Source organism: Myotis myotis, unplaced genomic scaffold, assembly GCF_014108235.1.
Source record: "Myotis myotis isolate mMyoMyo1 unplaced genomic scaffold, mMyoMyo1.p scaffold_m19_p_14, whole genome shotgun sequence".
In the NCBI taxonomy this organism is placed as follows: Eukaryota; Metazoa; Chordata; class Mammalia; order Chiroptera; family Vespertilionidae; genus Myotis; species Myotis myotis.
Genome location: NW_023416318.1, coordinates 20,802,485 through 20,946,663, shown reverse-complemented (window position 1 = coordinate 20,946,663; position 144,179 = coordinate 20,802,485). Strand labels below are relative to the sequence as shown.

At 46.7% G+C, this 144,179-nt stretch overlaps 1 protein-coding gene and 1 long non-coding RNA gene across 8 annotated transcripts; both read right to left on the bottom strand.

Moving 5' to 3' along the window:
• Positions 1–35,869: 35,869 nt before the first annotated feature.
• On the bottom strand, positions 35,870–136,480 carry BCL11A (BAF chromatin remodeling complex subunit BCL11A). 7 transcript variants are annotated; one of them, XM_036334478.1, is made up of 5 exons: positions 135,962–136,479; positions 128,726–129,055; positions 51,865–51,966; positions 44,389–46,283; positions 35,870–36,376 (listed from the first exon to the last, which is right to left on the bottom strand). In XM_036334478.1, exons 1-5 carry the CDS (start codon positions 136,014–136,016, stop codon positions 36,275–36,277), a joined length of 2,484 nt encoding a protein of 827 aa, XP_036190371.1. In that variant the 5' UTR covers positions 136,017–136,479; the 3' UTR covers positions 35,870–36,274. The 7 variants fall into 7 exon arrangements, with proteins under 7 accessions (XP_036190371.1, XP_036190374.1, XP_036190376.1 ...); XM_036334481.1 differs by having other exon boundaries at positions 44,541–46,283; positions 135,962–136,478; XM_036334483.1 differs by having other exon boundaries at positions 46,141–46,283; positions 135,962–136,454.
• LOC118668976 lies at positions 67,982–68,867 on the bottom strand. The gene is made up of 3 exons (XR_004971829.1): positions 68,675–68,867; positions 68,339–68,474; positions 67,982–68,208 (listed from the first exon to the last, which is right to left on the bottom strand). It is a non-coding gene; the product is annotated as an uncharacterized LOC118668976 (long non-coding RNA).
• Positions 136,481–144,179: the final 7,699 nt, after the last annotated feature.

Here is a 144,179-nt window from a genome sequence, read left to right as displayed (position 1 = left end):
TGGGGGGGATGTCAGAGCGCTGGTTTTGACCCAATCCTGCAGGCCAGGCCAAGGGACCCCACTGGTGCACGAACTTATGCACCAGGCCTCTAGTTCTTTATATAAATACGAACCTGGAGAACCCAGGATCCAGTAACTCCAACTTCATCTCATAAATGCCTGTCTTCCTCCACAGCTCCTTTGGCTCCCACCCAGGACCCTCTCTTTCTCTACCTTTTTCTTTTCCCAAACTAAACTGTGACTACTCGAGAAGTCTGCAGAGGAGCATCAGTGATATCGCCTTGCCCATAGCACCACCAGAGCCCCCTTGGTGAGGGTCTTAATTATGACAGAGGGTGAGTCCAGTTTCAAACTTCCTGGAATTCAGAGGGGCCAGTGTGCACATCTTTAATTTAATTACTATTTATTATTTATCAGCCCTTCATAAGCCTGGGAGCTCTGAGCCTTTAAAGAATTCAACATGTGTACTACTAAGATTTGCAACCCAAAGGAAAACAGATTAATCACTGGCCTTTTCCCTTTTCTTTTAATTTTTAAAAAATGTCTTTACCATTCCTGCTTCTCCCTAACTGCATTTACCCAGAATTAACCTTACAGAAAAAAAATCCTTCCCCAGGGAGCAAGAGGAGGGCAGGTATATTAACAGTCAACTGTGAGCTGACTTTTAACCCCCCCAGCCCTTTCATCAGAAGACTGACCATTCAGTAAGCAAAAGACCGGGCCGAGGGCAGCTGCAGGCACCTTTGGCCCCTCGTCCTTATCACAGAGCAGATGCCTGTTCTCCTCGCCTGGCTTCAGTCCAGAAGCTCAGTTCAGCCAGCAGAGAGTTCCCCACATCCAGGCTGATTCCAGAATCCAGGACTTCAAGAACAGGGTCATCACCAAGACCCCAGTGCAAAGCAGCAAGGGCACTTGCTCTGCTACAGAGAAGCTGTAGGTGGACAGACCAACATTTATGGAACAGCCATCTCTGACGGGAAGAGTCTGGTATTTAGACAGTCCTGGGTTGAAATCCTGGCTTCACCCCAGACTAGCTGTGTGATCTTGACTGAGTTACTTAACCTCTCTGTTTCTCCATGTGTAAATTATTTAACTCACTAGTTATGAAAAGGAAAAGTGATGGTATAAGTAAAGTGCCTGGCACATAGATGGTCAATTTCTTCTGTCTCTTGCAGGGAGGAAACTCTTTAAATTACTGGGGAGTGGAGGGGACAAAGAAAATGGTACTTCACTTGTTTCACCATTGATCACAGAGCTAATACTAACTCCCCTTGCTATAAATAGAAATTCATAAGTAATATAAGCTAAAAAAAAATAATAATAAAAATAAAAAAAAAAAGACGAGAGAAGCTATGCATTCACAGGAGGCTTGTGTGACAGCCTATTTTGGTCCATATTCTGTGCCAGGGATCAATAGACTTCTCCTGTGAAGGGGCAGGTAGTAAATATGTGTGTCTTTGAGGGCCAGTCTCTGTCACAGCTACCCACCTGACTGCTGGAAGCAGCCATAGCCTTAGACAGAGAACCATAAAAGAATCAGCTTGGCTGTGTCCCAATAAAATAGTATTTATAAAAGCAGGCATTGCTCTGGATTTGGCCCCTGGGCTGTAGCTTCTGTCCTGTATCAGTAAGTCCTGATTTTGTGACTTCCTTGGAGCATTGCAGGCTCACCTCTGAAGATCTTGCCATATTTCATATGCAGTCTCAAGGAGAACTGAAGTCTTGGGCACGTTCTTAAGTTTGTCAAGCCTTCCAAACTGCCACCTGGTTGAGCCAGTCAACCTTTGTTAGGTGTTTTTGGTGACAATTGCTAGCACTTGGGGAAATATGTCATGTCCCTATCCCAGGCTACTATCAGACCACATGAAGCTGGGTTTAGCCTCTTTGAGGAAGCATCAAAGGATTGGGGGGGAGAGGGGGGATGCAAACAATATGCAGAGCACTCTGTTCCCTTCCAAGCCACTGTCTCAGTACATATCAAAATAAAACCAAGGAACTGAGCAGGTACCATCACCCCATTCTACAGCCCTGCAAGCTGTGGTGGCAGGGGTGAGATTTCCCTGTCACTAACTATAACTAAAGAGTGACAGAGCTGGAAATGAAGTTCAGATCTTGGTCTCTCTACCATAGCAAAACATCTTCTGCCCTGCTTTTCCTGGTTTTTTGTTTTGTTTGTTTTTTTATTTTAGGGCTGTCAAAAGTGGCAGTGAGCAGATATCTGCCACACTGGAAGGGGCTGAATCTTCTGAAGCACAGGTAATGAATCAAGAAGCTCATGTGGATAGGAATGATTGTCTTGCTGTGTGTGATCTGTGATGTCTCAGGCATATGGCAAAGTTTAGCTCTCTTTTCAAAGAGCAGCCTCTGCAGTCAGGAGGCAGGGCTTGGGAGATGGGGGCAGAGGGTATCAGGGGCAGGGATAAGGCTGGGGCTCTCCTGCAGGTGCCACTGGGCTGTCTCCCCAAACTGTTCCTTGTATTTTGTTTCTTCATCTAAGTAGATTGTTAAACAAGTAAAGCTGACCTTAACCTATTTAAGGACAGCTCTCCAAATGGCAACCGTTCTAAACAGGGCTCTGAGCCATCATGCCTGTCCTGGAGGTAACACTAGGTGTCTGCATGGGTTCTTTCCACCACAGTGCTCTGCGGAGAGAAGAATTCTTCAGGTCCCCAAAATAAAGGAAGTCATGTTTGGTCAGGAGTATTGGTGGATAAAGTACTCAAGACACATTCCTGCGCCTGTTACTTTCCCTCTTCCAAATGCCCATTGTAAAACTCTGCCTTTGCCCTGTGGATTTATGCATAAACTGTCTCTAACTCTGAAATGAGGGCTAGATCTAGATCTTAAGAAATGAATAACAACTAGCGTATATTGAGAGTCGACTTATGCCAGGCACCTCGCAAGCAGCAACTCATTCACTACTCGCAGTGACCTCATTATTGTCCCCATGTCCAAGATGAGGAAGGAAGACTCTCAGAGCAGGTACAGCTTCAAGTGACACTCAGGATTTGAACCCAGGTATATCTGTCTCCAAAGTCCCCCTGCCCTTGCTGAATTGTGCTCGTTAAGAGAGCTGTCTCTCTTTATAAAGCCCGAATGAAGTTTGTCTGGGAAAACTGCTATTCACTGGTGGCTCATTCTCTCTCCCACCAGCCTTCAAAACTCAGTGTCCAAAAGATGAAGGGGGAAAGAGAAGAGATATTCACCATTCGTGTCCACTTTATTCAGCGTCCTTGGGGAGACCTAGAGAGTCTGGACAAAGAGGTGAGTCCCAGCCAGGGTCTTATGCAGAGCAGCTGTGCTTATGCAGGGACCATGGTGACAGGGATGGATGAAGACGAAGATCAAAGCCGGAGGTCCACAAGGTGAAGGGAGGCCATCTGCCCACATCACCACAGGGCGGCAGACACCCGGAACCAAGAGCCACAATCACCGCTCTCTGAAGCCTTTTCCAATGTGTCTGTCTGCCGAGGTTTCATTCCCCTCCTCTGAGGTTTCAGGAGATGACCCGACACTGGGCTGCAGACCCGAGGCTCTCCTTCAAGGTCACGAGCATGAAATACAATACGGCTCCCTTCCCCCAGTCCATCCCAAGGCCTCCGGCAGCCCACAGGAGCCCAGGAGGGGAAGCAGACAGGCCTGACCAGGGAGAGAAGGGAGCACATGACCTTCCAGGATTTCTCATGCCACCACATTAAAAAAAAAATAGATAGGTCAAATTTCATTCATGTCTTCTGGTTTACAGAAAGCAAGTCTGAGAGTTCAGGCGGGAAGTCCACACAGAAGAAGGTCCCTAAGGTAAAGAAACCAGACAGCCTGTGTATACGGAGGGGAGGGGGTGACACACTGTTTGACAAAGGTGTCATGTGATATTAAACATGGTCTCAGACCTGCGAACACTGACCTTCGCCCCCTTTCAGCCACACCCCCTCCTCCCCCCATTTCAAATCTGAAATGTAGATTTGGCTTGAATACAAAATACCTTCTACCAACCAGAACTGAACGTTTGCACACCCGACTGCATTGAAATGATACAATGCCGGGGTCAGAGTAACACAAAATACTAGGACTACTAGACATAACACAGACTCTTTATTTCTAAACACCATTCTAGCAGTTGGCAGTCCCCAACCCCCATCCTCAACCCCAGGCTCAAATGGAAGAGAATTTTCACTTTATCTCCTCAGGCTTGTTTTGCCTTCACTTTCATTATTCATTCAGTGTCTCGTTGTTTTCTTTTGGCTTTTATAAAAAAATAAAATAAAATATCAGGGCTTTATTGAAAGCTTCGGCCAGACTTTTTAAAACAGCCCTGGTGCAGGAAAAGGCACCTTCAGAAAACGTGTGGAAATCTGTTTGCAACTTTCTGGAGTGTAATTCTAAACCACAAGGAAGAATATCCTTCCGCCCTGCACAGCTGAAAAATTTAACACACCACAATGGCCTTTCCTACTCAGAGGCCAGACACCCCTCCCACCAGACAAGTGGATTCTGAAGAGTAGGACCAATGGGAAGAATCCTCACGAAGATGTTATCTTCTCTCCACTCACTCACCTTGAGTTCTGAGGGTCTAGCTGTGTGTGTGTGTGTGTGTGTGTGTGTATGTGTGTGTACATGTGTATGCATGAGTACATCTTTTTGCAAGTAAGTGTATATATATATATATGTGAATGTATGTGTGTGCCTGTGTGTATACATGTGTGTACAAGTGCGTGTGACTTTGTTTATATGTGTGAGAGTGTATGTGTGTGTATGTTGGTATGCATTCATGTATGTGGATTTATGAGTTTCTGTGAACTTAAGTGCATATTTGTGCAAAGGAGTGTGTATATGTATGTGTGAGTAGTGAGTGTCTGGACATGACTGTATATATGTGTATGTATGTGTCAGTGTTAGTATGTATATTAGTGTGCATGCATGTGTGCAAGTGTGTGTGTATGTGGATTTTTAATGGAGAAATGCAGCGTCTGATTAATCAGCCGGAAAAGTGTTCTATTGGCTTCACTTGGGACCTGCCCCCACCCCACCCCTGTTGCTCCTTAAGTCAGGGAAAGGTTGGGGTTGAAGTCACCAGGAGATGTGCCATGAGCCAAAGGTCAGAAAAACACAAAACAGTGAGCCAGTTCTGTTGTTGAAGGTAGACATTTGTGGGCTTGACCCTGAGTCCCTGGAAAAGCCTACCACAGGAGGGAAAGCAATATCACAAGATGGGCCCACACCCTAGAACAAAGCAGGGAAGAGGATGAGACTCCCTGCAATGCTGTTTATTTGCCGAATTTCTTAGTTGTCTATCTGCCCCAAGTTCACTAGACCTCCTGCAGGAAAGACGGTGGGCATCAGGGAGAAGATGCCCAGCCACAGGGCAGCCTGCACTGTGGGGCAAGAAACTGATATATCCTGATCCACCCAAACTGGTTCCCTCCTCTTCATCCCACCTCTACCCAGCATTTCCTCTCTCCCTCCTAGTCCACAGCACTCTACCAACCGAGCGACAAAAGAAGAATTAAATTTTCCTTTTTCCCCACAAATTTATGCTCTTCACTACCCCCTTATATTTCTAATCTCCTAAACTCATTTAATTATGTCCAGAGTAATTAAACTTGCTATCAGGGGGCATCTGGAAGAAAACTTAATACATTTTAATTTGACTTATACAATGAATATTCGATCCCACATACCGTGTGGGGGGAGGTGCTTGTACACACACATTCTTGCATAATGTGCTCCTGGGGAGCATGGGTTACAGGAGGTTCTCAGGATGGGAGCGGAGAGGATTCACCCAGACGTGCCAGGAGCCCATGAGCACCGTGTGGACGAGGCCTCAGGGTGAACGGGGATTAGTGGGGAGTGTTAAAGCTGGGCAGGGTGGAACTTCAAGAATCTCAAATACCCTTTTGACAAAACAAAGTCCCTGAAATTTAAACCAGACAAAAATCTCCCTCAATAAAAATTGAGGATTTGTATTTCCTTTTAAAAGCAGAGGTGGGTGGGGTAAAAAATAAAATGTGTTGCTTGTACTGAACCTCCCTCCCAAGTGAATTTTTAATGAGGCTCTTATCCTGAACTAGCCCGGCAGGGAAAGGTGGACACAAACAAAGGTCCTCACATGCTCCTTCTGAGAAGGGGTAAGGAGTGGGGTAGCTGCCCGCCATAGGCACGTAACATGTGTCTATCTACACATGTGCCAGGCCATGCCCACACCTCTTGTAAACCAAGAGGATGAGTTCTCATGACTTAGAAAGAACCTTGAGGCTGGAGGTCTGAGTCCTGCTCCTTAACAGGCTGTGTGACATTGAGCAAGTCCCTTCCCTAACGGCTCTCTGTGACCAGCTAGCCTCAATTTTGTCATCTGTGAAGTGCCAAGTTGAACAAGAAGCTTGCCAAGGTCCCTCTAGCCAGGACACTCTATGGTTCCATATCTTCTCGCTTCAGACCTCCCCAGGGAAGTGTGCTCCCTGGTGAGAAGGGGTTGTGGGCCAAGATCTGTTGGCAGTAGAGTTCCCCAGCAAAGGGCATTAATCCACATGGGGACAGTTAGCATAACTGAAATTTAATCAAATAAATGGCTAAACCTTAATTGTTAAGTAGGAGCCTCCCTATGCCATCTGACAGATGGCATACTCTCTAATCCTGCAGCTTATTGCACGGCTGGACACCATTGGAGGCATAGGGTGGGGCTGAAGCAGATCCTGCTCACCGCCCAGTTGGTCCCAACCACTCACGTGCTTGCACTGGTGAGGCCACTTGTCATCAGAAGGCCCCATTATGCTAACAAGCCACCAAGATAAAACGTGTGACTATTTGAGGGTCCCTGGTGGGAAAGACTCATGGTAAGAGAACGCACCTCCCTGGAAACAGATGTCCTGATCCTATAACACAAATTGCAGTATCACATCCCCAAAATACAAGCCCTCCCATAAATCATTCAGTGGAGCCTGTTTCGTTTTCCTGTTCTGATGAAAGTGACCCGTGTGTGGGGCTCAAGGCCAGAAGTGCTGTCACACTCGAGCAACTCCACACTTCCCCACAGCTTACTGTAAAGGTGCTGACCAAAACCACCGTGGCTGGAACCACTTCCTCGCTTGCCCTTGAGAAGTTGGCATTCCCCAGGCTCTGTCCACAGCTAACCCCCTGCCTTCCCCCTCTTCCTGTGCAACCCCACCAACCCCGAAAGCCCATCCACACAAGACTCCTTTCTCCCCGCCACCCCAGGAATATCCACATATAGTTGAGAGCTAGGTCTCATCTTTAAATTTCTATGAATGAGAGTTCTAGTTGCTCCAATCTTTGCCAATACTTGTTATTGTCTGTCTTGCTAATTTTAATCATTTGAGTGTGTATGTAGTGGTATCGCCTTATGGTTTTAATTTGCATTTTTCTAATGACTAATGATGTTAAACATCTTTCCAGGTGTTTACTTGTCATTTGTATATCTCTTCTGGTGAAATGTCTGTCATTCAAATCTTTGCCCATTTTTATTGGGTTTCTAACTAAGTTATACAAGTTTTTTACTCTGGATACAAGTTCATTAGGTGTATGTTTGCAACTATTTTCTCCTTGTCTCTGTCTTATCTCTTCATTTTATTAACAGTGTCTTTTGAAGAGCTAAAGTTTTCAATTTTTATAATGCTATTTTATTTTATAGTTTGGTGGGTGTATGTATATGTGTATGTATGTGTGTGTGTGTGTCCTATTTAAATGTATTTGTCTAACCCAAGGTCACATAGATTTTCTCCGAAGTTTTCATTTAGTTTTTAGCTCCTACATTTAGGTCTATGATCCATTCAATCTTTGTGTATAGTGTGAAACGGAGATTAAAGTTAGTTTTGGGGGAGTGGGGTTGCTTGGTTTGGTTTGGTATGGTTTTTGCATCTGGAATCTAAATACTTCAGTTCACTTGATGAAAAGATTATCTTTTCCTCCACTAAGCTTCCTTTGTATCTTTGTACAATTTTCAGCTGAGCATGTGTGGATTTATTTCTGGATTCTATTTTATTCTATTGACCCTCATGTCTATCTGTACACCAACACTGCAATGTCTTGATTATTCTAACTTTACACTAAGTCTTGAAAGCAGGTAATATAAGTCCTAAAACTTTCTTTTTCTCTTTCAACATTGTTTTGACTATTCTAGGTATTTGTATTCTTATATAAATTTTAGAATCAGTTTGTCAGTTTCAACAACACAGTCTCCTGGGACTTTGATTGGATATGCATTGAATCTATTGATCAATTTTCCTCCCCGTTATGTTTCCAGTTCTTGGAAGACATGGAACCTATCTTACATTTCCCCCATGGTTCCTGAGTGGTGGTCACATATCCACCTCGGTGTGGAAATGTGGCTATGACTGGGGGCAGGGAAGACTGAGGGCAGAATGGGAGAAGACAGAGCTAAAGGAGCACAGGCAAGGAATGGTGTGGAGTCAAGTACAGACATGAGTACAATGAATGGGAACTCCTGGGTGCTGTCCTATATCCTGGGAGTAGCACAAGAAAGGTCCAGTTTCTCTTATAGCCAAGGTCACTGTGTTCCATATCAGGGAAAGTTCTAAGATGTCCAGAACTTGGCAATTCTAGAAAGAGAAGCTGGGTCTCTTGGAGGCTGGGAGCTGATGATCAATCACCCAGAAATGGAATGGAAGTTGATTTCATTTCCATCTGACTTTAGATCTCCCCTAGAAAGAGTTGGAAAGGTTTTAGAGATCATCTAGTCCATGTTTTACAAGTGACCAAAACAAGAACTGAAGAGATTTAGGTCACAGTTAAATAGTAAATCAGTGGTACAACTAAGGACTAGAAAACAATACAGGTCTTCAATCCCCTTCTGTCCACTATAGCCCAGCCACTTTCTTAGGTACTGTGTATCTTCTCCAACCTGTCAACTAACAAAGCCATTTGCCTCCAGAACTAGAGCTCTAAGAAGTTAATCAGATGGCCGTTCCAGAAATTCAGAGGTTGGTCTATAGATCTCCCCAGATGCCTCTGTCCTTTCTGTCCACCCATCAGCAGAAGCTATTTTCAAGAAATTGTAGAGACTTCTTCTCTAAAGCCCCACTGCAACCAAGCTCCCTTTCTCTTCCTTTCGCATCAAGCCAGCTTTGGCTTTCCCAGCACTTGGGTGAAATGAAATGACTCTGAACCAGGAGTCAGGAGACCTGGTCTCTGGAGCACCTGCCCCAAACTTACCATACAAATGACTGGCCTTCTCCAAGCCATGGTTTTTCTCCTCTGTCAAATAAACATAACATTTGCCCTATCTGCTTGAGGTTCTGTGAGGATACTGTGCCTATAGGGTGGCATACAGAACAAGGTACACGAATGGAGATAATGGACTCCAAAAATGTGCTTTTTCTGAAACTTTATTACCAGAAGCAGGAATTACAAAGAGGTTTGGAGCACACTCTCTTCCCAAAATTGAACTACCTCCTTGCTTGTAAAAAAACGGATTCACTTCTTTTGTTCCCAGTGTATGTAGAGGTTTCATGTGTTTGGGAAAGTGGACATCCCAACTCTCTGCCAATCTTCCCATCTTCCTCTCTCCTGAAAATAGGACCTTCCCAAAGATATTTAAGCTCACCTTTGCTCTGGTCTTGGAAGCCCCTCCTACTTCAGATAATTGTGCTGCTCAAGTCTTCAACATGCAGCGGCCCCTGCTCACTCTGCCTCCCAAGTAAGTCCAGTGTCCTGACCCGTCCCTTGAGCTGTCTCCTACTGCAACTCTGATTTGCCTCTTCAATAGCTACCTCAGACAGCCCAGGGCTACATCCTTCCATAAGCCTGCCATGCCTAAAATGAGGTGGTTCATTCACTGGACACAGTTTTGAACACACCCAAGTATTAAATGGGAAAGAGCCTTAAGAACCATTAGCGATCACCTCCTTGATACCAAGCACTGACCTCATTCTAAAAAATCCCAGATAAAACTGCAACTGGTTCCCATAGACATACTCCTTTTGCTTGCCTTTGTCTCCCCAGAAAGGAGATACTGCCTCCCCTCTCCCCCCAATACTGCTCATGTGGAATACCCTCCTTCCTGGTGATGCAGGATTCAACTCCTATTCCTGGAAGGCCTAAAATTCAGGGCCCCTAGAATTAACTCTAGGCCTGTTTATCTCTCCTGCTTAGAGCAAATTAATTACCAAATTAAGGTAGTATCATTGCTTTTCTAATCACAAATAGCATTAAAATGATCAATGTCACTAATGGGTAGCTGGATCTCCCTACAGCCTTCTCCACCTACTTACATCCTAACCCCTTCCCCCAACCTCCCAGAATCAAACTGTCCCCTCTCCTAGTGAGAGTATCACATTTCCATGCAAATTGAGTGTCCAGACTGAATGGGGTGGGGGCGGTGCCCAGACTTTCTCCATGGCTGAGTTGCTGGAGTATTTGCATAATAAAATGCGCTAACAGCTTGGAATTAATCATCGCTGCAACCCTGGATGGCCTAAAGAACTATTTTCCAGGCCCTCTTCTGTGAAAACTCTGGGTGGCATTTGTAGGTAATGGAGCCTCTGTATATTTTTCTAATTATCATTACATTTTTCTGTCTGTCTCCAAAATGTGCCCCAATCCTAGATTATCATAAAATGTGGTCGATTTCTTAGGATATTTTTATTATATGAAAATCCTTAAGCACGCAATAAATTATACACTGCATGCCTTTGTGCATGAAGATTAGGCTGGAATAGGGTGAGTAGAGGTTTGCATGATCGAGTGGACCGGGTATAGGCTCTGGAGTGCAAATGACCCGGTTTGTGTCTTTCTTCAAGGATGATTTAGATCCTTACTAAGACTCGGTTTCCTCTGCTGTAAAAAGGGGATGTGGTAAGCTGCCTTCTAAAATGGCACCAATGCCCAGCCTTCTGGTATCCACACCCTTATTTAATTCCCTCCCTTTGAGTATGGGCTGGACCTAATGACAGGTTGGCTTCTTTAACACAACAACAACAAAAGATGGCAAAAGTAATAGGATGCCAATTCAAATATTAGGTTACAAAAGACTATGACTTTCCTCTCTCAACTTACTCACCTAATAAAGCTAGCAGCTCTGTGTGAGCTGCCCTATAGAGGCCCACATAGCAAGGAACTTAGGATTGTCTCCATCCAACAGCCAGAGAGGAACTGAGGTGCTCAGTCAACAGCCCACATGGAACTGAATCCTGCCGACAATTGCTGAGCAAACTTACCCAGTAGAACCTCCAGAAAACTGCAGGTCTGGCCTACACCTTGATCACAGCCTCATAGCAGAACCCAGCCCAGCTAAGCTGCACCTGGTTCCTAACCTCCAGAAACTGAGATAATAAATGTGTTTTCATGTAAGTGCTACCTTGGGGATAATCTGTTTTGCAGCAATAGATAACTAATCCAGGAGATCAAACCATATAAGCTACTTCACAGGATGCTTTCTCCTCTGAGGTAATAGGGTTTTAAATAGTGAAGTGCCATACAGATGTATATTATCATTTGTTTTCAACCCAATAAGTCACTTTCCTAAATGCTCAACTTGCTTTGGTTGAAAAGCCAGAGGCAGTCCTACTCTCCTCCCAATGCCCCATCTATGTATTTTCAAGGAGGTTTTATTCCTATGGCAATTCTGGCTTCAGGGCTTGGAGACTGTGTTGCCTGATTGTGGATAGGACCACCTCAGAGAAGAGAGTGGGTAGACAATGGTGAGAAGTAAAATAAGGTAACAGGAAGGCTGTGCCTATAAAACTATTTTTACATGAGCTTTGTCATGGACAAACTCTAAAATAATAGTGATAAGAGTCATAATTATAATAGCTACTACCATTTATTGAGCAATTACTATGTTGGCAAACATTCCTTCAGATCCTCACCACAACCCTGAAAAAAAGAAAATCCACAGGCTTTAAATCACTTGCTCAATGCTAATCAGTTAGAATGTGTCAGAGCTGAGGTCAGAATCAAACTCTTGTGTTTATATTTATTCCTTGTCTTTTTTGTATGTGTGTCTATATAAACTATCTATATACACTGAGTGGCCAGATTATTATGACCACCTGACATTTGTAGGCAAATCAGCTATAATTTCGCGCTGAAGTTGCTAGAGGGCCAAACCATTATAAATAGGGAAGCAGGTTGTTTACCACGACAGTAGGAGTGATTTTTTCTGAAGATATGGGTAAACAACACGATTTAACAGCCTATATCACACACACACACACACACACACACACACACACACACACACACTGAGTGGCCAGATTATTATGACCACCCCATCAGCACTTCGTTGGGCCACCTTTTGCCTTCAATACTGCGGCAATTCTTCTTGGCACTGACTCCACGAGATGTTGAAAGGTGGTGCGAGGAATCTGAGACCGTGCCTGATGAATAGCACTGTCCAGTTCTGTGAGATATGATGGTTGTGGAACCAGCTGCCTGATGGCTCTTTTAACTTCATCCCACAAATGCTCAATTGGATTGAGATCTGGTGATTGTGGGGGTCACCTAAGCAAGGTAAAGTCTCCCTCATGTTCTTGAAACCACTCCTGCACAATACCAGCACCATGGCATGGTGCATTGTCTTGTTGGAAGAAGCCGTGTCCATTGGGATACGCCATCAACACGATAGGATGAACTTGATCAGCAATGATACTTAGGTATGTTGTGCTATTCAGACGTTGATCCACACGAATTAAAGGGCCCAAATCATGCCAGGAAAACATGCCCCAAACCATAACACTGCCCCCACCAGCTTGAAGGGTTGTATTCATGCATGTGGGGTGCATGCTTTCATGCTGTTTCTGCCAAATTCTCACTCTGCCATCTGCATGATGCAACTGGAAATGTGATTCATCGGACCACATGACTTTTTTCCAATGCTCGACTGTCCAATCCTTGTGTTCCTGTGCAAATTGGAGATGTTTTATCTTGGTAACTGCAGACTACAGCAAAGGTGTTCAAACAGGCCTTCAGCTTCCATATCCCATATAATACAGTATATGGCTAATTTCCCTACAAACGTCAGGTGGTCATAATAATCTGGCCACTCAGTGTATATAAAAGGTTAATATGCAAAGTGTCTCCTTGGGAGTTCGTCGGGGAGACCAGGAGTTCAATCACTCACTGTGATGTGCGATGGCCACCAGGGGGCGGCATGGAACGAAGGAATGCCCCACTGGCAGCTGGAAGGCCCCAATCGGCCCTGATCTCCAACCAGGCCTAGGGACCCTACCTGTGCAAGAATTTCGTGCACCGGGCCTCTAGTTTTTTAATAAAGTGAGAATTTATTTTGTATTTTTTTCTACTTAACACTTCATTGTGAGGATTTTCCTATGTTATTCAACTTTTTAAATGCTATTTTTAAAGGCAGCATAATATTCCATCATCAAGCAGATTGACCCTACCCTTATTATTATGCATTTAGGCTATTTCCAGGTGTTTTGCTATCACAAACGATGCTGTGATAAAGCATTCTTGTACCTACAACTGTGCTCACATCTCTGATTATTTCCTTAGAATAAAGCCCAAGAAGTGGGTCTGCCAGGTCAAGTTTGTAAACGTTTCTAAGGCTCCTGATGCATGTTGCCAAATTGCTTTCCCGAAAGGTTGTACCAATTCATATTCCCAAGGAGATAAACACTTAACTTTGAAAGCAAAGGGTGTTTAAAATGTGAGATAAGCTGGCACCTTGTTTAAAGGAACAACTCCTCAAGCCCCCTGCAAAGGCCCTCTGAGAAGCCCTGTGAACTGCTGGCTGAGGAAACATTGTTCCGCCTTCCTGACTGGCTGGTTAAATTCCCAATGTCCCAGATGTTATTTTATTCGCGGCGATAGGAGGGGATTGAGTGGGGTAAGAGGGGAAATGGAAACATTTGCATGATAATAAACCTGAAACTTAATAATCATGCTTTTACTCAACGAGTATATGGTCCTTTCTTGAGGCGGCTTTGCCAGAAGTGGATGACCTTCTCCAAGGGGACAGGATATTTTTCTCTGCCAGATCTTAAGCTAGGGCATTGAAACAATTTCTATATACATACACAAAGAGGAGGGAGCTAAGGTGCAAATATTTAGTCACCCAAAGAGAGGAGAAAAGATACCACAGTGGCATCTAGATAGTACTTCAAGCCAAAGGAAGATTTGGAAAGAATTTTTTTTAATTGTTAAAATTCTCCATCCCAATTTGCTATGCATTGACATAGCTAAAGAATCATTGGCATATTTTAACCTTTGAACATTTCTATTTTACTTTTATAAATTGAGAGAGATAAAGGAAAAGAATATTCACAAAGACAATCGGGGAAGGAAGACAAAACAGAGGAGGGGGAAGGCTATTTCAATTCTCTGTAGTTAGAGTTTTCAGACCATAGGCTAGGTATTAAGAAACAGGTCGGCTTCACATACAAGCCAGGCAGGCCAGGGTCTGGGTGGTATGGTTGTCAGAAGCCAAGAAGACTTCAGCATTCTGCCATTATTTGAAATGCCTTACATTGGTCAGATCATGCCAAACTGCTGTAGCAAACAACTTGCATTTCAGTGGCCTGACACACACCAAAAAAGTTACTTCTTCCTTGTATCACAGTTTGATGCAGGTTAAGGGGAAGGCGGGGGTGATGGAGGGCCTACTCCACACTGTCATTCAGGAACCCAAGGAAATGTGATGTAAAACAAGACCATAACATTCTCACAAAATGTGAATTTTTGCAACAAAAAATATATCTGTATATAAATTGTGTGACTCAAATAGATTTTAGGAATTATAAAATAGCCAGCCGGTGTTGTGCCCCCAGAACATACAGAGAAGGCCCTCATAAGCAAAGCTAGGAGTGGAAGCCCCAGAAAGAAATGACTGCCTCCCTACAAAGAGCAGCTATTGGCCACAGGGAAGAGGCTCTTTCAGGCTCCTGTGGCATCAGAACCCTCCCTGCAAGAATAAATCACCAAAATCAGTACACCTGGGATCCTGGACATGAAACCTCCAGACTCATGTCTAAGCTCCTGCACTTCTGTGCTCACGTTTCTTACTTAGCAGCCCAACTGGAGCATCAGTTTCAGAAGACAGATTCCTTGTTCCCAGGCAGAGGGCGAGGGGTGGGAGGGGGTGGGAGAACTGGGTGCGGCCTAGCCACACTCTCATCAGACTCATTAGAATCGTCCCTCCTGCCTTGGACAGGTGAATGCTGGACAAGGAGGCTGTGAAAATGAGAAGGTGGTTTCAGGGACATCTGGTGCAAGATCAATTAGACCAGGGCCAAACTAGCCTGTGCAATAGGAAGTAACTTAGTTACATAGGCTTGGGGACAGGGGCAGAAATCAGTTCATCATTTAAATTTCAATATTTGTCTAAGGGAGACCTGAAGAGTCTTGCAGGGAAATATTATAATTGCCAAAAGAGACTGGCACTTTCTAGAATTTTACTACATCTTAGTGATACCTCCACTCTCCTTGGTTGAGCAGCACCATGCTAACTCATACCACTGTCCTTCTTAAGGTGGTACCTCATCCCAGTTTGCTCATTTGCCAAATTTAAAACGGAGTGAAACCCCTCCTTCTCAAACCAGCATGGCTGTTGGTCACTCTAGTCCTTCCACACAATTTTGTTGAAAGCATCAACTAGGGGCTGTTTTACCCAAAGTGACAAGGGACTGGGGCTGATGCCCTGACATTCTCACCTGGAGGAGTCAGGATGAGGGCAGGTTAGCACCTCTGTCTGTGACTCTGGCACAAAGCAGCATTATCCATCCCAGGAGGAGAGGAGACAGAATTTACATTTTGGGCCTCTAACAACAGATTTGGGAGGGAGCTTGGAGATTATCTAATGCAACTGTCCAGATGGAAAATGAGGAAACTGGGATGGAGGAACGTTAAGCAACTTGATAAAGGCCGCATAGCAGGATGGTCCAGGGCGAGGCTGCTTTTCCAATCCGGTGCTCTTTCCACCTCATCACACAAATCTGTCACGAGAACACCCAGCAACCAAATCCATGGGACTCAGAGATGAACCTGGACAGCCTCCCAAATCCTATGAGGGCTGCTCCCCACAGTCACCACCAGCGGCAAAGGGGAGGAGGGTGGCGGCAGCTTCCTTTAGGGAGATTCAGTGTGATGGCTAAGAGGCCACACCACGTCTCCATCAGCCACCATGTCCTTCTGGGGCTTCACCTCAACCTCCAACTTCTCCTGATTGTCAGACTCCAAACCATCCTGTGCTCTCCTCCCATCCCGCCTCCTCAGGTACATGGGGCTGGTAAAGAAGACGAGAGAGAGGGAAGTGGTAGGCACGGAGTGGGGGGTGTTAGTAAATCAGAGTCACCCCAACAGCCTCCCTGAGAACCTTTCTAAATTTACTGACAACTTTTGAAAAACTGGATGAATACCCAGCTCAAGTTGATTCCAGAGAAATGTAATTTCTGTTTACAAAAACCAGGCCAGCAACCAGGCAACTAGTACTTCTTCAACTAATGAAGCATCTTCTGACAAAGGTCTTAAAGGGAATGAAAAAGGTTTTGATCACACCTAGAAAGGAGTCTGTGCAGCTGTAACATACGCCCCTTGGGAACACAGGGCTTTTAAAATCATGACTCTCCTGGCTTCTCCCATTACTATTCAGGTTTATTAAGCCTCATCTGTGTACATGTACCTGTAGAAAGGTAATTTAGACTGGGTACCATTTTAGTAAGCACACGGAAATTGCCATCAAAGAGTAACTATCTTATATTCTCACCTCCCTCCCAGCTTTCTTTCCGGACTTAGAGACCATCACTATTAGAGCATATGGGAGTAAGGCAATGTAGACTATCTCCATCCTCTCCAATATTTGGGGGATTAGAGGGTAATTTCAAGTAGATACATTTAAGCCTAAAAGACCATGACATTGCCAAGTTAAACCATCTATTCCAGTTTTCCTCTGCACTTCACTGTCCCCCCATATACCTTGTTCTACTTCTCCTCTCTGCTCTGTTCCTGCAAATCTTTTCTATGCTGAGACCCAGCTTAAGATCCTCCCAAGACATCTCACCAAGCCTCGCCAACCCACATCACTCTCCCTTCCCTGAATTCATGTAGATAGTAAAGTAGTATTTAACTACAATACATGCTATATTGTGCTTTGTCTTGTGATTGTTAGTTTGTTTCCCTTGGAGTACATGCCTGCAAAGGCAGCATGTTTGATGGGAAATGCTCGATTAATATTTGTTGAATGAATGAGTGAATAACAGCACAGATTTTGGAGTCAGAAAGGCCCAACTATACCTCTTTCTAGTTAAGTGACCTTTATCTAGTCACTTACCTAGTTTAAGCCTCAGTTTCTTTATCTGAAAAATGGTAATAATACTCCATAGCTCAGAAGAATAAATGAACTACACATAAACAGCTGCTCAAAAACAGAGTGTACCCTGTACCTTTGCCCAAGTATCCCATGAGTTAGCATTCATTTATCATCTAAATCAGTTTGTATGTATTCCAGAGTCTTCTTTTTTTTAGAGAGAGAGAGTGGAAGAGAGAAGGAAAGACGGAAAGAAACATCCATGTGAGAGAAACACATTGATTGGTTGCCTCCTACACAAGCTCCAACCAGGGTTCGGGCCAGGGAGGACCTTGCAATCAAGGTACGTGCCCTTGACCAGAATCGAACCTGGGACCCTTTGGTCCACAGGCCAACGCTCTATCCATTGAGCCAAACAGGCTATGGCAGAGAGTCTTCTTTTTTAAAATGTTCACGCTGGACTATGAATATGTCTACCATATTTTAATTAGGACAAAGTTTGGCCTATTGATTATGAAAAGTTTCCAGAAACCAAGACCAAATCCCATAGCAAAAAGACACATGGAAGTCACTGTATAGATGTGTGTTGATATGCTTTCTTATCTGAGGACAATTCCCCAAACTTAGTACAATTCAGAAAATATTCTGTACTGCGTTTCCCTCAAAATGCCTTGTACTGTGCTGCACAGATAGTAGGACATAGCGGACACACCTTTTGAGTTTGTAAACTGAACTAGAGTCATGATTCAAAAGTGTTGGGAATTTAAGTATGTAGTTGGGGTGGGAGGGAAATGTTTTCAAAAACTACTTAATTCTTTGCGCTCAAGACTATATTTCAACAAAACAGAACTCCAAAAGAATTACCCAAAGCTGCAGCCAAAACAGCCCTGGGCTAAGAGTTGTTGAATGGTGTTCTTTAAACCCTGCCTCATAAATACTCCCAGTCTACTGACCCCATGCCCCCACACAGCCTCTAAGCTGGTCTACTAACCCCAATACATGTTAAATTTATGATTTCCAAACAAGATAAAAGACCTGATTGGATTTATTCCCTTTAAAAAAAATAGCATGAAAGAAAGCATTCCATTCCTGACCAAGTTGAGACCCTGAACTGGTTTGTTTGCTACTAGCACCTACTTGCCCATCACTTAGGCCAAAACTCCCTCTGTAGCTTCGTCTTCCTTCCCTGACTGACCTGAGTCTACTCCTGTCACCACAAATTGCTCATGGCAGTGGCTCCTCAGTGACTCACTGATTCCTCCTACATCCGTGCCTGGTGACTTCCTACCTGGTCACCACTGAGCATCATTCTCCCAGGTTTCCCTCCCAGGTTCTCCCCTCCAGGGAGAGTCACATAGAATCTTAGAGTCAGAAGTGGCTTTAGAATTCATCTACTCATTGTACAGATGAGAAAACTAAGACCCAGAGAAGAAAATAAACTGAGAGAGCAGGAACTAAAACCCAAGTGTCTTGGTTTTGAATGCAGTGATGCACCACCAGGCCCGTGGCCTGAAGACGCCCTCATGCCCCTCCCCCAGCACACGTTCCAGGAGCCCCTGTGAAGTCCAGGGCGTTTGCCTTTGGAGCCTCGGTGCCTCGGCTGAGCCTCCAAGATGTTGCCTGGAGAAGCTCTCTGTGGCTGTCACCCTCCCTCCCAACATCCTGTGACTCTAGCCTCGTCTTACCTGACTTCTCAAGGTCAGGCTCCTTGCTTCTGGAATAAAGTGAGATGTGCAAAATCTGACAAGTTTATCCATCTAAGGGAGACTAACAACTCCTCCCACATAATTTGAAAATATTAGAACAAGGGCTTTCTAAAGAAAATGGCTTTGCTATCCAGACCGGAACGGTAACTTTTAAAGAAGGCATTTGAACTTGGGAGGGTGAAGGGATGGGCTGCCCTCTTATGGGTAAGGCATAGGAGCTGGCCAGGCTCAGAAGTGGCCCAGAGGCTGCAGGCAAAGAAACAAATTCCAATCATTTGCCTCCATCACCAGCAAATACATGCTGACTGCTCCCTGGAAGCAAGTCACAGGGTTGAAGGCTTGGGGTCCTTTGCCCTGGTCTCAGAATGTAACTTCAAGTCTCTCACGTTCCTTCGCTTTTGAGGCCAGTTCTTAACCTTCAAGTTCATAAAGCCCAGTAACGACCAAACAAAACTCCTGTGCCCACTGTGTCTTAGCTCACTGTTCACATCTTGCATTCCAGTCTCTTTCTGTCTGCAGACGTGAACCTTCAGGGTTTGACGGGCAGGGAGTTTTGCAAGGATAGGCTGTGATTATACCGTCTTTCACTTAAGGGTGAAAAAAGGGGGGAGGGAATTCCAAACAAACAAGGAATGGCCACACAATTTAACAGGACAGGTGGGATTTAGAATCTATCTTCCCTGACCCACCCGAGTACATGTTGGAAAACCAGATCTTCCACTTTTCCTAAAATGGTCTGTATGGACAACAATGGAACTTTTAGAATGATACCAGTAGATTTCACAGACTAACAGTAAAGAGCCCAGCCCCAGGCCCGGAACATTCCCCCTGCCTTTGGAATGCCCCCATGACTTGAAAGAACCCCACTTCTTGTGCTTTCTAGTGTTCAGAAATTATTCAGAAGCGAACTACAGTGAAAGGGGGCAGGACGTCCGGAATGTGATGGTTTTTTCCGTTTCCTCCCCAACAGAAGCCTTCCACTAAAGTAAATGGCGCTGAGGGCGCAGTTCATCTCAAAAGCACTCATATCAACCACCAGCTTTAAAATGGACATAAATATCAGGTCAGTTTCATAGCCGTTTATCCTACTCTCGGCATAAAACTCATAAATAAATTGGAAATGGACACTTCTCCAACCCCAGAGAGGTGACCCCACCTGGGGGCGACAGGAACACTATTGTGTAATAAAAGAAAACCTGCCTTTCTCGGGCTGAAACTGGCTGGGACTGTTTCCCTGAAGGTGTCTCAGGTCCCAGAGAGTGCCCCTCTCTCTCTCTTGACAAGCTTCAGGCCCCCAGGCAAAGGGCTTCCCCTCCCCCCTTCCATTCCCACACCACTGTCTCCCACCCCGGCCCGTGTCCTTGCCCTGTGCCTTCTCTGCTTTCCTTACAGATTCTGGTTTGCTTTTTTGGTTGTTGGTGGTCCTTTTTGTTGCTTTCTGTTTGGGTCTTGTTAGATTTTTCAAAGTGTTTTTTTTATTGTGGTAAATTACATATCACATAATATGTACCACTTTAACCACTTTAATAGTGGCACCAAGTACATTCACAGTGCTGTGTACCCATCCCCACCATGCATCTCCGGAACTTGCTCATCACCCCAACATAAACTCTGTGCCCATTAAACACCAACTCCCCCTTTCCCTCTCGCCCCAGCCCCCAGCCTTACCACAAAGGTAAGGAGTGGCAGTAATAAGAAAATGGCAGGGAATCTAAGCCCTCCATGAACTTCTTGTAATGCCTCCTCCAAAAGCCAGGGGCTGCTTCCCCAGCAACCCAGTGTGTTACTTGGGCATCTCTCAGGTGTGCATGTGGAGTCAAGCACTTAGGGCTTTCCCTTCCAAAGCACCTGGAAAGATGGCTTCTCAAGGCTAGATCTAAACCACTGGAAAAACATCACGGGAGATGGACTTTTCCCACTGAAGGTTATGTTGGTCCTTCCAAAGGGCCACTTACATCTGGGCACCTCTCCAGAGAATGATGTGTAGGCACTGTGCTCGCTCCAGGGAAAGCCACAAAGTGTGGAACAGGGACAGGTGGAGAGACAAGAAATTAATTGTAATGCTCCAATTAACAAAGCTCTAGGAGACAAGCTCCTATTTAAGAGATAAGCTGGGTTTAAAAACAAAAACACATACACACACAAAGACTTCACTGAACAATGCAAAGTTGAGCAGTGGCCTTTGCCGCTGCACGCCTAAAATACCTTCTTAGATGCTTCCACTCTGCTCGCTCAGTGTGAAGTAAACTGGGCCTCATGCAGGGTTGGAGTCTTCAAAATGCACGCTCTGCACCCAACTCTCTCCTTGGTTTTAGCTGAGTCCGTCAGCCCTGCAAAACCAATACAGGTTCTTCTCTTCACCTGTCCAGACTCAAGGATGGATTGTCTGGTTATTCTTTAGCTCACTCATACTTAAGTGTTACCTCAACCCTGCCTTTGCAGTGTAAGCATTTTCTCTCCTAATTGTGTTATGAAAGGATTTTCATCTTACTAAAGAAGTTTTAGGCAGGTTAGTGGGAGAATTTCCAAGAAGCCCCTGAGTAAGCCCAAAGGCTTACTCAGCCTGCCTCAAGGTCAACAAGTTTAATTACCTAGGGTGGCCCTGGGGCCCTGTCCTGAACCCTATCCCTCTCTTCCCTGTCTCCCTAACTTCCACTTTCAAAGAGAGGTAACTGGCACCCTATTGCTTTCAAAGAGAGCAAGGCAGGACAGACTACCCTTATGTCCATAGCTTTTTCCAGAGCTTCTGCCAACACTATCAGAGCAAATGTATTCCCTCAGCACACCCTCTGTGCCCCTCAAGATGGACAACCCTTCCCTCCCCAGCCCACACCAAGGTGACTCAAGTGTTATCTAAGGGAGTATTTCACGGTGTCATGCTTGTGCCCTGACAAGCTCCAATGTATCCCCATACTTCCTATGATATTTTTCCCTCTAATCACAAAGATTTAAACCTCTCCTCCCCTCCCCCCCCCCCCCCGGATGATCATTGTTTGGAGGACTCTCTCTTCATTATCCAAACCCTACAAACCCTAAATGGTAAGTGCCAAATGAGAGGTTCATACAATAGGTCAGAGGGCAGGGCTGGCAATACTTCTTAGAAGTCAATACACGTCATTGAAATGCAGAGCTCACCTAGGGGCTCTGGGGAGGGGCTAGACGCTGTGCATTTTCTAATGGGTTTCCAAGCGATGCCCAGGCTCTGTGGTCCACTGATGCACTTTGAGTCTATGGGATGGAGGTACCTTCCCCCAGAGCCACTAGGTGAGGAAGGCTTCTGAGAGCGGTAAGAGCTGAGGAACACTTTTCTTGCCTGTTGAACCGCACAGGAGTGAACACCTGGAGAGATACAACCTAGCGATGCCACCCTGAGAGGGAAGCATAATTCACCTGCTCGGGGGTGGCAGTGGTGGCGGGAAGTCCGAGTACACCCAGCAGACTATTTGTGCCACCTGAGGAAAGAGGAACTGACCTTGTTCTCGTGGGGAAGTACATCTTCTCTTGTCCAAACCACAGACTCACAACAAGACTAGCTCAAGCGAAGTTCCTGTGATGACCACTGAGCATGGGCCTGCCTCTGCTGGCCCCCACCCAGGGGGTCCCTCCCCATGGGTCTAAGCCAGCCAAGCAGGCCACCGTTCCCCTGCCCTGTGGTAGGACCCCAACCGCTCCACCCAGGAGCACAGCACCACTTGCCTTCCCCAAGCCAATGCTGTGATGTCTCAAAGCCCAAGCCAGGAAAGAAAGCTGTGTACACTGACACTTAAATTGGATCCTTACAATTATCTCTCAATCCTGGCCTGCCCTGTGCTCCTCTATCACTTTTTTTTATAGCTAAAGTTACTCGCCCTCATTTTAAGTACATTGTGCAAAAGGCATAGGCCAACTTCTGATATATTCCCACAAGCAAAATTAAATACCAGTAACATGTGTTTTAGTGAATTGGGTTCCTCAATTTGCATCTTATAATAAGGATGTTATCATACTGGTTTATGGCTCAGCTCTTTAGTTTGTATCTCTCTGGGGCTAGATTCCCCTCATGAGTTCAATATAAGTCTATGAACTAATGTAATTTTAAAAACGCTTTTCTTCTGTGTTAACATTAACACCCTTATGAGTGAAAGGGTTTTACTCCCCAAAGTGTACCGACTGTTTGCAGTCACTGGAGGATGGGGTGGGATATTAGCCCGCAGTGACATCCGTGGTTGCTCTTAGTGAAAGAGTTGAGTCAGTAATTCGGTCTGCCACTAAAAAAAAAAAAAAAAGTCTTTTTCACCTCTTTGCACCGAGACCTAATCTCTGGTGTGTTCATTCCCTTACATTTAGATTAATTATAAAACATTGTCACCAGAATATTAAAGTAATGTTTAATACACAGAAGGGAATAAGGTATTCTGGAAAATGCATAATTTTTCTAGGATGATTTTGCCAGTTGCATGCAATATGATCTTTTGATTGCCAGCTATAGAAATATTGTGACTAAGCTTTCACTAGCTTTTTATTTTTGCAACCATCCTGTCATAGCACTTTGAAAACTGTAAGCTTGGCCGATGAAAAAAAAAACACAACCTAAGGGTGCCCATGCTAAAGAGTTCTCTCAGTCTGGTTCCAAAAGAGGGTGGTGAAAGGAGAGGGTAGAGTATACAGTAGCACTTTCCACTTCAGCAGCCCTAACACAGCAGGATGGTGGAGAAAAGACTGAACCAGCCCCCTCTGAACCAGTCTCTCTCACACACACACACACACACACACACTCACACTCACACTCACTACACACCACCCCACACCACACACCACACCACACACACACACACACACACACACACACACACGCCATGTCCCTTGTATATGGGAAGGTGTCAACATTCCAAAATGGAAATCTCTCAAGCCCTCTCACTTGCTTCAGATTTTCCAAGCTCTCGTGCAGCCACACCCCCAGGAGGGATGGTTTCAGTCAACACAGGACAGCAGCGAGTGGAACGTTCCTTGCTGGCAGTGGCTGAAATGGGACCTATGCTCCTTGGGGGGACGGCTCCTGGGGACTGGTTACCTCAGCCATCTCCCTCTAGGTCACTGGGCTCGGTCCTGGGCTGTGTTGGTTAACAACCAAGTGTCGTTACCAGCACAGAGCTCCCGTCCTTCGAGGTCTCGCTCCAGGTCTCTGCAGGTGAAACTTTTCCATTTCAATAATAATTTTTTTACATGATAATAACAAACGCAGCAGGAGCCCACACTCCTCGTGAGCAGTCGCCACACAAGTTGGCGTTCCCATTCCTCTGTCACGCCACCGAGAACGTTGGTAGAATTCTTTGAGCTTTTAAAAACTGGGACTAATGTTTAAATACTTACCCATGTCACTGGATGACAATACGCCCAACACCTGTCATCTTGTTTCCATGCTCTTCAAGGTTTCCTGTGCTTGTCTGACCTCCACCCTCTGCTCTTCCAATATATACCAGTTGTATATATGAAAAACTAAGCCCTCTTACCCCAAAAGGCTCAGAGTCTGGAGGCTTAATTACCTCTCCATTTGCCACACAAAGGCCCCGTGGGTCGGAGTTCAATGTGATTTGCAGTAGGAGAGGGAACAGGTTTACTCCACTGCCGCCCATCCTACATCTGTTCTGTAGACACACTGTCTCCTTAGGCTGGGAGAGGATGAACACAGCTTCTCCGGCCAGCTTGGTGGCCTTGACCTTTAGCTTCTAGAGAAGAAAGGCGGAGCCCAAAGCAAACACAGTTTCTGACCATAAGACTCTAGAAACTAGGGAGTGATGAATACCAAGGATCCAAACCCAGCCATGTCCTTAGATCATCACCGTCTTTACAATGAGGCCTGTTCTCCTGTGTGGATGTGGGTGTGGGTGTGGATGTGCGGGTGGATGTGGATGTGCGGGTGGCACACACAGACATGAGTATGTTTTTGCTGTAAGCAGGTGTAGACATAAAGAATAGTGTCACTGTGCGTGGGTATACACTTCCTGAGCATACACCATACTTCTGGCTCACGGAGAAATTGGAGAAGGTGTTAATATGCAAACTATTTCATTAAACAGTTAAATGGACACTTGCATTTCCTAACGAAGTGTTTACCGTTTTCCTAGGGTGTGGCTCGAGCCCAGGGCTGACGTGGAAGACGGGCCCACGGGCTGCACCTCGCAGAGGCCTGGCTTCCCTCCCCGCCCCCCCGAGGTCTGTAGGGGACCCGGTGGCCCCGGCGGTCCCGCTACCTGCCTTCTGGATTCCCTGGGTTTCGGTGCTGAGCAGTGAGCTGTCCTGAGGAGCGGACTGCTTCGTTCGTGCGCTGCTCCAAGAAGCGCGAGGAAACCTCACGCTGTCCCGGGATGAAGTCTCGCGCTGTCCGGGAATGAAGTCTCGCGCTGTCCCGGGGCTGACCAGGAATAAGGTCTCGCGCTGTCCCGGGGCTGACCAGGGATGAAGTCTCGCGCTGTCCGGGGATGAAATCTCGCGCTGTCCCGGGGCTGACCAGGAATAAGGTCTCGCGCTGTCCCGGGATGAAGTCTCGTGCTGTCCCGGGGCTGACCAGGAATAAGGTCTCGCGCTGTCCCGGGGCTGACCAGGAATAAGGTCTCGCGCTGTCCGGGGATGAAATCTCACGCTGTCCCGGGGCTGACCAGGAATAAGGTCTCGCGCTGTCCCAGGGCTGACCAGGAATAAGGTCTCACGCTGTCCCGGGATGAAGTCTCGCGCTGTCCCGGGGCTGACCAGGAATAAGGTCTCACGCTGTCCCGGGGCTGACCAGGAATAAGGTCTCACGCTGTCCCGGGGCTGACCAGGAATAAGGTCTCGCGCTGTCCCGGGGCTGACCAGGAATAAGGTCTCGCGCTGTCCCGGGGCTGACCAGGAATAAGGTCTCACGCTGCCCCGGGGCTGACCAGGAATAAGGTCTCACGCTGTCCCGGGGCTGACCAGGAATAAGGTCTCACGCTGTCCCAGGGCTGACCAGGAATAAGGTCTCGCGCTGTCCCGGGATGAAGTCTCGCGCTGTCCCGGGGCTGACCAGGAATAAGGTCTCACGCTGTCCCGGGATGAAGTCTCGCGCTGTCCCAGGGCTGACCAGGAATAAGGTCTCACGCTGTCCCGGGATGAAGTCTCGCGCTGTCCCGGGGCTGACCAGGAATAAGGTCTCACGCTGTCCCGGGGCTGACCAGGAATAAGGTCTCACGCTGTCCCGGGATGAAGTCTCGCGCTGTCCGGGGATGAAATCTCGCGCTGTCCCGGGGCTGACCAGGAATAAGGTCTCGCGCTGTCCCGGGGATGACCAGGGATGAAGTCTCGCGCTGTCTGGTCGGAGACCTGAGCCGACCCTCTGGCCGGCCTAGCTAGGCTGTACCCACTCCCGCCCATTAGCCACTGTCAGATCAACTCTTGCAGTGCTTGTGTTCCGGTAACCTATTTCACCTAATAATGGCCCCAAAGCACAGGCGTGAGGATGCTGGCGGTTTGGACCGGCCAGGGAGAAGCTGGGAGGTGCTTCCTTCCAGTGAAAAGGAGTCCGGGACAGAAGATTTTGAGAGATACCACATTTATATAAATAACTGTTACTACAGTATGTTGTGTTAATTGTTCTACTTTTAGTTATCGCTACTCTCTTACTGTGCCTAATTTATAAATTAAACTTTATCGTCGGTATATGTGTATAGAAAAAAAAAAAAACAGTATCTATAGCAGCGGTTCCCAACCTGTGGGTTGAGACCCCTTTGGGGTCGAACGAGCCTTTCACAGGGGTCGCCTAAGACCATCCTGCATATCAGATATTTACATTATGATTCATAACTGTAGCAACATTACAGTTATGAAGTAGCAACGAAAATAATTTTATGGTTGGGGGGGTCACCACAACATGAGGAACTGTATTAAAGGGTCGCGGCATTAGGAAGGTTGAGAACCACTGATCTATAGGGTTGGGTACTATTCACAGTTTCAGGCATCCACTGGGGTCTTGGAATGTATTCCCCGCAGATGCAGATACCAGGGGCCACTGGACTTAACTTGTTCTATTATACTCTATTTCAGTGGAAAGGAAAGCATGGGCCATATGATCAGTGTTCTCACACCTCAGGGAGCATCTCCACTGGTGTTGAAACCCTTGGGCAGCTCCCAGCCATTTCTGACTGATCCTCACTCAGCCTGTAACTGTATCCTAGACAATCCTCCTAATGAGAGGGGCAGTGCTGAAGCTTGTGGCTGTGGACAGGTCACAGGAATGGGGAGGGGGCTCTGGGAGAAACTCAAGGGTGTCATGGAGAGTTCACAGCCCACGTCAAAATGTGATTCTTGATGTGCCTTAAGTGTTCCGACTTCTGACAATGGACAGTCATAGACCAGAATTGCTTCCAGGAGTAGGAGGGTGGTAGGCAGGGGGAGGGAAGGTAGGATGAGGAGACAGCAATACAAAAATACAAAGGTCTCTATTTTTGAAACATAAGCTCCAAGAGAATGAATCCTGCTCAGCCTTACTTTGTGCACAGAACATTTCTCTGATTCTGTATAAACATGCTTGCCTATTTTCAATTCATGCTTTCTGTCTGAAAGTCATATAATGCTGTGGCCAAGCGACAATAAAATCATATTACAGGACCTGGAATGTATCAACAAGCATACAACAAAGAAGAAAGCAACATAATATAAATTTTACAAATAACCAAGAGAAGCCAAAAAATTCTTAAATCTCCCCCACCCCCACCCAAAAAAAAGAAATCCTTGGAGCCCATTGACCTAGTAGTTTTCTATTCTTTTTCCAGTTAAGTTTATCATTGTGCTTGAGACATGATGTTAAAGTGTTAAATGCTTGATGTGACATGTTTTCCCTTTGTATTATAAAAATAGTCGATCTCTAGGAACTAACTGACCTGTTTGGGTCTCAAGGTCTTTATCTTTAAGCTCTTTATTGTGTAGGCTTCTAACAACAGCCAACATGTAAGGAAGACCTTTTGTTTGCTTCCGTAGACTGGAATGGATGTAGACCAGGGCAAATAGGGAATTTAGATATAGTACCATCTAACAATTGGATCATTGTCTGCTTTAAGGTGCTAAAGGTGACTACATAGTCTGACCCAAATATTCGTAGTAGAACCCTTTCTGTAGGAACTTGCCAACACCTGCAAGGGGCAGCCTCCTACTGGTTTCTTGGTCTCCTTTGAATTCCCCTTCAATCCATTCCAGGGTCTGGTATGCTCTTCCTAAAACTTTTCTACCAACATGACTTTGAAAAATTATTTTTGACTATGATACAAGCCTATCATTAAAGGGCATCCATAACATGGCTCAAAATTATTTTTCAGCCTTACCTTCCATGATTTTGTAGACAACCCTTCTTTTCCTGCTTCACTGGTCTAGCCTTTGCCCTCCAAGCTCCACAGTACTGCCTTGAACTGGTTTGCCCTCATCCTTTCTCTTTATCATCTAAATCTTAGCCTAACTTGGATGACTAATTAAAAGCCCAATATCTGGACCCCAGAGAAATGATCTTTCTTCACATTCCTACACTTTGTGTCTCTCACTTCTGAATTAATCACATTGCATCCTTTCATTGTTAATTGCCTGCTTTTATGCTTATAATCTTATCCCACCCCGTTAGGACTGACTATAATCCCTTTGAGGGCAGGGGTTAGGTCTTACATTTCTTTGCAGTTGCCCACAGTCCCTAGAACATACCTTTTTGCACACTGGAGGTAAGAAAGACAAACTGGGCTTATGTGATGTTCTGAGAGAGGTCACAGGACTACATGTAGGGAAAGTGCAGATTTCTTTGTCATGTTCCATCTAGATTAAATTACCAGCAGGTAATCAGGTACAGGTCAGGTTTGAGAGTTGAAATACATGGACTTATCCCCTATATAGGTCATTTACCCTTGATCACAAGACAAGAACAGTGTTCCTATTACTACTCTCCTTCTAAATCATCTACTGTTATTTTTTACAAGAAGGACTGGGTCAAATGCATGAGGAAACATCAATGTATACTCATCCCCACCATTTGAGAAACAACTTTTAAGTCTGAGTCTTACTGATCAGATATAAAGAATAACATTCAAAAAAAAAAAATAACATTCCCATTCATTCAGGAGCTCCAAAGCCCCTTGCCTGGGACTGCTATCTACATTGGCAAAGTGAATTATGTATTAGCATTTTAAAAGGCCCACTGTTCTCACCACATCAGCTTAACTGAGACTAGTTATTTAGTAGGATTCTAATTAATTTAATTCTCCACTGGTGGCAATTTCTGATGGGCAATGACTGTGCCTTTTACCTCTTTGCATTCCTTCCCCAGCACTTAGCTCAGTAGGTTGCATATAGCATGGACCTAATAAATATTTGTTGATTGAACAAGTGAAGCAGCCTTACTACAGATGGAGAAGATGCTTGAGTGAACTCAGACATGCCTTACAAAAAGCAAACTCCCAGTGCTGAGGACGGACAGAAATGCAAGCACCATGGAAAATACTGATAGCAGCCTTGCTTAGTAGTTAACAAGACCAGAACCCTCAAAGCCAAGCCAGTCTGCAAATGCTTCTTAATCTGCTTAATTAGCATTCTTGTTATTGTTTTCATATGGTATCCTCATCCTTTTGCATTGGTAACAAAAATTATTTTCACATATATACACTAGAGGCTCAGTGCACGAAAATTTGTGCACTTGGGGGGATTCCTCGGCCTGGCCTGCACCCTCTTGCAATTCGCAATTCAGGAGCCCTCGGGGGGGGGCGGGGGCGGGGGATGTCCTAAGCCAGCAGTCAGACATCCTTAGTGCTGCTAAGGAGGTGGGAGAGGCTCCCACCACCGCTACTGCACTCCCCCTGTGGGAGTGTACTGACCACCAGGGGGCAGCTCCTGCATTGAGCATCTGCCCCCTGGTGGTCAGTGTGTGTCATAGCAACTGGTCATTCTGCCATTTGGTCAATTTGCATATTAGCCTTTTACTATATAGGATATTTTTAAAAATTGATTTCAGAGATAGAAACATCAATGATGAGAGAGAATCATTGATCAGCTTTCCCCTGCACACTCCCAACTGGGGATGGAGCCCACAACCCAGGCATGTGCCCTGACTGGGAATCAAATCATGACCTCCTAGTTCAGAGGTCGATGCTCAACCCATGAGCCACATAGGCCTGGCAGTGACAAAATTCTTGAATGAGATCGATCCTGGAAGTCAATATGTAGAGGTTAAGAGTGCGGATTCTGGAGTCATGTCATAGTGGTAATACCAGTTGTATAACCTTGGGCATGTCACTTAGTCTCTTGAAGCTTCAGTAAAATGGGAATAATCATAGTACCTACTCCACAAGACGGTTACAAAGAAGAAATAAGAACAAGCATGGAAAACTCCTATCACTGTGCCTACAACACAGTAAATGCTCAATAAACATTAGCTAATATTGTTAGTTCTACTTTAACCTATGTTCTGTTCTTTACCAAGCTCTAGGCAGTCTGCTAGCTAAGGACCGGAAGGGTTAGGCATTCAATGAGAGATCATATTTCAGACATATCCTGGCCCTCAATCTGCAGGCAGCAGATGTGTGGTGCTTTGCCACTCCTGGTGGGATGCATGAGGCCCTGTGGGAAAGGGCTGTCCTTCAATGAGTGCTACCCTCCAGCAAGGCGAGGGACTTCTGACTTTAAGGTGCACCAAAGTGATAAAATGTACCCCATAAAAGGCAGATGCAACCATTTCAAAAAATGTGAGCATTTTTAAAACATGATGGCAGCCTTAGATTCCGAACAAAAATCACTGCAGCTTTTTTATTCTGTGACATAAACTTTAAAGAAAATGGGTTTATTAAGCAAAAGCAAAGGAAAGTTCACCCTGAAGATGGACCACTACTTCATTTCCCCACAGCCATCAGGACTGGATATCAATATCCCCAATCCACTGTAGGGCCCAGGGCATTCGGATGGCTTACACTGTTTAGTCTGTTGTGTGCTACTGGTTAGTAGGTAGGCAGGAAGCAAGGTGTGTCCTTCCATTTTTGGAGGGAGTAAGGGGACTTTAATGGGATCAAGTACAGAGAGAGGGGACACCAGGCAGGTGAGCATGGCAAAGACAGAGCCACCATTACAACCTGGAGCTGCTGGCTCAGACACCAGCACCATTTACTAGTCTAGACCAAAACCCCAGGAGTCCACCCCCAGCACAGCCTGTCAGAGGGAAAAGAAAGTCTACTCTCCAAGAGGCTGAAAAATAAAAGGAATGCCACAAATAAGGCCCAGTGGCTACAGGCAAATCCACACATAGGGGTCTGCGTTAAAGTCAAATCTCTGGTGTCCCTGAGTTCTGAGCTGCAGGTGAGCTTCGGAAAAGAAGTGTTTGCGTTTGGGTTTTCCCCCTGTGTGTGGTGAAGTAAGCAACAGGTAAAACAGGACGCTCTGAAATAGGGGTGCGAGCAACTCTCCGCCAACCAGGTCATCTCCCCGTGCCCCTCTGTAAGCTTTCAAGGTGTCTGAGAAGAGAGGACGCAGTGGCAGGAAGAAAGGAGCAGAAGAGACAGCGAAGCCAGCAGACGCTGCCTGTTTGCATCGCTGTCTCAGGAAATTCAGGGAACTATCACTAGGGGGTAAAATCGGGCAAATGACTTCCTCTCCACCCCCTCCACCCCCACCTTGAAGGGAATGTTTGATTCATGGCTGCTCTGGGAGACTTCCCCCAGTCGTGCTCCTATTTCAGGGATGACTTTGCCCCTGCAGGCTCCTAGCAGCTGCTCCCTACAGCAACTGCCGCCCTGTCCAGCCGCAAGACATGGGAAGTCAACCCGTGTTCATTCAAAAAAAAGTGCGTGTGAATCAAAGGATGGCTGGCAAGAAAAGCAATGGCAGCAGAAGAGCTGAACATAGTAGATCTAATAAGATCACATTTGTACATCTCTAAACACAGAGCCTGGGACCCCTGTTCAAAAGGGGAAATGAGTAAGATGAGATCTTGCACAGAAAAAGACTGTGCAGCCTGAATAGGATGTGAAGTGGAATAATCCTCACGGTCGAGTTGTATACCATCACTCCTCCCATTAGTTCATTGCTCCTTCCCCACCTTGGAACTCAAAATTAAATAGCCCCAGTAACATGATTCAGGTCATGCTATTGGTTATATGGATTCTCTAGCAGGATGTGATGCAGCCTCAAAATTCAAATTAAGTGGGAGTTTCTCTTAAATCCTGTCTGGAGAATGGAGCAGATTGTGCGATCTATTTAAGTCATTTGAAATGCATTTAGTTTTGTTATGCCTTTTTGACTTTAAAGGCTGTCTCCCTACAAGGGTTGGTCCCTAAGTTTATTTCTGCCATCAGAGAGGTGAACTAAAGGAGGAATCCTCCCTGGTAGTGACCTGTCATCAGGATGCTGCTTAGAAACCTTTGAAATGTGGGCCACGCTTACATGCTCCCCGCTAGGACTGGCACCCAAACAAGCTTTTGATTTCATTCTTAAATCCTTCTGTAATGCACACTCTTCTGCCACTCCTGCCGCTGAACTTCGTAGGTCGCTAGGGAGAGATTTGCAGTGAGAATTCCTTTGCACAGGAGCTGGAGGCTGGGATTCCAGTCCTGGCTCAGCCACTAACTGTGTGGTTTCAAGCTTGGCTCTCACTTTTTTTTTCAAGCTGTGTGATCATAGGTCCTTCACTTAATCCGTGGGCCTCTGTTGCCCTGATCTGTAAAATGCATGAGTGGGGTGGCTCCTTGCAGCTTTCGTCTGTTCTGGTCCTACTGAATTCCTAGAATCACTAAGAAAATTGATTCTATCATGTCTATAAAAGTGCTTTATAAATCTTCAACATTTCCTGGGAGCATTTTTAAAAACATAAAGCAAGGGGAAAGGTAATGTGGCTTAACAGAGTATGTCAGTTTATGCCAAGATGGGATGGAAAACAGTTACTGTCTCTGGATTTTGCTGGAAGTGAGAAGTTCTTTGGCTTCATATAACCCTAGGGGCATACAAACTGAAGAGTGCTATCTCGCCTGGGGAGTTGTTGGTTAAGAACTAAAACAGGATGGATCCTTGCAGTTTGTTGTTTTTGAACTTCCAGCTGAACTTCATACGGACTTCACAGCCAACCTATAAATTCCTCAAATCTGTTCCCTCACATTAGGCTCCAAAAGGAGCCAAAGCTATGAGGCATGGAAGAAGAGAAACAATAGCCCACCAAATACTTCAATTCTGACTCTCTCTACCACTTCTTTCTGGGACATTGATTTGTACAATAAGAACTCTTGATAGTAATAAACATTAGTACTGAAGAAAAATATACATGTTAGTGTTAATAATCATCTTTTTCAACATTAACCTCACTATCTAGCCCTCAAAACAAGAAAACCATGTCAGGACACACACCTTGAAAGATATTCCTCACTCCTTGAAAGGCTTGGCTCATCCAATGCAAATGCTCTTGAAAACGCCAAGCAAAAGTGCCCAGGAAACATTCTGCCAAGATTGGGGCCACCCAGTTAGGCCCCCGTAGAATTCAAGTTAGCTCTCCTTGTCTAAGATTTTTTTTTTTTTAAATGACCACCAGGTACAATCATTTATGTTCAAAAGGCTGGTTGCTAGGAGCTGCAGAAGCTACTGAGCCTCTGTCATCATGCACCCAGAAGTCTAACAGACCTTTGTGTTTAGTGTGATGATCTGGACAGACCACAGAATTAATGTTCATAGACCAGGCCTGGTAGGGTAAGAGCGATATCCCGTATTTGGTCCCCACTTGGGGCTGTGTCCTCAAATCCGAGCTCGGTGCATACTGGGTCAACAGTTAATCTCTCTGCAATGTGAGTTCCAGTCTCAGGAGAGGGCTTGGTGAGAACCCCAACTGGATTTGTCAGCCCCTTTTGCTGCTCCAACCATTTGCAGATGGCCATGACCTTGACAGGTTACACAGGGAGATGTCTTCAGAGATCATCAATCCTGTGTGGGTTTTCAAAAGTCCTAGCCCTAGCACAACATCACTATTTCATAGGAATTTCATAAATGAATCTTTTTCTTTCAACCAAAAAAGGTATGAGGAAAGGGATGGCCTTTTTTAAAAAAAGGCGGGAGGGGATCTTTTTTTCTCCAAAAGGGGGAAGAAAAAAAAAATATCCTTTACCCACTCCCTCTGTCCTCGCCCATTCCCACCCCCCTAAAATCTCACTTCGAGAAATATCCATTTATTTACAAACTGTCTCTGAGAGGAAATAAGAAATGAAAGTGTAGTGAACACCAAGTGTGGTTACCAAGCTGAAGTTGTCCAAAAACCCTGTTTGTTGTTTCAGTCAGGTCTCCCCTTTAAAGTGCCATCACTCTAGTTATCAGCAAGGACCTTAGCATATTCAGGAAGGATGTTGTCACAAAATCCCTAATGGTCTTAAGTGTCAACAACCCAGGCAGAACAGGGGGCAGGGAGAGTGTTTCTCCACAAAACAGTTTGTCTGGAAGTACCATCTCACCTAGGTGTGAAGGCATCTCAAAAACTCATCAAGGCCACCTAGTCCGTCAGAGTATTTTTTGGTCATGGAGAAGCCACTGGGGAAAGGCGGCAAGGAGGGAGCCTTGCTCCTGCAGTGCACACAGCTGTTGGCGGGAAGAGACAACTGCGCATGCCCTCACCAATGGACATCCTTGATGTGATGTGTATGCGTGCGCGTGAACCATACATGTGGGCTGATGAACACTCATGGCATGTGTGCTAACAGCACAGGGAGGGACATTCCCTTTGGTCAGTTACAGAGTTTAATGGGATCAGCTCTGGACCCAATACCAGAACACCTGGCTTCTGGGCTCTCCCTCACGTTATTGACGTGGTCTCAGGCAAGCCCTTAACCTGGGTGAGCCTCACTCTCCTCATCCTAAAGTGGAAGTGGTGAGATGTGTCTCACTGAGGGTCAGATGAAATAATGTACATGAAAGCACTGTAGAAGGTATAAGGCAGCAGGCTACTGAAAGGAGTCATTATTTATGATGAATAAATAAGCAGGAAAGAATCCAAGTGCCAGTAATTTTGTTATCTTCTCACAAGGTGAGGTAATCTAGCCAGAGGGTGAGTGGGTACGATTCCCCCCACCCCCTCACATGCACAGCCAATGTGTATCTCTACAATACACGGGTTTTATTATTTATAAACCTATTTTAATATGCTATATGGTTTCTAGTTCTCTTCTGGATCTCCAGGCAATAGAAAACACCAAACTGAGAAAAGTTCTTTGCAAATTAACTGGGCCAGAAGGAGTCTTTATCACCTGTCTGTAAACATAACTTATTTGTGTCACTGATTTCTAAGTAATGGGGCATTACTATCATTACAATAGTGTGTTCTGATCTGAACCTCTTTCCTCCTAAAATTTTCCCCCTTATAAAATCTGTTCCAAATTTCTTGATGTAAGTAATAACGAAGCTTTATGTGTGCTTGTTTGTCTGCATTAAGATATATTTGCCAAAGGTTTGGGAACCTAAAATTAGAATATTTAATAAGCAACTGGTGACATTTGCCACCTTCCTTGGGATTTACCACTAACCCAGTGACGTTATCTTTCTTGAGCTAAATTAAAAGACAAATTCAAATCCTGCATGGTAGCCACCAAAAGCATATATTTGAAAAACAGAATTCAGCGTGCCATATTATGCATTATTTAATGGTATGCAAATTATAAGTCAGACAGTTAGGAAAACCACACTTCAGCATTAATAAACAGCAATACTACTACTACATTAATTATGATATCGCTATGATTTATCCCCAAGTTTTGCATGTTGCTTCTCCTTGAAAATTTATGCCATCCAATAAGCAGTAACCTATTTCCCCTCCTACGCCTCCTACCCATTCCTCAAATCTGTCCTTCCTACCCACCCAATGGGTGTCTGCAGGAAACGGGTACAGAAATACAAAGTTATAAGCAGCTGCATTGTCTTATAAACATTAATAATTAAAGAACAAGAAAACACCACCTAAAGCTCCAACATTTATTGTGTCAATGTTAAGCACACTTTTTAAAAGACAACATAGAATGTATAGAAACAAGGGGTCGGGGACTCATGCTCATTTCCACGATATGGGTAAGTAGGTTGGCTGGTTTCAAGGGGCCGGGACGTCACTCGGGGCAGCGTTGGTCCGTGGGCCCTCTCTATGGGACTGATTCACTATTCCAATGTGGGTCTGTTTTTTTGTTTTTACTTTTTATTAAAAAATATAAATAAAATGGTGCTGCAGGCCCAGGCAGGAAGGCCTCTGCAGGACTCTGTCTTCGCACACGGCTTCTTGGAGGCTACTGTCAGAAAAACACCACAAACTAGCAGGATGACAGACCACGCAGATGTTGCTGGGCGGCACTCGTCCACCCCGCCCCTGGGGGCTTCAAATTTTCTCAGAACTTAAGGGCTCTCGAGCTTCCATCCGAAAACTGCCACACATCTTGAGCTCTCTGGACACTACGCCGAATGGGGGTGTGTGAAGAACCTAGAAAGAGGATGGAGACAGAGGAGGGGGGAGAAAAAAGGTACAGGTGTGACTTGGCCCAGTGATTTTCTGTTCTCTAACTAGCTTTTTTTTTTTTTTTTTTTTTTTTACACTTATAACTTAAACCAGCCACAGGTTGAGCCACTGGCATCTTAAACATGATTTCCAAACTCCACCCCCCCTCCCCCAATCTCTAACCTCCGAGTGCCTTTCCCATGAGCTCCCTCCGTGCCTTCCCCCAAAGGACCCAGACCCTCTACCCAATCATATGATAGTCCTAATAAACTGGGGACACACCTGGAAGGAAACACTTTCCCTTATGACTGACAAAACTTGAGTAGGATACAGTCCTTTGGTTGAGGAGAACAGGGGAGGAAGGAGGGAAGGGGGACATTTCCTTAAAATAATAATAAAATTATAAAGAAACTAAAAAATCAAAATTGATGTAAAAGCAGCACAACGAAAACATGAAATGTCATCAAGTTCAACGTCAAAGCAGCCAACGATTTACAAGAGGCGAACAAATCTCTGAAGAGGAAAACCAGAACCCAACATAGTTGCTCCCAAATTGCACCAAAAACTGCCTGTAGTTTCTTTCAAACATGCAGTTTTCTTTTCTTTCTTTCTTTTCTTTTTTTTTTTTTCTCTTTGTAAGGGGGAAAGGCAATGGTGAGGGAAAGATGGGAGTTATTTTCCTCCGGGGTTCCTCCCTTGCTGGGTACATTGACTTGAAGCAGCAGAACTGGGAGTCCGGATGTGGATGTGCCGAGGAAGAGGGCTACCACTGTGGCATTCCAGGCCTCGTTGCCATGGCGACCTGAAGCAGGGGCCTGGGGCCTCCTCTCCCCTGACTTGGCTCCGCAGGAGGCTCAGGGTCTGGAGCTCAGCTGCTCTCAGGAATCCTGAGTGGTGGAGACCTGGCTGAGGGGCCTGCTGTGTCCAGGTGGGCTCTGGGAATCCGGTTCCCAGTCCAGCCCTAAGTCATTGTCGTTGAGGCCCCTTTAGCTGATACCCCCATCAAACCCCTTTGTCAGACCTGCTACCAATATTTAAAACCCTAACAGACAAAGTATAGCATGGGCATGTACCATGCTCACTGTTATTTAAAAGCACAGCCCCCTGTAGGTGTGGGGGGTCCCTGTAGGTTTAGAGGGTAGACTTTGGAGAAATCCTTAGATTGCCTTTTCTGCTGTTTCATAAAAACCTGATATATGCTCTCTTTAAGTAGCCTTTGCCACTTTACAGGAAGGAAAACCAGTATTTGGACCAACCACTGCATTGTGTTCAGCCAAGTTTAGGGTTGGAGTACAATAACCCATGTGACCTGAATTGGTCGTCTTTCACATTTGAAAGGAGAATTAATCGCATCCTATGACCATAGATGACACTGGGAAATAGAGAGAGAGAGAGAAACAGGCCCATCCCCTAAAGGCTGATTCACTGGCCATGTGTTTTGCTAAATGAAACAGTGGGCTAATGAGATAACAAGATGACAGCAAGCAAAAAAAAAGTGATACCCAACAACCCATGTCTACAATATGTAGCTGTCACAGCCCTGGAATAAATGTATGTAATCCCAATTCTGCCTATGTGTTCTGATGTCCATTTCTCTAAAAATGAGTTCATTTATTTGTAATTGGGAGCTTCAGAGCCTTAGGAGACACTTGGGAAATTTTGCTAAGTGGCTTGTGCCTTTTAAAAGTTAACAGCCTTTCAAAGAAACATTTTTTTCCAAGCAGTTTAAAGAACACTGCCAATCCCATCCTCATATCGGCAAAATTCTCAGAATTTTTCTTTTTTTAAAGTGAAGTTTTCTGGTGGGAAAAAAAAAACACACCAAAAAACAAGAGAAAATGGGATGGGTACATTCTTGAACACACTAGTCGCGGGGACAACAGAGTAACAGCATCATCAGGAAGAAGACAGGATTACAGCACAGTCATAAGAAATCGTGTGTGTGTGTGTGTGTGTGTGTGTGTGTGTGTGTGTGTGTGTGTAGGGAGTGGGGGAAGGGTTTAAAAACAGAAAACCCTGTATTTCCTCCCTCACTCTCCAGGAGTAAAGTGTTTGAAACAGGACAGGATGGGATCTTTTCAGGAAGGCTTTGAAATATCCTAGTACCCTTTCCCAAACTTGGAGTACCTGTGAATAAGCCACCTCATGTCCTTATTCCTCCAAATGAAATATCTAACCCTCACTGCCACTTTCTTTCAAATTCTCACTTCTAGCATTATGAACATATACAGTATGTACTTATTGCATATACAAAAATGGTATTTAAATAAACAGCTCTGTCACAGAACGCCCTGGGAAAAACTCAACTACTTCACACTTTCTGCCATTGCTGTTACAAACGAAGAAGCAAGTGTAAACCTCACTTCTTAGCAACCGGGCTCATCAGTCCTATAGGTCCTAAACAGAGGCTAATAAATGGTCTCAGGATGGAGATAGTCCTTGTATTGAGTTTCTGGTTTAAAGTCTGTGAGAAATAACATCTGCTGTATTCCTGTTTATTAAGTTGTTCTCAAAATGAAGATAAAAAGGCCCCGTCTTTATAACTGGCAGTTCAGGTATAGAGGACATTGCACCCACACATTTGGGAATGTCATATAACCTTATTTGAAATTTTTGAAAAATGTTAATGTTCATAGTATTCCCTCATTTTAAAAGGATATCGTGAACTCATCCTACTGTTGAAAATGTGGGGGATTTTTTGGTTATTTTGCATTTATATTTTTAATTTTAATGTTCTGGATATAAGATGTCATTTATAAGTTATATTCTTATTGTCTAGGTTTTCATGCTTCCATTGTTTGTTCAGTTTCAGAAATAGTATTTTAGAAGAGGGCCTTGATAAGTCAGGAGACTAAGAACCCTGAAGAACCTGACTCCCAATAAATTTATTTCACTTTGGGATCATGTGAATCAAGCACAATCTGTGATTTATCACCAGATGTTTGCATCCCTTCTTATCTGCCATTTGATTTAAGAAATCTGAACATACAAGTATACAGAATCCAGCATTAATTCTGCCAGGACGCAAAACCTAATTACACTAAAAGCCTCATATACTGAGAAATTAATATAAATACTGTATATAAAACGTGCACAGCTGCACTCATAGCTCCCAATAAAAGAGTAATAGGGACACACAGCGGTTTTAAAGACATTTAATATGGTGGAGCAGAAGTCACCACGTCTAAAACTGGTCTGGCACTGGGGAATAGTTCTGTCTTGAACAGCATTCTGGATTCAGTTGTGAAGTAACCTAATCTAAAACACATATATCTGCCCTCAGTTCATTGCCAATTATCAAGTTCTACAAGTCACCAGCCTCGCCCCATCCCATCCCATCCCACCCCATCCCGTCCCATCTCTCCCAAACCCCCTCTTCTAGACTTCTCTCTGCCTCCACTCTCTGCTTCCCACCCAAACAGGCTTTAAAAAGCAAACAAACACCCTACTACTTTCTCTTTATTTAGAAAGATAAGACTATTCTTGCCTCAGATAAAAGGCGTTACATGAAAAGGCCACCTCACAGGCACCAGGGCATAAGAACTGAGCAACAGAAAAAATGCTACCACGAGAAGACAACAGAACGGCTTTTGTTTTGGTTTTTACAAGAATAAAAACAATGTTGTGTCCATTCATCTACACTAGGAATGGGGAGATGGGTATCACAGAAATATGTGTTGTAATAAGGCAAATAGATGCTGCAACTTGCAGTATTTGTAAAACTGACAACATAGATTTCTAAGGGGCTGGCGGGGGGGGGGGGGGGGGGGGAAGGGCTTAAAAATAGACCTAACTTGCTTTTCAAAGATGATGTTTCATTCCATAAATCTGTTGATTGACCAAAAGATAATTAATTGAAAGATGTTCCCACCCTAATCTGCTATCAGCCAGGAAGACCCTATAAAAGTGCCTAAAAGATCTGTCCCGTCTAGGGACCCTAGCAGCTCAGAATCACAAGGCAAACCACCACACACATCTCAGAACATCAGTGGCTGATTCCACAGATTTGGCTACATCTGGCTACTGCTTTCATTCTTTTTTCTCTCTCTCTCTCTCTTTTTCATTTGATGCCTTCATTTCTGGATTTTTAGATTTGGGAGGTGTGTTCATTTTTGACATGAGGAAAGACTTTATGTGGGAACAAAAAAGCTAATTCCTTTTTTAAAAGAACAACAACACCTTGTTTACATTATGCTCTAAGGTAGGATGAGAATGGGAGAATAGAAAAGAACTTTTAGACAATAAGAACAGCAAAAAAATCTAAAGGAAATCAAAGCTTAAGATGCTATTACCACTATGTTTTTTTCTTTATATCTGAGTGGATTACTGTGAGGAGATAAAGGGAAAGTTTTTAATATCAGACTGAAAACACCTTCTATTTCTTGAAAATTATTCTAGAACTATAAAGTCTAAAAACTATTTCCATAGTTTGGGATAGATCTATTTTAATATAGTAAGTATCTTATGTTCCTTTAGGGTATATAATACATGCATCAAAATGCCCATAGAAATGATCCTGAAAAAGACTGACTGGCCTTCTCTTAAAACTTGTTATTTTCTTGAAAGTAATTTATAGAGTGTGTCAAATGAGGACACAAGAAGCTTACATTGTATACTTTAATTTTTTTATTTTTTTTTTCAATAAAGGGACAAAATGGGTGTATGAACAGGTTAATGCAGACAACTGCCAAAAAAAACACAGACAGTGGTTTTTCCAATAGAACTTAACAAAGACCAGAAACAAATACAATAAAAAGCCAGGTTGTAATGACCTTTGGTCATCCAAATAAAAAAAAATAAAAACAAAGAAAAATAAAAGATCTAATTAGTGCCTCTGTTTTGAACAGGGCACATAAGCAATAATAAATAGTGACTCCCATAGTAAAAGATAAAATTTCAAGTTACGACAAACAGCTTTCATTACAGGAATAGAAAAGGCCAATAACAAAATATTCTGCATTGCCATTTACAAAAAAGTATTGACTAAAGCGGGCTTTCTCTTTAATATGCTTTGCATATGAAATTCTTTCCAATCTAAATATAAAGCACCATTTAGTTTTTGGCAATGAAAAAAACTGCAAAACATTGTGGGGTGTTTTTTTTTTCCTTTTTTTTTTTTTTCTTTCTTTCTTTTACTGCATATGAAGATAAGATGCTGGAATGTAAGGGTGATAGAAGGAAAGGGACAAAAAGCACACTACATAACAAACCAACGTTATTAGCTTGCAGTACTGCATACAGTATGGCAGCAGGAAAAAGGAACAAAAAAGGATATGTACAACCCCTATGACAGCCATCTGTGTGACATTCTAGCAGGCTCCCCCAAACGGCCATTATATGGCTTCTCATTTGTACAATGTCACACTTTTTTGTTTTTCTCTCTCTCTCTCTCTCTTTTTTTTTTTTTTGAAGCATACAAATAATTTGTACTATATTATCCTGCCAAATTAAAAAAATATACTGTGGCAGCCTGTCTTTTTTTTTTCCCACTACCAGAAAAGGTACACTGATACCTTTTAAGAGAACAAGCAACAGTTAAAAATACAAGCTTCAATATAAATACTATAGTGCCTAACACTAGATGAACATTTAATTCAAATACCATTCTAGAAATACAGAAAAAAGACCATAAATGTGTTTTAGCATAGGAATCAACATGAGTGTGCATTTTCCTATATTTAAGTACTATAGAATCTTAAACCTTTCCCCAATGTATGTTTTCTTTTTTACAACCTGAAGAGCGGTGCGTATCCAAGGCATAGAATTTCCACTACCATTTTTAAATGGATAACAAGTCTTGTAACACCACCAAGACAATAGAACCCTAAAATGCAGTCCCCCCCCCTAAACATAATGAAGTGTTTTTTAAAAATTTTTTTCTTAACATTTATATTTAAAAAAGTTTTGTACAAAAAAAAAATCCTTGCACTGTAGAAGCGAAAGCAATCATTCATTTCTATGTTAAGTGTATTCTGTTTTCCATTCACAGCGCTTGCAATGTTGAGTCCAAGTAAGTAAGCTCATTAGTCAAGTAAATGGCTGGCAAAGGTTTTTTGTTTTTTTTTTAGTTTTCTAAAAAATGCTCATCAATGAGATTGTGTTCAATTTTTTTTTTTTTCAGCATTCTTGTAACTTTTCCCTTAAGTATAGACCTGTAAACTGGGAAAATTGTACAGTGCACGTAATTGTCCTATCTGAGCAGTTTTATTTTATACTCAACCTCTGTATCTCTGATTAGAGAAAAGATACAGATATTACAGGCAGAGTCAAGTGCTATTTGAACACCAACTGGGGCAGATGCTAGCTTAATAAAAAAGAAAGAAAAAATTTAAAAATAAAATAAAAACAATGAGTCCTCTTCCATGTTAACACAAATAGCACACAGTGTATGGAAAAGAAATGAAGTACAACTTTTAGGGAGCACAGACATATATACTGCTACTCTTAAAACTCTTTCTCTTCTTTTTTAAGAATGTCACATTTCAACGCATCTTAAGAATTCATAATCATCATTGTATCAATATTAGCTTATACACCTGTTCTAGTTTAAAATGGCAAATAGTACCACATTGTGCTAATAAATCACTTTTTCCCCCTCTGTTATCCTCTGTCAAACCTTATGGTCAGCCTCTTCTTTTTAATATGGCATACGAGGTCTTGAAGTTTATTGTGTGATTGTCCTTTTGACAACCAAGTGGATCTGGATCTATTTCTTCTGGGGCCAGAATTTTTTTTAAAAGACATTATTTAAAACAAGTATCTTCATGAAATGAATTCCTTACTCGTGTATTTAATTATATTCCAGGGCTTTGCACATTACACATTCAATGTAATCATCATTTAAAAAAACAAAACAAAACAAAACAAAAAAAACTTTGGGCAAAACAGCCCATTTCTTTTAAGCTCTCACCAGGAGCAAAATAGCTTTTATACTGGTATAATCAGTTTTGCTTACAAGATTAAACTAAAGGGAAAATGATGATTAACTAGGACATAATGGGTCATATTTTTAGGTAGCCATTGTTGTGAGAAATACAAGAAAGAATTATATGTTAGGTCCTAAGGTTTATTACCTCACCCAATGCTGAATTAAGCTACAAGTTTATTACAAGTAGAAAGAACCATCAACGTGGTTTTAATAGATCCAAGGCACTCATATTTTAAAACCAAATGATAGAATAAACTTGTTTTGTGTTTCTGTTAATTTGTCAATTCAAGGCCCTTTTTTCCCTCTCCAATTAATACATTTAACCCTTTAGAGACAGACATTTAGCTCATAGAGATTTTCTTTCAGCACTACTTATTCTGTCTATAGAGGGTTAATCCAAAGACTGTTTTTCCTCCTCACATTATAAAATAAAACTGTACATGATATGTATTACAGAATGTATGCAGCATGGTCTTTTTCTCTCTCTCTCTCTTTTTCTCTCAGAACGGAACTGGAAACAGCAACATTTTTGCTCAACAACGAATCGGGGACAATTTAAAATAGCCATTACATACCATACATGCTGTCTAAGTTTAAAAAAAAAACATACACAACATGTAAATTATTGCACAAGAGAAAGGCTCAAAGTTTGCGTAAAATGCAATAGTATTGCCCCATACAGATCATGCATTCAAACGGTGAGAACATAAAGGAAAAAAAGAAAAAGAAAAAAGAAAAAGAAAAAAAAATAGGTGTGCTGGTGACAAGCACTCTCATATTCTTAGCTTCCGTTACTTCTGTTTGTTTGCTTGCTTGCTTGCTTGTTTAAATCACATGGGACTAGAAAAAAAATCCTACTGGGAATGGGGCTGGAGGGCGATGGGGAAGGGGGTGATGAAAAAAGGAGGTGTCAAGTGGGAGTGAGGGGGGTATTAATATACCTCTATTCAGTTTTTATATCATTATTCAACACTCGATCACTGTGCCATTTTTTCATGTGTTTCTCCAGGGTACTGTACACGCTAAAAGGCATCTTACAAATTTCACATTTGTAAACGTCCTTCCCCACCTGGCCATGCGTTTTCATGTGCCTGGTGAGCTTGCTACTCTGGGCACAGGCATAGTTGCACAGCTCGCATTTATAAGGCCTTTCGCCCGTGTGGCTTCTCCTGTGGACAGTGAGATTGCTACAGTTCTTGAAGACTTTCCCACAGTACTCACAAGTGTCGCTGCGTCTGCCCTCTTTTGAGCTGGGCCTGCCCGGGCCCGGACCACTAATATGGGGCGTGCTCCCTCCACTTCCCGTGCCGCTGCGCCCCGAGATCCCTCCGTCCAGCTCCCCGGGTGGCGTGGAGAAGCGCAAGCTCCCGTTCTCCGAGGAGTGCTCAGACGAGGAGGCGAAAGGCGATTGTCTGGAGTCTCCGAAGCTAAGGAAGGGATCTTTGAGCTGCCTGGAGGCCGCGTAGCCAGCGAGCCACTGCGAATACACGTTCTCGGTGTTGGGCATCGCGGCTGGGGGCAGGTCGAACTCCTTCTCGAGCTTGATGCGCTTGGAGAAGGGGCTCAGCGAGCTGGGGCTGCCCAGCAGCAGCTTTTTGGACAGGCCCCCGGAGGCCGACTCGCCCGGGGAGCAGCCGCGGCCGTTAACAGTGCCATCGTCTATGCGGTCCGACTCGCCGGCCACCGAGTCTTCGTCACAAGTGTCCCTGTGGCCCTCGGCCTCGGCCAGGTGGCCACGCTTATGCTTCTCGCCCAGGACCTGGTGGAAGGCCTCGCTGAAGTGCTGCATGGAGCTGAGCACCATGCCCTGCATGATGTCGGGCAGGGCCCGGCCCTCGTCGCCCACGCCCACCACGGCGCCCCGCGAGCTGTTCTCGTGGTGGCGCGCCGCCTCCAGGCTCAGCCCGAAGCCGTAGTCCACCCTCTCGCTCTCGGTCAGCTCCTCCTCCTCCTCTTCCTCCTCTTCTTCCTCTTCCTCGTCGTCCTCCTCTTCCTCCTCGTCCCCGTTCTCCGGGATCAGGCCGGGGTCATTCTCGCTCTTGAACTTGGCCACCACGGACTTGAGCGCGCTGCTAGCACTGCCCACCAGGTCGCTGGTGCCAGGTTCCGGGGAGCTGGCGGTGGAGAGGCCGTCGTCGGACTTGACCGTCATGGGGGACGACTTGTGCATGTGCGTCTTCATGTGGCGCTTCAGCTTGCTGGCCTGCGTGCACGCGTGGTCGCACAGGTTGCACTTGTAGGGCTTCTCGCCCGTGTGGCTGCGCCGGTGCACCACCAGGTTGCTCTGAAATTTGAACGTCTTGCCGCAGAACTCGCATGACTTGGACTTGACCGGGGGCTGGGAGGGAGGAGGGGCGGACTGCAGAGGAGGGAGGGGGGGCGTCGCCAGGAAGGGCGGCTTGCTACCTGGCTGGAATGGTTGCAGTAACCTTTGCATAGGGCTGGGCCGGCCTGGGGACAGCGGTGGGCTAGACGTGTTCCCTGCCAGCTCTCTAAGTCTCCTAGAGAAATCCATGGCGGGAGGCTCCATAGCCATTGGGTTCAACCGCAGCACCCTGTCAAAGGCACTCGGGTGATGGGTGGCCAGGGCCATCTCTTCCGCCCCCAGGCGCTCTATGCGGTGGGGGTCCAAGTGATGTCTCGGTGGTGGACTAAACAGGGGGGGAGTGGGTGGAAAGCGCCCTTCTGCCAGGCCGGAAGCCTCTCTGGATACTGATCCTGGTATTCTTAGCAGGTTAAAGGGGTTATTGTCTGCAATATGGATCCCATGGAGAGGTGGCTGGGAAGGACATTCTGCACCTAGTCCTGAAGGGATACCAACCCGCGGGGTCAGGGGACTTCCGTGTTCGCTTTCTAAGTAGATTCTTAATCCATGAGTGTTCTGTGCGTGTTGCAAGAGAAACCATGCACTGGTGAATGGCTGTTTGCAAGTTGTACATGTGTAGCTGCTGGGCTCATCTTTACCTGCAAAATAATACAACACCAACATCAATGTTTAATCACCGAGGAGGGTATCAGCAATCGCTTATTTATGTTCCACCTCCAGCCTTCCCTGCCCCCAGCTCCCAATCCCAAGGCCTCAACCCTCCCTGACCTATCCCCTGTGCCTACACAGGGCCTGGCATATCCAGTGGTTGGTGGCCAATACTAAATACTTGTCGAATCAGTCTTCCTGCCATTTAACGCAGTTCTAGGAATTTTAAATCTAGTCTCCAAAGCAGAAAAATCTAGACCAGCAGTTCTCAACCTGTGGGGTCGCGACCCTTTCACAGGGGTCGCCTAAGACCATCGGAAAACACATATATAATTACATATTGTTTTTGTGATTAATCACTATGCTTTAATTATGTTCAATTTGTAACAATGATATTGGGGGTCACCACAACATGAGGAACTGTATTAAAAGGTCGCAGCATTAGGAAGGTTGAGAACCACTGATCTAGACCAATTCAAGCTTGAGAATGACAATCCCTATAGTCTAGAGAACTTTAAGCAACGTCTTCTGAACTTTCCAGTCTGTCACCAGCTGTGGTTTGGGGAAGCCATTTCATCTCGTGACCGTTTTCTCATTTGTTAAGTGAGGGACTTGGACAAGATGACCTACGGGAAACTTTCCTGCTCCCTAAATCCCATCGTTCTCACTCCCCCCTGGGTGGCAGGTGAACTTTCTAAATAGGCAATCATTTCATGGAGATATCAAAAAAGAGAAGGTCAACTCATTACAATTCTCTGTGGCCCCAGAGATGCTTTTAATCTTAGCCTGAAATGCACTAATTGTTGATATTATTAAAAAATGAGAAGGTTCTCAAAAATAATTCCATGGAAGAAGAGAGACTAGCAACATTCTCACATCCTGTGTGAGGGTCAGTGAGTCCCAATTCTGATTCCACAGTGCCCCAGGAGGACTCTCAATTTTTTTATCTCAAGGGATGTTGTGAAAATCTCAAAAGATAAATTTAATTCGGTTTTAAACAAAAGGCCATGTCAAACCTTGAGGACTTGTGCCCCAGTCAAACAAATGCAAGCCTAGAGTTAGGGGGAGAGGCTGGTGCCAACTTACGCAGACACGGCATCCTAGTTTAATAACAGTTAAAGGAGCCAGCACCATGACCAGCAGCAGGCTGAGAAATGCTACACTATCCTCCTCCTCATTATTTTGAGAGGCTAACAACGTGAACCAAATTATACAACATCCTGCGCCCTCGGCTGAGCCTCAGCTCCAGTTGAGAAAGAAACAGAAAGACACAGTTCAGCTAGTCAACTCTTTGGCTAGTAGCCAAGCCGTCTGGAGAGGGGCCCTGCTTAAGTCACATTATTTCTCTCTCATTGAAAAGAACCCGAGAGTGGTAAATGCCACTTTGGCAAAAAGGGGCCAGCTTGACTTCACGATCATTCATTTTTGGAGATAGCTAAATTTAAAAACAACAACATATACACGCCAAGGGAGTAACTAACAGTTTACCAGTCAACTGCAGTATTAAAGAGGGCACAAATGTTGGTGGGCAAAAGACAGGAGGAGAAAAAAAGAAAATTTCCCAGGGATTCCGAAAAAGACAGTGTATAAAACACAAAGGAGAAAGAACAAACTTTAGCCCCTCTCTTAAAAGAGGGGCCAGAGGAGTTCCTGAAAGCATTGGCTAGTAACTTCTTAATAAGGAAAAAAATTCATACATGGGCGAGAGTGGGAATGAGGAATTAATCAATTATGATTCCTCCATTTAGCAAGTCAGAAAGAAAAGCTGGCCGGGTCTTCTCAGAAGCCCCAAACACTCCTATTCCAAAACAAGCCAGCCTTCGCACAAGCACTTGTCTGAATAATGGACTCCCTGCCCTGACCTTGCAATTTACTTTACAATGCATTTATAATCTCACTCAATATATCCCACTCCTGGGTAAATCTCTTTAACAAGATTAGATGATAAGATACCAAAATTAGGTTTTAAACATTTGCCTAATGTGGAGGGAGAAAAAAGGCAGAAAGATTTTGAAAGAAAATGCTGACATTAGTATCACATTATCTGCCTATTTTTGTTTGCCTCCTCTCTTCAAAGGGAAATAAAAAGCATCATTGAGAGTATTTTCATAATTTTTTTTTTACTTGAGTCCTAAACAGATAGGAAAAAAAAAAAAAAACCGATCTGGTTCCAACTACGGTGACCCTCTGTGGCTTTCTCCTTTGCCTCTCTAGGACTCCATGTTATTATCATACATTTAGCCTGACAATCTGAATTGGGTAAGTAAAATAGAGGATTTGTCAGCTGAAGCAAGTCCTTAACACTTTCATCACTCCAAATGCCTTAAAACCATATTTTACCTTATACTATTCTATCGAAACCCAGCACTTGGACCCCTGTGCCATGAATATGGCCACTGATAAACGCCGAGATCTGTATAGCACTACTTCAAGAAGCTCCCCTCTGTATCCTATCAAAAAGGCTTCACTGAGAAAAGCCCATTTCGTTTTGCTGCCCTGAGCTTCCTAAAATTTTGTTTTTAGAGCCAGCGTTGTGATCATGTTAACACTGTGCTGTTACCTTCCCCTCTCTCCCATACATCAGGTCAGAGAAAATGGCATTTTATCTTCTAATGAGCATACAACATACAGTTTTCACTACTGCATTTTAGTATTCCCATCAACTAGATATTCTAGATCACGAGGGCAGCTAGTGTAATCATAATGTCAATGAGAAGGGCTGTTACGATTGAGACTAAAGATTACATGAAAAGAGCTGCTTTGAAACTGGTAATTATTACCAGTCCACTAATAGCAAATGATGCATTACGGCTTCCCCACATAATCTGTATTTCACTCAGCTCATGCCCGTGCACCATATTATATTACAGTGCTCACAGATTCTAAATTCCTAAACTGCAGTCATCAATAAATGTGTTACTTGCCATAATTTGTGAAATTACTTTGTTCATAACATCTTTGATGGTTTAGAAAGACCAGAATTGATTTCCTGCGTGGCAAAATTAGGGCTACATTGATTTATTGACTTGTAAAATGTAATAATATTCTTCATTTACTCTGATGAAAATCAACTTCTCAATTTGAGAGCCTCATTGGGCAATCCTGGGGATTGTTTTGATTTAGAGCAATAAACTGAGACCTGGCCCCACGCACAGGAACTCGGGGCATCAAAACAGTTAAAATGAGCTAAGAGCTCACCTACTGGCTTTTATTTTATTTCTCTTTATTTTATTTCTTTTTATTGTATGGGAAGGAATGACCCCATTTCTAGTTTGTCAGGTGATTAAAAGGTCACATGATCAAAGCCTCAGGATTTAGAAGAACAGGAGAGCTGGCCCCTGGCTCTACTGTACACTAGCTCCTGGCTCTGGGACAGCCTGGGGTTTCCTATCTGTAAAATGAACATAAAAATAGCACCTTAAAGAATTGTGAGGCTCAAATGACAGTTGGATATAAAAGCCCTCTGTAAACTATCAGGTCCAACGTGAATGAACGTAAATGTGAGTCTTCATTACTACCAGGCTTGACGGGCTACCTAGCATGATGACTAACCACATCAAACACCCAGAAGGAAATCCAGGGGAAAGTCGGAATCTAGAATCCAGAATCCAGGTCTTACCCCAGGCCAAGGTGGGGGCCAGGAGAGAGGAAAGCAGGAGGGGGCTGTTTTAAGGACTGTGACTGTGCCCACCAGCAGAGAGGCCACAAGTGCCTAGTGCTCTGAAAGCCTGGCTCAGGCAACTGAGTGGGGTGAGGGTAGCTTGGTGCTAGAGCTTTCTGGAACCCCACCACCCACTTCCACATACCTTGTTCTGGTCACTCCTAAACTGGTCCTGCCAGCATGAGCACCAGCAACCCAGGCACCCTCCCTTTGCAGCAAGCAAGGAAGACGGGGGTCTTCCATATCAGGCTCTTAGTTTCCCATCCCTCAAATCAGACTCCCTGCCCTTGGGAGGATCAAGTGGAAGAGAGAGAGCTAAACAGATTCCAAGGCCAACAGCCCTTGGCTACTCAGCCCCACCCTCCGCTCTGCTGCCCCACTTCCCTTCCTTCCCCTTCCCTCCAAGGTGGCTCTGTTCCCACAGCCAAGTGTGGGGCCCCAAGCACCCACAGCCAAACAAGGAGAGCTCTCCCCACCCAGCACCCAGTCAGCATGTAGGGACTCGAAACCATGAGTCCAACCCTCTAAGCTCTGCAATCTGTGACCTAACCAGGTTTAGGCCCAGCTTGGTGTGTGTGTAGGGGGGGGCGGGGGGGGGGTGCTTTTAACCCCTGCACCACCCAGCCCTCAGGACCCAAGGGCTTGTGAAATTCACATAATAACTCTTTGTTACCTAGGATTACCTAGGAGTTAACAAAAATAAACAACTGGCTTTGAATTTGGTCCCAGGGTGCATGCCATGCCCTGCAGACACCATTCACAGATCTAGTTTACCTCCCATCTGAAAACCAGCCCCCTGTACAGCTTCTACTCCTGCTTCTTGCTCTTCCAGTATTCTCTTCCATGACACTTTCCCTTTCTTTTTTTCTTTCCACAGCAGGCTATTTTTCATTTACTTTCAAAATGAAAATACTTTCCTTAAATAGACGTTAGATATCAAACTTCTTTTTATCTTGAACCTGCTTTTTTGTGTGTCTTGGGTAGAATCAGCCTTCTCCACCTCCCCCCCCCCCCCCCCCCCCCCCCCCCGCCGCCAACTTTTTAGTCATGCATGATTCATACTATTTATTCCTACACAGAGAAGCAAACTGTATTACTTTCTAAAACAGCATCTTTCAAAAAACATTTTTATGAACATACAAATCTAAATTTCATAGGAAGTTCTCCACTATAAAATTTGGCTTGAACAAGTAGTGGTTGGTGGTTGTGGTGGTGATGGTGGTGATGGTGGTGATGGTGATGGTGATGATGGTGGTGGTGGTGGTGGTGGTGGTGGTGGTGGTGGCTATGGTGGTGGTGATGGTGGTGGTGGTGGTGGTGGTATCTTTGAATTTTGGCAACAATGCTGTGCATTTTTCCCTAAAACTAGGAAAAAAACAAGTAGAAATTACATATGTATGCACATATATAATGCACCACGTATATATAAAAATACACCATGTTTAAATACACATGTAAATGCATATGTAACATGCATGAGAATAACTCTGGAGTAACTCTAAACTGACTCCCTTTGGTTCCGGCCTCTGCTAAAAATGTATGCCATGGAATAATTCAATCTTAAATGAGGCCATGGGAGCGAATATCCAGCAATAAAATGGGCTCTGACCACACAGACTGTTTTCAGTCACCAGCCATGGAGCCAGACAGGACCCTGGGGAGGAGACCCACAGGGACGCGCTGCTGTCAGCTCCGCGCCCTCAGTACGGAAGGAAAGAGAAAAGGGGAGGGAAAAACTGAGTGGAGTGAGAGGGGGACTGGGTGCCAAGTGAGTAATGGAATAATACATGTGCGGATGCCAATCTATTTTGGAAGTAACTCCTTTCAGTGCTTAAAACGTAAGGGTAATTTCCAGAAACTCTCATCTCTACACACATGGACATTTGTAGAAGAAATAATGCTCAACTTACAAATACCCTGCGGGCCATATTCTGCACTCATCCCGGGCGTGGGGATTAGAGCTCCGTGTGCAGAACGAGGGGAGGAGAGGCCCCTCCAGTGCAGAAGTTTATCTGTGAAAGAAACCCAGAGTCAAGCACGGAAGCTATGAACAACGTGCATCGAAAACCACAGAATATCACATTTCCACCCCAATAAAATAGATGAGCATCATTGCAACAGCCTTGCAGACAGTTAGCAGGACCAACACCTGTATCCAAAAACAGTGAAAAGTTATTTCCCACAGTTTGGTTTAATTTTGGTCTTTTTGACAAAAGGAAAGAGGTTTCTGAGGTTCTTCGTTATTTTTTCTTTTTCTTTTTGTATTGGGGGTGGTTCTTTCATTTATTTATTTGTTGGTTATTGCTTGATGATAGTTTTGTAATAAGATGTATATAAATAGCAAGGGAAAATTGGTAATGTGTGGGTAGGCTGGTAAAATAGGGGATTTATCTGCAAGGCTGGTTTGCGTGCGTACATTTACTTTACAGACAAGCCCAAGGAAAAAAACAATATGCTGATAGGAAATGAGTGGGTTTGTGAATCATTCCTTCTAGACAGTCCCACTCTGCCTTCCCTGTCCCAATGCCCATCGTCCCATGCTGTGTTTATGACAGCACCTTGGCTGATAGGGAAACCTTAGGCACTTCAGGACTTAGTTGAGCCACACTCCGGAACTTCTATCAGTGGAGTACCCCATACCGACACAAGATAGTGGAGAATTAAGATCAGACTTTTGGGATTAAAATAACTTCGGTGAGTTCTCACCATGAGCATAAGGAACCCTCCCATTAAACGACGGGGAGAGAACCAACATTCCAATGTAGTGGCACCCAGAAAAAGTGACCCACCTTCTCCATTCCACTGCACTTTGTCGCACTCTGGCGAGGAAAAAATGACTTCTCACACTAATAAACATAAATCTAGCAGTAAATCAAGCATTTCTAGCAGTGAACTTTTTGTGAGAAAGGAAATATTTGGTTTGTGCAACCTGGGGATTATATGGTTTATGTGGGAAGTTCCTAGCTTTTCCAAGGCCACCTTGAGCTAACCAAGCATGCAGAGGTCAACCTTGAGGCAGGGTGGAGGACAAATGGAGCAGGAGATGCTCAATGTGTTCTAGAGGTTTGCAGTGTGTGATGATTGGGGGAGGCAGGAGAGAAGAAAAAACAGACTTTGATGGTGAGTAAACAGAGTATGTTTTCCATTAGCTTAATATTAAGAGCACTTAAAAGTGTTGTTATACTCTAGGACAGCAGGTCTCCAGTGTAAAATACATCCTGTTCTCCTTACCATAGATCGTATTACCAAGAACAGCCAGGGCAGTCGGCACAAGGTTTCCTTTCATGAGGACCCGGTGGGTAACAATGGCATGGGGCTCATGGAAGCTCTTCCCCGAACGGCACAAATCTGTTGCTACCAGGACTGCAAAGGGAGGCTGCTGGGGAGCCTCCACCCAGCCCAAGACCAGCTATAGAGGCACGTCCTCCTCTCTGACCCCAAACAAAGTAAACACCACAGAATGAACCAGCTAAAGTAGGAAGCCTGGACTCAGAAAAGAAGTATGTCTTCATCTGACCACTTATGTTAAATGAATTGAGAGTATGGGGTAGAATTACCTACAGATTTAGTCATAAGCATTTTTCAACGAGAAATCTGAGAATTCATTGTTGCACTTGGTATAAAAGTGGAACCAGGTACTTGGACCCTGTAAGGAAATTAGACAGGCAGAGTCTAATTTCAAATTCCCTGCCACTCACTCTGGGAAGAGACCCCTGGGTGCCTCAAATGGCCTCCAGCAAGAAATGGGACAACTGTTAACCGGATCCAGGCCTGGCCACCTGCATGTGTCCCTGGTTGGCAAACCTGTCCACAAACCTGGTGGCCCTGAGTACGCTGAGCTTCAAGGAAGCAGCCTGGCCCAGTTCTCCACAGCACCAGGCCATGTGGCACCATGAGGGCTCATCCAGGGGAGTGCTGAGTTTCTGGTACCATGGTTTGGTTTGTTTTTTTGTTCTTGTTTGTTTGTTTTTTTAATCTTTATTGTTGAAAGTATTAAATATGTCCCCTTCCCCACCCCCCATCGGTTTTGCTTTTTTTGAGTTGTGAAAAAACTAAGAGTTCATCAAATCTATGCCTTTTTTAAAAAATCCTCACCCAATGATATATTTCTTTATTGATTTTTAGAGAGAGAGGAAGAGAGAGGGAAAGAGAGAGAGAGAGAAACATCAGTGTGAGAGAGAAACATCAATGGGTTGCCTCCCATACACAGGCTGACCAGGAATAGAACCTGCAAACTTTTGGTGCATGGGACGATGTTCCAACCACTGAGCGACCCTGCCAGGACTCTATGCCTTCATTTTACAGATGGGGAAACTAAAGCCTTAAGAAATTAAATGACTGGCCCGCAGCTATATTGATGGTTAGACACAACGTGAGGATCAGAATTAGCCTTCCGACTCCACGTCCAGTGCTCTCTCCTGGGATATCCATCACCGCCTCCCCTCCGCCGGTCTTGCCCTGGTCTTCACTGACCAAGAAGCGCCGTGAGGAGGACTCTCCTCCTCCTGACCCAATAGGAGAAACAAACTCCTTTAACCTCTTGGGGGAGAGTCCAGCCCAGAGGTGTCGAGTGGGCCTTTCAAAAGGTCCAAGTGAACTGACTTGGTTTCAAAATTGGAAAATAGCACCTGATCTGCTTCCTGCAACTCTTGGCTTGCCCCACTGTTTTCACCCTCTGCCTCTGTTCCCCTGCAGAATTCGCCAGCTGAAGAGGAACAAACCATTCCTACCGCCTGGCAAGCCATCGACATTGTCCTTATAAGACAGGCTCATCCTTGAGCTTCTCTTCCTCCAGGAAGAGTGTCAAAGCAAAGGCGGTGCGGACCCCAGCTGACTGCACCGCTCCCGCTGGACACGCCCGCAGCACTCTCCTTGTAAGTAGAATCGACATTCCCACAGGGACTGCAAATGCTAAACTGTTAATAGCTTCCCTAGGGTTCAACTTCTTGCTATGATGCTTTCAATTGTTTCATCACAGTTTAGGCAAAGCAAAGTCTCACATTAGAACATATATTTTAATGCTTCTACGCATCAGACTCAACGTGCAGCTCTGCCTTCCCAGACCACCCCTGGTCGAAGGCCTCTTCGCCCACCTGCACTTTCATTCTCCCCAGGGAGAGATGGGCTCGGGTGACTGGCTGGGAAGTGGGTGGTGCAGCTGTGCTCTCTTTATGTCCTTGGTGGTACTCTTAGGGCAGAGGTTCTCACAGCGAAAGCCCAGGCCCAGTATCAGCATCGCCTGGAATTTGTTGGAAATGCACATCCTCAGGCCCCACTCAAACCTACCCAATCAGAAACGGGGTGCAGGGTCAGGGGGCAGCCATCTGCATACAACAAACCCTCCAGGCGATTCAGCTGCACAATCCAGTTTAACAAGTGCCACCTTCAGGTAGGGGAGGAACGAGGCTGGAAGTGCTGATGTTCACCTGGCAGAGATCCCTAGTCTGTGAGGCTGTCCTCCCTTCTAGCTGGGAACCTCCTCGTTTAGGACTGGGATAGTCGGAAGTAGAGCAAGCCTGGGAGATCCCTAAGGCTCTCTGCATGTGGAATCCAAGACCCTCCTCTCCCTCACTGACCAGGACAGGAAACAGGCCCTGCCTCTCCAGCAAGTAGGAAAACTCTTTGCGTAAGACAACATCCAAACCAGTTCATGTCAGGCAGGTGGTGTCCTCACTGCCCCCATAAAAGCTGGCTGACATGTTGGGGATGCAGCTGTGGCACACTGTATGGCTGGAGCTAGAACTGGACTCCTGCTTCCCTTTCTGGACACTCAAACGTGACACATGGCCCTTTTCTGAATCAACCTTTTAAGTGCCTCGATTCCTCTGGTGAAAGGTGTTTTAACCTGTTCTGTTTCATAAAGGTCTCTCCAGACCCACCACCTCCACGGGGGGCCTCAGCTATGCCTTATGCATTGTTACACTGCAATGTTTCCTTATGTCTGAATTTTTTAAAAAAAGAACCTTATTTTTCAGGTTTCATTAAAAATATGCAACAAATTGGCAAGGATTTTGATTTAATGTGACACCTTGGTCCTTCTACATGTCTATACACAGTAAGTACCAACTTTTGATGCACTGTAAACCCGGTTGGATGTTCCCGGAACTTAAGGTCACTAAATCAAGTTTTCAGTTTCATCGAGAACATCTCAAAGATCTCTTTACTATAGACATACTATTTCTTTCTGACACTAATGTAGGTGTGTAGTACATCCACATTATTGTCTACTAATTCACAAGGGATACTGCTGATCTACAAATGTGCCCAAACCGCTACACACAAAGCATCATTTCCAATACACAGTGACTGCCCTGGGCGCCCAACTTCTATCAGGAATTAAAACCCCAGGCCTATCTAGGACTATAGATGTTTGCTGTTCATTAAAATGTATATGTGTGACCCTGACCAGTGTGGCTCAGTTGTTTGGTATTGCCCTGTGCACCAAGAGGCTGCTGGTTTGATTCCCGGTCAGGGCACATGCCTGGGTTGAGGGTTTGGTCCCCAGTAGGGAGTGTGCAGGAGGAAGCCCATCAATGTTGCACTCTAACATTGATGTTTCTCTCTTCTCCCTTCCTCTCTCTCTCTCTAAAAAGAAAAATCAATAAACTATTCTTTTTAAAAATGCATATGTATGCATATATTTTTTTTCTCAAACATATATTTTTAGATAACATCCCTGTTTTTCCAATGAGACAGGGCACAAAAGAAGTCAAGCTGTCCCCAAGAGGAATGGCCACCTTCTGAAACTGTGACCTACTTACCACGTTGGGTATTCAAGAAGAGAAAGGATGAAAACCCACCATGATAGGGAGGGATCTCTATATTGGTGACAGGCCAAAATAAAGGACCCTTACGGCCCCTTCCAGCTCCAAGATTCTCAAGTCTCCTCCCCACCCAGCCAGCAACCAACTTGTAGACTACACTTAAAATGCATCCAGGAAGTTTGTAAAGTTCCCTGAAAGAACCAATTCCAGTTTGTTCAATATTACTGGATCCAAGTCACACAAAAAACAGTAGTGCAGCTAGTCTGAGCTAGAGGCAAATCCACGGAACGTCCTTCAAGTTCTGTTTACGATAACAGATACGATAGATATCAGCTCCCCTCTCTCAGATTCTGTGACTTCTCAGAGTCTTATAGAACGAACGTGAGCTATGCCTATACCTTGAGTCATGTCGATCTAAACTGAAATGTGCCAGCTTTACCACTGCTAATAGACTTAATTAACCTTCCAATATTGTCTAAATCACTTTCCCTTTTGTTCTAGAAATGAACATTTCCATGAGCTTTTTCCCATCACTGCTTTTTGACCAGCTAAGGGTTTGCCAAATTGTGGTGCTCTTTAAAAAAGTATATCGTGTACAAATGAAAGCAAGGGAGAGTTCTAGATACACCACACTGCAGTTTCTTTGCTGAAACTTGGTCACGGTTCTTACATTCCTTGATATTTCATTAGCCACTTGAATTATCATCAATCACTCATTTAAAAACTCATTTTCTTTTTTGACCAATTCTATCCTCAGAGCCCTGATTATCTAAACAGCACGTTACTAACTTCACCTTGGAAGAGTTCTCACCCTATGTATTCACTCTATGAGGGGGGAGCTGGAGAGATGACATCTTTCATGCCCCTTTATCTGTAAAAATGCAAAAAATGCACGCCACCAATCTGTCAGGCCTAAACAAAATTTTCTGCAATCTGTGTCTTTAACATAAGCAAAGCATATAATTCCAAAAAAAAAAGAGCTTGCTTTTCTGAAGAATAACTAAGCCAGAGACAATGTGTTCCATCTTTGTGTTGAAATGCAGATTTCCCACTAAAAGGCAAATCCTTCATTTCAAAAGGTTGAATAGGATGGTACTTAAAAAAAGAATTCCAGCTGGTTAAATTTAGGGTGTTGAAAAAAGTTCACTCCAATAATATTCTTTGGCTCTGGGCCCAAAGTATTTTTGCTTGATAGTGAATTAGATAAATTTTTATTACACATTACGCTTTTGCCTTAGAATGATGGAACTTATTGAGGAGACTGGAAGGGCAGCTGCATTAAAAAGACAAATTGTCTTAGGACAGTTTTTTGGTTTTTTTTGGCTTAGTTTAACTGTGTGCTTCACTAAGCAAAATGTATGTACCCAAGACACATTTCATTCATTCATTCATTCTTTCATACATACATTCAACAACTATTTACCAAGTGCCTAAAAAGCCCAAAAAGTAAGCTAGCCTCTGGTTAGCACAAAGAAAACTCAGACCCAGACTCCAGGAGCCTTCATCTATAGTAGAGAAGAGAAGGCCAGGACAGAACTGGTTCTATTCCAGTGTAGGCAGTGTGTCATCAGAGACACACGGATAAACTGCTAAGGAAATTCAAAGGGAGAAAAATGGCCTCCATTTGGAAGAGAGACAGTGGAGTTAGGGAAGAAGTAACTTAGGAGCCAGGCCTGGAGAGCCAAGAGGAAGGACTTTCTAGACAAAAGAAAACACAGGTATGGATGCCCAGAGAGAAGCTGAGCCCAAAGTGTGTGCAAAGCAAGTGGGGCCCAGGGGGTATAGTGACATTTGAATCAAACTATGGTGCATTGACTCATTCGGTTGACAACAGAGGATATGGTCACCTAGATGGCCCTCCGAGGACTTCTGTGGAGTCTTCAGCTTTCCCAAGTTCCTGTGTCCAAACACCGTGCTTTCTTAGGGACACAGGCATGTGAAGCTCGGTGCAAGTTCATCTGCCCTCCTTTGTTTCCCTTTCTTGACTTTCTTCCCCTGATGAATGGTGGGTGGTCTTCCAAGGCAGACTCCACTGTGTTCTCGCCCCCAAGTCAGACCAACAAGTGTTGATAGCCACATTCTTTGCAATCCTGCCTCCCCAGCTTAAATAACCTATTTCAGATGTATCATTGCCGGTTTAAGATGGGCTTGTACTTGTTGACACATTTTCAACAAATGACTGTACAAGAAATGTGGGGATTTTCCTATACTGCTTTGTCCCTCCAAAATCTCCCTCTTCCTTCTCTCTCCTCTTCTCCACAGGGAGTGGGGCCACCTGACTTCTGCTGAGTCCTTATTTGAGGATTGTATTTGTGTATGGTGAGGCGTGCATGCGTGTGTGTGTGTGTGTGTGTGTGTGCTTGTGTCTGTGTGTGTACAGGCTTGCCTCTTCCTGTGGTAATTTTCAGGTTATTTGGGGGATTTGGAAACTACCTTCTAAAGATGCCCTTGCCCAGTGCATTCCTCTGTGAGCCCCACAGACCCTCTCTTCAGATTATTTTCTTCCTTTAGGATGTGAGGGACTCGTTCTTCGGAGAGACTGTTGGAACGAAGTCAGAAATCTAGGTTCTTCGGGCCCAACTCTGCCACTCACCAGCTGTACGTGACCTTGAGTAAGTCTCTTCCCCTTTCTGGCTCTAAGCTTTCTCATCCTTAAAAAGAGAAGACTGGCTGATGTGTATGACTTCCCCTTCCTGTTCCCCACACCAGCTGCAGTCTCCTTGAGAGAAGATTTAGGGCGGGAGACTTGGATGCAGTTAAGGGACCTACTACGGGCCTTGCCAGAAGCCAGCCTGGATGGGCTTGTACCCTTTGTGACTTGCAGGGACCAGGAGGAATCTACAGACCTGTGTGGGCTGGGTTCTGCCCCAGGTTCATTCTTAGATTTAGTGTAAACCTCTGGGGCACAGTCTTGCAAAGCTCACCTGTCTCAGCGTCAAAGAGGAAACCTAAGTGGGTCCTGAGCCAAAGAGGCTGAAAGTCAGAGAGAACCAGGAAGAAAGTTCCCACAAACTCAGGCTAAATGTCAAGGGAAAAGGTCTCTGCTGTATGTGCCAGAAGGCTAGTGGCGAAGCTCGGCCGCATGCCAGAGCCTCACACCCACTGCTCACGAGGGCACAAGCAGGACTCTAGAAAAATCCAGGGTTCTCACCCGGCCACCTCACACCAGGGAGGCAAGGTCCCAGCGTTCTGTGGTCCCTGCCCTCGACCAACGCAAAAGGTTCCTGGAAAGCCATGGGTAGGATGGGTTTCTGTAAAGTGAATCCCATTTGCTCACCGACATAATTTCAGAGACGTTTCATCACCCTTCCAGGCTCATCAAAAATTGGCAGGGCTTCTAAGATCTTACCTTTGAAGAGCTTCCTCCTCCACCCCCTCCCCAACCTCTCTGTCAAGTAGTTAATGATCTGTAAACAAACACTTTAAATTCAGTGGGGGAGCTCACCATTTAAAGAAACCCTGTGGCGAAACCTTTTGAAAAGTTAACAATCTTTCTGTAATGTGAAAAATCACCCTCTAATTGATCAGTTTCCATTGGTGAGATTTGTGTGTGCTGGGCTTTCTTAAGGTGGGGCTCACCTGCAACCCCTTTGTGGTTAGAAGAGGAGGTGAGGGATGAAAGAAGCTGCCCTGGGTGCATTTTCTCACCCCAACTGTCCAGCCTCACACAGATGTTCAAAGACTCCACTCACAGCTCTCTACCCGACCTGAGAAATGAAGAGAAGGGTGGAAAATCATAGTCCTAGGCACCTGGGAAGCTTGGAAAACCACTCGAGCTTCTGATTTAAGTGTTATGAGATGCCTTTCGAGTTTGGGCTGTCAAGACGGATCCCATGGGACTGACCATTTGCTTAGCAAACGTTTAGTTCTGATAACACCAGCCAGGGCAGTGAAGGACTTGTCTATCAAAGCCAACAGAACGTGCAACTCCCAAATTCCTCTGAAGAGGCCACCCTGAGCCTTGTTATCGGTGTCACCTCACAGCAAATGTAATGTATGCCTCTCTATCACCATTTTCATCCGTCTCGAGAAAATACCACAATAAGCTCCAGGAAGCCAAGCTTAGTGCGTACACAAAGACCCTTGATGTTTTCGGGTGTTCTTGGTGGAGGAGGACATGGGCTGGGTGGGGATACGGGTGCTGCTAGGGGGACCAGGATGGGGAGGCATGGTTGGAAGATGGGAGCAGGCCCAGGAGCGCTGCCACCCTGCAGGCTAGAGTTTCCTGCTCTTTTCTCCCAGGAATGGCCTGAGCAAACCCTTCCATGGAAAAAGGCCCAGAAGAGCGGGCAGCCCCGGGAAGGCTGTGTTAGGCCTCCACGTCTGGCCCTTCTTAAGGAAGTCTGCCCTGGCATCTGTGGAGGCTTCATCTGCTTCTGAGAGCCTTTCCCTCACATCTGGCCCCACAGCCATCCTCTGGGGTAAGGTCAGGTGTTACCCTTACCTCCCCAGCCAGGAAAATGGAAGATCTCAGGGTCGTCCTACAGGGGTCCTGAGGGCACGGCGGGCACTCAGAGAGTCCTGCCCACCTGCTTTGCCCCTCGTCACCACTCACCTCAGGTCCCCCTGGAGGTGGGTCAGGGCAAACTGTGCTGCCCAGGCACTAGTCTTACAGACACTCACTTGCCTTCCTGGGACTATAACAGTGATGGCGAACCTTTTGAGCTCAGCGTGTCAGCATTTTGAAAAACCCTAACTTAACTCTGGTGCCGTGTCACATATAGAAATTTTTTGATATTTGCAACCATAGGAAAACAAAGACTTATATTTTTTATATTTATTTTATATATTTAAATGCCATTTAACAAAGAAAAATCAACCAAAAAAATGAGTTCGCGTGTCACCTCTGACACACGTGTCATAGGTTCGCCATCACTGGACTATAACGTGGTGTGTGTGTGTGTGTGTGTGTGTGTGTGTTTGGGGAAGTGGGAAGGCACACTCTACCGGCCTAACGTTCTGTGACGGACCAGCTTGGCCAAGAGATTCTCAGAACTAGAACTGGACATTTTCCAGAATGAAAACCTATTATGTCCTATGGCTAACACAGAGCTGCTCAGAAATTATGAGAACTAATTTAAGGCTTCAAAGCTCTACACACTTTTAAAAAAATGGTCTAGCAGGTCAGGCTCTGACTTTTCTTCAGGAACAAAACTAGGCTGCCCTCTCGCCTGAGGTGAGACTGAATCGCGGAGGGTTCTGGTGCTGGGAGGCCAGGCCTTGTCCCAAGGTAGCAAGTCCTTCTTTCAGAAAACAGGCCTCTGCCCGCCCACACGCTCCTGCTTCTGCCCTCCCCCCACCCTTCTCCTCAGCCCTCAGCGCGCGCGCACAGACACACACACACACACACACACACACACCCCAACACAGCAGCCCTGCTCGGGCCTCAGCCCTAACCTCTCAGACACAGTCCCACAGAACAAAGGCGAGGCAGACATAGCCTATTTATTCAAGGCCTATTTTCTTGGCTTCATAGTTATTTTCCTGGCTTTTTACCCAATTTCAAATCCTTCATTTATACCACTTACCAACCTGGAAAGAATTTCCTGAATAAAAAAGAAATGCCCACATGCATAATCCGTAATCACTCAAGAGGCCCCAATCCAGCCACAGAATGGGTGCTGCTGGCTGTTCTCGGGTTTACTAATTCTGTTGATTCAATGGGGGTGACACCCAAAGCTATCAGACACCCTCTCCCCCCAAATCTCCTCAAACCAAGAGCGCACCATCTCAGCTCCTATCTGCACACTAGACAGGTCCCCTGGGAGCTCAGCTCATGGAGGCCTGGCCCCTCTGTGCAATGGGTACATAATACCTCTTTTCCTTCTCCACAGGCAATAAGGGGGGGGGGGAAGGAACCCCACACTACAGAGGAGACCCCAGGATCATTTTTCATTTTGAATACCCCTAAGATTCAATGAGATTCTTCAATCAAGATCTCTTACGTCTACCAGGAACAGGAGACACTCCACTCTCCCTAACAAGCCCCTCGGGCTGAAATCTTTTTGCTTCCAGAACCTCAACTTTCGACTGCTGGGTAGAAAGCCCCGTCTGTCACCGGCCCACAGATCTCCGCCGCCTTCGCGCTCAAACCCTGTCAGGCAGTGGGGAGTGTGGACAGCAGGACTGACACCGTTTCAAAGAGGCCGACCAGGCAAGAACCGTCCTGTACGCCTGCCCCGGCTCTAATGCAATAAAATGTCTTTTATCAGCCTAACTCAAGGCAAAGAGTCAAGGGTCTGTCACCATTTTAAAGAGGCTTATTACATGGCCACAAAAATTTGCCTCAGGCTGCAACCTGGCATGTAAGGTATCAGCGTGGGACAGGTTCTTTTGATTTTATTTTATTTTCTTACAAAATCAGAAAATGAAACGCTTCTGTCCCTCCCTTCCACCAACCGTTTTTTGATTTATGGAGAGGAGGAAAGAAATCTGAAGTTGACAGGTTGGGACAACTCCACTCGGCTTTCTTACTCAAAAGCTGCTTTTGTTAAACCATACTTTGCATTTATGGCCTGCGGCTCTTGGCTGACACGAGGGCGGCTTCTCCAGTGAGGAGCAGGCTGTGGACTTCCCCGGGAGGAGGCCCCACTGAGATTACGGGGGCACTGAAGCTCAGGGGGGCAGGGGCACGAAGGCCCCTGGCTAGACAATGGATAGGACAGCAAGGATACGCCGCTCTCTGTCCCCCGCTCTCCACTACGTTTGGGTCCAGGGCTCCCGGTATCATCATGTATCCCACCAGCACTGGCCCCCAGCTGAAGTCCACGCCTTCTGAGAACCAAGATTGTCCTGTCTACTTCTCATCGCCCAGCACCCCTCTAGGCAAAGAAAAGCCATCAGTAAATACTGAGAAATCGAGGCTGCTGGGTGGACTCTCCTTCCTGTGGGAGGCTGTTTGTTCTAAATGACACGGCTGGCCAGAAGGAGCGGCCAGGGAGCCGGCTGTGGCCAGGGGAACCTTCCCTTCCTGAAGCCATGAGGGCTCTTCAGTAGATGATTCACTCACCAAGGAGTCTCCGGGTCAGCCTTGACCCAAGGCATGATTACAGCCCCTTGAAGGTGGCTGCCGGCCCATCGGTTCACTGTACAATTTTGGCACTCTGTAACTGTATATTTACTCAATGGCTGTTATGGACAATCAGGTTAACAATTCACTTCCCAAATTACTAGATGTCAAATTTCCTCACGTCTTCTGATGAATTGGTCCCAATTACCTACCTAGTCCGGGTCCCTTTCCTCTCCTCTCTCAAATTTTTTTTAGTAAACCCTACCACACACACACTTCCCTCTCTTCTTACCCCCTACGGCACCCCTATTTTTGTGCCCCAGAAGAATAGCATGAAGTCCTTCCATTATGATAATCCTGTTCATAACCCATAGTTTTGCTACACTAAAAAGGCTTTAAAATGAGGCTAGGAAGCTGTCCATGGAAGGGTCAGTAAAAGCTGGCTGGCTGATTTCACCTGCCTCCCTGCCTCAGACGCAGAACATCTGAGCCACCCACACCTCATCACCCGAGCTGCACCAGATCCTGGCACAGCCAGCGGGGCCCCCGAGGAGAAGGAATGCAGAGCCCTGGTGTGTTCTGCGAGGCCGGAGCTCCCCAGACCAGTGGCTGGCAAGGGCCCAGGGATGTGAAACCACATGGGCTTAGGAGACAACTCCGCTCGGGACATGCTAGAGGGAGTGAAGAGAGAGACACATGCACCCTGAAAACAAAAATGGGAGAGGGATCCCCGGAAAAGCAACAGCAGCCAGAACCCAGGGCCTCCTGTCTGTCTCCCCAGGGCCCTTCGCACCTCGGCTCTGTGGTTTTAACACACTACACCTCACCCACCACAAGTGGACAACCTGCTGTCAAGGGTCAAAGCAATTTCTGCTCCCCAACAGGGCAGTGTGGTCAGCTGGCCCGGGCCACCCCAGCCTGGAACTGAAGCCACCCAGGCCACAAGCTACAGGGCCTGGCGGGAGACCCATGCAAGACAAGGGTCCCTGAGCACAGCTGTTGGAGGAGAGAGGACGAAGGTGACAGGGTTGCCCCAGCCTGCTCCTGGCCAAGAGTGACTGCGGCTGAGACAGTGTTTCTTCTCCAAGCTAATGGGTTGTGATTTTTTAAGTCTTTTCTTTCTTTCTTTCTTTCTTTCTTTCTTTCTTTCTTTCTTTCTTTCTTTCTTTCTTTCTTTCTTTCTTTCCTTCCTTCCTTCCTTCCTTCCTTCCTTCCTTCCTTCCTTCCTTCCTTCCTTCCTTCCTTCCTTCCTTCTTTCTTTCTTTCTTTCTATGTTCCACCCCCGTACACCTCTCTCTCTCCCAGCACACACACTTCGCTACGAGGCTCTAGTATTTTAAAAGGTGCTGGTTTGTTTGGTGTGTTCTTTCCCCACAGGTAAGATTAGTTTCCTAACAGACTCCCAACGCACTTTTCTGTTATGGTAGGAAGTGAATTGGGAAAAGCCTGGCCAGACAGCCAGCGCCACAGAAAATTCCCGAACTCATGAAATCCATCTAGATCAGTGGTTCTCAACCTTCCTAATGCCGTGACCCTTTAATACAGTGCTTCATGCTGTGGTGACCCCCAACCATAAAATTATTTTCGTTGCTACTTCATAACTGTAATTTTGCTACTGTTATGAATCATAATGTAAATATCTGATATGCAGGATGTATTTTCCTTGTTACAAATTGAACATAATTAAAGTATAGTGATTAATCACAAAAACAATATGTAATTATATATGTGTTTTCCAATGGTCTTAGGCGACCCCTGTGAAAGGGTCGTTCGACCCCCAAAGGGGTCGCGACCCACAGGTTGAGAACCACTGATCTAGATCGAGAGAATGTCTCCTGAACCTCTAGTGTCCATTCTAACCTTGGTGTCAAAAGAATGCAAATGGACTAATGTTTTCCAGCTTGGCTGCACTTTCAACTCAAACATCCCTGCTCATCAGGGTGGGAACAGACTGGTGCTGGGGGGATTTCTATATTAGAACATTGGGACTGTTCTACCTGGAGTTTAGTTTGGTTGGCATTTCTGTGTTGTTTATTCAGGTTGTGGTTCCTTTCCTCCATAGGAAAAAAAAAAAGTGGAGCTGTATTTGTTTCCTGATCGTGGACAGAAGGAGGGTGTGCAGTGGAGGAGGTGTGTGGGGAGCAGGCAGAGAGATGGAGTGGGGCCGAGAATATCCGGAATTGGAGGAAAGTGAGAAATGGAGCTGTTTCTTGGCTTCCAAACAGTTGTAATTTCTACCGCCACTGCTTAGATCCTGGGCACCAGGCACGGAGAGTGGGAAAAGGGACATGTGACAACTTTGCAACAACTCGGGATTTGGCATTTAAATCCACAGGAAATAAGAAAAATAGAGGGACTTCTTATTTATAGATTTGCAGATGAATTGAATGAGATAACCAAAATGCACTTCTCGTGCATCTGAGGAGCAATTCCATTTTCAGACTTGGAAAGTTTCCCATAACTGAGCATCACCCACCCCGCTGCACGCTGCGTCCCAAGGTTAAGGTCGGCATCCTGAAAACCGGGCAGAAGGCTGCTGCTTTGGGGGTAGCACGAGAATTCTCCTTGGAAGGACAAGTTGGTACCACACTACACTCAACTGGGTTCAGTTCATCTGATTACACAGTGCCTTGCTTTCTAGAATATGTAATCATCTCTTTCTGATGACATTTTAAATGTCCAACTAGACAAATAATTGCAGCAATAATTGATAGCAGAGTCAAGCAGGAAGATCACTGATTGGCAGAGTCCCCGCCGAAACAAATCTTCCTTTCAAACGTTACAGGAACGATGCTTAAATCTAACTTTTGCTGATAAATGCTCAAAATCTGATTTACTGATAAAGGCACTGCAAGAAGACCTGCACTTCAGCCTGTGATTACTTTGTGAGCTGCTCGAGAAGAATCAGGCAGCGTGATTTATATTATCTCACTTCCCATGAATAATTGCTTGGGTAGGGTGGGTAGTTTGGGGAGGATCAACACGGGCAAGAGAAGCGTGGCTCCTGATGCTGCACGGCCCCAACGATGCTGGGCAACCATCAAGTTTGCAGCCCTTTCCCCTCCAATATGCACCCCTGCTGGAGAAATGTTGGGGGGTGGAGTGGGGGGACACACAGAATGGAAGACGCACAAGTGATCAGCTCCGCTCAGGCCTTTGAAAACTGGTTTAAATCAATGCCTCAAATCAGGACTCAAATTCCCCAGCCCATGTTCAGAGAGCCCTGAACATGGTCGGGGGGCCTGGGCTCCAACGAAACCCAAGCAATCTCAGGCAGGTCCCGGGAAATGGCTTCTATCTGCTTCAGCTCCCAGCCTGTTTCTCCATCTGAGGTAGAACCCAAATCGATGGTCTCTATCATGTGTTTTGATGGCAAGATTCAAGTTGTTACAGTGTGGGGAGCTGCTTTCAACAACTCGGGCCCTGTGGAACGCTCTATGGTCAGAAATAACTCACGGAGGATGCTTGTCTCCGGGAATCATCAAATGAACGAGCTGGCGTATTAGCAGACACAGATTACAGTAAGGAAACTGACCAGCAGCAAAGCAAGAAATCAGAGATGGGGGTCTCAGCATTTGCCGGAAGCGCTAGCATGAGGCTATTCTTTCATTCTCCCACTATTTTCTTATTGTTCTTTCTCCATTTCTTTCTTTTTGGGGGGTGTTGAGGGGTGTGCTTCCCTGCCCCCCTCCCCATAGAATCTGAACCATTACAGGTGAGTCCTTTCATAGCTTCTGTTAAAAATCAGAAGCTTGTTAGATGTAATGATTATCTGCGCCGTGACACTTACCACGTGCGAGGGGGCTTGTCAAACAGCTTTCCTCTAATTTAGAGCTCGTCCGGTAATTAGAAAGCCCTCAGATATTCTGCAAATGCAGGTCACTATCGACAGCTCGTGCTTTTGATGCTTTGCCTGTGACAGTTGTTGGGCTGCCCTTCTAGGAGCTGGCAGCATTGTCCAAACTCTGACAGCGTCAGAGAATGCAGTCACCATGGCCGCCTCGCGGGGAGTTCCACGCAAGGTGACTGTCCGCACAGTCTGTTCCTCCATCGCCAGCAAGCCTGATGAAACCTGCACTCACATTCAGCTAAAAATAGCTCTCATTTCAATCCTCTCTCCCTTCTCTCTCCCCCTTTTGCTTCTCCTTCTCACCTCTCTCTTCTCCCTTCTTCCCATTATCTTGCTAGCATCTCCCTTCTCTCACCTTCCTTCCCCTTACACCTCACCCCCACCCCGCCCAGTCATGGGGGTCCTCGACTATTGAAATGGTCATGTTCACCAGAGAGGGAAGTAGGTCTCACAGATGAACCAGGTTGCTTTTTATTGAAACAGCAGTGATTGTGGAACAGAAACTCTCCCCCCTGCTTTAAAAAAATATTTCCTATTTTGTGTGCAGGTCAGCAGCTGCACCTGGTGAGGTGGAGGTCAAGTCTACGCCTCCAGCCATGCTCACAAGCTTTTCTCTTAAGGGAAGGCGGGCCTGAAAGGGGGAGAAGAGGAGGAGGGAGGAAGGAAAGGTTAACGACTCAAGCAAAAATGGATACAGGGCTGACGTTGTCCATCCTCATCACCATTCCAATGTAAGACCTTAAAATTATAAGAATTCTTACTTAGGAACAGCTTATTATGAGGAAGGGGACAGTGGTGATGCATCCATGACCATATGCTTTAACTTGTGTTTATTTCACCAAGTTCATCCAAACTTCATCAAGTTCAAGCCAAAAAGAAATCTTCTGTGGCACCTGACTTGGCCAAAACAGAGACCAGTATTTAAATCAAAACAGGAAATAGAAACATTATTTGCGCACACACACACACACACACACACACACACACACCCCACCACCACCACCACCAACAAGGCACAGCCCTGGAAGAACCAGGTGTCCCTTGCCACCACAGTCCCCAAGTTAACTCATCTCACCAGACCAAATCCCAAGTCTTACCTAAGCAGGCCCATTTCTTCCTTGAGGTCCCTGTAAACAAACACAGGAGACCGCGGGTAATGGGAGCCTGGCCTGGCAGTTGCTGGCTTATGAAAAGCAACGTGGGCTGGTGGAATACTATGCAGCAGTAAAACAGAAGGATCTATATTACCCTTTGCGACAGCATGGATGGACCAGGAGATTATTATGCTAAGTGAAACAAGCCAGTCAGAGAAAGACAAATGATCTCACTTATATGTGGAATCTAATGAACAAAATAAACTGATGAACAGAATAGAGCCATGGATGCATGGAACAGACTGACAGATCTTAGATGGGAAGGGGTGGCAGGATGGGAATACATTAATCAAAGAACATATATACACAGCCCATGGACACGGACAATAGTGTGGTGAAGGCCTGGGGTGAGGTGGGGGCTGGGTGGATGGAGGCAAAGGGTGGGAAAATGGGGGAAATCTGTAATACTGTTCACAATAAATAAATAAATAAATAAATAAATAAATAAATAATAAAATGCAATTGGCTGGGATGGGGGTGAGATGCCATGTGCTAGAATTCCCCCAAACCCAGATTAGCTAAAGTCACCGCGACTGGGCTAATGTGGGGGAGCAAGGTGACCCCCGCAAGAATCCCAAGGACAGCATCCTCAACAGGGGGCCGCTAACCCCGGGGGGGAGGGGGGCCATGCCTCCACCACATCCTGCTGCTGGCGGCTTGGTCATCAGCCTCCAGACATCAGTCCCAGGGGAGCCCTCAATGCTTTTAAGCTAACTGAGGGAAAAAACACCCAGGATTGTTTAGATCCTGCCTGTGAGGAAAAAATAAGAAAAAAACCAAGATCCAGAAAATAATGTGAATAGTGGCAAAAAAACAACCAACTCATTTCTAGAGAAAAACCCTCCATCCAACGTCACAAACTGCCGAATATTAGAATATTCCTCGGAAGCTGTCCCAGCAACCTAGATATGAGAAACTCCACTTGCTATTCTGAGTTGAGAAGTGAAGTTGCCTTTCACTCGGGACTGTCAAACCTGGCCTATAAATACAAGCGCTGACCCTTGTGGACACCGGGCTAAGCTCAGCCCAGAGAAGGCAAGTGGTTCCCTACGGTCACACAGCAATTCCCGGTCCCCTAGACCAGTCCCCCTTCACCACATAGATGGTTTTATCTTCTCTTGAAAATATGTATTATTACATCTGATCCCCATATTCAACAGGAGAGCTGAGGAATGAGACTGTACATTTTAATGTTTCTCTCCCCTACTTTCTTTCTCCAACTTCTGTTCTGGTTCTTTCCTCCCCAAACACACACACACTCACACACACACACACAACCTGTTTGGTATATTTAGGGGTCTATTCCAATATTTCTAATACTCTTGTTCTGTCAGCAGGCCAAGAGCAGAGGACAGTGGCAAGCCATTCTCCATTCTGAAATGGACTTCATTGAAAGGCTGCTGAAGGTCAAGACAGCCTGGGGGGTCTGGTACTTACACGGGGGCTTTCAGGGTCATTGCCCTGTGGGTGAACTCATTTCCAGAGCATGGCTTGTGATTTGTTCTCTCCCCACACATCAAATTGAGACACCAATCACATCTCTGCTACCCACCTTGTCCCACCTCAATTTAGCCTTCTTCTCACATAATGAGTGTGGCCAAATGCTGTTGAGTCCACTTTATGCACATACATGTAGTTTAGTACTAAGGCAAGTAAGGAATTCAAGAAACCTATACTTCACACACACACACACACACACACACACACACTTTAAGGGGTAATTTCTAAAGACCTACCAATGTGCAATATTGAAAGAAAATGGCTATATCCGACCTGGAAAAGCCTTGAACTTGTCCCTTTCTACATACCACAAGCCCTGTGGTGGACTTGGGGTCCTCTGGCTTTGAAATAAATAATGCACAGAAATGGGCAGATTGATGGATTAGCTGATAGATTATCAGACAAATGGAAACTCCAGCTCAACATCAGGATTGGGCCTGGAATTTCCTTCACGGAGACCTTATTAGCATTAGACAGCTGACCAAGACATCATGGTGTGACAGAAGAGCAGCCCATAGACTCCGAATGACCACTGCCTCCACGGAATGCTTCCACTCAGTGCCCTGCGAATGGCACTCACCCAGCCTGAGACAGTCATGCCAGGGCTCACGCCTGACCACTGCTCTGCCCGCTGCTCACTCCCCCTTTCATGCATTCACCCGTTTCCCTGCCATCGGAAATGGAATCAGAACAAATTAATATTTAATTTCAAGATTACTATTCTGTCAGAACAAAAAAGACTTGGGTAATTCAAAGCTAAGGCAAACGCCCCTCCCATAAATCTAATTTAGCTATTCCGACGCTAACGGTCCTACGGCCGTCTTCCTGCCTTCTACCCGTTATTTGCCAGGGGCCTCTGCCGCAGGCAGGAGGAGAGAGTCGGCACCACACCTCGAAGTGTGTGAAGTCCTAACCTTTTGCCCATGTAATGATCTGCTTAATATAACAGTTTGTCTTTAATCAGAGAAAGAGTAAGATAATTTGATATCCCATAAAACTCCCTAACCTATATTTTGCAAGTCAATTACCCAGCCTTTTCGCATTCATGTCAGCATATCCCATATGCTGCACCTCCAGCCCAGCTCTTAGGTGTCTGCGACCCACAACGCCACACACCCCAAGTGTAAGAAGAAAACTCAGGGTGGAGCAGGGGGAGTCATGCAGTGGGCAGTGACTTTTTCGTCATCTAAAAGGAAATTGGGAAACTGTCTTCTCAAATAGAGATGATCTTCCTATGGGGTCCTTCTGGTGGGCTATAAATACTAGCACATACTAATCAACATTATATACTTAAAAATGAGTACAGAATCAAATTAAATTATAAAACTACATTATACTGTTATAAAATCCAAAGCAGGGAGAGAGAGAAAGAGAGAGAGAGAGAGAGAGAGAGAGAGAGAGAGAGAGAGAGAGAAACAAGAAAAAGAACTCTTAGCTAGTCCCCTTAAGTTTAGCCCTATTCTCTGGCAGTCAACCCATCCTTAATAAAGGGGTTCAAAGTAACCATTTCTCTCTCCCCTATTTCTGAATAGAATAAAAAAAGCAAAAGGTTCGCTTTTACTGCATTCCCCATCAACCATTCCATCCACAGAAGCTGCAAAAAGGTGAAGACTTAAACCTGCGTAAGAATTTGGTCTAAACGTATTAAGAGGAACACAGACACGTGGAACAAACACAAAATACAAGTGTTCCCAACTCCAGCTGCCCGATAATGTCTGTCTCTGACAGGCTGAGGACTCAGCTTCCCAGCTCTAAGATGGAAGAGCTCGCCAAACCTGGGAAACATCAAAACTATTAAATATTAAACTCTCAGAACCCTCTCTTTGTTGCTACTTTTGCCCCGGTTTCCAAAACACAGTAATAATACTTCTCCCGCATTCTCCTTATGCAGGAACATTAACATTTTCCCAGGTGAGTCTGTCTCATTGGCTGTTGAAAGAGAACGTTTCTTTCTTTCCTTCTAGGAACAGGAGGAGTGAATCTGGCTATATCATCAGCGTCTGTAAAAGAACCTGAGTCATCACTTTAATGGAACAATTTCTCCAAGAATTCCACCTCTGAGAGGGCGAAGACGACTGTTGGGAAGCACCACTGTGTTCCCCCTCATTCCTCTCCTCTGTCCTTGGCAATCCAGTTACGATTTGACAGCATTTAAAGATGACAGTACTGGAGGTAATAGGACAATGCCATAACAGGATTACAGCAAATGTGAGAGAAAGGACACGTGGAGGTACTGTCATTTAGGTAATGTCATCTGTGATCAGTTTTTGTTTCATTTTTTGCTGACACAGAAGTCAGTATCACTTATACAATTCATTGTGAACCCCGGTGTGGTCGTAAATAGTTTGCTTCCCGGATGAAAAGAAACATTTATTATACTGCAGGGGGATTTGAGGAAAGTTTCTAGCTTTGGTTAATGTGAAAACAGTAACAAAAGAATTTTCAGACCAATAACCAAAGATCCAATAATAGTCTGAAGTCACTACTACCCCAAATAAATTTATCTTCAAAAAAAGAAGAGCCCTACCCGGCTTGGCTCAGTGGATAGAGCGTTGGCCTATGGACTGAAGGGTCCTGGGTTTGATTCCGGTCAAGGACACATACCTTGGTTGCAGGCTCCATCCTCAGCCCTGGGTGGGGCCTGCAGAAGGCAACCAATCGATGTGTCTCTCTCACTTCGATGTTTCTCTTTCTCTGTGTGTCTCTCCCCCTCCCTTCCACTCTATCTCAGAATCAATGGGAAAAAAATATCCTCAGGTGAGGATTAATAAAAGAAGAAGGAGAAGGAGAAGGAGGAGGAGGAAGAAGAGGAGGAGGAGGAGAAGGAGGAGGAGGAGGAGGGGGAGGAGGAGGAGGAGAAGGAGGAGGAAGAGGAAGAGAAGAAGAAGAAAAAGAAAAATTTCTGTTGGTCATGGACAGTAGAGGGCTAAGAGGTTTGAGAAGAATGTCTTAGACCCCAATGAAACTGTTGCTTTAGAGATTCTGGGGAAGATAAAGTGGAAACACCCAACTAAATTCCCACTGGGGAACAGTCAGCCCTGGCCTCCCCGACAGCAGGGTCCTTGCCAGTCACTGACACTCTTCCTCTTCCATTTCCTTTATGTTGTTCACCCACAGCACATCCAAGTCCATACCCTACGAGCTCTGGGAAGTCAGTTCTTTCCTACTCTCTGATTAGTTTTGGCCGCTGTTAGTTCTTTCCCGAAGCCACCACCTCTCCGAGAAGCTGCTATTCCTTTGCAGAGAACACAGCTGACCTGCCGTTAAAGCGCCTTCCTTGTTGTCCAGGACGAGGAGCCGTGCTGGCTAGCGGAGGAAGCGTCACGAAGGAGGCTGAAGGCATGTCCCGACCATTTCAATCCTAACAGAGGCTAGTCCTCTAGAACATTCTGGGCTTACTTGGGTTTCTGGTCTCCCTCGGACTTTCTCTGCTTCCCTGGCTAATCTCCTTTCCAAACGCCTATCTACTAGCCCTCTTGTCAATTCTGCTCCTACCCCATCCAGAAAAAAGTTCATTCAAACTCAGGCTAGCTTCAGAGCCTCCAGAGTGGGAAGGCACTATTTAAGAGAGTGCACAAGGACATGAATTTTGGTGCCTGCCTTGTTCCATGGCATGCCACCTGAAGGACAAAGGCCATCGTGAAACACTGTCCACGCCCTGAACAACTCCCCAGCATGGGTCATCTGGAAGGGAGGGGCAGGGAACAATGTGGAACCTGATAGACTCTCACTTCCCAACTTCATTCCTGTCCACTCCCCAGTGAAAATTGCGAGACTTACGATTTCCTCTCCATTAATAACAGACCCATTTGCTAGTCCCCTACAATGGTTGGCTCCATTTTGCTTATGAAAGGAAACCCTACGGTCAATCAACTCCATCCTCTAGAACAGTGGTTCTCAACCTTGGCTGCACATTGGAATCACCTGGGAATCTTTTTAAAATCCTGATTTCTGGGCCTCATCCTCCGGAAATTCTGTTTCTTTGTTATGGGGTGGGGCCACAACATTAGTAACAAAGAAACAGAATTTCCGGAGGATGAGGCCCAGAAATCAGGATTTTAAAAAGATTCCCAGGTGATTCTAATGTGCAGCCAAGATTAAGAACCACTGCTCTAGAACATACATGTCAATGGGAGAGAGAATGTAGCATGAAGGACATTACAGAGAAGACCCAACAAGCCGCCCCCTCCCACCCCTGGACAGAGTCCTTGATTTACATCTCCTAGAATGCTGCCTTTGCCCTGTGTCAGCACAGTTCCCCAGCCTTGATGGCTGACAGGATACAGACCAAATCCTTAACCCATCGTCCCAGAGCTCCATATCTAGTCCCAGATTTCTACCTCAGGCTTAGCTCCAGCTATGCACAAATGAAAGGACTTGGCTCAAGTAAAAATCCCTCCCAGTCTCATATCCATTCTGGCTTCTCTCCTTCTTCTCTGACTTCCTAAGATCTGTTCATACCTGAAGGCCCAGCTAAAGGTCTATGAGCAGCCATAGCAGACTCAATTTCTTCCTTCTCCAGCCTCGTAGAGTACTCATTCCCTGCACTGCTCTGGCCTCATCCCCATCCTTATATCACTGGTTACCTCACTCAGCCTCTATTAATTCCATGACTTCCCAATGTGCTTAAGTGCAGAGACTCCATCTTCTACTTGTCTTTATTTCAAAGTACCCAGCAGAGCATGTGATATGATACACACATATGCTAGGAATTCAACAAATAGTGGTTAGATGGCCGCTTCACCTTCCTAAAAGGGAAGTCCTTTTGCCAAATATCATTTCTGTTCATAATGGTCATTTAAACCATCTCTGTACCCACAAACAGTTCCCTTCTCATATCTGCTTGAACTTCTCCAGATAAAAACAGGCAAGTGGCAGGAACATGTTATGCTCCCCAAAGATTAGCGCTCATATCCACCCTCTTTAAGCAGCCACCCCACACCCTGGAGAAGAACAGCCAGACCATGTGCCACGCCGATCGAGTCTGGGGGTCAGAGTTACCAAAAAATAATAACATCTCTACGGGAAGCCCAACTGGAAGGTTGGGCAGCCCTGTAGCTGTACTTCAGTTGCCTGCAAAGAAGTGAGACTCAGCAGGAGTGTATCCTGGGTGCAAAGGCCAGGTTCTAAAACATCCTCTTCACACTCTTTTCAATCCAGCACCACTGAAAAGGACTTCGTTTAATGCCAGAGAGCAGTGAACATGGACACTGCTGGTTCCCTTTAGCTACTGGGTGTGGTAAAGGGAAGGCCTAGCAGAAATGAAGGCAGCGGTGAATGTAACTACCACTTGAAATGTTGGCCACAGTTCCCCAGGCTGGGCTGACTGCTCCTATCAAAGCGCCCTGGGCACCCTCACTCCACCTTGACAGCCAAGACCTGGAATCAGGCCATGTGGCCAGGCAGGACCTGACACTATGCATGCACGAAGGTTCCCATGGTAAGGACCCAAATCTACACAGCCTTGCCACTAAAACTGGGTCCATTCAGAAAAGGCGCTCCATGCAAGTCTGCCCTAAGACATGAGCCAAGTTCAGATACCGTCTTTATGCTGGCTACCTTGGAAACTCGGCATGAGAGACAACTCGGGGAGGAAGGTGGAGGTTAAAAGCAAACAAAAAAACTCTCACTTTACAGGAATTCACCAGACAGTTACACAGTTGGGATCTTCACGCAGGGAGAAGATACATCAATGAATAAGCCGTGGGCACCCTCTCCCCTTTACATTTTTTAAAGCCCACTGGGTTCTATAACATGAACACCCTCCCTTTACCTTCTCCGTCCCTCCAACACTCCCCGGTGCTCACGTGTTTCTCACCCAAATACACATGCTCTGCCGTGGTGGATAATACCACCTCAGTCTGCTTCTGCCTCTTCTGTGAAGTCATCAACAACTTCTATGAAATCTCCTCAAAATCCAAAGAGCACTCTGCTATTCCTGAAATGGACTGTGGTGCCCCCAACCCACCCCCCAGCACCCTCCAAGACCGCTGGGGTCTTGCAAAGTCGCAAATAGTTAAAGGCTAGAGATAGACAGCCTCCCTTGATGGTCCAACCCAAGGGGCTGGTTTTTTGTGTGTGGTCTCCCCCCTACCCCACCCCCGCTTTATTGAGGCATAATTTACATACAATAAAAATCACTCCTTTTAGGTGTACAGTTGGATGAATTTTGCTAATTCTATACAGTTATATAATCTCCACCAAAATCAAAATATAAACCATTTCCATCGCTCTAAAAAGTTTTCTCACGCCCCTTTGCACCCAATCCCCTCCCCATCCTCTGACCCCTTTCAGTCATTGATCTGCTTCCCATCACTCTAGTTATAATATTTCTAGAATTTCATATGTATGGAATGATAAGGCCTGTCCCCTCTTGTATTCAATTTCTTTCACTAAACAGAATGATTCTGAGATCCACCCGTGTTGTTAAGTGTATTACTAGTTTATTCTTACATTGAGTATTCCATTGTATGGCTATACTACAATTTGTTTAACCATCCACCTATTGATTGACATTGGGGTTGTTACTGCTTTCCGATGATTATGAACAATAATACAATTAATATTTGTCTATGTGAGTTTATATGAATGCATGTCTTCCTTTCTCTTAGTAAATATCTAGGGCAGCAGTTCTCAACCTGTGGGTCGCGACCCCTTTGGGGGTCAAACGACCCTTTCACAGGGGTCGCCTAAGACCATCGGAAAACACATATATAATTACATATTGTTTTTGTGATTAATCACTATGCTTTAATTATGTTCAATTTGTAACAATGAAATTGGGGGTCACCACAACATGAGGAACTGTATTAAAGGGTCACGGCATTAGGAAGGTTGAGAACCACTGATCTAGGGCAACAAGTTTTGAGGACACAGAAAGGGTTTTGAGTTTGAGAGTCCAGGGAGTCCCTATTCTGTCACCCCACTTCTTCCCCATCCCCCGGGCGGTCCAACTCCAAAGCCTGTATACCAGCCATCTGTTTGGCTCAATTACCAAATGTCATCTTATTCCCTAAAAAACTCTCCCCTACCCTGAAGAAGTGATGGGAAGAGACCCCAAACCTTTTTTATAATGGACATTCATTTGGACTGAGGTCCCTTCTGAGTCGGGAAACTATTAAATGCAGTGTTGAGAACCCTAAGAGCTCCCACTGGGTTGGAAAGGGGGGTGGTTGACCTCCCCCATTAGCCATGTAGTTGAACAGCAGCCAAGGGTCCTGGAGATAACTTCTACTTTTCCAAAAGGCCTTGGGAAGGAAGACAACATCAAGGCCTCTCTCAGACAACTTCCCTAGGGGGTGGAGGTGGGGGTGGGGGTGGACAGCTACTGGCCAGTGCTGTGGACAGCAGAGAATCAGGGGTAGAAATGAAGAGTCCCCTTATTCCCCTGTCCCCCAACCTCCGGGAGGAGCCAGAGAGTGGAGGCTACAGCCGCAGTGGTAGAAGGGGATTAAGGGAAGAGACGGGGAGTGGAGGGGACGTGGACAAAAGAGAGGCAGCCACCTTAAATAAAAAGACAGTAACTCTAGGGGAAGAAGCTGAAGAAAACAGAACAGAGACTGCTGCTGGCAATAAACTGAGAAAAAAGAAAGCAAAGCCCATAAGTGAGGCACACCTGCTACTTAAGATACCTGAGCAGATTCTTGTTCCTGGGGCAAGAGATCCTTTGGCTGAACAGACTGGGGAAGCAGGAGGCGGGGGAGAGGACGGTGCTGATGGAGTGGCGTGGAGTGTGGGAGTCAGTCCCAGCTTCTCGTCTGTGTGCCCCGCCACTAACTGGCCGGGTGACTTTGCCAGGTCTTATCACCTCTCTGGACCTCAGTCTCCCCAGTGTAGACAAGCAGGTTGGATAAATGATCTCTAATACCCTAATGTCTTTAAACCTTGTGCCATTCTACAGGGTTGGGAGTGCGGGAGAGGGACGTGGAAGTGGCTCAGAGGTAGCTGACAGGAAATATCGAAGTGCTCATTCCAACTACCTAATCTTCAGTTGGCAAAGGGAGACTTGGGGAGATGCAGACTGGCCCTGTGGTGACAAATAACTGCTGGCTCACCCCTAATGTTTCGCCACCAAACTTTATTTCTTCAGCTGGGATAAAAAAATTGACTCATCTGTAAAATGGGAATAATAATAGTGTCTGCTTCATAGGGTTGTTATGAAAGTAAATTAGTTAATATTCGTAAAGTACTTATAACAGCGTAAGTGCTGTGTTTGTGAAATAAAATGCGTGCCTCCTGGTATTTATTAATTATACCTCAGCAGAAATGAGGTCATCAGCCCCTCTCCCAAGAGCAAGTCCAGATCAACAGAAAGAGGGAGAGAAGCGAGGAAAAGAATATGAGGCTCAGGGAGGAGTCAATTGGGAATACAGATTCCAGCATAACAGCCGGTAGCTGATAGGTGCCTCTCTATGACAGACGGATGGACAGATGGACAGTGGCTAATGGATGAAAAATGGATGGACAGTGATGAGGTGGGAAGAATTATTTCCATTGAGAAAGAAAATCTAATTCTCTGCCTATAAGAGCGCCTTCTGGAAGAGGCCGCCTGAGCAAACAGCCACAGACGGGAGATCTACCACTCCTCTTCCACCCCACCCCAATCGGAGGCCCAGCCCTTCCATGGGGCCTTTGATAAAAGTGACTGTTAGCTTGCACCAGACCAAAGTGTTGACCCTGGGGTGTTAGTCTAAGAGTGAATGTCTTATCTTTATCCGGGCCAATGTTGGGACTCTGCACTGGAATCAGCTACCTACTCTTACCTGTACACACCTGGGGCACGGACCAGCCCCTGGGTCTCTCCTCAGCCGTATCGCTCCCAACCTAGCTTCCTTTCCTCTCACAGGACAATCTACTGGCACCTTGGGGTGGACCCCCCGAGGAATGAATGGGGGCAGTCAGGTTGTTTTCCTGGTTGGGGTGCAGACACTGTGTTGTGATCCCTGTGGTTTGAGAGTTTGGGACTTTCCTGAAAGTCAAAATGTTCCAAAGGGACCCTCAATCTGAACATACACATAAAAGGTGTTTGGCAAACCCCAATTCCCTTCCTGCTGAGATGGGCAATTCAACACTCCTCCCCTAACCCAAACACCCTGCCACCGTGAGGCTGGGCAGAGATGGCACGCTCAGGGCATGCTGGACCTGCAGGCTCTAAATGATGTGCCACTGTTCTGAGAGTCTAAATTACATCCTCCTTAGAGTTTTTGTTAAAAACACCTAAGAAACATAAGACAGACCAGGGAAAGATTGCCCGAAAAGAGGTGGGGACAAACTAAAAAGAAAGAGGCCCGGGTCACCCTCGGATTTGAAAACTCAATGATGATGAAGGCTTTAAGGATAACAAAAGGAGAAATGATTGAACGTTATGTGTACACAGAGGAAACAGATTAGGTGTACATGGGCTTACTTGTGAAATCCCAGAACGCTAGAATTAGGGGGCAATACTGGGAGCAGGAAGAACAAATTCTGGCTTATACAATTAAAGTCCAATAAATGCATTTACGGAATGCCTTTGCCCCTGGAGGTGGTGCAGGCTGCCACAGATAGGGGGAGGGAGCAATATCCCAAACGTGTTAGTAAAGGGACAGTGGCTAACCCTCTGAGGCAGATGTCCAGGCCAGACCAGGAGCTTTTTATAACCATTTCCCAGGCAGAGGCAGGGCTGGGGCTAACTGTATGACGATAGGCCGTTGTTCCCTGGTTAGCTCTGGACACACGGCAAAAGGGAGCTCAGAACAGCAGCAGGAAGGAGAGCAGGAGGACAGAGGATGACAGTCACCTTCTCCTTTGCCGCTGGTCTAAGACACAGACTTGAGCCAGTTTCCCCTGGAAGAGCTCGATGAGTACATCTCTCCCACCTTACACAACCCTCTCTCCTCACTAGCTTGGCTTTCCCAGCAGCCCAGGGACCTGGGGCATTTCTGCAATCCAAATCCCAATAACACAGAATTAAATTCCACCGCAGCCAATCCCCTGCACCCCATGCTCCCAAAAGGAGTCTTAGGCCAACCCTTTCCTCAAATCCCCCTCCATGGATGCAAACAGGATACAGTAAAGCAGAGCCCATTTTCCCATCAACCATCATAAGAGACGAGTGGACACAACTTGGCACGTAATTTCTGTCTTCCCGACACTGACTTCACAATTACTGCACAAGAAATACGGGTTCCAACGGGACTGTAAGTTCTCAGAAGGGTGATTCGCTCCCCATCTCTCTTCCCCCAGCCTTGAGTGCATGGAGGGCTTAGCAGACACCTGTTGCCCAACAGGCTCTAATTCTCTTGAACGTGCACCCTCTAAGCTGGAGCAGGGAAGCTATTATCTTGCAGCCTTCCTTGTCTCTATCAAAGCCTTTCCATGGAGTGGTTAATGGCCTGTAAACACTTAGGGAGACACGGAAACATTCCATCGAAAAGGAACAGCACTGTGGATCCTTTAGTAAAGTGGGGGGGTGGGGGGGGGATCACTTGTAAAATGAAGCATCACTTTTTTACTGCTGTTTGATAAATTCAGGGTTTTTCACAATACGGATAACTAGTATGCAAGGATATATAAGTTGTCTTCAAGTCAAACCCTGGAAATTAGTCCTCAATATATAGCAAGCCAAGGGAATACCAGAGAGCTGTGAAGTCTAGACACACCCCAGCACTTGAATTGAAGTGGAATGTTCCAGGTGGGCAAATTCATGGCCTCTGAAGTCAGGAATCAGCTGGAGACTCGATCAGTGCCCGCCAGTTACCACCTACCTCATTGCCATAACCTATAATGGTGATGATAATGACCATTATGATGATAGTAATAATAGCTTCCACGGAATGGCACTTTGCAGCTCACAGAGCGATTTAACAACTTGGAAGGCCTTCCAGGCCAGTCCTGACACCCTCTGTACCTTATCGTCAGCACTGACCCCAGAGGACTCCATGGCCTCTTCTGTCCCATTTCTCCCCTTGCCAATGACAGGACAGTGATGTAGCAGAGAGATGCTCATGGGGTCCTGTGCATGGCCCTAACTGAAACCTCGCATCACCAAGGGCCACCGTGAGGATCCAGGAAGGTCTGTCTGGGTGTTGCACAAAACCAGCAGCCCAGAGGAGGTGAGGGCCTGGGGTACCCACAGGCAAGGGAGCCCCTAGAGAACAGGGTCTGGTCCTCTGGGGAAAGATGTTGCCCTGAGCAGGGCTGGGCTGATCAAAACTCACTGGGCCAGGTTGCTGGAGGGGCGGGAAGGGGGTGGAGGAGACTGGGTCAGACTCTGAGCAAGAGGGGCCTCTGGATAGATGGGTGTGTGGCTCTTCAAGGGGACACCATAGCCCTGGGCGCAGAGGTGGTGAGTGGAGATAATGCCCACATTGATAACCAGCAGGGCCCTGGCAGGAGAGGCCCTGGACACTGTGGGCTGGGCACAGCCTCGGGGACAGCTCATGGGATGTATGGTAGCTCCAAGGAGAACTCCTCCCCACTGGTGACCCCTATCAGTGCGCACCAAGCACACAAAATGCACACCCAGGCTGGCCTGGACGCAGGGGTCCCTACGAGGTTGCAGGGCGTGCACCGAGGAGGTGGGGAGGTGACGGCCTTCCAGCATTGCATCAGCCCAGGACCAGAAGGCGCCACGAGGCACTGAGCTGGCCCATACTCACGTGGCTTCTTAGAAGTGGCCTGGGGCATTCATCACAGTGCCACCTCTGGAACTGCATTTATTTATCTAATTTTAATAGCAAATACATTTAGTGTACTGAAGGGAAGTGGGCAGGGATGATCTGGTTTACCCAGCTACTCACCAACACGTATGAAAGAGAGGGAAGCGGGCAGACGAGGGAGAAGTAGGCCTGACGCCAGTGGGGCCACTAAGGTCATCTGCACGTCCAAGGTCGTCCCAGCCCCGCCCATTGTTGGCCAGGCTGCTGATTCTCCGAGGCACCTGGAGAGCTGGTTGCTAAGGGAAGCCCCTTGGGTTTATGTACTAATACGTGTGCCTTAAACATACAGTTGAAGAATCCCTACACTTTGATCAGACGGTCCAGCTCATGCAGAAACTGTATTTCTCTAACAGAACAGGAAGCAGGTAGGGGAAGGCGGGGAGGCAGGCACAGCATCTCCCCTCCCCGCACTTTCCCTTCCTCTGGCTCTGCACATGAACAGCAAAAGGGAAGAACACTATGACAAAACACGGATCTTCGCCTTTTCTGAGAGGTGACCCAATGGCATGTCCTCTGGAGCTCAGGCTCCTAGGGTTGCCATCATCTTCTCCCATCTTTGGGCCCAAGCCAAAGGGCTGAAGAACAATGTCTGGCCTCAGAGCCTGGGGAGGCCAAAGGCAGAGGGGGCCACCACACGTGCTGTGCTAGGTCGGCAAACAGTGCTCCTCAGTGGGCTGCCAGGGGCCCCGACACACCCCTTCCCTGCCACACACTTCCAGCCAGCAGTGCCTGAGGCCAAGTCAAAAGACCACCATGCTTTCTGCCTTCCAGAGCAAGGCCCCTGGGAAAAGAAGCGCATTCAGTAGCACCTCTGAGCGAGTGACAGTCAAGCAGAATATTTCTCCCCAGTGGACAGGAAAGGTAATTAGCCCCATTCTACAGATAAGGAAACTGAGGCTAAGTGGGGTAGATCAGCTTGTTTCAGGCCATCCGGCCAGCGGTGAAGGAACTCATGGCTCCTTCAAAGTGCTACCTTTTTAAGACTATGTTTGCCAACCACCCTGCACCTACCCACCAGCCCCAGGTACAGGTGTCAGTGAGCCAGAGGGACCGTGAGACCCCCCCTACAACCAAAGCATGGACTGGAGTGAAGAAACCCCGCTCAGCCCCAAGGGGAGTGGCTGCTTCGAAACAGCTCTAAGGCAACACCTGGGCCACGGGTGTGGTGGCAAGATACATGCCCAAGTTGTTTGCTGCTCTGCTATCGCCCTTCTTTCTTCTCCTCCTCCCTACTCGTAACCTTCAAGACTTTCAGCCCCTGTGTTCCTGGCCCCACACACAGCTCCAGCCGCTGGCCAGCCGCCAGCAGGACTGAGCCCGAGAGAGCAGGCACCGCCTGACTCCTCCAGGGCAGGCCAGCCTGGGCTGGCCCCTGCAGCCGGGGCACCCACCCCACTGCCAGACAGAGTGCTCCTGAGCTGGCTTTTGTCTCTCGTCTGGTCTGCTGCAGCTCTCCTCCTCCTCCTCCTCCTCCTCCTCTCTGTCCCCTGTCCAGGCCTGCCGGAGGCTGCTTGCCAGAGTGATTGCATGTCAGGACGGTGCCCAGGGCACTGAGGGCTGGGACTCCCACAGTCCTGCTGCTCTGCCCAGGATGGAAAACCCAGAGGGCCTGAAAGGTCTGGGGGAGACATGGGGCGGCAGAGGGGCTGTGAGTCGGAGGGGTGGTCCTGAAAGTGAAACTCGCCAAGTCTAGCCTGGCGGGGAGGAGAAAGGGGACAGGTGGGGGTCTCTGGGACCAGTTCCCGCAGGCCAGCCGCCTCTGACTCCTCCACCTCTTGTACCGCACCCCTGCGGGCTGACAGACATGCCTCGTGAGCGGGACAGGGAACGGCCGTGGCCCGGCCTGAGAAATAATCCCCGGTAGGAATGCACGTGGGAGCAGGTGGCCTACCCAGGAGCCAGGCGGACAGTCTCTGCGGTAGGGAAGAAAGGTGAGGCCCTGGGAGAGACGGGAGAAACAGTGGAAAGAACTAGGTGTACTAAGGACACTCCGCCCCTCCCAACCCCTCAGGACCAAGTCCAGAGCCAGCCTGCCGGCTGTTATCTCTAAAACCGGCACCTGCCAGCAGTCAGGGTGGGAGGCTGACAGGCCTGGGACATCAAACCCAGAGCCCGCGGCCTCCAGCTCTGGCGGGTCAGCAAGGCGAGCTCTGAGGCTCCTCAGTTCGATTCTGGAGTCTTCCTCTACCACCTCTTCCTGGCTGTGCAACCCAGAGCAGCTCATTAACCTCTCTGAACCTCCGTTTCTTCATCAGTAAAATGTGCATGACCGTACGATACTGTCAGCCTCCTGGGGTAGCTGTGGAAACTGATTCAAATAGTGTCTGTGAGGCGCTGAGCCCAGAGCAGGAGCTCAGGACCTGCTGGGACTCAGGCACCTTGCGGGGCAGGTTCGCAAGCACATCTGGGCTTCACTTCCTCATCTGCAATGTGGGGGAAACCTTAACTGCTCGGCCCAATCACGGTTCACTAAATCAACAACAGAGGGGCTCCCACTGCCTCATGAGCCCCTCCCAAACGAGACGCTCTTGGCCTGTCTTCCGAAACAAGACTTTGTTTCTGGCACGGTGTCAGTCAAAACCCAGTTCTGCACTTTTTTACAACGTCATTCCAGAAATGCTGCCTTCCCTCCCCTTGATATTCAATGGCAGCCAATTCCTTTCATTTGACCCACACAGGTACGGCTAATGGCCAGGAGGACAAGATGAGATGTGCCTCATTCCTTGCCCGTAAGGAGCTCACAGTCTAGCGGCTCTAATCCTGCATGATCTGTAAATGGACGTGGAGGTGTCCCAGGAAGGCCCGGATCCCTCAGGAAAACGCAGGACACTTTAGTAATATGATTAGTCACTCTCCCATGGTTTATAAATTCTTTCAGGTGCTCACCTGAGTGGCAAGAGATAAAAGCTTTTCACGAGTACTACATTGCTTCCTTAATTACAGCACTGTGCTCATCTCACATGAAAACTTAGGAAGGGGTGCAGGGAGACACGTGCTGAGAAGCCACACCGGCCCCTCTGCATTCCAGAATGGCCTCCTCTCCTGGTTAGTTCACTCGTTAGTGACGGAACGAACCAGGCAATATCCTGTTTCTCTCTGCACAACTTGTGCTGCATTGGGGGAAATCTCAGGCTAACAGGGTTTCGGGGAGGAAAGGCCAGATGGAGCACAAGCCTCCCTCCACTGGGAAGCTTTGCCACCAGAAAGTCCTGGAAACCTGACAGCTTTGCGTGTTGCAACAACGCAACTCAAGACTATCGGAATCATATAAATATTTTTACAGCTACCTAACAGAGCAACAATCAGGTATCAGGTCCCGCGGAGTCGGCCGAGGTGCCTCAGTTTATTGTCCTGATTTGTAAAAGTCGGTGCAACAAAGTGACACGCAGAGGAGTGGCCGAGGTCCGAAGTCAGAGAGCAGGTAAACCAGCAGCCGTGTTGGCTTCCCCCCACCCGCAAGCAAATGGAAAAATAAACCGTCGGAAAACGTCTCGTCCTCGTAAAGTCACACAGACAGAATAACTTGGTGGGATTCGGAAGGATAGCCCAGTGGGTTCGCGCAAGCACGTGTTTTTTTTTCCATTCTGCCTGCGCAGGCTTCGTACATACAACGCCAACCTGGGGTATTGCTCTGGAATTGTCCCCACTCAACTTCCTCCCCTTATCTTCCTCCTACATCAGAAGTATTATTCCTACCCAATCCCCTGCTTTCTTATATGAAAATGTGGGTTTAAAAAATGCCAGTAAGAAAAACATATTTAGCACTGATCATGGTAAATTCAGTAGGACAGAAAAAGCACTCCACTGGCAATCAGACAAACACCAATTCTAGTCCTGTCACTAAGAAGCTGTGGGACCAGGAGGAGACACTTAATCTCTAAGAGTGTCAAGTCTCTCATGGGCAAAATGAGACAGGGGAAGGCGTGAGCTAGACAGAGAGCCAGAACACTCATCCATCAGGGGCTCTCGGAAGAAACAGCATTGCTTGTTGCTTTCTCTCTTCCAAACGCCTACCTGTCTTTAGGACCCAGGGCCCATCTAGGTGTGGATGGCTACTTGCTTGGAGCAAAACCAATGTGTCTGTCATCTTAATACGCATGGAATGTGTTTAAAATAAGGATCAAAGCCAGTCATGAAGGTATCTGTGGGGAGGGGAGTCCCAGACCCACTCACTGCATTTGCCTTGAGGGTAGGAACAGGGGAAAAGGCCACCTCCCCCAAACCCAGTCATCCCAGAGCCAGGAGGGCCACCCCTCCCCACCCCCTACCCCCCCACCCTGAGCATGTCAGCCCCATTCAGAAGCCACAGCCATCTCCAAGCAGGTAGGAAAGATGGAGGCCAACCAGGAGACCCACAACCGAAGAAGAGGGCAGTAGCAAAGGAACCTCACTTCTCCAAGGATCTGGCTTCTTATTCAAACTCTCACCCATATACCACCACCACCACCCCCTTACTCCCCAGAACCCAGACTTCTCCCTGGAGACAGCTGACTCTTCGCTGTCTATGCACCATAACATTTTTTTTCTGTGTCTTCTCATCCATCTATCCCCAGGATGGAGCATAAGGCCCCCGCCTACCAGGCAGACTTGCCGTGCACTGCCCAAGGCCAGGAAACCTGTGGAACTCGGGTCTGAGGGCTGTCCAAGCTCCCACACAGGGTTTACAACTGGTGGTTTCCACACCCAGCAGTTCCCACCCAGGACTGAAAAGCCTTCATCAAATACTCAGATGGCTGGACCAAGAAAGTGTGGCATTTTGTGAGGACTAACTTAACCCAACTACAAGATTTGGGAGAAAAGATGCAAAGCCAATGCCCATTGAGAGGGACAATACTCTGGATCAGCGGTCGCCAAACTTTTGGACTTCACGGACCGTCGACTGGTGACCACGGCTCTGGATCATTTGTCGGAGTTTAATTCCTTTTGTAAAGCTTTTAAAAGTAAACAGTAATTTGCATTCATCTAAACCTCCTGAAACTTTATTATCGACTGTTGATCCAAAAAATGATAAAGGAGGAAAAGAAGGGACGGAGCCCTAACCCATTTGGCTCAGTGGATAGAGCGTCAGCCTGCAGACTGAAGGGTCCCAGGTTCGATTCTGGTCAAAGGCATGTACCTTGGTTGCGGGCACATTCCCAGTAGGGGGTGTGCAGGAGGCAGCTGATCGGTGTTGCTCTCTCATTGATGTTTCTAACTCTCTATCCCTCTCCCTTCCTCTCTGTAAAAAAACAATAAAATATATTTAAAATTAAAAAAAAAAGAAAGAAGGGAAGGAGAGACGGAATGAAAGATACTGATTGTCAAGTCCCAATTAAACCAAAAAAGGAAGCAAATGAAAGACACTGAGTGTTAAGGCCCAACCAGACCCAAACCCTGCATTTCCCACAGCCTGCTGGGAGCACTCATGGCTTTGGGTGGCACATTCTGCAAACTCTGAAAAGGATCATGCTTGGTTCACCTTTGTGCCACCGGGCCCTGGTCTCCTTTCAAGCTCCTGCTCACCTGGCAGGACTCCCCCACACAAAGCAGGGATGCCCACCGAGCTTCCACATGAGAGCACAGGGCCAGGGCTCACCCTACACTGTCGCTTCCCCAGCCATCCACGCACAGCTGCCTGCTGGCGTGCATGCAGGGGTGACAATAAAGACGCAGTCTTCCAGAGGTCCGTCCGACCTACCCTTCCCTTTCAAAGTTGCCTCGGGGCTTCGCCCAACCCAGCCACCCACTGCAAAGGTAGAGGAGGCCACCAGTCTGAATGCCAGAATATTACACACACTTGCACCTTCCGCCCTGTCAGCCCGCCCTCCCCCAGAGGAAGGCATAATAAAACCAACAAGCCAACCTCCGACTACCTGTGGTTTTTATCTGTACACCGATGTTCTCCTGGAAATGGGAGCTCAGCATCCTGGAAGCCAGGAGAAGTCAAGTCTAACGCAGAATGCAAACGGGAGACCGAGGGCGCTGAGAGATCCAACTCTGTGTGTCTTCCTCAAACCCCCTCCTCGGCACCGTCTCCCGGCTTTGCAACAAGTTAGGAATTAACCTTAAGGAACAGGTACTGCTGCTCACAGGGAAACATACCTGCGGAGTTTACTGAGAAAGAGGCTTCTCCACCCTAACATGTCCCCTGGTGCTCAGGGACCATGGCCATACATTCTTGAAATTATACAGAAAGGCTGAATGTCAGCACAGTTCTGTCCCTGCAAACCCTAAAAGGAGAAAACTAAGTCCTGCCACCTGCCTCCCGTAGCAGTGAGCACCCCAGCCACTCCTCTGCTCCAAACTGTTCAAACAGACCTTCCGCCCAGAACCAGCCTCTGCAAGCCCTGCCGGCCAGCCCGTGGGAGGGCTGCGGACAGTGGAGGACAGGAGCCCGGATTCCTGGGTCCTGGGTCCTGGGGCTGTGTGAGGCCAGACGTGCCCTTCACCTCTCTGGGCTTCAGATACCACCTCTCCGACCTCTTCACAAGGTTACGCATGAGGAGAGGCTCACGTCTGACAATGCCCATCAAAGGGCTTATTCGAGCCCATAAAAACACACTGATGTTTATGTCTACCCTCATTATTAATAGCACAATGGATGTCTGAAATGGGATGGGCCTAATTTTTTCATCAACCAAAAAACTAGACGGTTGGCAGGACGGGAAGGCACAGAGTCTCAGAGATTGCTTCAAGGGTGTCCTTCGGAGCCCCATTCTTCCAGATTCTTCCAAATGCCTGCTGCAGCAATAGCCCCAGAAGAACACGCCACCTTGTCAGGACTTGCAGGTGAAACGTGTTGCAGCAGCTGTCAGCTCGGGGAAATCACTCATCGCGTAGTCAACCGAGTGGGGCTGCTTTCAGCTGGACAAACACTGGATCCGCACCCGTGTGCGGGCTTTCCTGTCCTTCCCTTGGGGCCAAGCCAGCCCTCCTTTACATTCCTGTCCCAACCAGTAGCCTCCTTTCCCTCAGAGGCACCCCTCCCTCCCCACCCTTCCTCTCTGCTCCGAGAGACAGGGACCGCCAGGGCACTGAGGAACAATCCCGCAGCCTGCCGCCCCCTCCGGGAGGCAGGGCCACAGCTGCCTGCTCTGCGGGTGAGGATAGGTAACCCTCCACCTGGGTCTTTAATGTTTGCCCACGTCATTCATGGATGAGTCCCGAAGGAAAGGGCCAATTACAGACGTCACCAGGAACAACCCAACCGGAGGGAGGAGGACAGTGTCCCCCAAAGCAATGGTGGGCAGAAAAATTCGCATCCAGCCAACACCTGGGCGCGACAGCGGACCCACCTGATTTACTGGCCAGACACTGCGGGGGAGGCGCGGTGCCATTTGGAAGTAACCCACGCAGGGTGTTGCAGGGTACGGGGCGCCACACTAGGCTTTGCAGCCAGGGTGAAAACCAGATGGTGTCAGGAGACAACGAAGGCTCACGGGCAAAGGATCTGTTGTCAGCACACCTCAAAACCCCTTTTTTCTAGCCATCCTTTGACACCCACCACGCTAAATCACAGAGAAGCGGGAAAGAACACCTGGACCCAAAATAGCTCATCGTATTACCCAAAGGTTGGTGCTCCCGCTCTGTCCGAGGGCATTGAGGAAAGGCAGGTGAGCAGAGCGGGGGCTCTGGCCCTGTCTAACTCCTCTGCATCAGGCCAGAGCTGCGGGCTGACTGGCCTCATCTCATGTCCCAGGTTCTGCCAGTGGCTGCCACCCCGGTCTGCAAACCCCCTGGAACCCTGAGACAGCCCTCCTTCCGATGCCGGACAGAGCTGGCCTGGAGTGGCATGGAGATAAACCCCAGTGTGCCAAGCCTCGACCTTCCACGGTGACAAAGACCTCACTAGACTGTGTCTCGTCAGTTCAAGCTCCGTGAGCCAGCCCCGGGGGCAGGCTGCCTCCCAGGAAAGCCCTGGCTGCACGCAACGCACCCAAGCGCCTTTGTGTGTCTCTGCTCCGAGGACTAACGATACAGGCCACAGCGAAGGCCATGGCCGTGCCCAGCAGCCTGCCAAACTGAAGGCGGCATTCACTCTCGTGTCTCCTTCTAAAAACCTGATATACAGCCATTTTTCTGTCAGCAACCTCAAATAATGTCTGTAATGCTGAGATTTAGACACGTGTGCTTCTAAATGCTATTTCGTTATGGCCTCTGCAAAGCTACCTTTCCGCCTAAACATTCAATTAATGTAATTAAATTGCTACCTGATGGCATTATCTCCTTTAACTTGGGATCCAAACTATTGAAAAGCATGTGCCTTTATCCCCCGACTGGTAAGGCATGTGATGAACAGAGCTATAAACATGTTGGCATAACTGAGCTGTTTAAAAATAAATTAGCAAACTATAAAAATAAACAGTTACATACATATGTACTCAATTATGAACTGACTCTAATTTTTGTTCTGAATACTGTCTTTGACCTTAGTCATAAACAAGCACTATTAAAAAAACATAATATCTCAACAGACAGGAGGCTAAGGATTAAATGCTCTCCAGTGCCTCAGAATGCAAAACAAGAGAGAGAGAGAGAGAGAGAGAGGAGAGAGAGGAGAGAGAGAGAGAGAGGAGAGAGAGAGGAAGGAGAAGGAGGAAGGAAAGGAAGGAGGAAGGGAAGGAGGAAGGGAAGGGAAGGGAAGGGGAGGAAGGGAAGGGAAGGGAAGGAAGGAAGGGAAGGGAAGGGAGGAAGGGAAGGGAAGGGAAGGGAAGGGAAGGGAAGGGAAGGGAAGGGAAGGGAAGGGAAGGGAAGGGAAGGGAGGGAAAGGGAAGGGAAGGGAAGGGAAGGGAAGGGAAGGGAAGGAAGGGAAGGGAAGGAAGGGAAGGAGGAAGGGAAGGGAAGGGAAGGGAAGGGAAGGGAAGGAAGGGAAGGGAAGGGAAGGGAAGGGAAGGGAAGGGAAGGGAAGGGAAGGGAAGGGAGGGAAGGGAAGGGAAGGGAAGGGAAGGGAAGGGAAGGAAGGGAAGGGAAGGGAAGGGAAGGGAAGGGAAGGGAAGGGAAGGGACGGGAAGGGAAGGGAAGGGAAGGGAAGGGAAGGAGGAAGGGAAGGAAGGAAGGGAAGGGAAGGGAAGGGAAGGGAAGGGAAGGGAAGGGAGGGAAGGAAGGAAGGGAAGGGAAGGGAAGGGAAGGGAGGAAGGGAAGGAGGGAAGGGAAGGGAAGGGAAGGGAGGGAAGGGAAGGGAAGGGAAGGAAGGGAGGGAAGGAGGGAAGGGAAGGGAAGGGAAGGGAAGGAAGGGAAATAAAGGGACTGCCTTTCTTTCAAAGCTGGGGAAATGTGTACAAACATACAAAGGCTGCTGTGCTCTGACTGATTTGAAGCTGCTCCTGTCTGAGCCGGGAAAGTTAAAACCCGGTGAGGTGCTCTGCATTTTCAGATGTGTTGGAGCCTCTCAGGAGAAGAGGGCAGCACGGAGAAGCACTGTGTCCAAGTGCAGCTGTCGCAACAGCTCGCTGTCTGAGTAAGTCCCTGTCACAGGGCGGCCTCCCCACCTGAACTGAGCTCACTGTCCCAAGTCTGCTGCCGTTAAGTCGCGAGCTCTTCTGAGACATATGGCAGAAATGTGGAAATTGCCCTCCAAACAGCCCAAGACAGAACGGGGGAGGGGGCACAATCAAGCTGTTGAAACCAGAGACAGGACACGTTTTCACACGAATCCAGCGCCCCTGTAACAAAGGACAGCCTACTATGGGATAATTACTGCGGATTATTATTACAGTTTCTAAAGCAAAAGAACAAAAAAAATTTCACAAAAGACATATTACACACGCAGATTTCCAAAGCTTTCAAATCATATGGTCTTCGGTGCTGGCTCCTATGGGGTTACGGGTAAGGCCCTGTAAGGCCCGAAGTGAGCAGGACAGATGCAAACACAAAAAAGAAGTCACAATAAACCTGAAATTCTCTCATGTCATGGTGCTTACTGCCCTTTCTGTCACAAACAAAAGTAGTTGAGCAACAGCTAAGTACTTATTCATCTCAAAGAGCCAACCTAAAATTGGGACTGCCCCAGGGCTGTCCACCCCTCCCCCGAACAACTACAAAAAAAAAATAGACATAAATAAAAAATAGGAAGAAACTCAAACCCGGCTACTGTTTTCAGAATGTGACGGAGAAGGCCTGATGTGAAAGAGGAGCCACAGAAAACTCCTTGGACACAGAATGACGCCCCGGCCACTCTCCCTGCCGAGGGGAAGGGGCCAGCACCGCAGCCTGGGCACCCGCCCCGTCCGTCCGTCCGCCGTTTACAGAAACAAGGTGTTTGCCAGCTGCTGTGAGAAAAACATCCCCACGACACATTCTCTAAGAGTTGTGGCGTGAGGTTATGGAACAGCTAGTGTGGAACGGTGCTGGGCTCCTCCCTTTCTGAAGACTGTCTTTTCCTCCAGGAGGGAAGGACGGGATCAGTGGGTGAAGGATGGGTCCTGGTGCCGGGCACCTTGGCAAACTGGCCGAGGAGGGGAGCTGCCACGAGAATGAAGACGCCAGGAACCCAGCTCTGCCTGGCTCAGGAAGAGGCTGGCGCTGACATATCGGGGGCCATGGCCGCGGCTGGAGGCCTTGAGATTTCCTGAGGGTCTCTCGGACAACAAGGCTGGGCCTCTGAGCGGACAGCCTAGCCTGCTCTCGGGGCTCTCCTTTGAATCGCCTCTGGTTCCAGAATAAGTAGTTGTACGTGTGGCAAAGCCAGCACTACAGAGAGAGGGGGAAAGGAAATACTAAGTCCTACCTTGAGGGATGTGAAACTCTTCTTCTAAATGCTGTGTTTCAAGGTCTTTATCGAGACTGCCGGCTCCTATGCCTGAGTAAGTCCCTGTCACAGGGCGGCCTCTCACCCCCCCGCCCCATGGAGAGGAACCTGTTGCTGGCAAAAGATGTTCACCTGTGAGCCCTACACCACAGAAGGCCTCTTAACAAAGGGGGCTCAGACAGAAGCAACCGGCTCCTGTTTCTCATCAGACTCCTAAAATCCCCGGTTTCTGATCTGAAGATTCAAGCTGAGGTCAGGGCAAGAAAGCAATTTGTTTGACTCCGGCCCTTGCAAATTACCCCAAATAATTTACTTGGTCTCAGCTTTGGCTGGCTCGGGTGCTATGTGGATTCCAAGAATTATTTTACTTTTCCATTAGAGGGCTCTCCACACTCCTTTCAAGGAAAAACACTCTATCTGCCAGCCAGCTTCTCTCCAGGAATGGGAAAGGGGGAGGAGGAGGACCGCGTAGAGGAGGTTAACGGATTTCCATAAGGAATTCCAAACCCCGGAGTGACCGGCCAGCCGGTCAGAGCACGGCAGAGCCACAGACTCTGCAGAAAAGGACTCTCTGGATGTGCAGGGCAGTGGGTTCCCGGGAAGGCGCAGGCACCAGGAGAGGGTGCTGTCCAGGGAAAGGCAGCTTACATGCCCATTTCTAGAGCCCATGTCCACCAGCAGCCCCGGGGGGTTACCCAAGCTCTGAGAGGCCAAGCTCAGGAAAGAAGTGCAAGTCTCAAAGCACGTATTCCAGTGTGTTTGGTATCTCAAGGAGAACAGAGCAGGAAACGGGATAAAACCAATTCAGAAAAACACCTTCCCTAAAGAACCATAGTTAGAGTAGGACTTATGTCATCTCAGCTACAAGCTGTCTACTAGAGCTCTACCAAACCGCCCCATCTGAGGGCCATGCCCCTGCCCTCCCAAACTCTCCTGAGCAGGGCAGCCTAGCACCCACCCTTGACCCCAAGCAGAGGAGGAACCTGAAGCTTGGGTAGAGCACCTCCCAGTGCCTTCCCCAGCTCAGAATACAGCAATGCCATCCTTGTAGGCACCAAGGATCCACCCTAACGCCTCTCTTCCTCTCATACCCCACATCCAATCTGTCAGCAAATCCTGTTGATTTTACCTTCAAAATATGTCCCAAACCCAGTCTCTTCCCATAGCCCCACCACCCTGAGGCAAACTGCCACCATCTTGCCTGGGTTTGGGCAACAGCCTTCTGACTGCTTCTGCCTCGCCTTCCTACACTCTAGTCTTTAAAATGGAGCCAAAGGGACCTTCTGAAACCCCATGTCACCGAACACCACGCCTTCAGAGGCAAAGCTAAAGTCTGCACAATGGCCTACAAGGTACTGGTCTCCCCTCCGTGGACCTCAGCTCCTACTCACCTCCCAGCGACTTGCACCCTGACCCCAGGGCCCGTCACTCCTCCTCCAGCAGCCAGACAGATGGTGCGTTTTCTGTTCACTCTGCTTGGGACCCTCTTCCCCCAGAAATCCACATGGCCGGGTCAGACCCAAATTAGAGTTCTTACCCCTAAGGCTTAGAGGAGCCTCTGCAAGAAGCTAAGAGCCTGGGAGGTGCCATTCACCTGCAGCTCTTCAGAGCTCTTGCCCCTTGGTGTACGCACGGGTACACACACGTGTATTCTTGCAGCCACGTGTCCAGGCAAACTGAGATGCACACACTCACCCAACACTGTGCAGGAGTACTAGGCAGGGGCAAAGCCCTGCGACACCAGCTTCCTCCAGGCATTACTCTTCCTCTGAAAGCTTTCAGACTCTCCCTCCTCCTGGTGGGAGAGGTGTGTGTGGGGGGGTGGGGGGTGGGGGTGGGGGGGGTTCCTTGGGAAGGGACCAATTGCTTACACCTGAGAGCCCAGGATCTGCCAGAAATGCTAAAGTACTTTCTCCCACCCTGGCATACATTTTGACAAGCAAATAAATGCTCCCCAGTAGGCAATAACAAGGAGAAGTCTGAATTAAAAGAACTTGCCAATTTGAAAAGAAATGCCATTCTATGTGACTCCACTCTATTCTGTTACCAATAAAACACTTAAAGATGCTATTCATGCAGACATAAAGTGCTAATGGCCACTTGTTAACATGTTTCATAATGCTAATATTTCCCTCTGATTTCCAACAGTTCTTTTTTTTTTTTTCCTTCTCCTTTTTTGGGGCTATTTTAAGTGAACAGAGCACTAATCTGATTTGAAAGTGAAGGCTTAAAGAGCCACACTCTACATAACTGCACTATTAATGGCAACCATTGCTTTACATGCTGCACCATTTCATGAAAACAATCATCACTCGGTTTTTCCAAATCATAGAAAGAAAAGCTGTAATAAGTTGCAAATGCAGGAGGCATAGAAGAAGCTCCCCACGGAAGACAATGGTGGGGGGGGGGGGGGCGTGCCATCGGCTCTTCTTAGGCTTTGTAACCTCTTCTCCATGAAGGCAAGAGGAAAAGGAATGGTAAAACAAGTGGGATTTTTTTTTCTTTCAAAACAAACAAACAAACAAATAAATAAGAATGTGGCAGCTTCACCTGCTACGTTCAACTCACCAAGCTGGCCTTCTGGTAACCCGGAGGAGAGTTCAAAGGCAAAAGGAAGGACATGGCTCAGTTCTTGGTGCTAACGGGGCCATAGAAAGAGTAGCACTTCCCAGGAAATGCAGTGTCTCCATGGCTCAAAAATGAGTATGTGTGCAGACCTGGACCTGCAACTTTCTCCAAACAACTGGGAAGGCTTAAGAAAGTGGAGTAGGGAAGCAGTAAAGAATGCTTTGTACTCACCCTCCCTGGAGAGCTGTCCCAAGTGGAAGCCTGCTCACCTCGGATGCTCTAGAGGGGGCAATTCAGAAGGCACCTAGAGGCCCACCTATAACTCTGTTGAGGTGCTAATGGTGGCTGGCTGCCTGTTGTGCTAGAAAACGCACAGATGGGTCTGGGAGACAGAAAAACCTATTAGGGTTTGTGGCTGAGCTCTGCTAGGTCGACTGGTGGCCTGGGCACGCATCACTTCCCCTCTTTTAGGCTGTGTATTTTAGGTTTTCTGGCTCTCAGGTAGAGGATTTGCCTGCCCCTTCCCCCCTCCCCCGCCACGTGCCCTCCTCTCCCAATCAATCCATCTCCCAGATGAGAAAGTCCGCTTCACGCGAGCAAGAACGAGCCTGCTCTTAGTCATCTCTGCATCTCCAGTGCCCAACACAGCGCTGGGCATAGAGTGAGGAAGTGCTCGCTACGCACATGTGAACAAAGCAATGAGGTTACGTGTCATCTGCCTCTCGTCTCAGCTCTAATACTTTGGTCCTGTGAAAACAAAAGCCCCCAGTAACTTCATGTTGCTTATCAAATAACTTAAGAGGCTTCAATAATGTAGGCATCAGGGCAGCCCTGGGTTGCTTGAAATTTGTCCCGAGCCTAGAGAGGATCACCTCTGATGAAGATGGTTTGTTTCCTTTCAGTTTCTCAAGGGAGTCCCCTTCAACGAGGGAGAGGAGAGCAGGCAGGTTTTACTGCAGGACACATCTAAAGTGAAGAAATAGACTTGACCATGTTGCACACCCACATGGCATCCATTTGGAAGACACAAGGGGAACGGAGTTTTACCCATTAGCATCTCAGAAATGAATCTCACCCAAAGAAAAAAACCCCAGGGCACAGCAGACAAGTCCCATTTGCCCTCGCCGGCACCTCTGGGTCCCACTGAGAGAGGCAGACAGAGCAGACAGCCCCCAGAACAATCACCCATGGGGAGAGTTTCCCGGATAGTGAGGGGTCCCCTCCCCCTCCATAACCCACGGTACAGAGCCTTTGACAATCTGAGCCACTGTCTCCTGGCAGGATGATGACCACAGTAAGGGCATATGGATGGTCTTACCTATACCTACACCGGAGAGTGAGCCACCCTGTGCTGATTAGGTTTGAGGCCCACCCCTCTCATTCCCCAGTCCCCAATCTATGTGGTCAATACTGCTCCAAGATGGTGGGATATGGGACAAAGAAGAGACCAGGACTTTGGTCCTAGCAGTGGCACTAGATGAAGTCACTGCGCCAGCCGCCCACTCCCCGGGGCATTTGCTGCCAGGAGATGAGAGAGAAGCTGCTCTCATGCCCCTTGAGGCTGCACTGCAGCAGAAGCCACTGGCCAATGCCCTAAAGCCAACCGCCTGTGGCAGCAAGTGCTGGGGTGCCTCACCAGAGGTGGGTGCTGGGTCAACCTCTAGCAAGAACTCCTACTTCTTCTCTCTTGTTGGAGCATATCTTCCAGTGCTGCCAGGATCTTCCCTGTTCTGCTCTCTCTCTTCTAGATCCCCCTTCCCTCCAAGGGCTGGCTGCCCACTCCCACCCACAACAGAACAGACTCATCCTGGACCAGGACAGAAAGTCTCCACCACCCAGATACTCCCATCATGCCAGCATCTGAGAAATTAGGAGTGAGGGCCTACTCTAGAACCAGGCACATCTGAGTCAGCACCTACACTGTGGTGCTGTGTGCACACAGACAAAGGGCAGGTGGCCCATCTTCCCACTAAGCCAAGGTCATGTTGTCTTCCACAAAAGGGCACCTCCAAGGATGAGAAGCGCTTCCCAAGGTCCTAAATTCCCAAAGAAGGAGGGGATAAGGGAAAAGGAGGGGAGGAGAGAGACGAGAGGAGGGGAGGAGAGAGAAGAGAGGAGGCGAGGGGAGGATATTAGGAAGGAAGGCTGGCCTGAGGGAAAGCCGGTGGACTGACCTGGGCTGAGGATGAGGGGATCCACAGGAATCTCTGGCCACACCAGCCATTTCTTTCCAGACTCCTCCTTCCTCCTCCTTCCCCCACCCCCGCCCCCTTCCGGGAACTGCCAGCCAGCACAGCAGGGCTGCCCACGGCTCTCCAAAGGGAATGCATGTGTGCTGAGCCACCTCTGCGGGGATAGGTGGGAGCAGGTAAGGAAGTAATGAGCATGGCCAACAAATGAACTAGAAGGTGTGTGGATGGCCCCGGGCACTAACGGAACAGCAGTGCTGAGCCTGGTCCTGTGGGCAACCCTCTTCTGGACAGTCCTGGGACTTGGGAGAACCAGTCACCTAAACATGGAATTAAATCAGTGGGTTTTTTTTCTCATGAAAGAAATCAGAATTGTGCAAGTAAATCTACTTGGTCTGGATGACCCTGTTCACATGTCGGAAAGGGTAGCACTGCAAGAGTCGGTGAATTCCACTGGTCAGAGGATTCCGCTCCAAATATTGATGGGCATACACCAGACAGAGAATGAATCACTACTTAAACCCACCCCAGCGTCTGCTAGAGCCACCGGAAGAAAAGCAGTACTAAGTCCCTTCTAAAAGCAGCTCATACTCCCTTCTGGAATGTTCTGGGCTGATTGCAGGATGCTGCTCCCAGTTCCCACACCCCTAGAGGATCCTCTAGCTGCCCTCCCAACGTCTGCCCAGGCCTGAGGAGCCTCCCCGACACCGACTGCCCGGAGAGAAGAGGCAGAAGCTGAAAGCACAGAGCTCACTTGGCCAACAGGAAAGGTGCTCAGGGAGGGAAGGCCACCCCCAGCCCAACCCCAACCCTTCCCCATCCTGTCTACGGGGAGAGGGAGCGGGGGGGGGGGGGGGGGGGAATTCACTTGTCCTGCCAAGGAATCCAAAGCAAAGCCTACCCTTTTAATTTTCAATCAATTAGCCTGAACGAAGTATAAGTTAAATGGCATCTATGCACCGGCGTTATTTGGGGCATGAAAATACAAAAAGTAAAACATAAATCCTTGCCCTCCAAAGCTTATAGTCAGGGAGGAGAAAATACCAACACCCAGGAGGCAGCGTGAAGACCACTGATGTGCTCTCACTAACCCCAGAGCGATGCTTCCACCAAAGGGAGCAGCAGGGCTGGAGCCACTGCCTGATGGAGTCCAGCCGCGGCGGGTCCCCACTCAGCATTCTTGGTGACCAGGAGGAAGGGCCTTGGAGATCCGGCTACAGAAACAAGCACTCAGTGCGTGAACCTGGGAACAAGCTACCTTTTCTTCCTCGAAACACAGCCCGAGCTTCGGGGGCGAGGAGAACAGAGAGGCAGATGCAGGTCTGACACCCACACAGGGGTTTCCAAGCGACTCTTGATCCCCCAATTTCCAGGCTTCCCCATTTCTGCTCTGGACTTGAGACTGGAGGCAGAAGTTCCCAGGCCGCTTCGCCCACGGTGAGGTCACACTGTGGGGATTACCGAGTCACCTCCGGGCAGGGCAGGGCAGAACAGGAAGTGAGCTGGTGAGGCTGAGAAAGTGCCAATCGGGGACGTTCTCTGGGCTCCGCGGGGCCAACACCCATGCAGGGGTTCTGGGCTACAGATGCCCCGGAGTCTGAAGAGCAGGTGGCCCCTCTTCTCACCAGTTTGTTTACGTCCTGATTGCACTGGGGCAGGAAAGAGGGCGGCAGGACTGGGAGTCCGGCCTTGTGGCTCTAAGCCTGCTATTACTCATGCCATGTTTGTGTGCCCTGAAATGCTTTCCCACGTCTGTAATGCTTTTCCTGTCGTCCTACACACTCGCCATCACCTCTCCTCACCCCGGCACCAAGAGAAGATGTGCTTATCTGTGCATTTGGTTTTGTTTTACTATTAAGCACAATGACCAGCTCCTATTATTATAACACAGGTTGTGCGGGAAACTCAAAAAAGACTTGGCTCTGCTGGCTCTCGGGGAAGCTGGGCTCTGCTCCTCCAAAACCTATGTTGTCCAGATGTCAGTGGGAAGTTAGGAACAGCTCTCTCCCCAGCAGTGAGTGGGGCCAGAAAGGCCACTCGTGGTATTTCTCAGCCTCCAGGAAGCCATCACTGGGAGAGGAGCCAAAAGGGTGGAGGCACCTTCCGGGACAGGATCCCAACTCTCCATCACCTGGTGAGGCAGAGAGGTGGTCGGGAAAACCCGAGGCAGGAATGGAGAACTAAGTTCAAGATGAACAAGGACAAGAGAGGGCGGTCTGAGATGTGGCAACGATACGGTTGGGACAGAACATTAACTGCACCCAACGATGGCTGACAGACCGAGGAACCCCAACGGGCATCAAGCTGGTCATGAGTCATCAGTGAAGCACTGGTCTTTAAAAAGCAAGCAGGATACCCCAGCACAGGTCTAGGAGTAAGGAACGTGGACAGCACGAAGGTGTCTGCAGTCATTAGACCAGTGTTCGAGTAAAAGATCTGGGAAGCCAGGAAGTTCTAAAGAGAGGTACAAAGATCATAAATGAATTGAGGGATCACTGATTTATGAATTCAAGTTCAGGAAGTTGAAATTATTAAAGGGAATAAAGAAAAGAATTCTAAAATGTGAGGGGTTTTAGCCCACAGCTGGTGACAGGACAATCTGTCTTTTCTGGAATGAAGAGGAAGTGGGTAAAGACTGAAGCAGAGGGATTGAAGGCAGACGAAAGGATTCCCTCCTCTCGAGAGAGGTCTTTAAAACCAGAACCTGTGTAGTGGAGAAGAGGCTGGGCTGGCCAGTTCTCAAGAACTGTCTGCCCCCGAGAGGGTATGGGTTCCATGACCACCCCAACTCCATCAACCCCATGTGTCCAATGATCTGGATAAGGACGCCAAGTGCACACAGGGCAACATCAGAGCTGCCACACTGTGGGAGCCCTAGCAGGAACCGGGGCAGAGGACAGAGGCAAGGGAGGAGGTGCGATGAACAGGCGAGGCAACACACCCGCCCCCCCTCTGCAATGGCCGTGTGGTTGGGTGTTCTGCTGCTTGGGTTCTGCCACAGGGTCCCCAGGTTAGCATTGCCCAGAGAGATCTGGAACCTATATCAGCAAAGCTCCAGTTCTGAACAGTAACCCAGCCGTCGTGATGAAAGCACTGGGAGTAGTACAAGTTACTCGGCAGAGGCCCAGGGAACCGCCCCTGGGTCCTGCGGGGCAAGGAGAGGCTGTACAGTTGCTACCGCTTTACAGGGTGAGAGTGCGGGGGCTGGGCTTTGGGCCATGTCTGTCCCTGCCTAGGGAGTGGCCTCAGGGACATGGCAGTCTAGAGAATCTTGTTACTACTTAGTGCTAATAAAACTTCCTCTTTAAGTGTCTGTGTTAGAGCAGACTCGAGATGGTGCCTGCAAAATGACGTTCCCACTCACCTGCATTTCAATATACTTACTCGAGTGGAGAGTGAGAGGCAGGGCCCAGCCAGAAATCGCCCGTGGGAGGGCATCACACACGAGAATGTCCGTTTCTCACATGCACAGAGGTGGCTGGACAAGGCCAGAAACATCGAGGCCAGCCTGAGAGTTGCCACTTACAGGGAGTAAGGGGATGGGGGCGGGGTTGGGGAGGCCCACCAGTGTGTTGAGGAAATTTCAGGAGCCTCCTTATCATTACAGAGTTCCCTTGACAGTCCATCCAGAACCAGACTGTAAGAGGGGGTGCCCCGGGGCTTCCCGAGGACCCAGCGATTACTATTGAGGCTTGGGAAACGCTGGGCGGACCCCATCAACATGCCGCTGTGTGATGGGCTCAGACGCAGGCGCGGTCATTCACAGTGGGAGTTCATGGGGCTGCTTACTACTGACATGTTGCCATTTAAGTTGAGACCCAGAGCCACAGGCTGCACCCAGCCTGCCTCCCTAAAATCCACAGCCAAAGGAGAGCCCATTCCTTCCAAGAGCTCTGGTATACACCTCTCAGCCCATGAAAGAAAATAAGAGAAGGGGGATTCCTCAGTCCTGACAGGTTGTGCCAAGCCAAGAAGCTTGCTGTCTCCCACATACACTAAGGGCCCCTTTTCAAATGTAGACTACCAATAAATAAATGAACGAGTGAGTGAGTGAATGAATGAATGAATGAATGGCTGTGTGAAAGTGGGGCAGGAAAGGGAGCCTAGGTACTGTGCGTGGCCGGATTGTGGGGATCAATATCTCCGAGGCACTTTGCGGCCTCTTTGATTCTCTAACCTCCAGAGTGAGAGACATAAAACACAAAACATTACACCTGTCAGGTGCAGTGCCCCGAACCATCTCCAGGCAGCTCAGAGTCAGTACATCAGACTTTTAACGAGGTGGAAGTTAAAGATTAAGAACATGTTGGAACGCTGACTTTAGGCAGTGCCAACAATGTGTCTATAACCTGTTAGGGGAGATGGGTGTCGAGCGTCATACGAGAAAGATGACAGCACTCACGCCGCAGAGGGAAAAACAAGGTTCCCCACTAGCTTTCTTCCCTCCCTTCTGTCCTTCCTTCTTCCCGAGGGAAGTCCCTCCTGCTATCCGGCACGCCTTCCAACAGCAGCAAGTCAGCCACTCCAGAGAGGGAGGCTGGAACCAGTGGATTGGGGGCACGCTGCTGAGGCCAATTCTGTCCTGACACGTCAAGTCAAAGCCACTGGTTCAGACATTCACGGGGGCATGGGGACGTGCTTATTCAGACAAGGGCTCCAGGTTACATCCTGCATTCTCCTGGATTACTCCAATGACAATAAAAAACTCACTGAAAGCAAAGAGACACTTTTCACAGGGCACTCCCATTTGCCAATCTATAATGTAAGTATTCATGGCTATGCTTAGTTAACTCTCTCTGGACATGGGGTATTAAAAGTTTGCATCTGCTTGTTCTGCTCTCTCTCCCTCGCTCTCTGGCAGAAAATTCATGTCACTGATAAGCAATTATTGTACCTCCTTCAAATAACTCAGCTTAAATGTTCATGTATGGCTGAAGGTATAGATGCACAAATGTGTACCTGATGTAGTGTTATGGTTTCTTTTTTTCCAAAAATTCAGAAAGCCAAAGATAGCAGATAACATGATATACCTTGAATGGCATGTCCTATGGATAGAAGCAAAACAAATTTTTTTAAAGTCCTTGCAAAATTATGCAGGAGTATTCAATTTTTCCTCAAAAGTTCCCTGGCAAATGGGTGCCTCTTTAATTTTCACCCTTACAAAAACTCTTCTGCAGGTTTTGTTTATTTTGAGGAAACATTTCACTTTTTTTTTCAAGACATGAGGTGTGAATGATGCAAAACAGTATTTGGATATGTAAACTGAATTATTTGCATAATGTATTACTAATCAGTGAGTATAAATTCTGGAGTCTAAGGAACTGAAATCAAGTGCCACAAGATTTTTAAATCTACATTTAAAAAGTAAAAAGCATCGCCCTTTGGTGGAATAATGTGCACATTTGCATTCCGTTTATAAGCAGGAGGAATTATCCCCACAGAGTTTGCTGAGGAGTTTTAAATAAATGATGCTGATGTGCACTGCTTTGCTCTGACTCAACAGTCCTATTCACAGGCACAACCACACCAAGCACCAAGGACTGAGGAGAGTAAAGTTATCTGCATCTAAAAGAGCAGACCTCACCCCCATCCCCACGAGGGTCTGCCTGCTGGGCCCACAGGAGTCTGTGATATAAAGCAGGACGGAGGGGCAGCCAGACATTCTGCCTGCAATACCGGTTCGATCAACTTGATCACGTTGCCATGAGGCCCAAAGCATCCGCGCCCTCCTTCTGTTGGGTGTCCATTGGTACCGTCAGGCAAGCTTAGCCCCTTCTTTGCAGAAAAGCGCTGGCATGGATGTGCAAACAGTAAAGAGTATTCCAGCTTTGCACACTCCCTTTGTCAACCACGCACAGTAAAACCAAGTTGAAGAAACTGTCTGAACACACACATTTGGGGAAGGGATGAAGTGCGGAGAAGAGAAAAAGGAGGTGTAGCCCCCCAGTCGGACTCAGACAATGGCACTTTTCCCATTCCCACAACAGTGGCCTGGCGGGTCCCGAATCAACCAAGAGTCACCTGCATGCTCACGACTCCCCGAGGTGCACATGCGCGTGCGCGCGCACGCACACACACTATCCTTGAGGGTGCCAGGTTACATTTCTACAGCAGCTGCTCCTATTGTGTACTGCCAGTGAAGCCAAACCAGCCTAAAATTTAATTTAATCTGCTGTAAACCCAAGTGTCATGCACTTCGATGGCAGCCGAAAACGCCACTCTCAGATAACTGAGTGACACCTGCTAATAATAGCCTCTACATGAACCGGCCTGAGCGGGCATTATGTAGAACCAGAGGCACCGATGCCTGGGAAGGCTGGTGAGGCTGCAGATCCGGCTGAAGAGGGCCCACCGGGCGCCCACGTGCTGGCTGCACTAAGACCCCCACTGGATGACCTTGCTTTCAAGCTACTCAGAGACAGTCCTGGCTTTTGCCAAGGGGCGCCGAAATGCCCCTGCACAGCCGTGCAATCCTGCACTGCTCCCTCTCACCTTCGGGGGCGGGGCCAGCACTCCCTTGACTGTGTTTTGGTCCCCTTCCTCCTTAGTATGCGGTCAGCCCTCTCTCAGGCGAACCACCTTTCTCCAACATTCAGGGCTCCAATGGCCACCGGAAGGCCCCGAGGCTTGTCTTCCTCACACTACCAGGTAAGTGGGCACTGCCCCCTGCTCCTTCCCGACATCCACTTGCCGAAGAGGCACAGGTGCTGAAACTCACTCAACTCCACTGCACCTCTTCTTCATGCATTTGAAAAGGCCAAGGGATCTCTTTTCTTCCAGGAGGAGGGAGCACAGCGCAGACAATTTATGACCCTTTAACAGTGACCTTTCCAGATACTAGACCTGAGTTCACAGGTACTTTCGTCCCAGGTACAGCTGCCCCCTCACTATCTCTGAGCCAAACCCTGTGGGAAGAAATAACACCCACCGAACAAGGACATTCTGCTCCTTAGCAGTCAGATAGCACCTTTATTTCCGGGACAATCTCACCTATACTAAAGTAGAGACTGGTGTCAATCAACCCCCAAGCAGGAGCCACCCAGCTTCCTCCTCTAGCCTCTCACGCCAATCTTTTTCTATCTAGAATCCCACTGCCAGCCCTGCCCACTAGATTACTCACGCCAATTCTAGACATCCTATCATTTCATCAGTAAATACTTCAGCGTGTATTTTTAAAAGATAAAGAAACACTTTTTTCTTTAACCACAAAACCATTATCACACCAAAAAAAAATGCAGGGACAATAATTTCTTATCATTAAATAGAGGAGTTACTTTAGACTTAGAAAGACTTCTGTCCGTCTAGGTCAGGGGTCCTCAAACTATGGCCCGCGGGCCACATGCAAATACAAATATTGTATTTGTTCCCGTTTTGTTTTTTTTACTTCAAAATAAGGTATGTGCAGTGTGCATAGGAATTTGTTCATAGTTTTTTTTAAACTATAGTCCGGCCCTCCAACAGTCTGAGGGACAGTGAACTGGCCCCCTGTTTAAAAAGTTTGAGGACCGCTGGTCCAGGTCATGCTTTGGTGGATCCCTTCCACCAGGTTCAAGACTGAGGCCAAGGAAAGGATTCAAAGACTCACTCTCTCAACAAGATCACAGTTTGTTTAAAGCCACCTTGCACTTCAGCCCAATTCCTCCCTTGTATCCCTTGTCCTATGTGTGGTCGCATGCACCCTCCGGAGTCCTCTGTGAGAGTCCTCACTCCTCTCAAAGTCCCCCTAGGCCCGGAGTTTCCCTCACTCCCTACCACCTGTCCCATCACCCATCAGCAAGCAGGTGCACTCCCAGTGTTCAGAACTGGTATTTATTTTTCTTCGAAGAAAGTGTTCTCCGGACCAGCGCTGCTCAGAATTCATTCACAGAGCATGTCTTGGATATACAGCTGACTAGATATGTCAGTTATGTTCCAAATGGGGTTTCACAGGTCAAGGTTTTGCAGGCAAGAGCAAATGCTATTTTCAGCCAGGATAAGGTCACGGTGCTTTTAGAGACAGTGAGGTCTACAATAAAACCTATTGATCAGCCTCTGGAACTGGTGCTCCAGAGAGACTCAGAGATTGAAACAAAAATTGCCTGGCCGTTTTCTCTGTAGACTCGGTGGGTAAAAGCTTGTTGGACTTAATATCTTTCAGGATATAAACTAAATAAGAAGTAACTGCGTACAGATTACAGGAGTCCGTTTAACCAGATGCAGAGGCGGGTCACGGGGAACATCCTCCTGTCAGAACTTTGAGGAAGGGGACTTCAAGGCAAAAAGGATCCCCCAAGAGAGATCAACACCAGCTTCTCTAGACAGTGAAGGCAAAGGTACAGGCTGCATCCATGGTTTTGCCCTTGGATCGTTGTCCCTGAATTTGAAACACTGCCCCCTCAGTCCAGGGCTATGTGAAAAACAGACCCTCAGAGACAGACAGCATGGTGAGAGGAGGTATTCGCATGAGAGATTTTTAAAACTTCTATACTGAAAATGGAATCATGGTAAACTGAAGACCTTCCTATCTATGCACATTATATAGAGATAGAATGCATTATATCACTATATATACATTTATTACTATATGTGATACATGTACGTGTGCATAAATGTATGTATGTGTACATAAATATATGCTATACCTTATGACGATAGCGTTGCTGCATACGGGAATTTTTTCAGAAGACCTAAGTTTTTTTTACAGGTGTACCCCACAGGATTCCAATGAGAAAAATCATTTATTGCCAGTGAAACTGGAGAAATAAATTTGGAAATCATACAAATACACGGGAGCCCAACCACACGAATCGTCAAGGCACGGAAAGCCACTGGAAAGCTATTTCACTGGCCCGAAGGGTCGTGAATTTACTGTGGTTTCAGCAGCAAACCCTAAATAATTGCTTAAGTCAAATAGGAGTTTTAAGTAAAGACATTAATGTACTGGACTATCACATCTTAAACTTCAGCCAGAGATCTAAAACTTTGAAATCAATTAAGTCCCCATAAATACCTCTCCATTATCAGTGGTGTTTGATTGTTTGGGAGGCTCGGGCCACAGGAACTACTGTGAAATCTGTAGGGTATCTTCATTTATCATCTGCTCCCACCTCCCAGCCCAGCTCGCAAACAAAATATGCCATAGTAAACATAATCCATATATCACACTGTGACACAGCCGACCCCATTAGTGAGCCCAGACTGTCCTAGAGGCAGCATCCTATCATACATTAACAATACAACAGCCGATACATTTGCACAATACAATGAGGGGCGGTGGGGGGAGAAGAGGGGCTATCGGACTATGACATCTTAAACTTCAGATCTGAATACATATTTGGTCACCTGTCTCTTTGGCATGAATATGATCGTGCTTTCTCTTCTGGTAATAAGCGACGGGGAAAGCGGTGCCTCTAGGTGGCTGCCATTCATTCACTCTGTCTGTACCCTTCCTTTGCTTTGGGTTAGGACTAAACTTTTTCTTTTCCCTGTCTTCTTGTTTTTTCTAAACTTGTTTTTTTGTTTGTTTGTTTGTTTGTTTTTACCAGAACCAAACAGCATGCAAAATCTGAAATAGGTGATTATCAATGCCCTAGTAGAGCACTCCTAATAAAAAAAATAAAATAAAATAAAATAAAATAAACCCAAAACACTACAAATTAAAGAGGCAGTCATTTAAATAAATTACTTTTTTTATTGACGCTATAGATCTCGAGTGCCTCTGTCCTATAATATAGAACACGTATTTTACAACTGGCTCATTTCCCCCTCGTCTCAGCACATGGGATAACAGAAGAAAGTTTTAAATAACCATTATCAAAGAATAACTTTGTTGTTTTTTTCAGCGTGCTCCTGCAAACATAGTTTTCTATGTAATTTAATGCCACAAATAAATGGTATCTGCTGGACCGTGTGGAAAACAGAAACATCCATGCTAAAAGTCAATGGAAAACACCAAATTTAGAAAAGACTGCAAAAATCACATGTCCCAGAACAGGCCATATGCTTTTACCTACATGATGAATAAAAAAAAAAAAAGAGCATTTTCCCTCAATTTATGCTGTCTTCAACACTAACAGAGGGAGAGTTCTTCTAAACATGTTGCATCCGATGCTTTTAACAAGCAAGAATTTGTAACTCCAAGAACTCAGCATATGCAGGCTATGTCCATACCAAGAAAACAGCTTTCGGGGGAGGAAAAAGGAAAATATCACTGAATTCAGTCAGCTAATTGAATTTAAAATACCTGGTTGTTTGAATTCAACTGGTTTCTTTGTCAAACATATTTCTATTTTGACATAGCTAGAGTTGCCCAAAAAAGCAAGCTTGGAGAAAATACCCATTATACTCCTTAGAGTTTATAAAAAAAAAAAAAAAAAAATCCCACCAGTTTGCAACAATTAAAAGGTGGGTAAATCTCGGCTGGAAACGCCTGGGCATTGTCACCGTCCATTATACTGTGTTTGGTTTTGCTTCCAGCAATTTGAAAGTTGTTCTTCAGCTTCCTGCCAAGGGAGCATGAGCCCAAGCCTTAATAAACACCATGGCTTCCATCTTTGGGAAAAATCAAGAAGTATTCTGCCCTCTTTGCAGGTGAGCCCCATTCAGCAACTCGATTCCAAAAAGAGCAGGGAACCTGCCTGCCCGAGCTTTCAGAGAATGCTAGAACAGGACGGGAGCTTAGAGGTCCACCCAACCCCAGCAACCCATGTTATAGATGAGGAAACTAAAATGCCAAAAGGCCAAGGACACCCAAGGTCTCACAGCTCAGGGTCAGAACCTGCTTCCCAGACCAGTGTCTTTCCACAATCATTCAAGTCAAAGTTTGGGTCTAGAAAAATCATACAAGACTTCAATTCTCTCCCCAAAACCAGTTCTTGTAATTTTCCCCTGCCTTCGTGGGAGAGTAAATGTCTAGTTATAGGGACTTTACGAATTTTTATTTTATAGCTCTTTTTATTTTTATTTTCTTTTACTTTATAGTTTGATAACCAAAAATAGTTCATCATCATGTCTCAGACTGTCTTCCTAGTACAGGCAGACACTGTTATTTCCTAGTAGGGAATGGTAGCAGGATTGGTAATAAGGACCTTGTTTTTATTAAACATTATGGGGTTTTTTTTTCTGTAACAATGACTTCACATTCCCTTTTGTTTCTGTTCCTTTTTCTTTACTTTACTTTTTTCATCATCATTTATTTCTTCTATGCCCTCTTCCATCTCCCCCCTCCCCCACTATCACCACACTGTTGCCCATGTCCATGAGTTCTCTCTCTTTGACTTCACATTCTAGGTACAAAACAGGTATGGTTTCTCTCACCCTTAACTTCTGCAAAATCTAGGAGGAATCAAATTCAGAATCGGGTGAAAATCCTACATTTTAGGACGATGTGTTCTAGCAGAAAGTTCTTGGGTTGGCTATATTTTGCTTTTTCCTCCCCGGCAGATTTTTTAAATAGTTTTCATTTTTAAAAGGATTTCAACTTCGGATTGTGCCGATGCCAAAGTCTCTATGCATCTAATCAATCAATAAATAAGACAAACAAAGCAGCATATGTTTACCCTTTACCATCCGGGAAGTGTACATTAATTACCGCAGATTGTCCCCTATGCGTCTCCCCCCACCGCAGACAGCAGTGCTCAAAAGGGTCCACAAAATAAAAATGTATGGGGTAATTGAATGGATATTTATAATTAGAACTTAATAATTTGCATCAGGGACAAATGAGCTCTGATTTTAATCGGCAGCGTATTTAGATTAGCCAGAAGATAGTGTAATTTGATGGTTTATAGGCCTCCTCTCGGATTATGAAATAATACCAAGCCTTCCAAGACAGCGGGTCTGTGTCAGGAGTGTGTTAGAGAAGAAGATGCAATGAAAATGTTTGACAACGTGAAAGCAGCCATAAATTACATGACAACTGTGTAAAAGTCATGATGAAACAAATAAAGGGCTGACCTATAATGCGTCTGATTCATTGTGACACACACAACTCCCCGCACTAATCTCTGCCCGGCCAACGCATTCTTAAGCAGGGAACTACTTAGCGCTGGGAACGCTGTAAATTATCACTAGTCAACAGCATTGATTTTTAGTCGACATTTCAATCAGGTTGAAGTAGAAATACTACCCAGCTCATCCAACAGCCTCTTACCCAGTGCACTGCCCCTCTGCGGTCTCCTCAGTTATGGCTTTGTTAAATTTCCATTGCTCTCACCATTCAATATTTATTAGCGCGTTGCCACATCCAGGCACTTGGCCTGAAGGGTCACCGGCCTGCCTCTGGGGACATTAAATTTGTGCTTACCTTGAGGAAGGTAAAACCAAAACAGAAAAAGAAACAAAAGGACACCATCAGAGAGCTGGCCTGATTTTCAAGAGAATGGAGAGAAAACTGGGGAGGGAGGGAGGGAGGGAGGGTGGAAAAGAGGCTAAAGCAATGGCATTCCTGTTATCATTTCAGCTCTGCAGTCTAGGAGTCTGAGCAAACAAAGCTCGGAACTTCTCTTCTGGGTGATCAAGGGATCTCCTGCAGTCCTGGCCCAGGGGGTGGAGAGCCAGTGGAAGAGGTGGAGGGCCGAGAAGCAAGGATGCCAGTCCCAGGGCAGAGTAAGAACCGAAATGGAAGGTTTGGAGTTCGCTACCCACATGCATTCTCAGCAGCCACCTCCACCCCCACCCCCAACACAGACAATCGCCTGGGTCCATGTCAATGACAACCTCTTGGGGTTCAACCTCCCTGGGTCCAAAGGGAAGGGCTTACCATGTGAGCAGAGCTCCCAGATGACGCTTGTCAGCGCTAAGGCCGACTCTTCAGCTCCCCCACCGGCCTCCGCACACAGTAGGTGCCTCTTAACCACCAACTGACTGAAATTATGTAAATGGAGGTCTATGGCGGCCCAGCCAATCGAAAGAATGGGTAATAAAAGGAAAACCCTGACATTTGGTTTTGGAATACATTACGTAATCCCTCTGCAACGAACCTCAGGTCTTGCTTCAGCAAATATTAATGGTGTCAGAGCAGCCTGCGGAGTGACTGGAGGAGGCCACCATGCAGTTGAAAACTTGCCTCAGGGAAAGCCACATGTGGATCAGATGGAGTTGTTGACTGTAGTTTCCATTCAAGTATTCCCTCAAGTCTCCTCGCATGCCTTCCAGACTCGCCTTACCACAGCCCCGATGTGGCCAGAAATGAAAACCTCCTTGAAGCAGATTATTACCCCCTAGCGCCCATCATCCCCAGCACCCCTACACACATACACACACACACACACACTCACATATACACATACATACACACACACACACATACACATTCACACACACACACACACTCACACAAACACACTCACACATGCTCTCCCGCACAGTATAATGCTGATTCTCTCCCTCCACCTTTTAAAGGCCAAAGAGACAACAGACAGAACTGCTGAAAGTCAGACTTCACCAGCCCTGAAAAGTCCTAGCTTATTTCCTGGTCAGCCTACTGCCGCCTCCTAACCAAGTCATACACAAATAGTAAAACCTCCTCCCTCTTCTTCACAGGACCCTGGCCCCATGTCTGGCTCACTCTGGACAGATGGAGAAGTGACTACTTGCAAAGCAGAATTCCTTACATTGCAGCCCTTTTCCAAGAGCTCCAAGGCTGCCCCAGTATGCCCAGGACAGCCGCCCAGGGACTGGATGGGAACATTCCTCTCCTTCCCAGAAGACTGCAGAACTTGACCACAGAACCCACAGGAGGCCAACCGTCCAGCACCAGGGATTCCCACCCAAATGGTGCCCAGCCCCACTGCAGAGAGCAGCAAACCTTTTGAGGAGGTGGCAGAGGGTAATGACTGGAAGCCAAAGAATTGAATCCTTAATAACTGTGAGCCCTCAGGGAAGTGAGTGATTTAACCCTTGGTGAGCCCCAATTTCCTCTTCTACCAAATGGAGCTATTAGGACTTTCCTTCTGGGCTTGCTGTGGGATGGAGTAACAACAGGTCAGATACATAGTATGGCAATAAAAACTCTTGGAATGCATCCTGTGTGGCAAGTAATTTATGTGCTATCTCTCATTTACTCCTTGCATCCACCCTATAAGGGAGATACGTTGGTTCACCTCCATTTCACAGAGGTTAAATGGTTTGCCCAAATTCTCCCAACCAGTCAGTGGCAAAGTAGGAATCTGCACCCCAAATGACTGTCACACACCCGGGCACACTCTCCGGGTGACCGTCACACACCCGGGCACGCGCTCCGGATGACCGTCACACACCCGGGCACACGGTCCGGGTGACCGTCACACACCCGGGCACACGCTCCGGATGACCGTCACACACCCGGGCACACGGTCCGGGTGACCGTCACACACCCGGGCACACGCTCCGGATGTCCGTCACACACCCGGGCACACGCTCCGGATGTCCGTCACACACCCGGGCACACGGTCCGGGTGACTGTCACACACCCGGGCACACGCTCCGGGTGACTGTCACACACCCGGGCACACGCTCCGGGTGACCGTCACACACCCGGGCACACGCTCCGGATGTCCGTCACACACCCGGGCACACGGTCCGGGTGACTGTCACACACCCGGGCACACGCTCCGGATGTCCGTCACACACCCGGGCACACGGTCCGGGTGACCGTCACACACCCGGGCACACGCTCCGGGTGACCGTCACACACCCGGGCACACGGTCCGGGTGACCGTCACACACCCGGGCACACGTTCCGGATGTCCGTCACACACCCGGGCACACGCTCCGGATGACCGTCACACACCCGGGCACACGCTCCGGATGTCCGTCACACACCCGGGCACACGCTCCGGATGACCGTCACACACCCGGGCACACGCTCCGGATGTCTCTAAGAACAGAGGCCCAGCACTGAGGGGGCTGCCAATGGAGCGAAGCCCCCAGTCACCTCACCTCACCAGATCTGGCTCCTGAACCATCTCTACCCGGGGCCCTCCCCAAAGGCTCCCACAAGAGCCCACCCAAGGCAGAAAGAGGCTCTGAGGGCTTTAGCACCCTCCCTGCCCTGCTCTCCTCTCATCCAGCCTGCTCACCCCCACACAGGGAGGAACTCTGGGGACCCCAGGTCTGACAGGAGAAAGAAGTTCCCAGCCATGAGTCATAATCATAGTGGTAACTAGCTTTTCTCTAGTGCTTACCACATGCCAGGCAAGTGTTCTCATAGAATGCTCCCAACGTCCACGAGGTGGGTCCTGTGACTCCCCCCGAGATACAGATGAGGAAACCGAAGCTTAGAGAGATGAAGAAATCTGCCCAAGCTCACACAACTAGAAATAGCACCACTTCTTCGCCATTTTATTTCACGTACTCACTGAGGCTGAAGAGGACAAAAAAGGAGATAAACATATTTTTAAGAGCTTATCACCCCGCCCCTTTCCTTACCACGCAGGTTACAAAGACACCTCAGTGGGAGAGAAGACGGCCCCAAAGGGCTTGGCTGAGTTTTTTTGGGAGACTTGTGGGATGAGCCCACAGGCCTCCAAATTTTCCCAGTGCCCATCAGCTATTAGATAAGGAGGGAGAAAAACTCACCTGCCTTGTGAGGCTTCAACCTGGGGAAGTAAACATGAGTTTTTTCATATTTTATTTGGATGGTCACATTGGTGCCTTTTCAAGTCTACGGTGGGGAAAAACAGATTTCATTGTGTGAACTGCCCTTCAAACAGGCCCCCAAACCACTTGGAGGCCCTGTGTCCCCAGGTGGAACTCTATGAACCCGGCTGTGGCCCCAGCAGCCCCTCTGGTGGGACCCGGAACATGCCTCCTGCCATGAGAAACAGGGAAATTCAATTACCTCGCCACTTGTGGCAGGAGGGCAAGGACTGCACATGGAAAGAGCTAAAAATGTCAGGAAGTTCCTGGCTGATGGCTCTTGCTTGCCAACCCTCCTAAGTGAATGCATGACGTCACAATAAACTAGAAAACACAGAAACAGGGCCAAGGGAGATATGATGATGGAGAACAAAACAAGCCTAGACACATGGGTTTGCCACCAGCCCTGCACAGGAAGTGCTGTGCTTCCAACAAGAGCACTTTTCCCCACTCCTGGCCTTCCTGGGCCTGCTTGTGTATTATCTTTCTCAGCCACCAACAGATTAGTTTACAGGTCCTTTCCAACAAGGAGTTTAACTTCAACCAAAAAAAAAAAAAAAAAATAGTTTCCACTGAGTTCCTACGTGCACGTGCAGGCCCATCCACCAAGCCCCACCCCGGCTTCGCACACTTCTACTCCGACAAACGGTGTGCATACACCAAACCCTTCCGATCCTGGGCCCTCAGGTTACTGGCGTTATCACAACTACCCCCCCCCCCCCAAATTGGCAAGCCAGGAAAGATGATAGAACCTGTGTGTGTCGCCAAAAGACTGGCCTCAACTGGTTGGGCGGGGGGGGGTGGGAGGGGGGGCGTGGATTGAGCTGTGAGTCTTTTTTTTTTCTTCTTGCCTTTAGCCAAAGACCTGGGAGCATTTGATGTACAGTCAGCAGGTATTTAAAAAAAAAAGAAAGAAAGAAAGAAAAGAAAGAAAAAACACCACTGAAAAGGCTTGGCTGCACTGGGGCCCTGACACGCTCTCATCTAAAGCTTGGCCCTCGGCCAAGTTCATCTGTTAATGGACAGCCACAACCAAGGGCCTGCACCTCCCCCACCTCCCCGACTCTTCTCTGTTCTCCTACCTCTTTCTAGCTCCTAAACACTAGACATCGATTATGTCTGTGCTTTTCCCTTTCTATTCAAGATAAACAAAGTGCTTCAAGTTCAGGGCACACCCTGGGACCCTTGACAAAACAATCTATCATTCTGTCTGCTAAACCAGTCTGGCTACACCACGGCCGGGAGAGCAACGCTCCCAATGTACAATTTTCTCTTTGTGCTCCTTCTCTCTTGCCACTAACCTCTTTTCTTTACCACCTTCTCCGGAGCAGATGGACTTGACCACTCTGCTTAAGCCCCCCCCCCCCCCCCCCAACCTCAGGAATTAAAGAAAAGAGCTGAGCTCCTGGCTGCCCCTCCTCCTGCTCAGTTTTCCCTCCTCTTCCTCTGGGCCCCCACATCCCTCAGACACAGACAAGAACCCCCCCTCCCCCCCGCACCACCACCACCATCCTTCCGACCCTCACACCACAGACACTCCCCCAGAAAAGAAATTCAATGCAGGGACTGGCCCCTCTTTCGCTCCCTGCAAGAATATTTTAAGTGAGTTTTGTGTTAAATCATATCCATTTATTTATCCTGACTTGCAATTAAATGCGAGTACACTTTTTACAACCAGCACGGAATGTATTAATTATTACTACAAATGGTCAAATGAGAGCACAGTCCCTCCTAAAAATATTAATAAAATACATAATAAATAATATTAATGAAACAAAAATAGACTCATAAGGCCCTTGGCCAGGGCTTTTATGATTTCACACAAGGGGAAATCCAGCCAGTGAAACTTGTTATATACATACTTTGGCAGGACTCTGGCCAACCACCATCACTGAACTCTGAAGAGCATGTTTGTGGGGGGTCAGAGGTGGTGGTGCCCTAGGTATTGGGGACTCAGTGCAGACACCACCTCGAGAAGCTGATTGACGGCCACAGTGCACAGGAAGAGCCTGAAACGTCTCACAGTGTTGACGTGTGGTAGGGAAAAGTTACCCACAGGCTGCTTCCCCTTCCTAAGGCGGCTAGGATCATCCCTCCCCTGAAAGAACAATTAAATCCCTCCACCCTGAGGGAAATGAGCCCAGCCAAATTAAGGCTCAGGGTTCGGGCCCATCAGCACCGCTTAGCTTACTGTACCAGCGCTGGAAGCCACCTTCTTGCCACACCGCCAGACCCCCACGAACCTGTCTCCACATCACCCAGCCCCTCATATCACCCCCAGCACTCCCTGCCTCCTCCACTCCCCCGAAATCCAACACACCCACAGCACAATTGAATCTAATTAAGATCAGGAAGAAATTTGCATTTTCTTTTCACTGTACCCCCAGTAATCACAGAAGTTCTTCAAATTTTGAGAATTTTGTTCCTCAGCTAATTATTTCCCTCACTTTGCATTTCAAGGCACAAAGACAGTCTATCTCACTGGTGGTCTATTAATAGTTGGAAGTTTTGAGCATCAGAGGTGGGGTGGTGGTGGTGGGTTCCCCTTTTAAAACCATTCTGTCATTTCCAGTTTTGAAAAAAAAGGTTTTTTGTTGTTGTTAGTGGTGGTGATGTTAATGTTTCTTCCAAAAGACAGCTTAGCTGCGCCATTCTGTGCATTACAATTTAGTCTCCCCCTTACAACAGTGACTCTGCCTGGTTTACTGATTTACAGAACCTTGGTATGTGAATGGCAAAAAAAAAAAAAAAAAAAAAAAAAAAAAAAAAAAGAAGAAGAAGAAGAAGAAGAAAAGAAAAAAGAAAGAAAGAAAAAGAAAGAAAATTCCTTGGCATAAGTATATGTTTGCTGATCAAATTTCAGATCATGTGTTGTTCATTATTATGACTTTACTTGAAAAACAGTTTGCCACAGTGAGATGGATTCACTTATATGCCTTCTACCCCTCCACTCCTTTTAAATACTTTGAAAAAACAGTGCAATTTTTTAAAGGTACATTTAAAGCATGAACTGGTTTGGATTAAAACAATGTTTCAACGTCCGTAAATTCCCTCGAAATACATTTTTAAAAGACTTATGCAAAGCCACACATGATTCTGAGGGAGCAAATGAGATTGTCCCACCAACAAAATTTAATGGTGATTTAAGAAAGGCTAATACTTTTCATTTACTTCCTGTAGAATTACTTGTGTACTTGACATTTATACAGTTTCTCCATTATATAACAATCTGCTCTGGGTACACCAGATTATGCCAATCTATTAGAATGAAATTTGTACTCCATATAAGCAGAAGTTTCCAGTTGGTTTTGACTTACCATTATGTTTCAATGTAAAGTGTTATTATATCTGAGTATGAAGCACAGCTACTCCCTGCTCACGTTTTTAACTCTAATACTGTAATCTTTCTTGCTGCTTCTAGGGCTGTGTCAGTGTTTACATTCCTGGAAGTTAAATAAACCTACATGGCAAAACTCCTGGATAGACTGAATAATAAGGCCTGTGATGACTAAACTGTTTACTTTTTACCTTGTTAGGATCCCTTTCTTGTAAAGTTTGGGGGAGAGGCAGGGAGAGAGGGAATGGGGGGGCGGTGGTGATATGAGATAGAAAGAGAGATTTACACACTGGCTTCCATATGTCACAAAGACCTTCACTTCCTACCCGCAACCAACGCGATTATAGCAGTGTGCATGAGTTAGTTTTGCCTTTTTTGTTTTGTTTTGTTTTCTTACATACCAGGTCATCTGAATACCCCCCTTCTCTACTACCCTCCCTCCAATAAAAAGTATGAACCTTTTTTTTTTTTTTACCATTTTCAAATAGCAAATTAGCCATTAGATTTCATCATATCTTAGTAAAGCAATTACATCAAGAAAATGATAGTGCGTGTGGAATCAATTATGCATGCAGTTGGCCGGAGACCAAAGGCTGTGAAGTCGGAGAGGGCAGAATCGCTCGACACACACAAATAAAAAGCCCCTGGATCTCACAGATGGACCCCATCAGTTCATCTTACTGCCTAAAAAGTTCATGCACTTAATAATTTATTTGTGTTCTGGATACTGTTTCCCAGCTGAATATTAACAACTTTGAACTGAAGCATGCTTTTAGCATGGTATGGATGGAAGTCACGGTAGGGCAGGGCTCGTGTCCCTCAGAGGTTAAAATTGTAGTTATGTTTCTTACACACTGTTCATTTTCCATCACAATTTATTTTCTTTCATTGCACATTCCTTTTAATCGGAATATCAGTTTCAGTGTTCTGATTCTGCTCGTTAACCAGTGATAAACTCAGACACCAGAGATGAACATCAATAACACGGCACAGGCGGCTCAACAGCACAGGCAAACGCCAAAAAAATCTCAGGCTCTCAAAAATCGGAAACCGTTAGTTAGCACCTTGTTTTCACAACCAGGGCACTTGTGTACCTTGAGGGAGGCACCCGGGAACCAGAGACCACGATTTACTTGAGTGACGAGGGGAGGACACAGAGAGAGAGCTGCTTGAGAGCAGCAGCCAAACGAGGCCAGGCCCAAGACATGTAGGTGCCAGCCACACAATGAAAGAAGAAATCCGAAGCATTGTTAGAAAGGTCTGTAGTTTGCAGCCGTTTCTCTTCCAAAGGAGGAGCCTGATGTCTTCATTCACTGGAATAGTCGAGCCTCCCTGCCATCAAACTGCTAACAATAAAACTGCCCACAACTTTCGTGGGGGAACAGGGACAGGCAAGGCAGATTTCTGTACGTATCTGGATGTGCCTCAATCACACACTTAAATTTCACAGTCTTCTCCCCAAATGAGAAGGGTTTCCAGCCAACACTTCCACAAACTGTACTTCACGTTAAAAGAAAACGGATAAAACATATGTAATTACTTAAGGTCAGACTTCTAATTCCTCAGTTCACTAAAGGAAACTTGGCAAGGAGATGCGTCATTTTGCTCCTTTCTACTGGGGCATCCGAGGAGGAGAGCCACTGAGGCAGCTAATACACAAAACATGATCAAAAGTGATTAACAACAGCTTCATATGCAAATTGCATTAATGAAGGAGTGCAAAGTCATCATGTAAATTAAATATGTCAAATCTCTTGGTGAACTTTCAATCTTGAGAAGAAAAAACACTGCTTTAATTTTTTTACATCATCAATTTTGCAAGATTGAAAATCTAAGAATCTTGGTGCTATAAACAATTTTCACCTTTTTTTTCTCCTTCAGCAGGCTGACAGGCCAGCCTGATGTGCACCGAATGTACATGTTAATAGGCCAATCAAAAATGCAAAACAATTCGCAATTACTGGAAGGACCTAATGGTCATTAGAATTTACAACTAGGTAATGAACTGAAGTCTGCCCACACCATGCATATTCATAAAGCAATTTAGCCTTTGAAGATTAAAGAAGTGCTTAAAATTCAAATGAGCTTTAGCAAATTATCAGTAAGATTCATCCAAAAAGCAAAGGGTTTTTCTTCCTATGATTTCCTCATTTTTTTAATGCAAAATTGTTATATCTTCCAGACTGAGCTTAAACTAAACATTGAGCTCCCAGTGAAGCCGAAGGGGCTAAGAGACAAACAGAGGCAGCAAACATCGTTACGGACTTTGTTCATAAAACTAAGCCCTTAAGAGCCAAACCTATCTCTAAACATGGTAATTTATCAAAAACAGCCCAGAGTTGCTCACAGGCAATACTGCACAGTCCTCCAACAAAACAGATTAACACGAGTCCCACCACCCTCCCCGAAAGCCTTTTCCCCCTCAAGTTGAGTCTCCTGTGTAAACATCCACTGTGGTACAAAAACAGCTTTTTCATCGGCGTGGAGTGGCATTCACTTTAGAAGTTTCTGCTTCCAAAGGGAAAAGAGCAAGGAAGGAGAGAGCATAGGAGGCAGGGGAGCGAGATCTGGTTTGCTTCCGAAGGGTGAAAATCCTGTCGTGGGCTATTTATCTTCCTGGGGGTTCCCCCATCCTGCCCTGGCAGCTTTTCATCCAAGAGGAACGGGTCATGCACACATCAGCTGACATTCAGAAAGTTGTGTGTCCACCCACCACCACCGTCCCACCCACCCCAGTTATTAGAGGGTGTCATGGGAATTTGAATGTTCATGCTTCCCAAGGGCCGGTCTGGAGAAGAATCTAACTCACCCCTTGAATGCTACGTCACGCCTTACTAATCTCATGACATTTCAGCAATTCTAGTGATAGAATTCCCCAGGAAGGTCTCCTCTCCCCCCATCCCAAACACCCAAGGCAGGTGAAAGCACTAAAGTGTATGTGAAAGTCCTTTCTCTGTGAGTGTGCAAGTCAGACTGGGAATAACAGCTTTGAAAGAACCACGTGCCCGTGCTCACTGCTCCACTGCTGGACCCAAAGGGCTCTCTGCTTTGGTGACTGTGTTTGAACCCCTATTGAAAATATTCCAGTAACTTCTCTCTGCCACCCCTCACCCCCCGCAACCTCCTGTCTCCAGGCTCAGATGTCTTCCTTGAGCTGATCTTACCCGAAATGTAAGTCTATCCAGGAAGAGGGAAAGAGTCGGAGGGAAAAGGGAGAAAAACCTCAGGTACTATCCCTGATTCCTTGACTCTCTTTTCCATGGGCCCTGCTCAGAAACGTGCCACCTTTTAACATTTATTAGGAAGAATAGGATGCAGAGCTGCATGTAACCTGCATCCACAACCATCTGTATGAGCCACAGGTCCACAGTCCTGACCAATTCCGTTTGACACTAATGTTACTCTACATGAGTAGAGTTCAATGAGGGTTGATATGGGATGTGACAGAGTAAATCAGAATTAGATTAAAAACAAAAGTTTAGAAACCGGTGCTACACTGCAGAGCAAATGGGACTTGAAGGCAAAATTTCCCTTAACTGCCTTCAAGTCGTTCCCCCTATTAGAGTGTTTGCCTGCCACCCCCTTGCTGGCAATGCCGCAGTCACATCAGAGAGTAGAGTGTGATGCATATAGGAAGGCTTGAGATAGGCCTCTTCAGATACAATACCTATATATTTAATATATAGCAATTAACTTCTGGTCAGGAGTCTGCAGGCAGCAAGCTGCCCCAAGCAGATAGGGGGGGGCGAGGGCCCAGAGCTGGGACAAGCACAAAAGACAGGTCCAACAACAATGCCTGCTGTCAGCAGCTGAATTATTTTTATACAGGAATTTTTATCTCTATTGTACAAACAAGTACGTGTCTGTGCAGACTTGTTAAGCAATCCACTTGTATGTAGAATAAGATTTTTTTTTCTTCCTTGCTACCAGTCACACAGCTCCAAGATCAGAAGAAATACATAGTCTTTGAAGCTGCTCAAATGTTTTAGTTAAAAGGACAGCAGTTGTTTTCAAAGATCCAAGAGTATCTTTATCAGAATTAAATTTTTCCTTATTGATTTTTCCCCTTAACATAACAAAAACATAACATGAGAAGGTTACGATTTATTATTAAAATTTTTTCTCAGCCTTTAAATCATTCTTCAGTAGCCAATGTTCACTCTTAAATGTAAACGGAAAAAAATTTTTTAATCTTAGGACGAGATGGAGGAGCAGAAAATCATGAGCTTTAAATTTAACATTGGTTAATGTATTGTTTTAACTGTAAAGTCAAAGACTTGGGGTGGGGGGCCAAAAGGAGGAGCAAATGCCTCATTGTGAACTGTTCCTTAAATGTAAATAAATCATGAAATCATGGTATCCCCTGAGTGGGTAAAGGGAAATGCTTCAGATTTTTTTTTTTTTTTTTTTTGGCCCAAATAGAAACTCCATATTTAAAATGTAAAAAAGATCAGGCATGACATGTAGGGCTTTGTGCTCCAGCTAAGGTAAGAATCCAAGCTACACCTTATTTCCCTAAAAATTAACAGATGTGATTTTTTTTTTTGCAGCTCTTTTATGCATCATTACATATCAAGAAAATGAACAACTGATGAATATAAATTTAAATGCCCTGATGCATTAGCAGAAGGCTTCCTTGTGTTTCTTAGAAAGTTCAAACAGAAAATAGAAAGGGGGGTGCACAACAGCACCTGTGTTCTTTTCAAAAGCACCTTTGCAGGTTTCACAATAATTCCATTCTTCATTTTAATGGGATTTTTTAATCAGTGGACTCACCTCTATCTAAAACTAAGATCAAATTGTAGGTGTAATTGTTCATTGCCAATGCTAACAAGAGTGAAGATACAAACAGAAACTCATTGTGAGTGACCAAAGGCCCCCAGGTATCCCCTTCATCAACATGCCTGCTCCAGGTTCCCACTGGGAATTCCCTGGCTGCCCAATTCAATCTGGTCACAGGCTGCCAACCCTATCTAGAAAAGGGTGTGCAAGGTGCTTTCTCACCTCTTTTACAGGAAGTTTAAACCTGATCATCTCACCTTTAGCGGATATGATTTGCTGTTGAATACTCTTAAGAACTTGGTATTTTATCTTTCCAAAGAGATCAACAAGGAAAGAGGAGAGCAGCAGAGGGAGCGAGCCTCGTCCTTGTACTCAGCGCCCTGGCTCAGAGCAGCAACCTGTTCAGGTAAAGCTTCCAGCGGCATTGCATCAGATCCGCTCCGATCTGTCTCTAGGGTGAACCCAGAGATGAAACACTGCGGTTCCCTGTCTGCACACTTCTCATTCGCCAGTTCCTGGCAGCTTATTTTTCCAAGTGTTTTGTTTCAGGAAACGTGTGTATTTTTCTTTGTATGTTTTGTGGATTTACCACAACTGGTCCTGACAGCTGTTGATTCTGTTAAATGAACACATTATAAAAATCCTCTTTAAAACCTCAAGCAACAATGGACTCAAAAATAATGGTAAAATATTTTAATGGAGTTCCAATTGAGAGTTGGTTAAAAATAATAATAATAATACAAATGAAGGTACAGAAGTCCTTCAAGACAGCACTAAATTTAAACTGGATGTCTGTATGTGCGTGTGCGTTTGTGTGTTTAATGGAGTAAGAGGGGTGTTGCAAATCACCACAAATATTTACACTGTACACCCTTTGTTCAAATCACATACTTTTAGCAGGAGAAGCTGGAACTGTGGCTATTTAAAATTTTAAATATTCAAACGCCTGTAATTAACCATATGAAACAAATTATGTCACATTTCTCCATACCAGCACATGCAAAAAAAAAAAATTCTGGTGGTGGGTGGGGAGGTGGCAGAGTTGGGGAGACAACTCCAGGAGGAGGAAAGGATGATGTTTTCATTTTGCTATAGATCAAAGAACAAGAATGGGAACGGTGGCATATCGAGCATTTTTACATCGCTGTCTTTCACACTGGGCTATCTAAGTTTACACAATTCCCCAGGCTAGCTGCATATTAAGCTGGCTGTGTACAGCTTTATTATGGTGCGGTGGTGGGAGAAGCATTAATATTCCGGCTCCGCATCTGACAGGGCATTTACATGCGCCCATCTGAGCGGCACCTGAGAGCTCCTCCAAGGTGCAGCCACTGTGTGCCTATTGTAAAGGCAAATGAAGCTCACCTATTCCCTGCTGGGGTCAGAAGTGACCTCACCACCCCCCCTGCCTCAAATCCTTCCCTTGCCAACCGAACGCAATGCCATCGCAGAATGACGAATGAGCTCAGAAATAGACCCCCAGTTACGAACCCTGCAAAGAACAGCAAAAGCCTTTGCTGAAATGTTTTAAAAATGCATGGGAAGTGCAGCTGGCCAGTAAAAAAGCAGGACGACAAATTCCAGCGAACCCAATATGGACTACGTTACAGCCTAAAACTGATTAGAAATACAGTCTGATGTTTACTGGCTTCAAATTGAGTTTGGCATCAAGCATACTGGCTTTAATAATGCTGGCTTTTTTTTTTATTATTATTATTTTAAATCTGCCTCTGGTCTCCAGGAGCACATGTGGAGAGCTAAAGCATTCTTATTCGTCAGGTTACATTTCCTGGAAATTAAGTTTGTGACAGAAAATGACTCTAGTAGCAATAATATGGTTCATGCTCAAATTAATTAGGTCATTGTTGTAAAAACTACATGGCAAATTACAAAGGTAAATTTACTGATATTGGCCAGAGCTCTATACCCTGCAAGTAAAGGGGAAGCAGCTGAAGGATGCTGATTTACCTGGGTAGGAGCAAAGAACAGAGGAGGGAGGGATACAATGGCCAATTTTCTATTTGTATTACAAATAAAAAATACTGGTCATTACCCATTCGATTATTGTAGTCTGAACATATTTTATGAACTTTATTAATGTCCTCTAAATTGACACATAAAATAAAAACCTGCTTGATTAAAGATAATGTTCAAAATGGGCACTAAGTTTAAAAAAAAATTTTTTTTTAATCCTTGTAATAACAACACTGCTGACATAACCATGACCCAAATGAAATCTGAACAAGCAGAAAGGTACTAAAGATCCTTGGTGATTAAATCTCTTGCTAAAAAAGTGGCAAGGTGCCAGGCTAGGTCCAGCTTGATGCTAAGTGCTTTTTATTGCACAAAGCTGGTACTACTGTCTGTAAAAACAGACTTGGGCTTGGGGTAAATTTTGTCAAATGATTTCTTTGTGCAATAAAGGGAACGAACAGACCAACCCAAGTAGATTAAATTAACATCGAATGACACAATCTCGTTGCCTCTCCCTAGCTGTGCTACTTCGGTTAAATTTCAGATTTTCCCCAAAGGAAAGACAAACTTTCTTCCTTTCTCCCAGACTAATGTGGGAAGCCACCATTCATCTATTCTCCTTTATTAAACATTTTCACTAAGAAATCACGAAATTCTGAAAAATGCTTCCCTAGGATGTGCATGTTTGCTGTGTACTCCAATGTAGTCCTCCCACATCAGTCAAACGACATTGACGCTGCAGTGTGAAATTAATGATTTTCCAGGACTCTAAAATGTGCCATTAATATGCATCCAACTCGCCTCTTCCCTGAGCTCAGGGTTTGCTGTCCTGACACTGCCTGAACGTTTCTACACCCCCTTGCATTTTTCCAGCCCATGGGCAGCTCCACAATTAAATGCCACATTCACCAGGAGAAAAGGTGTGCAAAACAGATTTCAGATCCTTTAAAGTAAAACTCACAACTTGAAACACAACAAGGAATGGGGTGATTTAAGAAATTACAGCACTGTTTTCTTAAGCTTTCAGAGAATAAACACAGAGAATGGGAGGGAAACTTTCTCCCTCTGCTCCTGTTCTAGAAGTGAATACATATTTGTGTTTCCAATAAAAGGCCATTTTTACATTAACTGTCTGTAACAGCAGGAGACAGAAAAACTCACACAATCGCCACATCACACACAGGAGGATCTTCATATCACGTGGCCCTATTCTCAAAACTATTATTTATAAAAGACAACTAGGAAAATGCACAATGCATCTTTTCTGTGTCACCGAAAGGAAACTGTCTGCAGAACTTGGGATCTTTGGCTCTTCCACCTTTTAGATTTTTCTTTTTTTTTTTCCTTTTTGGCTTTCCGAAGTAAATTTAGCAGCCATGTGGGCCACTGTGTTTAATTAAGCTTTCAAAAGTCCTCTGACAATGCCAACAATTGTAAGACACTTCTGCGGCTCAATCATGCAATCACTGTGACAGTTCTATTTACAATTTGTCTTAGAGTTTCTCTGACATTGCACTTTGACAAAACATCCAAGCTGCCAGTTCACAACCTTTCTCTGTCTTATTTACAAATACAGCTTGCATGTAGGGCTCCCAGTCTCATGAACATGAGTCTTTGGGTAGTGGCCTCACAAACATAGGCTCCCAGAGAAAATCCTAGGTATTTAGAAGGAAACAATATTCTCTAGTCTGTGGATTCTGAAGGTAAATAAAATGTTCATCAGTATGTTGGGGGTTGTTGTTGTTTAGCTGCCATACTACTAAAAATTCACTTCAGCAGTCAGTGGTTTTTATTCAGAATCACACAAATAAAGAAAAATGAAAAAATAAGGAGTCGTAATACGATACTATCGTTTATAGTCGCATTTACAGTTACACTGTAAAGTATACAAATACATCCTCCAGTTCAGTCTGAGCTGGCATTGGGCACAAAGAGAAAAGGCAAGTTGATTTTCTAAATTCTGAAAAGCATGGGCATGTTCTACTTGATTTACCTTTAAGTAACGTGCTACTGTATTTCTGTTCTGAATGAGTAGTCCTCCCTTCATTAGGGTATCTGTCTTACATAGTATTATCTAGATATGAAGTGTAGGCAAATAATTGTTACATACCCTGATTTAAGTGTCTCTCTTCATGATTGCAAGGAGGAAAATAAATGTTACGTATCAATAGTAGTAGACTTTACTAAATTTTGTAGGATTTGTCATATTGTCTCCCATTCTCTCTCAAAGGAAAAAAAAAAAAACTATGTTTATGATAGCCCAATCCTAATTTAAAGATTTCTATGTGCAACAAACCAAAACCTCAAATCTGATATGTAGGATAATATTTTTTGGCCTTTTCTGTAACTGAACAGCAGTTTTACATTCACTAATCTCCAATTAATATTTCCCCATCATAAAATATGAGACTAGAAAACAAAACCAACCCCCCTATTAAGAGCCCTGGCTGCCAGTCAAAGGCTGCCGAAATCTGATGGTGGGTATTTGACACACAAACTGATGAACTGGGCCCCACACAGTATAACCTGCTCATTTCCAGTTACATTAACACCATTTCAATGGTCTCAGTGAATCACAGTCACACAATATTTTGACTATTTGAATAAAGTGAAAAAAGCAACCTGATCAATGTATATGTGTGTAGGTAAGACGTGTACACGGGTGAAGTGCTGGGCACATACCCATCTATTCACCAGGTAAAAATTATCCTTTCTAAAAACATACTCAGCTTTGAGAGGCCTAGGTACAGTCAAAATGAATATCATTTTACTGAAGATTTAAAGAACTCTATCTTATTCTCCTATTTGAAAGCCCTGAATTTTAAGCTTTATTTATCTCAGGAAGATCTGTCGCTGTTTTATTCCTGCTTCCTGCCTATAAAATGGCCCAGAGCACACAGTGAGCTCAAATCCAACTTACATCACTTTAATAAAGCCTTTCCTACACGGCGCACTTAAATGACTACCTTTTATGTGGTTGCCAAACATATTCTTCCAGAGATTCATCAATACATCTCTTTCCCAATACAGAGCGTTGCTTCTCCTTTATTTTTGTGACACGATTCAAATATCTACTGAATGATTACTCTTATTGTTTCCTTCCTCGCCATAAAAAGAGAAGCAGACTTGGAATTGTGAAGACGTGCTTGAGAGAAATGGGCTGGGAGTACACAGCTGTGTTCCAGAACTTCGCTTCAGAGGCACCTGAGGGCCAGGGCATCTTAATTTATGTGCAATAGTAGAATGTTAATTTCACCATAGGAAACTCTTAATTCATTACTGTGAATTATGAGAAGTCGTGATGCTAGCTACTGACATCTCGCTTTGAGATGTGACCATGCTATTTATGTTCAGCCAATTCCAGGGTGGGAACAGGTGATTAAACACAATGAAATGGAATCAAGGCTTTGTAATTATTCGTGCATGCAAGGTTTACCTCACCTGGGTCGAAGCACTTGGGCACCCATCATCTCAGTGAAATTATTTCATATTGGACCTATAAAATGTATTTTAAACTTGCCCCTTTTTTTTGGCTTCTCTGGGCTCTGTTATTGTACTACTTCTTGGAAAAAATAATAATAAAACCTTTATGACAACCAGAGAGTTAAGGAACATATCTTTTCTTTCCCTGCATAGATTCACAATTATAACAGCAAAAAGCCTTTACTGCAGGGCCCAGCTTTCAGAGTCCTCCTCCAAGTACAGAAGCACAGAATTTTCAAGCTGGTTAATCTGAGACTGAGTAACCTATCTGGGACCTCAGTAAGAAGTGTGGTTTTAATTCTTGCTTGACAGACACTGTGTTTTGTCTTTTAAACGGGCAGCTCAATATGTAAATACGATGTTACATCACGCAAGTGTTACTCCATATTTGGTGATTTAGAAAGGCTTTGGATCTCCGAAGATGACAAATCCCCTTCCGCTTGCTCTTGCTTCATTAATCATGCCTTACACTTCTGTTCATTTTCCTTCCAGTCACAAGACAGCACATGGAAATGGTCATTGCTGTATCCTACTGGGGGGGGGGGGAGGAGCCCCCGCGGGGGATAGAATCTTAACCTACCCGTCACATAAGCTCAACGTTGTGGATTCGAGAAAAATATTTTGTAAATGCAGCTTCTCTGGGAGCAGATTTCTCATTTCACTGAAGGAAAAGTATCTGAATACTATTGCAGGACGCATTTAAAAAGAAAGAAAGAAAGAAATGCCACGTTTGATTTTAATGACCAAATTCCAGAGGGGGAGAGAAGAAATAATATGACATTTAATCCCCTCTGGACCACTGACCTACTATAGTTCAACTCTGTGGTCAAACTAGGTCAGAGAGACCAGTTACAGTGAATCAATTGATTATATGCACTATCTTTCCTAAAACTGAACAAATCTCTTATCTTTGGGGGAGGGGACGGGAAAACAGAGGAAAGTGATCCACCGACAGGCAAGCCATTTTTGTCACCACAGAATCTGCATTCAGTTTGTCTTATGTGTTAAATCACTGTTGTTTCACACAAATGCTTTAAGGGCCACGATATAGTGTTGTGTTTATCTCTTAGAGCAGGGATGCAAGTCCCTCTGCTAGCTGTTAATTCCTTTTCCCTTGAGCTGCTGAGAAACCCACACACCTCGTTACCTCTGCTAAAATTAACCAAAGGAAGGAGAGCTGTTGAATGTATGGTGCCTATTTTTCTGAGAGAATTTTTATATTGTGTTACAGCAGAAACAGTGGAAGTCTGGACTGGACATTTGTAAGGGTGACATGTGGTTGTGTAAACCACAAACAAAATCAAGATACATCTGTCAAAACCACATCAGAGACAAGAGAGAGCACAGAGAAGCATTTATCATTTAGCTGAGGAGGCAGGCTGCAGGGAGCAGCCGTTCCTGTCAAACCAACCTTTTGAAATTTCCAACATGCCCTTAAACTTTTCGAGTAAGCATGTCTGTGCGCTTCAGCAACTGCCCTCTCTACTCTGGCCTGGCCAGTCGAAAATGGCATCTTAAAGTCAAGGTCAGGGTGTCATCCCACCACGGGGCTGTGTTTAATTACAGCCCCATACGGGCTGACAGCCAATATGGATCCAAGGCTAGCCCTGAAGCTCAGTTAACTCTTTCCACCCCCTCCAAAAATGCCTGTCAGCCCAGCCCACTTCGTGGAGGCCCTGAGAACCAACTGCAGCCCTGGGAGGTCTGACCAGGTGTTCTGACTCAAACAGGTCACTGGCCCAACTACAGATGCCTACATGGCCACATTGTCTCTGACTTGTTCCCCCAGGCTAGAAAGGGACACTGGAAACTGAGCTAAGGGTAGTAAGATTCAACACTTAAAAATGAGAAGGGAAGAAAAGAAGGAAAGAAATTCAGAATCAGTAGAGCCAGAGAGAGGGTATCAGGTGTGTGAACCGATTCCACCTACATCTGACTCAGTGACGTGGAAAATATTTATTTTTATATTGTGTCCTGGATGTCAGCAATTGGAATGATTATTTTAACATTACAGGCTGTCATGGACAGTCACATGGAGAAATACAGAAAGCACTCCACCACTCCTCAGTGCTTGGCTACAGCGCCTCTGAAAATGAAAAGAAAACATGCAAACAGCTTTTCTCCTTGCTTCTCGTTTACCTGCTATGTGTTCCTGTTTGGGGCAAATTCCTCTAGATGACGTTGATAAACAATCGTCATCCTCTGGCGTGACCTGGATGCCAACCTCCACAGGATTGGATGCTTTTTTCATCTCGATTGGTGAAGGGGAAGGTGGCTTATCCACAGCTTTTTCTAAGCAGAGGCTGCCATTGCATTGTTTCCGTTTGTGCTCGATAAAAATAAGAATGTCCCCCAACGGGAAGTTCATCTGGCACTGCCCACACGTGAGGAGGTCATGGTCCCCTTCTGGAGCTCCCAAAGGGCCGTGGTCTGGTTCATCATCTGTTAGAATGGCTTCAAGAGGTTCGGCTGTGGTTGGAGAAACAAAAGCACAATTATTACAGGGCCAGAAAGGAGAGAAAAGGCAGAAATACATTTTCAACCCCATCCCATCCCACCACATTATGTAAAGTATTTCTAGGCTCTTCCTTATAAATCCCAGAAAATGTGAACACCTAAAATGTACAAAGCTGTGGAGGTGGTCAGCAAGAAAGCAAATTTATCAATGAGGCAAGTCATCATATATTTAAAGAAATCATCATATGTTTAAAATCGAACTTGGAAAACTCCAGAAATACACACACACGCTACAAATGTGTCTGGTTTGTGAGTTTGGGAAGAATGCGACTATTAAATAAAGTTAAGGCAGGGGACATAAAGAAAGCTTAAATAACTATCCCCCCCCCCAAAAAAAAAAAACCCTGTAAAAACACAGATTGAAACCAAGTTTCTTTTTCCCCCCCTACATACTAAGTTGTCTATTGTTTCAAAGAATAAAAGGAGAGGTGAATAAAAACACACACCCTTTGTGTGTGAATGTATATACCCCTAAGTTATACAGAGACACAGCTTCATAAATTAGAAAGCTACTACATCACACAGAAAATGTGCCACATTTACACCGCCGTAATAAGAAAACGACTGCATTCACCTGTGAAACGGATCTAAATAATAATCATAACGCAGCATCATTCACTCTGCCAAAAACCTTCCTGATCTCACGCTCAGCAGTGCCACAAAATCAAAGAAATACCAAATTCACTGGCAATTCTTCTCAGACACATTAGCTAAATGGGATAGTTTTGAGTACTTAAGAAAATAAGCCAATTAGTCATTTCTCATTCTGAAGAAAGAAAGCCTAAAATATCCTAAAACATGTTTGTACTTGGTGGCCTCCATCACATAAAAATCAGAATGGTCAAGCAAACGCCACATTTCAGAACAAGGCAGAGAAGCCCTTTCTTTAGACTTGAAATACTTTGCCTCATGTTGTCAAAGTTGACTAATTTTCTGAATGAGCTCTAAAACGCTTCATTATGGGACTATTTCTGCACACATAATCACCAGCGATGGTATAACAAGGTAGATACGTCTTTTATTCCTGTTTCCTTTTTTTAAAAAAACACTTTGCACCAAAACACTCCAGCATCTATTGGAACAGTTTCTATTACTGTTTAACCTTCCAAAGGGGAAAAGAGAGTTGGTAAGTCTCTGCTTCTGAAACCTTATGCTTACGCCATTAAAAAAAAAAAAAAATCATAAAATACAAAACACTTCCAGGATGCTGCCAGTTAATAAAACTGAAGCAGAAAATGTACAAGTCTTAAACAGTTAATCAGTCTGACCTTCTTTAGCAAGCTGCCAATTTCACATTTAATGAACTTAAAGCCACAGAGAATCAAAAAATAGATTTTAATTTGAGTGTAGAATATTGGAACAGATTTTGATAAAGTGCAAAAATCCAGTGAACTCAGGTTAAATTTATTTCAACCCTACCCAGGCTGAATATTGAGGGGGAAGATCTGGAGTAACTCCCAGATGTGCTGGGTGAAATAATATTGAGAGAGCCCTGCCCAGCTGCACCTGTGCTCAAGTAGGACATGTCATAATTTCTAGCCTCTGGTACTCCTCCTAATTTAACATAAGGTCATCACAGGAATATGAAGGTTATATTCCTACTAATAAAGGCAGCGAGGTGAGCACTTACGTTTCTTTGCCCAACATACTGACCAAAGGATAAATACAAAATACACATGAATACTTCTCAAATAAAAAGAGACAGACGGAAGTGCTTATGCATTATGCCTCTATGTCATTTTTCTCCTACATTTGCTTTCATTTTGACCAAGTGAGGAACTGAATAGAGAAGTCATTGTCCCAGATCCCTACTATTTGAATTCAGGATTTTAAGTACACATGGACAAATGTGGGGTTTTTGTTGTTGTTGTTTTTCAGCATTGACTACAAGTTCTGAGGTTTACAGACTAAAGAAAGATTCAGGAAAAATATTTTATTTTATTCAAGTTAGTAGTACATAGACCCTTGGCAAAAAAAAACCACACAAAAAACAACACTTTTTTTTTTTAACTCCACCATTAAGATTCTTTTTCTGTTCCCAAGGCCTGACACATTTCTGAAAGCGGAAATATTTAGGAGTAAATGGAAATATTCTCCTAGGTAGCAAATAGTTAAAGGTAATGCCGTACAAAACAGACTTGGTTAAAGTCTTCTGAATGTAGTGACTGAACTGATTTACAATCAAAACCAGGAAATGAAGTGGTAATTCAGAGGTTGCTGATTACACCTCCACATTTCACCTAATTAATTTTATAGGAGGCAAAGTTCTTGAAAATAACAAGATGATCAAATGTACAGATATAAAACCTGTAACCTCAACATTTTCTATGCTCTTAACGTAAATTATTGCTAATTAACAAGAATTATATCCTAATGTATGAAATAATGTTTAACATCAGGCTCCCTGCAAAACATTTGCTAGTGATGTTCAGAAAAAATACCAATACGTGTTCTTATTATTGTTGCTATATTATTAAAAATCAGACGGAGTGGGGCACAAAGAAAATATGAAAATACAATTCTCTTGGTGTAGTCTACTGATTTGCATTGACATCTTTTCTCAGTGGCAATCAACATTTCCTTTCTGGGCATCAGATAATTTCTCTGTATTTTAATGCAAATTCCTCTTTCCCTAAAAATATTCCTAACCTCAGCCATTTTACCCCCTCCTTCAATTCAACTCCATCCTCCTTCGCCCCCACAATACCATCCTTTCTGAGCTCCGGCCTAAGCTCTGGCTACAAAGCGGGGAGTCCAGGATTGAAGTGGAAGGGAGTGGGCAAATAATCATAATAATTAGCGCGAATTCTCTACAAGAGAAAGAAATAGAAAATAAAATGCTTCTGCGTTCAAACAGCAAGACAGACTGAAACGTCTCAATGCCCCAGCGGCTGACTGAGAGATCTTTCCTCTTTCTGCTGTTGCAAAGGAATAAATTTAAATTTAAAAAAAAAAAAAAAAAGCCTTAGAAGAAATATAGGGAATGAGCGAGGGAAACTAGGGCTGCTGGGGAGGGGGAGGGGAAAAGAGATCTGCCTTCAAGTTTGCTTTCCAAGTCCTTCCCTTTGATTGTCTTAACAGGGTAAGGAAGCAAACCGAGGCTGAAATGCCGAGAGGAAAAGCAAAGAAACAAAAGCGAAGGCAGGGACGACAGGCCCGGGGCAGGGGGCCCGCGGGGGCGGCGGGTGCAGAAAGTGAAGTTGGGTGCAGGGACTCTGAGGCACAAAGCGAGCAGCAGGCTGGCTGCAGGCTCCGACCGCGCTCGCTGCGAACACGTGCAGCGGCGGCGGCGGGGCCATGGGGCCGGGGGCCGGGGGCCGGGAGGCGGCGGGCAGCCAGGGGCCCCGACTGCCGCCTCCACGCCCCGCCGGAAGACAAGATTCCCCGGCCCAGCCAGTTGGAAGGAAAGGCACGTGAGGCTTAAAAATCTCGGGTGGTTAACCTGGTGCAGTCTCGGCAACACCGCACACACCTCAAGCGCGGCTCCAGAAATTCATTTTGTGTCCAAAGACTCACACTTGACTTTGGGGGGATCTCAGCAAATGCATTTTCTCCTGCAATTCCAGCACCCGTGCGCGCAGCGCGGCGGCGGCTGCGGTTATTCATTATTAATGACGCTGCTTGCCCGCATCATTATGATGATAACTATTACTATTGTTGTGATTTCGGGCTCCTAAGCGAGAGCGGCAGGAGGCGGGGGAGACGGGGGTCGGGCTGCAGAGCCGCTCTGCAAGCCCGCGGTGGCCGCAGCGGTCCGTGCTTGGAGCGGGGGTGAGGGTGGAAGAAGTGAACCGGGAGACTAAGTACAAACTTGCCCGATCCCACCCTTTGGCCCTGCCGCGAAGCCGGAGCGCGCACTCCCCTCTCCTCCCTACCAACGTTGCCCGCCCCGAAAGAAAACGAGAACTGCACCCCGCTCGGCTCTCGGTGCCCGAGCCCGGGGATGTCGACGCACTGGGGTGCTTTCTCCGCAGCCCTGGCCTGAAGCCTTTTTAAAGTCAAAACGAAGAACAAAGACATAAGGGGTGATGGGGGGGAGAAATGGAATTCTGCCTAACCGTCCGTTTCCCCCACCCCCACCCTAGCAAAGCTCTTCCCTCCCCGGCAGAGAAACGGAGAGCAGGGGGTGGGGGAGGCTCTGGTACAGGTTCAAGTTCGCTGAGCTTTCTTGATCTTGTTCTGCCTCCTAGCGACCGAAAGGCTCTCGTTCAGCCCAAGAAGCAAAGGATGGGGGGGGGGGGGTCCTGAAGATCCGAAAGACTCCCGCCCCCTCTTCTCACCCAGTAAAAGGAGCGACCCCCGCACCCCCTCCAAGCTGGTCTCGTAACCTAAAGCCCGCACTGGAACGAGTGGAGAGCAGGGCTAACCCACCCAGCCAGGAGTATCCCGAGATGGACCCGGGATGGGGGTTGGGGGGTGCGGCGAGGACTGCAGGTCTCAGTCCGTCCTTGGAGCCCCCAATGCATCCTTCCGAAGGGCCCGGCTTTCCCGACTCCTACGAACACTGCCCTGCTTTCCCGCCGGTACCTGGCCGGACTGTAACTTCACACCGCCGCGCGCCGCGTCTGCTCCGCATCCGGCGCAGCCGGGGGAGTGGGGGGCGGGGGAGAGCGGCGAGGGAGGGATGCGCGGGGGTGGGGAGAGGGAGGGCCCCGCAACGTGCCGGGGCGGGGGAGCTTCCAAACTGTGTGACAAGTTCCAGGGCCCAGTGAAAAATTCAATTCTCTGTGCGCACCCCCCCCCCCTTTAAAAAATACAGAATTGGGTATAGATGGTCCTTTAAAATTGCATCAAAAATTAAAATAAGGGTGGTGACTGAGGAGGGGAAAGGGTGTGGGCCCTCTCACGCCTTTCTTCCCCTCGCTGACAAACTTTCCTAAGTGCCCACCCCCGCCTTTCCAGAAGCACTCAGCTAGCCAGGAGAGGGCCACCCACTCACCCCTTATGGGGGCTCACAAGGGCCACCACCACCATCCCCAATTCCGACCGAGCCGGGCCGGGGGTAGAGGGCAAGAACTCAAAGGTGGGGTGCGCAAAGTCCTGGGATGCAGCCCTCCCAGAACGCATACTCGAATATACTACCCCCTGTCGACCTCCCCACACCCATCCACCCACCCCTACCTGGCCAGTCAGTGCTCGGGGGGCAGGGGGGCCGGTGGCCAGACCGGGTGGGAGGGGGACAGGGAAAGCACGTGGTGACCTCCCCGCTGTCCAGAGCTGTGGACAAGAGACGCAGGGGGCGGGGAAGGGGGAGGCAGAACGCGCTTTTTCAGTTGCTTTGCTAAATAAAAATGCTTTGCAAAGCCGAGTTTCTCCCCAGCCGATTTCGAAGTCGAGTTGGCCAGGAGGCGGTCTGAGTATTGTGCTGGGGGCGAGGGGGGACTGCGGACCCCGCCGGCGCGGAGTCTCGATGCGGCCTGCCGCAGTGCCGGCGGGCGGGCGCCGGGAGCCGGGTGGGCGATCCCGGGCAGGGCGGGGGCGCGGCGAGGCTCGGCGAGGCCCCGGCGAGGCCGGGCCGCCGCCGCCGCCTGCTCCCAGGCTGCCGCGCCGCGCTCGGTCCTCTGTCTGTTTGTTGGCAGGAGGCTCCCGCACACGCGGTGCTTGTAAACATTCAGACACGAGATTTTTCCCAATCAAAATCCACTTCCACTTTTTTTGAAAATCTTCCAAAAAATAGTAAGAGGAGGGAGTTCCTCGCTCCCTCTCCGTGCCGCTAGCGCTCTAAGTTTGCAACTAAAGGAGTTTGGGGGAAGAGGTCATGGTAAATTTTTCCCCTTTATTTAAAGAGGGTGAGATTTTTGCCGGGGGGGGGGGGGGCGGGGGGGTGTCAAAGAGGAGAGCGTTGCAGAAAACGGCCGGCGGAGCGTGTGGCTTCTCGATTTGGAGGCAAGAAATGTTGCATTCTCTTGCCTTGTTTCATTTCATTTTTCACTAAATTTTATTTTGCTCGTCTTCTCGCCGCCACTGAGGTGAGGCCGGGAGGGGCGGGCGTCCGCAACCGAGTCGGCGGCGGCCCGGGCGCTCTCCCTCCCTCTGCAGCTCGCCCCCGGCCCTCGCTCCTGCCCTGCCGCGGCGGCGGCGGCGCGAGAGGGCGAGCGCGAGGATCCGGCACAAAAGGCAGCGGGACAAACACCCACCTCGGGCCGGAACAAAAGGCGGCAGCGCGGACCGCGACTCCGGTCCCTCCCGGTCGCCCGGCTCTCCCTGCCGCCGCGGCCCCTCGCCACACTCCGCAGACTCCGGAGAGCCGGGGGCCCCCTCCCACAACCCCACTTTCTCACTATTGTAGGTGACTACTTTCCTCCCTTTGCACACTTTACCGCGAGCGCGCCGATGTCCGAAGGCCAGTCTCACCTATTTTCTCCCTGGGAATTGTTTTTTAGGCTTGGATTCCCTATCAGACCGCCCCCCCCCACCCCCGTTTTCCCTTCTTGGATGAGTGGAAGCAACCCCCCTTTCCCTTCCAGTTCCCTCCCCTAGGTTTGCCAGAGAGTTGTTCGCATCCATACATATAGCATTGTTCATTATTTTTGCAAAATTGAAGGAGAAATCATTGCATTCCTTTTCGAAAAGCGAAATAAAGCAGCGGAAAGCAGGAAAGAGGAGGAGTCAAATTTTTGTACAATTAAATAAAATAAAAAGGTGCGTGCTGTCCCAAAAGTACATACGGCTACGGTTCGGGATGGAATGAGGTTTTTCTCCTCCCTTTAATCTCTTTTATCCGACTCTCGGAGGTTTTTCTTGTGAAAAAATTTTTAAATGCATGCACACACCCCTGTCTGCCTCTCGCTCTTACTTCTCGTCCTGCGCGCTCTCGTGATTATTAATAATTATTATTACTATTATTGGGTTACTTACGCGAGAATTCCCGTTTGCTTAAGTGCTGGGGTTTGCCTTGCTTGCGGCGAGACATGGTGGGCTGCGGGGCGGGCGGGCGGCGGCGGCGGCGGCGGCGGCGGCGGGCGGACGACGGCTCGGTTCACATCGGGAGAGCCGGGTTAGAAAGGAGACTCCAGAGAAAATATCTTCATCAGTGCCTTTTGACATCCAAAATAAATTAGAAATAATACAAAGATGGCGCAGGGAAGATGAATTGTGGGAGAGCCGTCATGGCTTTTTTTTTTTTTTTAAGCAAAAAAAAAGAGAGAGAGAGAGAGGAGAGATAGAGGGAGAGAGAGAGGGAGAGAGAGAGAGAGATGAAAAAAATGGCAAAAGCCCCCCTGAGCTGCAAGTTCAAGTGCGGACGTGACGTCCCTGCGAACTTGAACGTCAGGAGTCTGGATGGACAGAGACACACAAAACATGGGCAGGGCGAGCAGGAGAGAAGGGGAGGAGGGAAGGGGAAGCTCACACCAATGGACACACATCAGGGGCTGGACATGAAAAAGAGACCAGGACAAGCCAATGGCCAGTGCGGGGCGGGGGAGGTGCGGGGCGGGGGGCTCTGCAGACGCCAGACGCGGCCCCCGGGGGAGGGGCAGGCGGAGGGGAGGGGGCGCTGGGGCCGCGGGCTCACCAGTGGCCGCAACGAGCGCCGAAACAGCGGCGCGGCTGGGGGAGAAGAAAGGGGCGGAGGGGATAGGGGTTGGGGGGGAGCAAGACGTGCTCCTTTCCCCACGCCGCACGTGCACCCCAAAATGAAAGATTTCTTTTCCGCTGGAGTGTACGGGGAGGCTGCTGCCCGGGGCCGGAGACGCGCGGGCGGAGGGAAGCCAGGTAGAGTTGCTCCCGGACACCCTCCTCCGTGCGCACACCCACTTCCCCTCTCCGCCGCCGCCGCGCCTGCTCCCCGTGTGCGGCCGCCGGCGGCTGAAGTGAAAGCCCTGAGCCCGCGGCCGCGCTCGGGAAACTTTGCCCAAGGAGAGGATAGCTAGCAAAGAAAAATCCCCCCAAGTTGAGAGCTAAGCCTCCAAGTTACAGCTACGCAGCGGGCGAGGGGAGGCAGAAGGGAGCGCGTGGCGAAGCGGAGTCCAGCCCAAGTTTGGAGGGTGGCAGGTCCGGAAGGGCAGCGCGGGGGCCTCCCGGCGGCCGGGAGAGAGGGGGCCAGGGCGTGGGAGGTGGTGCAGGCCCGGGCCGGAGCGTCGGGAGGGCGCCCCCAAGGCCGTGCCGGGGGTCCGGGGTACTGAGCGCCCCGACAAACGATTGGGTCTGGATGCAACTAGAAGCACGGAGTAGAGGCGCCCAAGGGTCGCGGAGAGAGAGGCCGACAAATAAAAACGTGAACAGTCAAACTCGGGGCACGTTTCGGCCCCCGGAGGGGAGCGCCGGGACCCGGGGCGACGGAGGCGCCGAGGCGTCCACCTCTCCGAGCGGCCACGGGCCAGAGGACAAAGCACGGGCAGCCCTGGGAGTTCCAATCCCTGGGAACGTGCCTCTGGCGCCGCGGGAGGTCCCGGAACCGGGTCCCAAGGATGGACACACCCCTCCCAATCCGGAGCCACTGCATAAGCACCGAAGAATGAAAAGAAAATGTTTCTTACGGACAGAGCACAACTATTCCCGTGCTGTTACCCGGGGAGAGGAAATAGGGAATGGAGAGAGCGACTGGCTCCCTGGAGCAGCGGGGATGCCATGGTGGTGGGGTGACCGCCCCGGGTCAGCGCCACGCTCCCCACGCCCAGCAGCCCACCCCGGAGCCCGCATCACCCCCTCTGGCCTTTCTGCAGACGTTCCCAGGAAACTAGGGAAGACCTGTTGGAAATAAACCCCTGTCTCTTTAATGCACACGCGCGCGCGCGCGCGTACACACACACACTCACACACACACACGCTACCGCTGTCAAAAAGCGGGCTTCACTCTGGCGTGGGATACTTTCAGTTTTTACGTAAAATGTACAGCAACAGCACCCCCTGCGATTGGAAAGTTTATTCGGAAACGTGCCTACAAAGTCCCCCGGCGTCTCCCGCCTCCCAGCCGGCCTGCGCCACCCTGTAGCCTGGGCCGCGGAGACCGCGCTGCAATTGCAGATCCGGAAGGGCAGGGGGGCGAGGGAAGGGACTGCAGCCCGAGGGAGGCGCGGAGCGTGCTGGGTGCGGGCGGGCCACGGTGGCCCGCGAGACTCCGAGCTGCAGGTGGACGTGCGTGAGTGTGTGTCTGCAGAGCGAGGAGCCTCCTTCCGTCTCCTCCAAGCAGCTCCACAGCCCCTCGTGGCTTCTCTTTCCCCTCCTCAGTCTAAGGGATTTGGTTTTCGTAAGCTGGCCCACCCGGCAGGGGGCTTTATTATTTTAAGCAAGGGCCTGGGCTGGCACGGGCGCACCCACCTCCCAGCCGTGCCGGCGAGCGGCTGTTTATTCATGTGTTGTCTTAGTAAAGTTTCAAACCTATTGGAAAACGACTGGCTTGCCTAGCTCAGCGAAGCTTCGGGTTCCTGTAAGGAAGAAACAGGAGTTTTGACGCGCAACATTAGGAGGGATGTGGGCTGGACTGCGTTTGTGTAAACGTGGTTTGTTGTTTCTCTCCAGTTTGGCGGGGAGTGGGGGGGGGGGGGGGGACTCAAATCCTGTTCAAGAAGCAGGAAGATTCACTTTCAGTAAAGCTCTGTAGCGTGTACGTTACACCATTTCCCCTTTTTCATGAGTTCTTCAGAGCAGGTCAGCATCTCTCTGCCACTACTATTTTTTGTGTGTGTCGAGTTAAACTTAGAGCAACCAAAAGAATGTCCTTGCAGGGTGGGGGAGGCGGGGAGGAGCGGGGCTAGGAGAAGAATAGTTCGAAGAAGGGGAGGAGAGGGAAGAAGAACGTGCCACTGGGAGGCCTTTGAATAATAAAGTAAATAAAAGTCCCTTCAGGTAACAATAGGGAGTCAGATTCTTTCGGGACCGAGCCTTTCGAATTTAAATATTTTCCCCATCCATCCATAAAAGTCCACATATAGAGAAGGTATATCAATGGGCGAGTGTGTTGTGGAAATATATATGTATGATTTATATATAATGGTGTGTATAAAGCTTTTCAGGGGTTGGCTGCAGTGTAAAAAGTAATGACTTTATTACCTCTGAAAGGTTGTGTGGTTCACATTTAACAGTCTTCAGAATTATAATTCATTACACAGTTGTGTGCTCTCTACAACCGGGACCCTATCAGGGCCGCTATCTGTGGTTATTTCCAATAAATAACTGGCAACATTTTATTGATTTTCTTTTTAAAAAGAAAACATAGGAAATTAAGCACTTAGTTACAAGTAGGTCTGCTAGTCTGCTATGTTATTGCACTTGTTTCAGATTCTAGGGGGGTTCCTTCCTAAACCACATCTTAAAACATACATTAAAAACCCAGTTTTGCAGCTGCTTTCCCTGGGTGCCAATGGAGAGGTAAGCAGTGACATTTCCACCATTAACATATATTTAATTTTACCATCATAAAAATACCCAGAGTGAAATGGGAACTGCCCTCCACTCCCGCCCCTCCCCCAGCCTGATTTCAACCAGAACTGTGTGTAGGCATTTGGTCCCTTCTGGTCGCGGACCCCAAGTCACAGTACCTCGGGCTCGCCCCAACGAGTGGTGCCCCCTCCCTTATTGTGGCTGAATGGCTGGATGCTAGCTAAAGCGCCCAAAAGGGGGGGGAGGAGGAGGGTTTGTCTGATTGCTTAAAGACATAAAGATGTGTTGTTTTAAGAGGTTTTAAAATATTACATAAGTATTGATTAATGATGCAGGTGGTTTTGTAGAGAGGTGAAAGGTCACTTTAAACGAGCACACTTGGATACACAAGAAGCATATTTACCTTTCCAAAAGTGGCTTTTAGAAAGTAATAAATTATGACTACGTTAAAATTATTTTCTGACCGTTCAGTTAACTTCATTTGGAACTGCAGAACCTTTGCTGATTCCACTCAGGGGGTAATACCCTCCGCGGGCTCTTTCCCAAACCTTTGGTGACGACATGGCGTGTAAACTCCAGGCCAGCAGACGACCCCTCCCCTCCCCTCCGCCCCCTTTTTATCTTGCCTGCGGAGGAGACTCCCCAGGACTTCCTGCAGTATATATTCTGCCTCTGATCTCCCTACTTAATAGCCAAGTCCTGGTTTATGCTTTATAATGTGTTGACAAGTTTTCTAACAGACTTTCTGAAATAATGCACATATATTCACGTCGGTTAGAAACCCACCGTATTTTTAGAGTCGAGTAGATCTATACCCTAATGCAGTGAGAGAGTGTAAATCATAGAGGATTTCATAGTCCTTTCAGTAGTTTTCGGTATGAAGTATGAGCCGCGTGGCCTCCAGACGTAACCTTTTAGAAAAAAAAGACAGTGCTTTTATTTTATGGTGTAAAGTGCTTTTAGCTCCAGGGCTCTGAACGTGAACGTGGTCAACAAACAGCTCCAAGAGGGAGACTTAATACAGTCCCAGCCCTCGTGCCATGGATCGCCTGGCGCGGGAGACTCCCGCTCAGGCTGAGCCGGAGAAGGAAGGGTTAAAAGGTCTGTCTCGATGGAAACTACAAGATTAAAACAAAATATTCACTGCCTGCCTTTAGGGGGAAATACCTTTATAGACTTAAAGATAAATAAATGAATGACTGAATGAATGGTTAAAAATACTATCGATCCCACCTTGCTTCTCACTATTTTCCCCCCTAAAGGCAGGTCAGAAAATAGAGAATGGGCAGTCATCGTCATAAAAATGAAACTTAGGTACGGATTCTACACTTAGCATAGGTTTGCATTTGGGGGTTCTTGCGGGTGGGAGTGCTAGGATGTTGTTAGGACAAAGGAAAATTAATTGAAATGAGAAAGGGGGGGTTGTGTGGGGGGAAGGAGGTGGGCTTTATGTGGGCACCTAAATTGAAAGGTGAGCAGAAGGGCCACATTTCTTCCTCCTCTACATCCAGTGTGATCCAGAGTCTGGGACCTAAGGAGGCCCCTGGGGGGCAGTGTCTACAACTTCTACAAAGGCACAGTCTTCCCCCAGGGAGGTTCCTGGGGCAACACTTAGTCTGGTATTTCTCCAGAGGCTCCCTGGGCCTTTGACTGGCTGGCAGGCAGGCCACCTCACATACCTGGATGAACCTATCCAAAAAAATAAGAGAAGGGAGGGAGGAATCAAAAAGCTGAATCTGCTCTAAATAAGCCTATACTTGCCTCCAGACTGGGCAGCTGTGTGCTGAGTCAATAATGTGTGGGGAGAGGGGAGCAGTAGTCTCACCACTTAAGAGGCCCCTTTTAAGACAACAAGGAGTGCTGTTTAGAACACTGCTAGGTGAAATAGTCAACTCCCTAACATTGACTTCAAACACACACAGCTGTGGGGCAATGAGCCAGTCCAATGTACTGTGTTAGAGATGTCTTCATGCAATACTCAGCACATAGTAGATGCTCAATAAATGGTTTTTGAGTGAACAGTGAATAAACCCTGTCACTACATAAATGAAACCGAGGTAACCATCCAAACTCCATTAGTCCTCCCCCCAAAACTAATAAGGCTTTGATCAGGCAACCCTGTTAAGAGTGCATCTCAGCCTGAAAGTAATTCCCACCAAGGATGGTGAGTTTTAAAGAAATTTAATCCCAAGTATCAGAGCCGCTGAACAATTAAGAATACAGTGCAAGATATTGTGATCAAGTCAAGCAGACTGCCTTATCAAATATCTTCCAAATGAACCAGTATCAAAACCCTGTATCAGAAGATCCATTTTTCTTTAACATTGCTTTTTTAGATATGTACAAATCTGGTTACCCAGATGAGAACGCTTCCAAAGGAAAACAATGCAGTAAGAACAAACAAAAAATATCTCAAACTTCAGTCTCTGTGAACCCCCCTCCATGAATCTTTTGCCTTTAACAAGGGAATAATTTTTAATACCTGTTTTTCACACCTAATATTAAAAACAAGCTTCACCTATTTCCCTCTTTGGGGGGAGGGGTAAACAAAAAGAAAAGCAACACGGCGCGCGCGCCACACACACACACACACACACACACACACACACACACATCTGGTCTGACACTTTGTACAGTAAGTTTCAGTCCAATGTGATTTAAAACAATGTGAGTTAAAAACCTCTTAAAATTTGGGTTTTTAATGGAAACGCTGACAGACTCTTAATTATAGCAGCCCTGCCAGACACTGCTATAATGAAATAGTTGTGCTTTCATTACTATAGAGGCACTATAGTTAAGGGTCTGTCAGTGTTTCTATTATAAACCCCAAGTTTAAGAGGTTTATAACTTAAGCTATTTAAATGGCACTGGGTGGAATTCAAGTTATCAGTCCAGATGTGAAGTTGTTTTATAAAAAACGGAATAACTCAGCTGAGGAAGGTGAGCTCGCTCACTCTCCTCTCTCCCTCCCTCTCTCTCCCTCTCTCTCTCTCCCTCTCTCTCTCTCTCTCTCTCCTATCCTCCCTCCCTTTCTAAGAATATTTCACAGAAATGAATTTTAGTTGTTTCAGATGGTCTTTTAGCCAATTGCTAGCTATGACTTCACTGTCTAAAAAGAAATTTTATAGGCAGTTAGTCCTTTATTTGGACAAGTATTCTTTGCCTTTATTATACATTGTATTATCCTGTAATAGATATATATGAAAAAATATATATTAAAATATATATACAGAGAGAGACATAGAGAAACAACTAAAAATCAAGATATAAGTTAAGAAATGTTGCAGCCTCTTATACATACACAGAGGTATACATTTTGTATTACATTCTGAAGAAAAGGAACAATAAGGCACCTCAGATCGTCTCTATCTTGTCTACTTACAGTATGGTAAAAATGAAAGAAGTAGTAACATCTTATTTTGAAATAAGATGTTAGCTTTCCTGGTACCACTTGGTTTGTTCAGAAAGCTACAGCTAACATGGTGCAGTCTGCATTGAACCACCCAAGGACTATACACAAACACTTTGCATTTCTCTGCCTGACTTTGATTGTTGACAGACTGATCAAGAATTTACTTGGGTTATCTGATGGACTAGGTTTTTTGAAATATGTTCTATTAACCTGGTCTACCACCACCATAATATGTAAGTAATACTTGTTAGTAATGATCTGACTGAAACTAATTCTATCATAAGGAAAACAGGATGGTGATGGTGATGGTGATGATGGAGGTGATGATGGTGATGGTAGTTTCTCTAGTTAACAAGTCCATCAGAAGGGAGTAGAAATAGGATGAAGATGAAGGTAAAAGGTTCAAACCCTGAGTTCTCCAACTCTTCTTGCATTAGAAAAGTTTTTCCATAAAGCTCAGGTGGTAGACGAGCTAAGATGGTGTTTTCACATATATGTAGCTCTTTGTCCCTCCCCCCCACACACACCAAGATGTGGCCTTGGCTAGGTTTTGTGACCAGGCCCTAAAGTCACTGACTTCAGACAGAAAGCCCCACCAAGAACTGTGCAGCAACCATGTCTGCCCTTGGAAACCTTTTCACTTCCAAAGAAAAGCAGTTCTTTTCTCTGTCCTCTGACTGGAATCAAACCACCAAATCAGGCCACCAGGTTACCATGCGGCCTTGATAATTCTCACTGCACAATAGCTTTGGTTGGTCTCCTCTGGAATTGGCTGGCAAAAGAGAAGCAGTCACCAAAGCAAGTCACCAGGCTCAAGGTCCTTCTCTGCCAGTTTCTCATAAACCCCACAACTATCTAGGCCCAAGCCAGACTGGTTTGGCTCAGTGGATAGGGCGTCAGCCTGCCGACTGAAGGGTCCCGGGTTCGATTCCAGTCAAGGGCATGTACCTTGGTTGCGGGCACATCCCCAGTAGGAGGTGTGCAGGAGGCGGCTGGTCGATGTTTCTCTCTCATTGATGTTTCTGACTCTCTATCCCTCTCCCTTCCTCTCTGTGAAAAATCAATAAAATATATTAAAAAAAAAAATATCTAGGCCCGCGACCACTCCAGATGTGTGCCAACCATTCCCAGAGAACACTGAATAGCTGGGACTATTCTGGTTCCTTTTCCAGAAATTAAGACACCTTTTTTCTCCTGATAGTTAATCATCAGTATTTTTTTTTTTCCTGCCAAATTTAGCAAAGGTAACTCTTGTGGTAGAAAATGCCTATTTCTAGTTCATCTTTCTTTGGCAGCATGGTAATGGATAAATCTCTCTAGCCTCCCATTCCTGGTTGTATA

Excerpts from the sequence above, each read along its gene's own strand:
- BCL11A (XM_036334477.1), bottom strand. The coding sequence starts at position 136,016 with ATGTCTCGCCGCAAGCAAGGCAAACCCCAGCACTTAAGCAAACGGGAA. Across the intron at positions 129,056-135,961 it reads AAGCAAACGGGAATTCTCGC|CCGAACCTCTTGAAGCCATT; the intron begins GTAAGTAACCCA and ends CTCCAACCACAG. Across the intron at positions 51,967-128,725 it reads CAAACAGGAACACATAGCAG|ATAAACTTCTGCACTGGAGG; the intron begins GTAAACGAGAAG and ends TTTCTTTCACAG.